Raw genomic sequence first — 133,465 nt, 5'->3', positions numbered from 1 at the left:
TTTATTATTTTTTTATTGGCTGAGGCCCACCCACATTAGACTTTTTCTATCCAAAAGGCGGGGCTCAAACTCACGACCCTGAGATCAAGAGCCTGCTCTACGCACTGAATCAGCCAGGCGCTCCTTCCTGCACCAAACCTTTAGAATCTTCCAGCCTCTCCTTTTCCTTTCCCTTCACTTATGCTGGAAGAGGCGTCCTTCTTAAGTCCTGACGCTTCATCAGCTCTGGATCCGACCCCTTACATCTGGGATTACAGATACCTTCCTCTATCCCGTGGCGCCTTCCGGACTGGCCCTTTGTCATCAGCATTTTTTTTTTTAATGATTTCATTTATTTTTTAGAGAGAGAGAGAGTGAGCTCGAGGAGGCAGAGAGGGACAAGCAGACCCTGAGATGCCCAGCATGGGGCTGGATCTCAGGACTCTGAGATCATGACCTGAGCTGAAACCAAGTCGGCTGCCCAGTCATCTGGGCCACCCAGGAGTCCCTGTTTTCAGCATTTTATTTTTTTTTAAAGATTATATTTATTTGAGAGAGAGAGAAAGTGTGAGAGGGGAGAGGTTCGAGGGAGAAGCAGACTCCCTGTCGAGCAGGGAGCCGGGTGTAGGACTGGATCCCAGGACTCCAGGATCATGACCCAAGCCATAGCTTAACCAACCATCCACTCAGGCACCCCTGTTTTCAGCATTTTAGATGCACTCAACTGACCGTCTAAAAAAAAAGAATTTGGTTAAACAACCATGTCTTTCCCCCAGCTACTCCACTCTCTCTCTTAACCAAACTCTAAATTGGCTGCCTCCACTCAGGAGACAAGATGCCTCCCTCCACTTCATCTTCTGCTTAAACTCAGTCCTCCACTCAGCTATTTTTCCCCCATGATCTTGAGTAATCCCCCTCCCCATACTTAAATCAAAAACCACATTGCAGGGCGCCTGGGTGGCTCAGTGGATTAAGCCGCTGCCTTTGGCTCAGGTCATGACCTCAGGGTTTTGGAATCGAGTCCCGCATTGGGCTCTCTGCTCAGCAGAGAGCCTTCTTCCCTCTCTCTCTCTCTCTGCCTGCCTCTCTGTCTACTTGTGACCTCTGTCAAATAAATGAATAAAATCTTAAAAAAAAAAAAAAGCCACATCCAATACTCATTTGACCTCCCCTAACCTTTGAAGGTATTGAGGACCACACTCCCCTCTTCAAAACACTTTACATGTGACTTCTCTGTACCACTCTTTAGATTATTGTTTTATTCTCTAGTCCCTCCTCAGGGAACATTTTGTTTCTACTTCATTTTGCCTCTTCATCTTGCTCTAGGTTCTGTCTTGGGTCTTTTCACACTAAATGCTCTCCCTGGGTGATCTCATCTACTCATAGGGCTTCAGTTACCATCTATATACTGATGGATCCCAAATTCATTATCTCCAGTCATATTTCTCTCTCAAGCTCCAGGGTTTTAAACCTGACTAGTAGATGTTCCCAGCTGGACATCTGGGAGGCACGGAAACTGAACTCATTGTCTAACCTAACCGTATTCCCCCAATGCAGCTCTTTTCTCCCCTGTTACCACTGTTTCTCCATTTCAACATCATTCAAGACCTCTCCCTCACCTCCAACATCCAATCAGTCAACAAGATCCCCGCTGCTAAAAGTCTAACGACTACCCACTTCTCTGTCACTATTCACCACAAGCCTGGTTCAGGTTCCATCATCCCTTCTCTTGGAAGTGTCATTTCCTCACTTTCAGTTGAATCCCTTACCCATCTATGTACTCCTTTATAGCTAAGAGTGATCTCTCTCAAATGCAAATTAATCCCCATGCCCTAAAACCCGTAATACTTCCACATTATTCCTACTATAAAGGCCACATTTTAACATATCTAGGCCCTTCAGGACCTGGCCTTCTTAACTCTCCAGCTTCATAAGATTCCCTGCCCCTAGGGTTCCTGGGTGGCTCAGTTGGTTAAGTATCTGCTTTTGGCTTAAGTCATGGTCCTGGGGTCCTGGGTTCAAGCCCTGCATCAGGTTCCTTCTTTGGCAGGAAGCCTGCTCCTCCTCTGCCTGCTGTTCCCCCTTCTTGTGCACTCATGCCATCTCTCTGACAAATAAAACCTTTAAAGAAAAAAAAAAAAGACTAACCTTTAAAGAAAGAAAAAAAAAAAAGACTTCCTACTCCTTATTCACTGTTCTAGAGCAACCCAGGTGCCCCTTCACTCTTTTCTATAAGGTTTTTATCAGCATAATGTTTGTGACATTCATTCATCTTCTATCAGTAATACATTCCTTGTTATGGATGGGTAATATTTCATTGTATGAATAAACCACAGATTTAAAAAATCATTTTCCTAATAGCGGGCCCTTGTCCGTTTTTAGTTTTGCCTATTATGAATAAAGTCTCCATGAACATTTCTATATACGTCTTTTGGTAAGCATGTGTTTTCATTTATCCTGAGTAAAATCCTGGGAATAGAATTGCTGGGCCGGAAGGTCAGTCTACTTTAGTTTTGTACAAACTGCCAGATCTTTTCCTGAAATGGCATACCATTTCACATTCCCACCAATTAAGAGTCTGGTGTTGTCAGCCTTTATAGTTTTAGTCATGCTGATGCCAATGTGTAACAATGTGATTTCAGTTTGCATTTCTCTGATGACTAACAATGTAACAATGTGATTTCAGTTTGCATTTCTCTGATGACTAACTATGTCAAATACTTTTTCATGGGTTTATCCGTGATTATTATTCACGGATATATGTATCTCTTCCTTTGTATCTCTTCCTTTGTAAAATGTCTCCTCAAATCTTTACTCCATTTCCTCTTTTTCCTTTTCTTTCTTTCTTATTGGCCACTTGGAGTTTGATTTCCACTTGGTGCAAGGCACATGGTTACAGGGTGTCACAAAGACTTACGTGGGGCTTGGATAGTAAAGGGGATGGGGATTCTCTCAACTTCCTTTTTGGTGTTTTGCTGTTTTGCTCTAAAAGAACCCAGCTGGTTCCACTTGCTGCAGCCTGGAGTCTATGGGAGGGGAGGATCTCTGATGAGCCCAGCACCCCTTGAAGCATGGCAGTGGCCACTCAGGACTGAGACCCATTGTTGGCTTTGCCAGGTTGGCCACCAGGCTGCTTCTCAGGGTCTCCAGAGCCAAGTTACAGGTGACCCTGCCACTGAAGGCCTAGGGAGAGTCCCCGCTGGGGGTAAGCTTGTGGTCAGAGGTTGCTTGACCTGCCCCCATCACCCACACTAGCCCCCAGGAGGGTGGACACACCATTCTGGGAACTCCAACATGGTGGCCATGGATGGGAGAGTGGACTTCCTGCAAAAGCCGCCAGCGTCCCATTGCCCTGGGTGCACCTTGGAGAGACCTGCGTGGTGGGGTATGGCTTCCCCAGGATCGTCTGCACTCGCATAAGACCTGTTACTGGAAGTGGAGCCCTGGGTGTCATAGGGAACAGCCGCGGATGGCCACAAGCAAGCCGCTGGAGGGGATGGCTGCCATGCTGTACCTTGTGGGCTGGTGGAAACCTCTGCAGGGAACCTTCGCGGGCCTCGGTGCGTGATCCCAGGTGCCAGGGAAACTGGACCACAGAGCCCATCTGTGGGGGAGACCAGAAAAGCCGCCCTACCACCCCTGTGTGCGGGGCCTTTATCCCATTTCTTTCTTTCTTTTTTTAAAAGATTGTATTTAGGGACGCCTGGGTGGCTCAGTTGGTTGAGCAGCTGCCTTCAGCTCAGGTCATGATCCCAGCGTCCTGGGATGGAGTCCCACATCGGGCTCCTTGCTCAGCGGGGAGCCTGCTTCTCCCTCTGCCTCTGCCTGCCATTCTGTCTGCCTGTGCTCGCTCTCCCTCCCTCTCTCCCTCTGATAAATAAATAAAAAATCTTTAAAAAAAAATAAAAAAATAAAAGATTGTATTTATTTATTGGACAGAGATCTCAAGTAGGCGGGGGGAGGGAGCGGGGAAGCAGGCTCCTTGCTGAGCAGAGAGCCCTATGCAGGGGCTCCATCCCAGGACCCTGGGATCATGACCTGAGCCAAAGGCAGAGGCTTAACCCACTGAGCCACCCGGGCACCCCGCCTTTACCCCATTTCTTAACTGGGTTGTTTACAGCCTTTTTACTTTTGAGTTGCAAGACTTCTTTATATATTCTGGACACCAGTTCTCTGTCAGATCTGTGTTTTCCAAATCATTTCTCTCAGTCTGTGGCTTGCCTGTTCTCAAAAGGGTCTTTTGACAAGCAGACTTAGTGAAGTCTCATTCATTAATATATTCCTTTATGCTTTTTGCATCCTCTTACTAAAGAAAAATACTACACATAACACTAATTAAAGAACAGGGTAAGGAAGACTTTATTTAGGTTGGGGGGAGACTATTGCATAAGTACCAGTGGGGCCTTACCGGGAGGGGAGAGAGGGACCTCAACTCTGAGAACAGCATGGCCATTTATAGCCAAGCAGCAGGGCAGAGGGGTTGGGTGGAGTGGGTGGAAAATTACTCAGAGGAAACATCAGGGGCAAGGGGAGGGAATTTTTGGCTAAAGTGATTTTACAGGATAGTGACTGATGGCAGGCCAAGATAATCAGACTTTGCCTACAGGACGGTGGGGTGTAAGGAACCGGATCAGATACTGAGCATGATCAGATCTGATCCTGGCTGAACTGACTTAGCAAGATTTCTGCAAACATTGGACAATGCAGCCCTTGGCCTCATCACCATCTTCTTGGAAACCTCTGCGCCATGACAGCCAACTGGAGGAAGAAGCAAATGAGCTTAAGCATAGGAGAAGATGAGGCAGAGGTCCAGGAGACTGCTCGCTTGCGCACCCTTCGAGCCATAGGAGCAGAAATAAGGAAAGCAAGAGGCCAGAAACAGTCCATCAATTGATGGACTATACGCCTACTTTCTAGAGCTTGACCTAATGGGTAGAGACTGCCCTTCCCCATCTGATCTCAACGACCACCTTTGAGAGACCCACCTTGCTCGTTCCAAAACATTCTGTGCTGGCCTCCACAGCAACATATACTAAAATTGGAACCAGAACAAGTCCCTTTTGGTCCTTTGTCCTGGACCTGTGACTTTCGGGACTTAATGCTTTCATTTGTGGCTGAATGTAACGTGGGTACAATAACTCATCTCTTCTGCTGGTCTTCGCTGATGGAAAAAAAAAAAAACTGGACAAGGCAGACAGGAACTCAGAAGTCCTAAAGTCAGGACCTAGTTGAAAAAGAGCTCAGGAGAGCCCGTCCAAAGTTTGATCGTGGAGAGAATCTCTTGGTCACTCACTAAGATGCCTTTGCCAACCCTCAAGACAGAAAGCTATTTTCCTATGTTTTCCCTTAGCTTGTCTGTGATCCTTCTTGAATTGTGTTGAGACAATCATTTAAGTATTGGGCAGGGCAAGACCATTTGAAAAGGGGAAACCTGTAGGTACAAATGTGTGTAGGTGGTTGTCACAGGCATCAGTACTCATGGCAACTCTACTCCAGGCCACACACAACCAGGAAGAGGCTGTCACGCCAATCAAAATATTTAGGAAACAAAGAGGGAGCTGCAGAGCATGCTAGCCTCCCATTCACTGACCTGCACTTTCTGTGTCTGGGTCATTAGCCCAGAGCATCTGGCTGGTTCCCTGGTTACTAAGAAGTGAGCCTTCCTGTATTCTAAAGAGCCTTTCATAGTATAGGCTTCAGGATGTCCCTGCAGTCATAGTCCACTTCAGGCTTAACCAGAGTTACCTGCTGAGCAACGAAAGCTTCTACTCCTGCTCTAAAAAGGTCACCTTGTGGGCGCCTGGGTGGCTCAGTGGGTTAAGCCGCTGCCTTCGGCTCAGGTCATGATCTCAGGATCCTGGGATCGAGTCCCGCATTGGGAATCTCCGCTCAGCGGGGAGCCTGCTTCCCTCTCTCTCTCTCTGCCTGCCTATCTGTCTACTGTGAACTCTCTCTGTCAAATAAATAAATAAAATCTTAAAAAAAAAAAAAAAGGTCACCTTGTGTTCACTGTTGCAATACTAACTTTAAAACATGGCCTTTTAATTACAAGGGTGAGAAGGCGGCGGTGGCCAGGTGTGTTAAAAGCAACGTCAAGGGGTGCCTGAGTGGCTCAGTGGGTTAAAGCCTCTGCCTTCTGCTCGGGCTCTGGTCCCAGGGTCCTGGGATTGAGCCCTGTATTGGGCTCTCTGCTCAGCGGGGAGCCTGCTTCCCTTCCTCTCTCTCTGCCTTCCTCTCTGCCTCCTTGTGATCTCTGTCAAGTGGATAAATAAAATTAAAAAAAAAAAAAAAAGGCAACGTCAAATATCGTCCGGGCGTGTGTTTGTCAAAACAGGGACACCATAAAGAGGGCAAGAAACTGAAGACAGCTTTCATTTGACCAAATGTGTGTATTGGTAGAATTATGTCTCTTGTGTCACTGACAACCGCCATCCTTTTTTTAGAAAATTTATGTATGTATTATTTGAGAGTGAGAAAGTGCTAGGGAGAGACAGCGGGAGAGAATCTCCAGCAGACTCCGCACTGAGCACGGAGCCTGATGCTAGACTTGATGTCATAACCCTGAGATCATGACCTGAGCCGAAATCAAGAGTTGGATGCTTAAAAAAAAAAAAAAATAGTTGGATGCTTAACCGATGGAGGCCCCCAGGCACCCCGGACAACCGCCACCCTAGATAGAGCTCCCGGTGTGTGTCAAGCACGTGGTAGGCATCCTGTATATCAGCTACTATGGACAAATGAGTGAAGGAATACAAGAATGCAAGAAAATTCTTTCCTGGCTACTGTAAAGAGAGAGCATATATGCCAAAGTGCTCTATCCTAAGAAATTTCAGCCCAAGAGATAAGCTACATGCATACACATTAGAAAATTCATATATAAATAATTCTCACAGAGCAAAGAGTCTCTATGGATCATTAGGTATTTATATCCACTCCCTCCCAAAACTCTTAAAGTGTATAACTCTTAAAGATAAAGAGAAGACAGAAGAGGGAACATAAGGAGAATGCCCAACAGTTTTCAAAGATGGAAAGGCGGAGTGGTGGGTGACTTCAGCAGAGCAGAGGAAGCTGAAACCCAAGTGTTAGCTGAGGCAGGGGTTCCCAATCCGAGGTGCACATTAATGTCACCTAGGAGAGAAACAAATCAGAAGGTCTAGGTCCCACTAGGCATTAGTAGTTTAAAAAATGCCTCCCAGCAGGGCACCTAAGTGGCTCAGTTGTTAAGTATCTGCCTTCAGCTCAGGTCATGGTCCCAGGGTCCTGGATAGAGGCCCACATCAGGCTCCCTGCTCAGGGAGACTGCTTCTCCCTCTCCCTCTGCCTACTGCTCCCCCTACTTGTGCTCATTCTCTCTGTGTCAAATAAACAAATAAAATCTTAAAAAAAAAAAAATCTCTCCAGATATTTTGGCTCAGGTCATGATCTCCATGGATCAAGCCCCGTGTCAGGCTTCCTGCTCAGTATCTGCTTGAGGATTTCTCTCCCTCTCCCTCGACCCCTCCCCCTCAAATAAATAAATAAAATCTATATTTATTTTTGAGAGAGAAAGAGCGAGGTGGCAGGGGTGCAGAGGGAGAAGCAGACTCCCCGCTGAGCAGGGAGCCTGATGCAGGACTTGATCCCATGACTCCAGGATCATGACCTGAACTGTAGGCAGACGCCCACCCAACTGAGCCACCTAGGTGTCCCAATAAATAAATTTTAGAAACTTCTCAGGTATATGGTAGTCCTCAAAAAAATTAAATATAAGATGGGGCGCCTGGGTGGCTCAGTGGGTTCAGCCGCTGCCTTCGGCTCGGGTCATGATCTCACGGTCCTGGGATCGAGTCCCACATCGGGCTTTCTGCTCGGCGGGGAGCCTGCTTCCTCCTCTCTCTCTCTTTCTGCCTGCCTCTCTGCCTACTTGTGATCTCTCTGTCAAATAAATAAATAAAATCTTTAAAAAAAATTAAACATAAGAATTATATATGATCCAACAGTTCCACTTCTGGGTATACACCCCAAAGAATTTAAAGTAGAGACACAAAAGTTATTTGTATACCTGTGTTCCTAGAAACATTATTCACAATAGCCAAGGAGGAAGCAACCTAAGGGTCCATCAATGGATGGATAAACAAAATGGGATATATCCATACAACGGAACATTATTCAGCCATAACAAGGAAGGAGATTCTGATGTGCTTCCCTACTAGGAACTTGGAAAACCTTATAAGTAAAATAAGCCAGACACAAAAACCAAATATTATAGGATTCTACTTACATGAGGTACCTAGAGTATTCAAATTCATAGAAAGTGGTTGGTTTTCAACAGTGAGAGCTATGGAAAGGAACACAGAAGAGAACTGATTTATGCGTGAGGAATCCTGGGGAAGTGGACTTCCTGAGAAGAAAATTTGGCATCACCAGGAAGGGCAGAAGAGTGAGGAGAAAAAGGAAATTTTTAAAAAAGATTTATTTATTTGACAGAGAGAGATCACAAGTAGGCAGAGAGGCAGGCAGAGAGAGAGGAGAAAGCAGGCTCCCCGCTGAACAGAGAGCCGGATTCGGGGCTCGATCCCAGGACCCCGGGATCATGACCTGAGACGAAGGCAGAGGCCTTAAGCCACCCAGGCGTCCTGCAAATAAGGAATTTTGGTAAAAGTCTGTATACAGAACAGTTAAGATCTTCAATCTTTATCTCCAGTCCTGTGGGTGAAAGATCCGTTAAAGAGACTGGATCTGTGAAGCCCCTCTACTTCTAACTGGATAGCCAGGGGCTTTCAGAATAGCAGTGGGGATGCAATGTAAGTCTGCATATTGAAAAGTGAAGTCACCAATTCCCTTCTTTTTCCTTGTTTTGCTCCCAAAATGCCAGCATCAAGGAGATATCTCGGGCAGTAGACCTCAGGGTTTTGGGTTTTTTTTTTTAAGATTTTATTTGACAGAGAGAGACACACAGCAAGAGAGGGAACACAAGCAGGAGGAGTGGGAGAGGGAGAAGCAGGCTCCCCGCTGAGCAAGGAGCCTGATGCGGGATTTGGCAGGACTCAAGGGACTCAATCCCAAGACTCTGGGATCATGACCTGAGCTGAAGGCAGACTGTTAACGACTGAGCCACCCGGCGCCCCAGATCTCAGCATTTTCCTATGGAGAAACTAAATGGCCCAAGGAGTCAGGAAGGATGGTGACCCGCAGATATAGACATTGGGAAGTTCCTAAATGAAAAGGCTAGCTCACTGTTGGAGAACCTACAAGGGAGTTCACCAGTCAACAAGCCCTAAGAACAGAGCTTCCAATGGCCTTAACCTATTGGAGGTCCAGTTTTTTGGTGAATGCCCTCAACACCAGTCCAAAACCAAAGGAAACAGTGGCAAAAAGAAGGGGGGAAAGGCAATATTTGGATTAGAACACTTCAGAAACAACCGCAATTTTAAAGAAACAAGAGGAAAAAATGGTATCCATAAAAATAGAACAGGATGTAATTAAAAAAAAAAGCAATTGGGGCACACGAGAAAATGAAAATCCAAAAGCCAATAAAAAAGTGGAAAGACTCGGTTGGGCATCTGCCTTTGGCTCAAGTTGTGGTCCCAGAGTCCTGGGATCCAGTGCTGGCATCAGGCTCCTTGCTCAGCAGGGAGCCTGCTTCTCCCTCTACCTCTGCTTCTCTCTGTCTCTCATGAATAAATAAATAAAATATTTTTTTTAAGTGGAAAGATAGTGTGAGGAAATCTTAAAAGTACAACAAAAAGACAAATGAACAGGAGGAGGGAAAAGATAAGTCCTTACATGAGCAAATGACAGAGAAGAAATTATTAGACATAATAAAACTTAAGGTAGGAAATGAATCTCTAGATTGGAAGAGATCACCAAGTAAGTCATGGGGAAAAACAAAAAACAAAAAACAAAAAACCCCAGAACACCAGGAACAAAGAACCTAAGATTTTACAGAGAGAAACGGATCACATACAGGAATAAGAGTGACATCAAACTTACCAAGAGAAGTTAGAAGACCATGATTTTCAAACTTCTGAAAACAAAATTCTCAGCAAAAATTATGTTCTCAAACTATCTCTCAAGTGTTCAGACAAAATGTATTTTCAGATCTGCCAGAACTCAAGCATCTTACCTGGCATATATTTTTTCTCAGGAAGCATCTCAGGGTTATTCTCCACCGTATAAAGGAGGAAACCAAGAGAAAGGGAGACGTTACCCAGGAAACCTGGAATCCCACACCAAGGAGAGGGAAAGCGAATTCCCAAGGCAACAGGTGGGCGACAGGTCTCAACAGCCTGCCTGAAGCGGAAGCAGGGAGGGTGTCGGGAAGACTGCCTTGAAAAACTTCATTTGAGGGCACCTGGGTGGCTCAGTGGGTTAAAGCCTCTGCCTTCGGCTTGGGTAATGATTCCGGGGTCCTGGGATCAAGCCCCACATCGGGCTCTCTGCTCAGTGGGGAGCCTGCTTCCTTTTCTCTCTCTCCCTGTCTCTCTGCCTACTTGTGATCTGTCTGTCAAATAAATAAAATCTTTGGGGCGCCTGGGTGGCTCAGTGGGTTAAGCCGCTGCCTTCAGTTTGGGTCATGATCTCAGGATCCTGGGATCGAGCCCCGCATCAGCTCTCTGCTCAGCAGGGAGCCTGCTTCCCTCTCTCTCTCTGCCTGCCTCTCTGCCTACTTGTGATCTCTCTCTGTCAAATAAACAAGTAAAATCTTCAAAATAAAATAAAATCTTAAAATAATAAAAATTCATTTGAAAAGTTTGGACCAGGGGAACAATTGTGCTGTGAGGCTGTTAAAGGACTGAACAGAATGAAAAATACACATGTGAAAAAATGAGGTAATTATCTTCCAGAGAAAAAAAGTTTTCAAGAAACCAATGCTATTGTAGTATATATAAACTCAATTCTAAATAGTATTTCCCGGATCATGAACATAATAATGTGACATAATGTGGACATAACTGATTTAATACATTTTGATCTAATTTTAGCAAATGGGAAGTCAAGAGGTGTGACAAGGCAAATCCTCGACAGAACTGGAAATTTTTGCACCCAAACACCCCTCCAGTTCTGGGGGAGTATCTTGGGTCTTCAAACGCGGTGAGGCAAAGTGACCCCCTCCCATCCTGGTGCAACACTGCACATGCGTCAGACCACGGTTCAGCCAATCAGGCCTCCTCCACTTGGCATTGGGAAAGCGGAGGAACTGTCCTTGAGATGCAGGTGCAGCTGGAACAATAGTTACGCCTGGTGATGAGTGCCCTGAGCTGGGGGCACCAGTGGTGGACGCTCCCGAGATGAGACCTGAGCTGGATTTCCCTCCTCAGCCGCCCTTCATAGTTAACTGCTTTGTGAATTAGGTTCTCTAACCTTCTATCGGCTCTGCAAGTGTCCACCATACCTGCATTCCTGCTTTGCCTGGCCAGAGAGGATATCGGTTCCATTCCAAGAACCCTGACTTGCACCATAAACTACTAAGAGGAGTGAGACGCCTGGGTGGCTCAGTCCATTAGGTGTCTGCCTTCAGCTCGGGTCATGATCTCTGGGTCCTCTGATCAAGTCCTGCATCCGGCACCTTGTTCAGCCGGGAATCTGCTTCTCTCATTCTCTCTCTCTCTCTAAAATAAAATCTTTAAAAATAAAAAATTAAAAAAAAAATACTAAGAGGAAAAAAAGTGCCCCTAACCTTCAAGAGAGAGAGAATTGCTCAGTGTCATAAATAGTATTCTTCAGATCAGGCAGAATGTCCCTTCAAATTGTAGGAAAGCTTCAGTTAGAAATTAGTCTAGAAAAGGTGAGTAGGTATTTTTAAAAGACATTTCTTCCTCCACTTACAAACATGTCTCCCCCTGACTGCTGTGTGTGAACATGCCAATTTCCAGCAGACACAGAATTCCCTAAGGACAGGGGCCTGGTTTCAGGTTTTCATTCACAGCTGCCTTGTATTATACTAAATTCTCAAAAATACATGTTGTATGAACCTCTTTATCTGTACTCTCATACATCAGATTGCTAAATTTGGGTTCATAGCTCTGACACCTAATTTTTTATTTTATTTCATTATTAAAGAGTTTTGAGAGAGCACAAGCAGGGATGAGGGACAGAGGGAGAGGGAGAAGCAGACTTCCCACTGAGCAGACTCAATCCCAGGACTCTGGGATCATGACCTGAGCCAAAGGCAGAAGCTTAACCAACTGAGCCACCCAGATCCCCCCTCACACCTAATTTTTTAAAAAAGATTTTATTTATTTATTTATTTGACAGAGACACAGGAAGAGAGGGAACACAACTAGGGGGAGTGGGAGAGGGAGAAGCAGGCTTCCTGCAGTGGGAAGCCCAATGTTGGACTTGATCCCAGGACCCTGGGATCATGACCTGAGCTGAAGGCAGACACTTAATGACTGAGCCACCCAGGCACTCCACACCTAATTTTAGATTTACAGTTTCTTTAGGGACTTTGGCTTCATTGAAGCCCAGCTGGGTCCTCCAGGAATTTCAGCTAAGAGTCATTTGAAATATAGGGGAAACTAGTAGTGTTTCAGTACAAGAATGAGTTGAGAGTTCCTTGTCCTCTCTAGTAACTCTGGCTGGGAGTTAAGAGGTACAGTGCATTTCCTTGATTCTATTCAATGGAAACAAACAAACAAAAAATGTAGGAGTAAGGGGGCACCCGGATTTGAACCGGGGACCTCTTGATCTGCAGTCAAATGCTCTACCCCTGAGCTATACCCCCAACATCCTACTGTCCTTCTCTTCCTTGTCCACTTGAGGTGACTCAGTAGCATCAGGTTCCACCCATGCTAGAGCTCTGGCGAGCTTTGTGTTCTAAAGCTCCACCTTCTTTTATATCCATCATCTGCTTTGGCTTTTCTCTTGGCCACCAATAAACTGGGTGGGGACACTTGAAAAATGACATCCCGGAAACTAGCTGAAAAGGAAATTGACAGAGCGCCAACAGGGAAAGTGTTCACAAGTACCGTGTCAGAAGTACTATGGCAGAATCCAGAGGCTAAACAGCAACCCCAGATATCCCCTTGTTCACTCCCTCTTGATGGACTGTAGGATGGGAAGGAGAAGCAAGATGTCAGTTATTTGGAATGGGATGACTTAGGAAAATCAGGGCAACCAAGCACAATCTCTTGGGGCTAATGCACCCGCTCCATTCTTGATGGGCAAACATAGCCAGCTTCTAGCCTGGGTGCTGCCCGGGGCGGAGCTTTGTGGAGGCCAAGGTGTGCAGTGTCGTCCTTCTTCTGGCAGGGGCATGGGGGAACGGAGGTCTCCTTTCAAGCATGGCACTGGTGGGCATGGAGTGTAAGGGAGCCTGAGGACGCCCTCTCTCCTCCCACCTCCTCTCCAAAGGCTAGAGAAGCGGAGGTAGACAAACTAGCCAGTCCCCTCCCAACCTCAGGGAAGAAACACACTCGGAGGCACAAATAACATCACTGCTTATATAAAAATAGCCTTAAACATCTGTCCTCTATTCAGGTCAAGGGGTGGGAAGGGAAGAGACGCTGTTAGAAGAGAGGGAATGGGGTGACCTCTCCAAAGACAGACGGGTGCTGACGGAGGGCTGGCGTGTTCCGGCGATAGCCAAACCGACCGTTGAACCCCTTGATCGTTTTCAGTTCAGCATTGTAGTGGTCGTGGCCGGTCACCTGCTGGAGAGAATGCCCTTGGGGGGTAGAAAGAGAGGCCTGAGCCCCCATTCAGCCCCTCTTGCTTTTCCCCTGCTCCCACGGGGCTGGTATATAATGTACTCCCCATGTCCCAGCTGAACCCATCTTCAAACGTCTCAAGCCTCTTGATTAAAAGCCAAGGGTTGATAAAGTCCAGGAGACAGCTTTCTGGAAACCAAACTGTATACCGGGAGGAGCGTGAATGCTATGTGCTAAGACAGGAGGGGCCAAAAACTTCTGGGCTTGGCTGAACTTGCCTCACTCCCAGGAAGACTGAAAACATTTCACCCTTGCTTCTGACCCATGTGGAAGAAATGGATGAGCTCAATTTGGCCAAATGGTACAAAGGGTCACATGACTAGAGCGTGGCCAAAGGGTGATGGAATTGGGGTGGGAGGAGGGTTCACACTGTCAGAAAAACCTCTCTCCACCCTTCCTTTCCTGTTGCTCAACAGGGCCTGGAAAAGGAGGACACAGCCTGTTCAGGGAGCAGGGAGGGGAACATGGGCTTTAGAGTTGGAAAGAGCGCAATTCCAATCCCCGCCAAGCCCTCCTTGGCCAGTCACTTCACCTTCCTACACTCATTTGCCCCACTGGAGGGCAGCGGGAGCATGGGCATAAAAACCGTCTGACCTACAGCCGGTTAGCTCAGTCACTACATAGAAGCATGGTGATGCCATTGGTGTACGTCTGAGAAGCAAAGCTGGGGACTCAGTCCCAAGGCCTCTCCCCTGCCCCCCAAGCCAAGGGTCTCTGTGGCCTGATTTCTCTCCCTGAACCAGGGACCGCACACCACTCTTCCACAGGGTCCATGCCGAGGCTGGAAAGCCAGGGGCACTTGCCTGCTCCAGCCCAGTTCCTCCTGTTCAGGTATCTCTGTCCTTCTCCAAAGATGTGGAAATAATCCACTATCCAGCCATCTCTTCCTGTGCCGCCGTGATCCTGAGAGTGAGAGAGAAAACACCGAAGACAGTCAGCCACCGTGCTAAGAGGGGCACACTCAAAACTCCCTTTGGGTTTGTTGCGGGGGGGTCACCAGGCCAGATTAAATATGAAACATGGGGGCACCTGGGTGGCTCAGTGGGTTAAAGCCTCTGCCTTTGGCTCAGGTCATGATCCCAGGGTCCTGGGATTGAGCCCCGCATTGGGCTCTCTGCTCAGCAGGGAGCCTGCTCCCCCCCCCACCTCTCTCTGCCTGCCTCTCTGCCTACTTGTGATCTCTATCTGATAAATTTTTTTTTAAATCTTAAAAAAAAAAAATAAATATGAAACAGGGATTGATCCATTGTCTCTCAGAGAGGGGCAGCGTAGGCGGGCAGTTCAAGGCTCAGTGTCTGCTGCCAGACTGGTTACAATTCCAGCTCTGCCACTAACGAGCTGTGTGAGCCTGGGCCAATGGCACAGCTTTTCTGGATCTCTATTTCCTCATCAGTGAAAGGAGAGTTGCTATAAGATTTGAGACAAATAAAGGGCCTGGCATAGTAAAAATTCTTTAATTTTTTTTTTAAGATTTTATTTATTTAAGAGAATGAGCAGGGGGAGGGGGAGCATAGGGAGAAGCAGACTCCCCGCTGAGCAGGGAGCTCGATGTAGGGCTCAATCCCAGGACCCAAAGATCATGACCTGAGCTGAAGGCAGGTGCTCAACCAACTGAGCCACTCAGGTGCCTAATTTATTTTAAAAATAAGCAATATCAGGGCACCTGGGTGGCTCAGTGGGTTAAAACCTCTGCCTTCGGCTCAGGTCATGATCTCAGGGTCCTGGGATCAAACCCCGCATCGGGCTCTCTGCTCAGCGGGGAGCCTCTTTCTCCTCTTTCTCTGCCTGCTGCTCTGCCTACTTGTGATCTCTTTCTCTGTGTCAAATAAATAAATAAAATCTTAAAAAAAAAAAAAAAAAGCATATCATGGAGCAGCTGGCTGGCTCAGTCCTCAGAGCATCACTCTTGATCTTGGGGTCTTGAGCTCAAGCACCACGTTGAGGCAGAGTTTACTTAAAAACAAAAACAAGGGGTGCCTGGGAGGCTCAGTGGGTTAAAGCCTCTGCCTTCGGCTCAGGTCATGATCCCAGGGTCCTGGGATCAAGCCCCGCATCGGCAGGAAGCCTGCTTCCTCCTCTCTCTCTCTGCCTGCCTCTCTGCCTACTTGTAATCTCTGCCTGTCAAATAAATAAATAAAATCTTTTAAAAAAACCAAAAACAAAAAACAATCATTATCTTTATATAAATGAAAATACCCACCACCAACAGCTGTGATGGTTAAACTCTTATAAAAGGGAACATAGTTTCAAAAGCGTGCATACCATATTATTTTCAAGCTTTTAAATACTCAAGTTTTTCTTTCTTCCTCCCACACTCTGGATCCTTCGGTCATAAAAATTATGCGAGTAGAGTGCCCGCACACACTCCAGCATGGGCATGGGACATACAGACGTGTCCACGCACATGCGATGCACATCCAGGCACACACACAAACACCAAGGCCACACACACACACACAAAGACAAAAACCCAAGATTTGTTCTCAGAACAACCCCCATTAACCCCACCTGTCCCCTCCCCATACCACTGTGACAAATGTACACAAATACTGGAGGCAAAAGTGTTGAAAAAAGTTGCAGTCATCAGCAAACATTGACACATCTCCCACTGCCGGTAGGACTCTGCGGAGGAGAGGCAACACCCACAAGGGGAAAGGCCGGGAGAGAAGAGAGGTCTGCAGAGGTCTGGGAAGTTTTCCTTCCCATCGGCTCACAGGAAGTCCCATGGAGCGAGCCCCTCTGTCATTGTGACATCACCAAAAGAGGACACCCCGCCTGGGGGATCTAGGCTTTGCTTTGTTTCGTTTGCTTAAGTCACAAGGATTTTCGAGCTTTTAGAGAATCTGTGGCATGTGATCACCCCAAAAGGTGGGTCCGTGACGTCAAAAAGGACAATGAAACTGGTTTGGCCGTGGCAGGCTTCCAGCCCCATTCCCTAAGGCTTGCAGAGACCCAAAATGAGATCATTTTCAAACGCAGGGCTGGAAAGTGATTCTGTGAGCTCAGGGAGCTCAGTCCCTGTCACCTGCCTGCACCAGTTCACCTGCCTGCACCAGTTCTGGGCTTTGATTAAGAAAGCCCAGGGTGGGGACGCCTGGGTGGCTCAGTTAAGCGGCTGCCTTGGGCTCAGGTCATGATCCCAGCTTTTTGGGATCGAGTCCCGCATCGGGTTCCTTGCTCAGCAGGGAGCCTGCTTCTCCCTCTCCCTCTGCCTGCCACTGTGCCTGTGCTCACTCTCTCTGACAAATAAATAGATAGATAGATAGATAGATAAAATCTTTAAAAAAGAAAGCAAGCCGAGGGTGGGTGGGAGCGGGGAGCCCTCCCTAGAGGTAAGATGCCCGGATTTGGGAAGTCAGGCCCCACCATCAGGGTCAAGCTTTGCGGGGCAGCCCGTGGGATAGGGGCCCTAGCCAATAACCTGTTCGGTTTTCCGCAGAATGGGTGGAACCACGCGGCTCTGGAAGTAGCGGTGGGCGTGGCAGTCCTGCTGGGCGTTGTAGGGCGGAATCGCGGACCAGAGCTTGGGCCTCAGGCGCTCATGGGCGCGGGCCACAGAGCTCACCGCCACGCCATCCAAGATGAAGCTCTTCTCCAGCCGCAGAGGACACTCGCAGTAGTACGACATCCCCACCACTGCAGCCCCCAAGGACCTTTCTGCTGGGACTGCAGGGACGAGGTAGGGGCTCCCCTGCGCATTAGTCGCATTGTTACGTGGTGGTACGTTGTCAAAGACTCCAGTGACACAAACCGTATTGTGTCTGAACAGGGTAGGCTCTTAGGGCTGCCTGGTTAAGTTGTTCTCAAGGCCCTGGGGGCGAAGGATGACTTAAGACACCAAGCCAGAGGAACCGGAGACTGGAGAAGGTATTACGGAACTCAGGTGGTGTGCGCGTTGGGCTAGCCTCCTCCTCCTCCCCACCGTACTACCCTTCCCAAACTCAGCTCCGTTGAAAAGCTTGTACCCAGAATGGATCAGAAAGAGTTCAGAGACCATCTACTTCCAACTCTCATTTTTAGTAATTTTAAGTTGAAGCTCAGAAACACTGAGATACTAGTCCTCCTTCTGTTATAAAAAATAATAAAAATGTAAAAATAAAATCTTTAGGGCACCTGGGTGGCTCAGTGGGTTAAGCCACTGCCTTCTGCTCAGGTCATGATCTCAGGGTCCTCGAATCGAGTCCCGCATCGGGCTCTCTCCTCAGCAGGGAGCCTGCTTCCCCCCCCACCCTCTGCCTGCCTCTCTCTCTGCCTACTTGTGATCTCTCTCTGTCAATAAATAAATAAAATCTTTTTAAAAAAATAAAATAAAATAAAATAAAATCTTTAAACAGAACAGGGTTGCCTGGGTGGCTCAGTCATTAAGCGTCTCCCCTGTCAGGCTCAGGTCATGATTTCAGGATCCTGGGACAGAGTCCCCACTGGGGCTGTGTGCTCAGGGGGTCTGCTTCTCCCTCTGCCCTTCTCACAGCTTGTGCTCTAGTCTTTAAAAAAAAAAAAAAAAAAAAAAAAGCTAAAACCAAAAACCAGCAGGTTAACACATTACCACATTACTTTCCTCTAGCTTTTTTTTTTTTTTTTTTTTAAAGATTTTATTTATTTGACACACAGAGATCTCAAGTAGGCAGACAGGCAGGCAGAGGGAGAGAGGAGGAAGCAGGCTCCCCGCCAAGCAGAGAGCCGGATTCGGGGCTGGACCCCAGGACCCTGGGATCATGACCTGAGCCGCAGGCAGAGGCTTTAAGCCACTGAGCCACCCAGGTGCCCCATCCTCTAGCTCTTTTTATGTACAATTGTCAGGACACAGCAAACCATGAACAATAATTTCTAGTTACCAGTTACAGGTGATTTTTACTTTTTATTTCCAAATTTTCCCCCTTGAATAACCTTACATAGATGCTTTACACATCAAGGTGCCTTACTCAGTGCTCCTCACACCAACTCTATGAGGTGCTATTATCATCCTAACATGAGACAAAAGGATAAAGGAAATCTTTTATAGTCACTATTACATGAAGGCACATTTTTTTTATTTTAATTTTTTTTAAAGATTTTATTTATTCGACAGAGAGAAAGATCACAAGTAGGCAGGCAGAGAGGCAGAGAGGCAGGCAGAGAGAGAAGGGGAAGCAGGCTCTCTGCTCAGCAGAGCTCCATCCCAGGACCCAGAGATCATGACCCAAGCCGAAAGCAGAGGCCTAACCCACTGAGCCAACCAGGTGCCCCACATGTTTGTTTTTTAAAGATTTGAGAGAGACTGTGAGAAAGAGCACAGGAGCAGGGACAGAGGGAGATGGAGCAGACTCTCCATAAACATGGAGCCCAATGTGGGGCTTGATCCCAGGACCCTGAAATCATGACCCCAGCAAAGCCAGGCAATTAACCGATGGAGCCACCCAGATGCCCCAAAGGCACATGTATTAATTAGAAAAAGGTTGCCTCTATGTATATACAAACCCCACTAATTCTGGCAAGTTAATCCTGAGCATGTTTCTATTCCATTAACAGGTAAATTCCTAGGAATCTGAAGTTACAGAAAATTAAGTCTATAGTTTGAGCCCATTCTATTAAAATTTGTAAAGAACCTGGACAGAGCTTGGAAGACAGAAGACGCGGGGCAGGAGCAGGGGGGGAGGTAGAGGGGAGGCTCAGCCCTCGTACCTCTTGGAGAAATTTCATAGAGTTAACACAAGGGGATAAAAATGATTAACTTTTTAAAAGATTTTGAGAGTGAAAAAAGCAAGCACAGCTGGGGCTGGGGGTTTGGAGAAGAGCAGGGAGCGAGGTCATGGGATCATGACCTGAGCTGAAGGCAGATACTTAACCCACTGAACCACCTAGGCACCCCAAAAAGGATTTTTTTTTTTAAAGACTTTATTTGACAGACAGAGATCACAAGTAGGTAGAGAGGCAGGCAGAGAGAGGAGGAAGCAGGCTTCCTGCTGAGCAGAGCCCGATGTGGGGCTCGATCCCAAGACCCTGAGATCAAGACCTGAGCCAAAGGCAGAGGCTTAACCCACTTAGCCAACCAGGCACCCCCCCAAAAGGATTTTTTTTAAGATTTTATTTATTTATTTGAGAGAGAGACAGTGAGAGAGATCATGAGTGAGGAGAAGGTCAGGGAGAGAAGCAGACTCCCCATGGAGCTGGGAGCCTGATGCGGGACTCGATCCCAGGACCCCAGGATCATGACCTGAGCCAAAGGCAGTCGTCCAACCGAGACACCCAGGTGTCCCCAAAAGGATTAATTTTAAATGGAGGACCTGAGGGCTTCAGGTCACATTAAAAACTTCAAATTCACCAGGTTGGAAAATAGGGTAGGAGGACATGTCTGTTTTAGATTCCTGGTCCTAAAACCAAAATAGCCTCTCTAGACAGCCCTGGTTCTCCATCCTGGCTACACCTTGAAATTTCCTGGGGGGGAGGGGGGTGTGTCTTTAGAAAGTACTGATGCGTGGGTCCTACCTCCACAATCTGACTTAACTGGGTCTGGGATAGTGCCTGGACACACTGAGAACCACTGATTAGATTAGTACATTCCATTCTGAATCTTGGACAAAAGGGTAGTCATCTTACCATGTGCTAGGGTCCACACATAGTCTAATCCTCAGCCTTACAAAGAACACATAAGGTAGAGTATATTCTGATACTAGATGTGTGAACACAAATCTAGGCTGAAAAGCCTGTTCCAACATCTTTAGGCCAGACTATTGACCCAAACCTGCTGAGCACTCATTTTTTCCATCAGACCCCAAATTTCACATACATCACTTCTCATGGTTTAGAAAAGCACAATGTCCAATGCTTTCAGGCAGAATTTGCCAAGGTTTACACCCACTGTGCTGGTTTATTACATTACCTTTCATTCCCAACTAAGGTTTTGCAGGTACATAGAGCTATCCTGTCAAAATGTTTGTTTTTTTTCTTTTAAAGATTTTATTTATTTATTTGTCAGAGAGAGTGAGCGAAAGCAAGCATTGGCAGACAGAGTGGAAGGCAGAGTCAGGGAGAAGCAGGCTCCCTGCTGAGCAAGGAGCCCGATTCCTATCAAAATGTTTTGATACCACGCAGATACTTTTAGTAACTCAATTGCCTTCCACAAGAGCAAATTAACATGGTAATCATGTGTTAGGTTTTACAAATACAGCCATTTATGGGGCGCCTGGGTGGCACAGTGGGTTAAAGCCTCTGCCTTCAGCTCAGGTCATGTTCCCAGGGTCTGGGATCGTGCCCTGTATCTGGCTCTTTGCTTGGCAGGGAGCCTGCTTCCTCCTCTCTCTGCCTGATTATGATCTCTGTCAAATGAATAAAATAATATAAAAATCTTAAACAAACAACAAATACAGTCCTTTATGTGCTGGTTTACGGGAAGGATACCTGTAACTCAAGTGTGCACACACACTCACACACCTGGGCCTTCCCCACATCACTCAGTGAACTCCGTTTGTGTCCACCATCTGACCATTCACCATCCCGTATCTTAAACTAAGCACAGTGCAGTTACCTTGGGTAACCTCTCAAATAGTAACTACTACCTGCAATTTACTTTAAGAACTCTGAACACAAATAACTAAGTTTTCACAGCAGAAATGGGAAAGTCTGTAAGTTTCTGTAATCACAAAACCAAGTACTGCACTAAGCAATTTCATTTTACAAAAGGTTTGGGGTTGTCAAGAAGAGTGACAGGTAGAAAAGAACAGAAAGACAAATTTTGGGAGCAAATAATTTTTAATTTTTTTTTAAACAATTACACCAAAGAATCATGCAATGCTGCCAGCATTGGATGCAATCCTGGGCCACAAGTCTGCACACTCCTTTGCGACTGGTCCTGTGATAGCAGACCCTACATAAAAAAAAGAGTGACATGACAGATAAGATCAGATAGACCCAAAGGTTAAATCATCCCATCTGGAAGACTTAGGCAACACTGTGGGGTTTCTTTCTTACCTTTCATTTCACCTTTATTGTTTACTATGACCCCCGCATTATCTTCAAAATAGAGAAACACACCATCTTTTCTCCGGTATGACTTTCGTTGTCGAATTACCACTGCTGGATGTACTAAGAGGGAAAACAGGACAGTAGTCACTAACCTGTCAGGTCCCAGTGCCACCACAAGAAAGCAGTTTACATCTCACCTAGTTCCCCAACACTTCCCACTTCAACAGAATGCAGACTCACCATTTGCTTTTCATTTCCTAAAGTGTGAGAGACAGTGCAAATACCACTCAGCCCTTAAGGAAAGACCTTACTTCAAGGGAAAACTGCCTGCACTTCCTACAAATGTAAATCTGTACTCTTCTTAAAACAATCAGCAACACTAGCACGAAACTTGCTAAGCACATTCTATAGTTGTTCCCACTTCACCCAACAGGTGGATGCTGTTAAGATCCTAGTATCACAAAATGGGACCCCCTCTTGGATGGAGTAAGTAGAGGCCCAGCTATTAATGAACTCATTAGATATATTCCATCCCAGTATATATCAAAACCTCCAAGAAAGCACATACCTTGATCTAAAAATTACTGCTTTTCAGAGTTTACTGGCATTAAATATGCACCGTGTTAGATTTTACAAGAGAAGTTCATTTACACACCAATTTAACCAAAGAAAACCTACAACAAGGTATGCATATATGTCTACACATTCCTTGAACCCCAGAAGTACATCCAAGATATTGACCACACACTCTACACCTTATCTCAAATGCCTAACTGTGGGCACATGTATTGTTGTATTAGAGCAAAAAGCTGGAATTAACCTATGTATTTCATGGCAAATACACAAAACAGAACCACTTAAAAATGATTATGTCGGGGCGCCTGGGTGGCTCGGTGGGTAAAGCCACACTGCCTTCAGCTCAGGTCATGATCTCAGGGTCCTGGGATCGAGTCCCGCATCTGGCTCTCTGCTCAGCAGGGAGCCTGCTTCCTCCTCTCTCTCTCTGCCTACTTGTGATCTCTGTCAAATAAATAAATAAAATCTTAAAAAAAAAAAGAAAAAAAAAGATTATGTCTATCTAATTTTTCACATGTAGGACAGTATCTGTGAAGCAACGAGTTATGGGAAGGCTGTGGTCCCATTCAAACAGTAGTCTACAAGCTAATTTTTTGCATGTAACTCAAAAAGAAAGGATGGGGCACCTGGTGGCTCGGTCAGTTAAGCATCTGCCTTTGACTCAGGTCATGATCTTGGGGTCCGGGATGGAGCCCTGCATCAGGCTCTCTGCTCAGTGGGGAGTATGCTTCTCCCTCTGCCCCTTCCCTGGGCCTGTATGCTTATTTGTTCTCAAATAAATAAAGTAAAAGCTTAAAAAAAAAAAAAAAAAAAAAGACACAACAAAATATTAACAGTGGTCATCTCTTGGAAGTTTGAAGGTTGGATAATAGAAATTTAATTTCTATTTCCTATGTAATTATGTCTAGGGATGCCTCGGTGGCTCAGTGGGTTAAGCCTCTGCCTTCAGCTCAAGTCATGATCTCAAGGCCCTGGGATCGAGCAAGGAGCCTGCTTCCCCCCTCTCTCTGCCTACTTGTGACCTTTCTCTGTCAAATACTAAAATCAAAAAAAATAAAATTTTGTTTAACTTTTGAGGAACAGTTTTCCTCAAAACTTAAGTTAAATTTAAAAAAAAACCTACCAGCACTAAAATGAACCCTTTCCAGACCTTCATCTACAGCACTTAAAAGAACTGAAGTCAGACATCACCTGCATGCAAACCATGACCATCATTAGCTTAGACTCTGAACGGGACGCCTGGGTGGCTCAGTGGGTTAAGCTTAGACTCTGAACAAGTTACTTAAACTGACATTCAAGTGTTCCTTTTGTAAATAGGGATAACAGTTACATTTCCACATTCAACATCAGACACTGCAAATACAAGAATTTTTTTTTTTAAACAAGGACAGGGATCCTGGCTATCCTTGAGGCCATTATTATTTCTATATGTAAGATGGCCTCTGATCAGGGTTTTTTTTTCCCCCTCAGAAGAAATCTCCACACCCAACATGGGGTTCAAACTCACGATCCACCTGAGATCAAGCTGCATGCTCCACTGACTGAGCTAGCCAGGCAGCTCTACCTGATCAGGTTTTTAAGAATGAAATACACATTGAGGGGTAACTGGTATTTACTGAGAGCCTTCTCTGTTGGACCCTCATCTACTAATAACCATTTATTTTTTTAACTAGAAAAAACATTTTTTAATGTAAACTCTATGCCCAATGTGGGACCTGAACTCATGACGTGGGGATCAAGAGTCACATGCTCTTATGACTGAGCCAGCCAGGAGCCCTTACTCATAACCATTTAAATTCTCACAAATGACCAATCTAGCAGATGAATATGGCCACACACAAATCCAAGACTCTGGACTTCCAGAATTGCTCCTTTCCACATTTCTGTCTGTTATATGGAAGTCTAAGGTGAGAGAACGTATTCATTCAGCAGACACAAGGACAAGTAAGATTAATTAAGAGCTGGCAATTCACTATTTTTAAAACTATAAAGTGTTGTCTGGTCTGTCCCACCACAACCTGATTGAGACCAACAACACACCCTGCTGCCATCTCACCAACAGTGACAGTGGATTGCTCTGCCCTTCTCTGACAGCTTCCCAGGCCACAGACCAGACCCAGCAAGTGTTCTAAGAGGAGAGCCTGTCCAGTTGCATGTAGATCCCAATCTACACATCAATTAATCAATGCTTAACCACAATGCTTGGTACTCCACGCCCTCAAGTCGGTATTAAATGTAAACAAAGGGGGTGCCTGGGTGGCTCAGTGGGTTAAGCCGCTGCCTTCGGCTCAGGTCATGATCTCAGGGTCCTGGGATCGAGCCCCACATCGGGCTCTCTGCTCAGCAGGGAGCCTGCTTCCTCCTCTCTCTGCCTGCCTCTCTGTCTACTTGTGATCTCTCTGTCAAATAAATAAATAAATAAATAAATCTTTAAATGTAAACAAAGATTTCTGACCACCCCCACCAAATCATCAGCGGGTGGCAGGGGTGCTTGTACAGGCCTACAAGGAGAGACTGCAGTATGTAGCCAAGACCTGTATTTGCACTGTCCATCAAGAGATGGCTAGGACTTCTCAGAAGAGCAAGATACCCTAGATCAGAGACAGACTACTTAGGTACAGGAGGGAAGTTCAGGAGCTGCAGTTTAGTGCATGGAGTATCAGGAGCTCTAAAGCCAGAGAGACAAATCAAAGTGCCCAAAACCCTCCCCATCAACTCATACACCTAGGGGGATTAAGTAATGAGCAGCTCCTACTTTAGTTTCTACCAGAAGACATTTGGAAGCAACCATGCTTAACTTTTGACAAGTCACAATTCTGAGTTAATCATAATTCTGAGTTAATCTCTTCTATAAAAACAAACAAAAATCATTCTTAGGGACGCCTGAGTGGATTAAGCTGCTCCCTTCAGTTTGGGTCCCAGTGTCAGGGTCTCTGGATAGAGGCCCACATCAGGGTCCTTTCTTGGCAGGGAGCCTGCTTCTCTGCCTGCCTCTGCCTGCCACTCCCCCAATTGTGCTCTCTCTGTCAAATAAACAAATAAAGCCTTATTTTTTTTCCCTTAAATCAGGAAGCATAGGTTTTTCTGTACTTACAAAGTGTTAGGTCAGAGGCCAAATGCTCTACATGCTCAGTTTATTACCCGAATCTAACAACCACTTGAGAAAGTATTCAAGGATCATTCTTCCCCTTCAAATCAGTAGTTCCAGAAAAGGAAACTTGCCTGACACCTGGTCAAGCTCTAAATGCCTACCAAAACAAACAAACAAACAAAAACAAACCATTTACTGGGGTGCCTGGTGGACCAGTCAGTAGAGCATGCGACTCTTGATCTCAGGGTAAGGAGTTCAAGTCCCTCCTTGGACTTAGAGATTACTCAAAAATGGAAACAAATACAGCAAGACCGGGTAGTGGAGAGCACTTAAGACAGCAAAAGCAGCAGAACTTCCATTGCAGGTATTTATCTCACACTGCCCCTCCAAGGAAACTGAGCCTTCAGAATAGTAAAATTATGATTCCATTTTCCAATAAAGGGAAAAATCCCTCAACTGCTCACCAGTTAAGGAAGATTCAGCGTTTCTACTCACCTTTCTTTCTGAGCTCTGGTTTGCCTTTCTTCACTGTGGCCATCACCATGTCACCCACACCCGCAGCAGGAAGTCTGTTCAATCGTCCCTTGATCCCCTTCACAGAGATGATATACAGATTTTTGGCTCCTATTGAGAATGTAAACAAGTGATTTTTTTGGGGGGGCGGGGACCTGTGTAACGTTTCCCCCGCACTTCCAGAGCCTCTCCCTCAGCTCACACTCCCAGTTAGTACCCCCCAACCAAGGCGGAACACCTTGTCACACCACCGATTGAAGCAAAACAACACAGCAGGCTGCTGCTTCACCCAAAAGCAGTGTTTTTACTCTGCCCTTTCTTGACGGCTCAGTGGGTCATTAGTCAAGGCCCAACGAGTGCTTTTAAAAGGGGGAGCCTGGCGGAGTGCAGCTGAAGGTCTCACCTGTGTTGTCAGCACAGTTGATCACGGCGCCCACCGGAAGACCCAGGGAAATCCGGAATTTCGCACCGGAGGACCCACCACGTCCTGTGGGTAGGAAGGAAAACAGGATAGGGGTCACTGACTAGCCATGGTTCCGAGTTTCCCCTCACACTCGCACATGCTTTGGGCGACGGTATCCTCCAGTCCCTTTCTCTGGGACTCCGCCTACCCCTCCCCACGAGTCACCCGGTTCCCCATAGCGAACAGCCAATTCCTCACTGTTACCGCCCTTACGTTACGGTTAAGGGGCCTGAGCTACTCAACCCTCACTCCACCTTTTGCACCACGTAGTTCTCCCTGCAAGGCGGGAGATCGCACAAGTCGTCCACTCTGGGGCCTCAGCCAGTCTCACTTCAACACCATTACTGGAGTGCTAGGCGCAGAGGGATCCCGTCGGTTTGGTCTAAACTCCTGTCCGGATGCTGCCAACTCAACTCTCCAAGCACCCCCCCGCCGCCACTTTCGGCGGCCCTTCCAGTGCTCTCACAGCGCCCTCCTCTCCCTCTCCGCCCCAGAGAAGAGCAAAGCGCCCCAGCTGCCCATGGCCACCGCTCTGGGAGAGGCCAGCAGTCACCCCGCGACAGATGGCAAAGGATACTCAAAAGTCAAACCCTCACCTCGCTTCGACATCTTGGACGCCGGAAAGAGACAAAAAGGAAGTAGGTACAAAGGATTCTGGGATATGAACTTTGATGCCCCGCCCAGCCTCGTCACGTGACCCAGAGTTTGCGCAATCCTCCTCTTCCCCCCCACCCCCGCCCCGCCCTCCGCAAGCACGCTGTCTTATCACGTAGTAAGTCGTGGACGTCGGGTTGAGTTCTCGTTGGGAAGTGGGAGGTGTGGGTGTTGAGGGCTGCTGGAGGAAATGACGCCCGGAGTCTCTTCTTTACGAGCTCTAAAGTTGTAGGGGATACAGAAACATTGGTTAATTTACCCAATAACGTCTACTGAGCACGTAGTATGTGTCAGGAACTTCGCTGGACACTCGAAATTAAGAAATGATTAAAAGGGCCTGTGTAGGAGCCTCAAAGAACACAAGAGAGTGGGGTATCGAGCGAGAAAGAGCTCTGAATGGTATCTTTAGGATGTGGTATTGGAAAAAAATTGTGTTGAAAAAGATTAAGAATAAAAATCAACAACCCCCACCCCAAAAAAGGATGTGGTTTTGAGTAAGTGCCATTTTAGCACTACAGATAATTCCATTTATGTATGTTTGGTCCCAGACTCATTTGTATTTCAGATATCTTTGTTTATCAGTTACCGTTTCGCGACTTCAACCTCCTCTTCTGGCTTTTTTGCTTTTGCCGATGCATTCATTCAAACATACATTTATTGCATTGGTGGTTCAGTGGTATAATTCTCGCCTCCCATACATTTATTTATTTATTGGGTGCCTACTTTATGCCAGGTACTATCATGGGTATACATTAGACTGCATCAGGGAAAAACGCCAGATCAACATTTTTGCCCTTAAGGATTCTGCAAGGGTGGCAATGATAGTGGATATTCCGCACTAAATAGATACAATAACTGCAGTGTATCAGATAAGACGATGATGTGTACTATGGAAAAGTAAAAGTATCAGGTATCAGGAAGTCGGAATAGGGGCGAATTGCGATTTGAAACAATATGGTCAGGGTGGGCTTCATGGACGAAGTCGATATTAAAGCAAAGACTTTAGGTGAGGGAGTTAGCAATATGAATGTCTGGGAAGAACAGGGGAGAGAGTCATCAGCCAATTATCTGGCCCAAGGTGGAAGTGTGCCTAAGCAATATGAAGACCAGCAAGGAAGTGGATGTGACGGGACAGAGTAAGTGAAGGGAAGAGTCGCAGGTGAGAAGGTCAGAAGTAATGGAATGAGATTGTGTATGGCTTTGTACTATGGACTTCAGCATTTTGGGACTGGAATGAAGAACCGTTGCCCCAGGGTAAGCAGAGGGACATGATCTAATATTTCAGAAGGGTCACTCTAATTGAGACTAGAGTGTGGGAGAGGATGCAAAGTTGCAGATAAGGGGATGTGTTAGGAAGCTCTTGAAATACCCAGGAAAGGAATGATGGTGCTTCAGACTACAGTGGTAGCAGTGGAGGAAATGTGATATGGTCAGATTCTGGATATGTTTTGGAAGTAGAGCCAACAAAAGGCAAGGTGTGGAAAAAAATGAAGGAGTCAGATGTCTCCAAGGTTTTAGGTCTGAGTTGAAGATGTCATTGCTATCAACTGGGATAGGGAAAACTATGGAAGGAACAGATTTGTGGTTAAGAATAGGACATAAGTTGGGGTGCCTGGGTGGCTCAGTGGGTTAAAGCCTCTGCCTTCGGCTCAGGTCATGATCCCAGTGTTCTGGGATCGAGCCCCGCATCGGGCTCTCTGCTCAGCAGGGAGCCTGCTTCCTCCTCTCTGCCTGCCTCTCTGCCTACTTGTGATCTCTGTCAAATAAATAAATAAAATCTTAAAAAAAAAAAAGAAGTAAGGGTAGGGGTGCCTGGCACCCCTATGTGGAGGGTGGAACTCTTAATTGCAGGGTTGTGGGTTTGAGTCCAATGTTGGGTGTAGAAATTAAAAATAAAAAATCTAGTGGCACCTGGGTGGCTCAGTGGGTTAGGCCTCTGCCTTCAACTGGAGTCATGATATCAGGATCCTGGGATCGAGCCCCACATTGGGCTCTCTACTAGGCAGGGAGCCTGTTACCCCTCTCTCTCTGCCTGCCTCTCTGCCTACATGTGATCCTTCTTTCTCTCTCTCTCTCTCTCTGTAAAATAAGTAAATTTTTTAAACCTTTTTTTAAAAAATTCTAGGGATGCCTGGGTGGCTCAGCCGATTAAGTGGGTGCCTTTGGCTCCAGTCATGATCCCAGGACTCTGGAGTTGAGTCCCACATCGGACTCCCGGCTCAGCAAGGAGCCTACTTCTCCCTCTGCCTGCCGCTCTCCCCGCTTGTGCTCACTTGCTCTTTCTCTCTTTCTGACAAATAAGTAAACTTTTTTAAAAATGCAAGACAAAAAAATACTGAAAAATATTTTTAAAAAATAAAAAAAAGAAAAATCTAAAAAAGAAAAAAAAGTAAGGGCAAATAAAGACCACGAGCTAAGCTCTGGGGCACCTCAACATTAAGACGTCTATAAATCTGTACATTTATCAACCTCCCTTACCACTCTTAACATGCCTTCACTTGATCCTGCCAGCTTCTCTAGCTACCAGTTTTTCACGCTCCTTCACTTCTCAACCAAATTCCATGTGTTTCTCAATATGTGATTTCTTTACCAAATTAGTCTCTCTTGGTAAATGGAACTGCCATCCATCCGGGTGTCCCATCGGAGCCTCTTGTCCAAGTTCGTTTCAGTTCGTCTCCTAAACATTACAAGGGTGTCTGGCTGGCTCAGTGGGTAGAGATGTGACTCTTTTTTTTTTTTTTAAAGATTTTATTTATTTATTTGACACAGAGAGAGAGAGATCACAAGTAGGCAGAGAGGCAGGCAGAGAGAGAGGAGGAAGCAGGGTCCCCACCAAGCAGAGAGCCCGATGTGGGGCTCTAACCCAGGACCCTGACATCATGAACTGAGCCGAAGGCAGAGGTTTAACCCACTGAGCCACCCAGACACCCCGAGATGTGACTCTTGATCTCAGGGTTGAGTCCCATGTTGGGCATGGAGATTACTTAAAAAATAAAAAGCCTGTCATATCTATCCTCTTTTATCTTCTCTAATACTGCTCTGGTCCATGTCTTACCTAAGTTACTTCAGAAGCCTCCCAGCATACCTCCTGACCTCTGTTTCTCCCTCTACCTACTGACTATTCATACAATGGCCAGGAATAATTTTTCTGAAATACAAACATTACAACGCTGCCCTCCTGAAAATCCTCCAGTGGTTCTAGGGCTCATAGAATCAACGGTTAAAATCCCTATCATGGCCTGCTAGGCCCTGATCTGGTATTGCCCTATCTTGTCAGCCTTGCCTTACACCACATTTGCTCTTGTTCTCATGAGCTAACTTTTTTTTTTTTTTTAAAGATTTTATTTATTTATTTGACAGACAGAGATCACAAGCAGGCAGAGAAAGCATGGTGGGGTGGGGGGGGGGGAGAAGACTCCCTGCTGAGCAGAGAGCCTGATTCAGGGCTCAATCCCAGGACCCTGAGATCATGACCAGACCAAAAGGCAGAGGCTTAACTTGCTGAGCCACCCAGGCATCCCGTGAGTTAACTTTTTTGTCGACTTTTCTTAGCCTGATGCCCATGCTCCTGACTACCCACAGGCCTCATGCATGCTTGGAGTACTCTACCCTGCCTACCCTTGTCATGTACAACATGTCTACTGATTTTTTAGATTTCAGCTTAACTGTCTCTAAGGGAAATCTGCCCTGACCCTCTTTCTACGTCATAAGTCTTAACACACGGCATTTTTCTCTCATATCTTTCATACTACTTATTACAGTTCATAAATATATATTTGAAGATTGTTTGTTGAATCAGCCCCCCCCCAAATAGTCTATAACTAGTCTATAAGCTTCATAAAGGTTGGGTCCACATCCTTTTGTTCAACAGTATATCCCTAGCTCTTAGCACGGAGTCTTGCTCAATAAATACATGTTGAATTGTTGCTGAACAAATGAAGAAATCAATTTTTTTTTAAGAAATCAATCTTGATCATCTCCATATGTCAGCATCCTTTCATGAAGAAGCTTTCCTTCGCTTATGGCAAAATTAGAAATATTTGGAAAATACAGCATTTCTTATAAAGCTACATTTGCTCAATTTAAAGGACTGCTTATTATTCTGGAATTATCTTCTTTCATCTTTTTTGGTGTTAAAAATGTTCCCTACAGGGGCGCCTGGGTGGCTCAGCGGGTTAAAGCCTCTGCTTTCAGCTCAGGTCATGATCTCAGGGTCCTGAGATCGAGCTCCGAGTTGGGCTCTCTGCTCAGCGGGGAGCCTCCTTCCTCCTCTCTCTCTGCCTGCCTCTCTGTATACTTGTGATCTCTGTCTGTCAAATGAATAAATAAGATCTTTAAAAGAAAAAAATGTTCCCTACAGCGCTCTTATTGGCTGCCCATCCTTCCAATGCTATTGTTTTTTTGGTCATTTCAATGGGAAATCATTGGTCTCTACTTCCTTATTTCCTACATGTACACATTCCTTCTCTGTAGCTTATGACTGAAATTATACTAGAAATGATATATATTGAAAATTTTTACTAAAAAGGTCACCATGACCTACTCATTTTCAAAATCCAAATGTCTTGGGGCACCTGGGTGGCTCAGTGGGTTAAAGCCTCTGCCTTCTGCTCAGGTCATGATCTCAGGGTCTTGGGATCGAGCCCCAGGTCAGGCTCTCAGCTCAGCAGGGAGCCTGCTTCCTTCTCTCTCTCCTCTCTCTCTGCCTGCCTCTCCATTTGTTTGTGATTTCTCTCTGTCAAATAAATAAATAAAATCTTAAAAAAAAAAAAAAAGAATGTGACTTCTTGGATCCCCCCAACAAACCTGTGATATAGGTATTATTATCATTCTCATTTTACCAATAAGAAAATGGAGAAATGAAAAGGTGAAGTCATGTGTCCAAGATCACCCAGGTTGTGCAAGGCAGAGCTGGAATGCCACTCCAAACCTGGCTGATTCCCAAGCACAGTCTCTAAGCCACTATGCTCTTTCCTCCTGTATTTCCCTGGGTGATCACATCCAACCAGATGGCTTCAGTTGTCTTTTTGCTAACCACTCCCCTGTCTCTATCTCCAGCCCAGCCATTTCTGCGTAGCTCTCACCAATGTATGGAAATGGTGATTGGGAAACCACCCCACAGGCACTTCAAACCTGGCATGTCCAAAATAGAAATCCTCATTTTACCAGGAAATCTGCTCTTCTGACTGTATTTATTTATTTTTTCTTCTTTTTTACTTTTTAAAGTAAACAATGGGCCCCACACGGGGCTCAAACTCACAACCCCAAGATCAATGATTGTATTCTCTACCAACTGAGCCACCCAGGTTCCCCTATATTGGTCTTCTCAGTTGGTGCTACCACCAGTGTCTGACCATAACATTCCATTGCTTAAAACCCTGTGCTGGCCTTCTAGTGCTTATAGAATAAAATCTAAGCTCCTTAGCACAGTATGGGCATCTCTTCCTGAAATGGCTTACTTTCTCTCTGGCCTCATCTTCAATCACCTTTCCTCTTATACTTCATTCTTCAGAAACACCAAGCTACTTAGGATTTCAGGACTCGCTTTATCCTTCTGTTCTTCAACATTGTACTCAAATGTCATGTCTTCCCTGTGCCATTTTGCAACCCCAGGATGCTCTCTCCTGAGCCATCTCTTTACTTAAGAGTAGAGGTTCTCAAATTTTCATCTGAAGCCCCCTTAACATTCTTAAATTATTGGGAACCCCAAAGAGTTTTTGTTTATGTAGGTTGTATCTACTCACATTGACCAGACTAGCCATGAAAACTGAAATGTTGGGGTGCCTGGGTGGCTCAGTGGGTTAAAGCCTCTGTCTTCAGCTCAGGTCATGATCTCAGGGTCCTAGGATGGATCTGGTCCGTGTCGGGCTCTCTGCTCAGCAGGGATCCTGCTTCCCCTTCTCTGCCTGCCTCTCTGCCTACTTGTGATCTCTGTCTGTCAAATAAATAAATAAAATCCTTTAAAAAACAAACTGTGAGGGACGCCTGGGTGGCTCAGTTGGTTAAGCAGCTGCCTTCGGCTCAGGTCATGATCCCAGGACGCTGGGATCGAGTCCCGCATCAGGCTCCTTGCTCAGCAGGGAGCCTGCTTCTCCCTCTGCCTACCATTCTGTCCGCCTGTCCTCGCTCTCTCTCCCTCTCTCTCTCTGACAAATAAATAAATAAAATCTAAAAAAAAAAAAAAATTGTATTTTAAAAAAAAAATCTGTGAAATATTTAAGCATTTGTTAATTCACTGAGGATAATAAGTCCACTGCCTATTAAAAAATACATAACATCTTAACATGAAAAATACATGTTTCCAAACAAAAATAATTTAATGAGAAGAATGACTTTGCTTTACATGTTTTTGGAGATCCCTTTAATGTCTGGCTTAATGGAAGACACCTGGATTTTCATGTTCCCACTCTTAATCTGTCGTGATAGCACACACTGTGGCAGCCTTAGGAAAGTTCTATTGTGTACTCATGAAAAAACAAGAAACAGATCGTGTAGTCTTATGAAATGAGCTCTTCTCTTGCTACAAAGGGTCTCGGAGAGGTCTAGAAGAAATCCCCCCAGACCATATTTGGGAAGTGACCTGGACAGAGAACCCTGGAATGGTTGCAGACATTCTCACCTTATAGGGTAACTGCGCTGTTTTCGCGTTGACTCAGGTGTCAGAACCTGGAATCCTTGGTGCTGCAGCTTAACACTCTGCAGTACGGACAGGAGGATGCTTGCTTGGTTAGCATCAGCATCTCTTTTCTCTCCTGGTCTGGAGGGTGGTAGGGCTTAAAAGTGAATACAGTAGGGGGCACCCGGATTTGAACCGGGGACCTCTTGATCTGCAGTCAAATGCTCTACCCCTGAGCTATACCCCCCCTGCTGGAAGAAGAGGGATTATACTTTAATTGTAGTGTTTGCTGACCAGTCCTTCAGTGATTAATAATAGTTTAGTACCTGTGATTGACTGTTTCAGGCTTCCCGGGGTGATGCAAAGATCCAAAATGAGATTTCAGAGGGATTCTGGACGCAAGTGGCAGGGGAGAAATGTGAGGCCTGCTCTGACCCAGGCTTGAAGGTTCTGTGTAGGTGCGTGTGGACGGGATTCCCTCTTTCCATCAACTATAGGCTTTTCTTACCTATGGCGTCTGGGAATTCTTCTGTGCATTGCCTGCATCCCAAGCTGTCCTAAATCCCCAGCCCAGTGCTTTGTGCAAGAGAGAAAACGCTTCCCCTGTTCTTCTTCAGACCCTCTCTGCTCCTGTACCAGAAGAACCTCTCTTGTCCCCATTCTCTGCATCTTCTTCAGTCACTTCCTCTCCCTTGGTTTCTTCAAACATCAACAGGTTTCCCCTACATCGGAAAGCCCTTCTGTTGCTTTGTATAGCTGTGGTCGCCTGCACATTTCTTTCTTGCTACCCATTTTTAAGAAAGCCAGTGACTTCATTTCTTTCAACATCGTCGACCTATCTCTGCATTCTGCTACTCGACATTTCCCTTCCTGACTGTCAGCAATCCCCCCTACCCCCCACCCCCACCCCCTGCCCGGACTACATATCTTGGTTCCCCAACTGGATTGTAAGTTCCTTGAGGGCAGGGATCACTTTGCATTCCTCTTTGTTTTCCCAGAGTAGCTGGCACTGTTGCCTGGTTCATTACAAGCCCTAGTTGGTACTTGGCAAACCAAATCAGTCCTGATTAAACTCAACCATCACATTACACCCAGCTAGCACCCAAGCCACTGAATTTTGCTGGACAAGAGCTCACAAGGCCCCCATCAACTCATCAATCTCAAACAGGCTAGGCTTCCCCGTCTAGTATTCCTACACCACTGGCTGACTAGGTTCATGTTCTCAGTCTCCAAAATGTCTATTTCACATATTTTCTCCTGTCTCCAACCTCCCACATCTTATCTCTCTTCACTCGCTTTGCCGAAGAGCTGGCCTCTTTCTTCCATTTTGGAGAAAATCGGAGTCAGTCGGAAGCAGTGGTGTGCTGGTAAATGGCTAACAACTAACTGGCTTCAAAGGACATGGTTTATAGCATTTGCTAATTCCCATGATGCAAATATCCCCACCTGCCAATTTCAAGCTACCACAGGGAAGTCAACTGGCTTTTAAAATTCCTGAAAATCCAGTCATCAGTTCTCAGAAGCAGCATGAGCCAAGTCTAGCACACTTCTGGGATTGACTTCCTTCTTCCTCAACACCCCACTGTATACTGACAACACACGGAATTACATTTCCAGCCCAGACCTCTCCCTGGCCCCCAGAATTCACTGGGTCTTCAACTGCATGCTTACCATCCCGTCTTCGATATCTATGGGGCATCTCACCCTTAACATGTGGAGCCATACGAGCATGTGAGGTCCATGAGGGCAGGGCGTGATACTGTCTTACTTTGTGTGTAAGAGTTTTAAAAAGAAACTTAATTTTTTTTTTCTCCTCTAAGCTTCCTCCTTTCCCAGTGTTCTTTATCTCAGGAAACCACACCACCATCCACCCAGATGGGGGACAAAAAAGAAGAGTCGCTCTCGATTCTTCTCTTTCGCTCTTCTTCCTCAAGCCATCCAAAGTAGAGGAAGCATGTAACCCCCCTCCTGTGGCCCATTTGGAGGCCCACACTCCTCTCCAGCTCTGCTGTTCCCATGGCAGTAGGCTAAATAATGGCCCTCCAGATATGTCCATGTCCCCAACCCCTTGTGCATCTGTTAGCTTATAAAAGACAGATGTGGTTGCAGTTAAGAATCTTGAGTTGGGGAGATTATTCTGGGCAATGTGGATAAGCTCAATGGAATTACAAGGGTCCTTCTAAGAGAGAAGCGGAAGGATCAGAGTCAGAGACAGAGAGAAGATGTAAGGATGGATGTGGTGGGGATCAGAGGGCGAGAAGATACTACCCTGGACATGGAAGAAGGGGCCATGAACCCAGAAATGCAGGTGACTTCTGGAAGTTGTGAAAGCCAAGGGAACTGAGGCTCTCCTAAAGCCTCCAAAAGAATACAGACACGTCAACACCTTGAGTTTAGCCCCGTACATTTGATCTTGGAATTCTGACCTGCAGAAGTTTAAGATAATATTTTTGTGCCGTCTCTCACCTCCACTATGCAAGAGAATCCTAACCTGTCTCTCCGTGTCCATCTTTTTCTTCTCCTTTGTGGTAAGAACACTTAACATAAGATTTACTCTCTTCACAGATTTTTAAAAGATTTTATTTATTTGTTTGTTTGTTTATTTATGAGAGAGAGACTGTATGTGTGTGTGCGCACGCGTGTGGGTGTCAGGAGGGGGAGGCGGAGAGGGAGAGCCCGAGAATCTAAAGCAAACTCTGTTCTGAGCTTGGACTCTGAGGTGGGGCTCAATCTCACGACCCTGGGATCATGACCTGAGCAGAAACGGAACCAAGAGCTGAACGCTCAATGACTGAGCCACCCAGATGTCCCTTCGTAGATTTTTAAGCGTACAATACAATATTGTTAACTATAGGCACAATATTGTAGAGCAGAGCTCTAGAACTTACTCCTCTTGTATACCTGAAACTTCATACCCATTGCTTAGCAACTCCCCATATTTCTTTCCTCATCCCTGGCCACCACCATTCTATACTCTCTGCTTCTATGAATTTGACTGTTTAGATACCTCATCTAGGTGAATTATTCAGTGTTTGTCCTTCTGTGATTGGCTCATTTCACTTAGCATAATGTCCCATGTCGTCAAATACTGTAAAATTTCCTGCCTTTTCAAGGCATAGTAGTATTCCATTGTATGTATTCTTTTTTTTTTTTTTTTTTTAATTTTATTTATTTATTTGTAAGAGAGAGAGTGAGAGCGAGCACAGGCAGACAGAGTGGCAGGCAGAGTCAGAGGGAGAAGCAGGCTCCCTGCGGAGCAAGGAGCCCGATGTGGGACTCGATCCCAGGACGCCGGGATCATGACCCGAGCCGAAGGCAGCTGCCCAACCAACTGAGCCACCCAGGCGTCCCTCATTGTATGTATTCTTTATGTCCCTTCTTGGATCCCTATACATCCAGAAGTGTGGGTGATGATTTCAACCCCCCCCCAAAACCATCCGATGGCTGCCTTTTAATCTATTTGGAATAAAATCCAAACTCCTTACCTTGGGTTACAAGGCCCTCACTGGCCCTGGCTACCTGTCCAGCTCTTTTGAATTGTCCTTCCCCTGTCCACCTCTCCTCCCACTCTGGCTCTAGGGACATGGCATTAGTCTTGCTACTTAGAAAGCATGTCTTCCCAGGTAGCCAAGTGTCCCTTTCATGTCTTTCAGATCCTAACTCTCCAGTTTCTGGTTTGTCTTCATTAGATTTTTAATTCGGTGTGAGTGAGAATGGAAAATATATTCTGCATCTAAAGGGGAATAGTTGCTCCATAAAAAGAGAGAGCGACCACTAGAAAGTATAGCCAGGGGACGTCTCCCAGTGATGTCCTGCTAGCTGTTGTTTGTATTTTTCTTAGAGAGACCAGAGAAAAGGATTCCCTATCTAGTTTTGCAAAAGATTGTTTTCTGACTTCTTTGGGTAAAGAGATGGAGTCTGTTTTGGAAAAGGCAGATTGGTACCTGACTTCACATGTTTTCAAAATGTCACATCTTCAATTGGTATTTTAGCTCTGTTCCTCTTACTAGAAAATTCAGTATTACCTAGCAGGAAGAAACAAACTTCCAACAAAGAATTTTCAAGATGAAAAATTTAGGATTGCAGTAAAGAGAATTTAACAAGTTCTTGCCAGCAGAGGGGGTATAGCTCAGTGGTAGAGCATTTGACTGCAGATCAAGAGGTCCCCGGTTCAAATCCGGGTGCCCCCTTGGTTACCTTTACTGTTTTTCATAGTTGTTCAGGTGTGACCCCAATATCTGTAGGTTCTGAATAGCTGTGTGACCCCAATATCAGCAGGTTCTGAATACAAAACTATTTGGAATCCCCGTCTCTTCCACTTGGCTGATTTCTCCTGGCAGCTACCTCTTCCTTGTACCTGAGAAGCAAGCAGTTAACATCCCAGAGGTCTGTCCAGTCTTATGATATAACTCAACGCAGTGCCAAGAACCCCACTTGTGGGTGAAAGATGGGATCAAACTATTTTCATCTCTGAGACTGAGATTTATTGGTTTAATGTTAATTACAGGTTGTTTTGGGGGGCGGGGCGGGGCAAACAGCGGAGTGCCCGGTGAGGAAGGTAATATTATTTAGCCTTATTCATATTCTGACAGAGGAGACTCGGAGAACAAAATCTACATTCAGAAGGTTCATTTACGTGCTTGAGAAGTTTAAGTCCCAGCGCAGACAGAAGACAGGTCAAAAGTATATGGTTTTCTCCTTCTTTATATTATTCAAAGGGAGGGCTTTGGTCTGACAAAAGTGCAGGTGGTAAGCCTGAGGCCTGGTGTCCAGAAAAGGGGTGAAAAGCTGGCTATTCCTTGGGTTTGGCCTCTGCTCAGTCTCCATGTCCTGGCTTTTAACGCCTCCTACAGTTATGAGAGCCATGGGGAAAAATGCAACGGAGGATTCCCCAGGGGCTCGCAAGGATGACACAATCAGATTCCGGGTTTAAAATATCACAGCTGCCCTCTGACCCAGGCAGCATGTCTCTCCCTTTCTCCTTTATTTTTCCTTTTTTTGGGCAAAACCTAGTCGAGGGGGCCACCCTTGCTGCTTTCACACATCGTTCCCTGTGACCCAACAATGGTTAACTCTCAGTCAGGAAGCCAACGGAGATACATGGCCTACCTTCAGGTTGTGAAACTCCATTGCCTCCTAGTGCTAGCTCAGTGGTTCTCAAAGTGTGGCCCCTGACCACCAGCGGCGGGAGCCCCCAGGAACTGGTTACAAATGCAAATTCTTTGAAGTTCCCCTCCAGGCTCAGAAACGGGACTCAACAAGGTCTTCTGGTAATTCTGGCTCACGCTGGAGTTTGAGAGTCACCGCATCCGTATATATCCGTTTGCATCCGGACGTAACTATTTTTGTAAATTAAAATGAGCCGGTGGGTGTGCATTCGCCGTTTTAACATTCTTGAAGCGCGTTCCCTCTGCCTGTGTCAAGAACAATAGGGAGGGGTGAATACAGCAGGTCCATGACACCTGACTTTAAGAAAGAAACTTGAAGTTGGGGAAAGGTTGTGTTTGCGGGTTTCCCTCTTTTGACCATCCACCTCCCCCATCGGAAACGGAAAGCCAAGTTGGGGGAGTAATCCTGTCCTCTGACCCGGGTGCCTCGAACTGCCTGACACACTTGAGGCTGCTGGCGGCTGCCGCAGAGATCGTGGCAAGTCCGGCGCAGATAATAGGGAGCTGCAGGTTTTGAACATGATTTGTGCGCGCACGCACTCCTTCAGCTGGATACAAAGCAAAATCGAAAGCTTTCTGCTAAGGTTAGGAAAATGAGGAAGGCATTTGTAAATTAAGTCAACTTTGGGTTTTTTTTCCAACCTAGGATCTAATTCAACAGTAAATCCAATTCGCGAAATGTTCAGCTCAAGGTGAAGGAAAAGCCAGGAAGGGGGCACCCGGATTTGAACCAGGGACCTCTTGATCTGCAGTCAAATGCTCTACCACTGAGCTATACCCCCAAGCCAATGCTGCACCCGGACACGGCTCTTTTGGGTACTAAAACACTGCTACACGGGAGAGAGTAGGGAGTAAGACCAAGGAGAAAGGAATGAAGGAAGAAGGAGGGCCAGGCGGAAAACAGAAGGTATCGGGACCCGGAGAACCCCAGGAGAGCGCAAGGCAGAGCGCAGGGAAGGAAGAACCGGCCAGGGCTGCCCCGCGCCGCGTCCGGGCTGTAGGGACGGGTTCCGCCCTACAAATGTGAGAAAGGATGTGGGGGAAGGGAGGCTAAAGGAGGGGCGGGGTAGGGGCTTCCCGTTCTGTCCGCAGGTTCACGCCAGGTATCGACCAGCACAAAGGAAAGTCCCCGAATCTGGTGAATCCAATCCCGCGTTCGGAAGGGTTCCAGCCCCCACCCTCGACGGGTGCGAGGGATTGGCCCGCCTCTCGCAGCCCGGGCGCCCCAGATGTGCAGCCACACCGGCTGCGCGCCGCCTCCAGCGCCAACGGGTCCCTGGCCTCCGGGCGCGCTTCTCGCGGGCATCTTCTGCTAGAGAGCGCCCGCGGACTGGGGACCCTCAAGACGCACCTAGGCGCGCGCCCCGGGCCCAGCCGCCCTCCCCGGAATCCGCCCCCGCGCAGCCCCACGTCGCCCGGGAAGCGCGCTGCCCGTGCGCGCCCCTGCCCGCGGCCGCGGCGCGTCCCCGCCCCGGTGCAGCCCCTCCTCCCCGCTGTGTTTATTAGGGGAAGGAGGGCGGAGGCGGAGGCCAGTTCCTAGCTCCAGCCGCCGTCGCCGCTCGCTGAGTAGTTGCACCCGCGGCCGCCTCCCGCCAGCTCGCTCCGGGGAAAGAGAACGCGCGCGAGCTCGGGCGTCCCCGCCCCAACCCTTCCCCGAGCCATGAATCCCAACTGCGCCCGGTGCGGCAAGATCGTGTACCCCACGGAGAAGGTGAACTGTCTGGATAAGGTGAGCCCCAGGATCGGGAGGCACGTCGTTGCAGTCCCCGAGCACTGCTTCGGATTAGGGGAGGAGAGAAGGGCCGGGTCTGTGCCGCCTCATCCCCACGATCCCGGGAGGAGGGACGGAGGGCGGTGTCATGGGGTGTGGGGACAGACCCCAGCCTGGAAACCGGGAGATCTGCGGCGCGGCAAGGAGTCAACGCGTGGCGGCAGCCACTAGTGGCGAATAGTAGAGCTCTGTGCCCTGAAGCTGGGAGGACGGAAGAGGAGTAGGGTGGCCAGGCCCCGGGGTGGGGGCAGGGGGGTGGGGGAAGGTTAGGGGTGCAGTCCCGCCCCCAGGCCGGGAGAGTGAGAGGAGACGGCCGCTCCCTCTCCCCGCCGCGCTGAGCGCCAAGTAGGCGGAAGCGCGGGGCGCTGGGGGAGGGGGCGACAGGGGGGCGGGGCAGAGGCTGGGGGGCTCAGCGAAACCGTCAGCTCTGGCCGCAAATGGCCGGACTTCAGGGCCTGGAGACCGGGGGCGGGGGCTATCCGCGGCGAGTGTTGCATCTGGTGAACTGGGCTTTGAATAAGGACCCAAGCCTCACTGCGAGACCCCTCTTTTTTGGACGTCTTGCACCCCCCTCGGTGGTTCCGCGCTTAATGGATTAGCGGACCTCCTCCATAGCTTCCCAGCCCCCACCTCAAATTAGAAGCCAACTCCCGGGGTTGGGCCGCCCAGCCAGAGCCGGGCGGGGTCGGGTGCTGGAGTAGGGTGGGTGGAGGGTGCTTTGCAGAGATCTCCTGAAATTGTGCTCAGAGCCTGAGACCGGCGTGTAGAACAAAGAGCTAACTTTTCAAAGCAGGTTTCCCCAATGGAGGGTGGGGTTGGCTGAGTTCAGGGGAAGCCAAGAAAAGGGGGAGGTGTTAGGGAGAGGGAAAGGTGGCCTTCTAGAAATTCACAGTCCCCTAGGGGCTCTTACGCGTTGCCCCCCTCATCCATGTTGGACTTGTTCATCTGGTTGCTATTATACTTCTGGAGGGGGGTGAAGAGTAGAACTGGGTGTTTCCAGGAGTTTGGGGTAGGATCTGGTCTTGTGAGCTCCCTAAGATCCTAAGGCGATGCCTCCCCTTTGCATATTCTTTCCACTCTGCAGGAGAAGTCTCTCTGATTTTGTCTCCTTCCTTGGCAGGCCTTTCACTCACCTCCCAAAGCTGACCCCAGATCCAGATACCCCTCTGATTTGTCTGAACTGGTAGGGGTTGAGGGGCATGGGATGGAAGAGGGGTGCAGAACCCTGGGGCCAACTTCATTGAGCACCTGGAGCCAGGTTTTGTTTGGGAAAGGATAGTTCATTGGCTTCTTTCTGTCTCTTCTCTCCCCCTTGGGATTGGAGCTTCCCCCATGATCTTTAGCCTCTGAGTCAGGGCAGTGGGAGTAGGCCTGAAATAATTTTGAACTTGCTCTTGGAGGAAGGAGATACATGGGCATATGGGATACATGGGCATATGTATGTGTTTCTGCTGTTTCATTGTCTTTCCTGGATTTGGCTGGGCAGAAGAGGAGGGCCATATTGTGGGCATAAACAGTGGGGGTGTTGAGCTTCCCAAAGACCCTGCCAGCTTCTGGGGGGCAGGACTTAAGCTTGGAGGCACAGGCTGAAGAGCTAACTGTCCTTGCACACTGGGGTTTCGCCTACTTTGGCCTCTGCATCTTGCATTTTGGCCTCTGCATTCCATGTGCCGCAAATCCCCCTTCCCCCCTATTCTCTCCATAGTCATGAACTGGGAAGAGGCTGTAGGCTCTTTCACCTTTATAAGGCAGAAGCTATATATAGTGGAGGGATTGCTAGGCCGGAAGTTGAGAAACTTGGTCTTAGTTCTGGGTCTGCTCCCACCAGCTTTATGAATGGCTTTAGGCCTCAGTATTCACCATCTGTCTTACGGGTATGAATGATGTCATTTCGTTGGAGGTGGAGCAGTGTACTAAAGTGCCTGCAGGGGATGTGGTGCATGCACTCTGTGTCCTGCCTGTCTTTCTGGGATACTCGGTCCAGCCCGACATCCAGCTCCCTTATAAAGTCTTTTGGTGCTGGGTGCCAGAGGTGAGGGGGTAGGGATTCTATAAGGTGCTTCTCCAGGGGTTCTCTTGCCCTACCTAGAAGAAGACTTTCAGGTTGGGTTGCCCTGGGAAGTGGAATTTGGTTCTTCCTCCTTTTTAGAGCCCTCCTTACAGGTGATGGCCTTGGGGAGACCAAGGCCCCCACCTCCACTGAGCAGCAGGCCTAGAATATTCAGGTTTAAGACTTAATCCTCCCAACTCTCTCTATGCAGTAAGGACAGGTGCTTGGACTAGGGACCTGGTGCCCAGATGACAGACTTGGCAGGGGGAAGCATTCCGTCTCATAGGTGTGGTTGCTAACCAATTTCCCAAGGCCTCCCATTTACTATAGGAGAGAGTCAAATTAGACGCATTTCACTATGATTTCCCTATGGTACATAGCTCACCTTGTGACCCAGAGCACAAGCGACGTCCTTGCTGTTATCTTTTTCTTCTCCCTGAGCTTTATCTCTCAAAGGCTTAGGTGGGTAAAGGCTGTGTCACCTCTAATGGCCACCCTGCCCCCAACCTGTCCCCAACCTGCAGCTTCCAGCATGCTTTGCATGCTGAATAAATATGCATTGCTGATGATGGCATTTGAGGAGGGAGGTCAGAATGTGCTTTCCCAGAGGACTTCTAGGCTTAGGGTTGGGGGAGAAATGGGGTGACCTCATTCACTCATTCATTCAGCAAATATTTATTGAGCACCTGCTTTGTGCCGGGCTCTCTGAATGGTTGCTGTGGGGCCTTTGGGGAGGAGAGGAGTCTGTGACTCAGAACGTCCTCGACATTTGGAGAAGGTTGGAGTTTTGTCCTGGACCCTGCTGGGGAAGCATTTATATCTAGGGATCTGTACTGTCGAGGATGCTGTCCCCTGGCTTACTTTGCCAGGACCCTGAAAACTGGTGGAGACATTCAGGAGGGGTAGAGGATTGGTGGACTGTTGGGTCCACTTGGAATACCTTGGCCAGAGGGAGCTCTGCTCTGGTGGTCTGAGCCACCCCACCACAGGGGGCAGCAAGGTAGAAGGTGGCTGGGCTAGATGTGAGAGAGGACAAGTCGAATAGCCGTGGTGCCCCACTTTCCTAGCTCAGCGCACCCCACGATCTTCGTGACCATCCGTTCATAGTAGCTACTACTGACTGACGTGCCAGGTTCCGTCTTCAGAAAACAGATGTGATTGCTCCTATAAATTATGAACCCCGTCCATGGAGGCTCTGACATCATGTGGCTGTTCCCCCTCAGCCAGAGCTGGAATTCAAATCTAAAGTTCTTTGTGCTCAGCTTTTCTGTCTGTTCTGTGTTCGCAAAAGGTACTTTGATTTACACCGTCTCCTAATGTCCTTAGTGGTCCACTTCCTGACCCCGGCCTGAGGAATGTTCTGGGCCTGGGCTCCTGTGTGGAGCTGGAGCACTGGGAATGGTAATCTCCCCCTCGAGAATTGGGGAGGTACAGCGAGGGTCTGTGCCTTTAAGCCAGTAGCCCAGGTGGCCAGCAGAGCTAGGGTGGTGACCCCAGCCTGGCCAGGGTATAGCTGGTGTTGCTCCCAGAGGAGGGAGGCTCTGTAACCCTTGGCAACAGGAAGGGAGGGGACGGCTTCACCCTCTAACCCTGACTCATGGCCACCCCGGGTAGCCTGGGCTGGGCGCAGAGGGCAAGGTGCCAGGCTGCAGGCACAGTGATCTGAGGTTCGCCACGTCCCGCTCCCCCAGAGCTGTGAGAAACCCTTCCGCCCCTGCATGGTGCTTCCAGAGAGAGAGGCTGGCCCAAGCCTCCACCAGTGTGGGAGATTTGGCTTCTGCCCGCATCAGCCTCCATTTGCCTTGCTGTGGAATGGGTCTGCAGTGGAACGGATGGCAGCTTTGGAGGTGCAGGTGGAGGAGCGTTGTGGGCACCTCCGGAGCCTGGAGAGGGGGTGAGAGGCTTCTAACTGCCCCCCCCCCCCAGCTCTGGTTTTTGTGACAAGGGAAACAGTACACTTCCTGCAGGCAGCAGGAAGGATTAGAGCAGTACCCAGAGATGTACTTTGCTCCCCTGAGGCTAGAGTCTCAGGCATGCCTCTCTGAAATCTTACCTGGGGCCTCCAGGAAAGGGTGGGGGATCTCTGGCTCTGGGCCAGGGCAGTCGGAGCAGGGGAGGGAGGCAGATAGGTCATCGTTGGGCTGTACTGACTGATTTCCCTGCGTCCTTCACCAGACCTGATGGAAACAGGGATGGGGTCCCCTTCATCTTGGGATCCCCTTGGGGTCTGCAGCCCCAACTTGGCCCCCAAGGGCCATCGTCTGTTCCCCCTTCCACTTCTCCCCTCCCCTGTCCAAAGAGGACACAGTAGTCGGAGCTACTGGATTTTCTTTAACCTTGGAGTCCTCCCCTAGAGGGAGGAGGGAAATGACTGGAAGCGGCTCTCCCTGCTGGGCTTGGAGCCTGCATCTGGGTCACCCTGTCCCTCACATGCCCCCGTCGCGCACCTCTGTGAGACCACTCTGTGGACGGGGAGCCTGAGATCAGTAGCGCTGCTGGAGGCCGTCAGTCCACCCTCCTTTCCATGATCCCGCTCCTGAGCCCCCCACTGCTTCTCGAGTGACGGAGTATGGGGTCTCTGAGGGTGAGGGGGGAATGAACTGTCTATGGAAATGGGCGCCTTCCCCTCCTGGGGGCTCCTCTTCCTCCAGAAGACAGCTGGGAGGTTTCTTGTGGCAGTCCTGTACCCGCAGCCTCTCCAGTATGCCCTGCCCCCTTCCTGAGGGGTTCCCCGCCCCCCCCCTGCGGGGACCTGGCCATCTCCTTCTTGCCCTGTGTCTCCCCCAAGTCAGTCAGGAGGCAGCTTTGGAGGTCCCCAGTCCTAGGACAGTGCATATTCCTGCGTATGTGTGTGTGTGAAAGTGGGTCATGGTCCGGATTCCAGAGAATGTTTTTCCTGGCAGGCCCCTGAGGGGGTGGCGGGGAGGTGGAGGCCCAGGCAAGGGGCCTGTGCCGCTAGGCAGGCAGAGGCCAGCAGACTGGGTGGTGACAGGGCTGGGGCACTCTGCCAGCACCTCCCAGGCACTGGGGGAGAGAGAGGGGCTGTCACTTGGGGGCACTGATGGGGGGCCGGGACTACCCCGGTCTCGTTTTCCAGCCAGGTTGTGTGTGTATGGGTTTCGTACTGGGAGGAGTCAGGGCTGGGCTCTGGGATAGGCCCAGGTGGGGGTAAAGGCCAATCTGACAGCAGCCATGCCTTTGCTTCCAGACTTCCTGTTGGCCTTCTTCCCTAAAGAGTGGATCTCCTACCACTTCATTTACTCCTCCACCTTGGGCCAGTCTCCTTGATAGGGAAAGTGGCTCTTACCCCCAGATTATCCCCGGTCTCCGGTTGAGGGGGGCCAGGGTTGAGGAGGTGGTATCCTAGCCTCTCAGCTTCCATTTTTCTGCCCCCTCCTCCAGAGTGACCCAGGAGCACCCCTTGGCAGGGCAGCACATTTTGAAGAGCACTGACTAGGGGGATTTCCTTGACACAGGGCTGAGAGCCAGCTCTGTGCTGAGCACCTCCAGAAGTCTCCCCCTAGGCCTTTCCCTGGCTTCCGGCCTCCTTCTCTGAGGGGTCAGGAGTGTCTTCCTCTGACCACTAGGAAATGGGGCAGAGAGGGGCCAGCCAGGTCAGCAGATAGCCTAGATTCTGGGATCCTGAAAGCTGGACTCCAGGTTGGTATTGATCTCTTTCTGGGCTACCTGGGGCAGGATCTCTATTTCCCTGGCAGGGGATTGCCTGCCAGTGAGGATCAACATTTCTCAGGATGGGGGCACTTCTGTTGCACCGGTTGCTCCCCTCGATTGTCCCACCCCATGGTTTGCTCCCTTCATTCGCACATGCACATGCGCTGTAGCTGTGGTTGGGCCAGTAGAGGCACCCCACCCCCTGCCTGCTCCCCAGCACACACAGACCTCCACTGGGAGCTGATGAGCCCCTGGGGGTGGGTTTATACCTGTCACAGTGCCCAGCACCTAACGTTCCAGAGGGGCCAAGCTGAGTGCTTGTGCTGAGTGCTCTATAGGTGATCTCTTTTTTTTTTAAACATTTTATTTATTTATTTGACAGAGAGTGATCACAAGTAGGCAGAGAGGCAGACAGAGAGGGAGGGATGCAGACTCCCTGCCAAGCAGGGAGCCTGATGTGGGGCTCGATCCCAGGACCCTGAGATCATGACCTGAGCTGAAGGCAGAGGCTTAACCCACTGAGCCACCCAGATGCCCCTGTATAGGTGATTTCTCATTGACTACTCATTGTTACTGTTCTCACTCTACAGACATGGAAATGGCTTAGAGGCCTGGGCCCTGATTTGATGTCCCCACTGTGGCATAAGCCTCCAAGCAGAGCTCTGTAGTGCCTCCAGGGAGAGCGAGCCCCTGTGGGGGGCTCTCCTACCAGTTCCCTGGCTGGGGCTGGGAGAAGGGTGAGGGAAGGTAGAAAGGGCATGGGTGTGGTGACCAGAGCTTGGGGCACTCACCCCACTGTGGTCACAGGGAGCCCCAAGGAGGTGGGAGGTGACAGCAGGAACAGCCTTGCGGTGGGGGTGGGGCTGGAGTGGGAGTAAGGCTTCCTGCCCAGGACATGGCCACCGGGCCCGCCTCCGTTGGCTTCTCTAGACCTTGTCAAGGCCACGGAGCTGCCCCTTCAAGTTCAGCAGTGATGGCTTCTTAGCAACTCTGGTGCAACTTTGCATCAGCAATGAGGCTTCTCCAGCTTGCGGGGGGAGTGGGGGCAGCAGAAGTGGTCTGGGGGAGGTGGAACCAACCTTCTGGGGGCCTTTCCCCCCCACTCACCCAGCATGTCTGCCGGAGCCTGTGACCCGAGGCTGTGATCCAGTCCCTGGGACGGAGTGCTCCTTCTAGGGCCCGAGTCCCCCTTCTCTGAGTCCCAGTGTCTCACAGCTGTGCTCCCTCTGCCTCTGTCCCCAGTTCTGGCACAAAGCATGCTTCCACTGCGAGACCTGCAAGATGACACTCAACATGAAGAACTACAAGGGCTACGAGAAGACCCCCTACTGCAACGCGTGAGTCCCCCCCCCCCACCCCCTACTGCAATGTGTGAGTCTCCCCCCTCCCCCATCCTCCCTCCTGTTCGGGGATATTGCCCAGCACTACCGCAGGAATAAGCACTCATCACCTTTAGTCCCACCTGGGCAGGATGAAGTAAGGGCAGCTCATAGGCCCGTTTTACAGGGAGGGAAACTGAGGCTGGGGAAGGGAATGGACTTGCCCACAATGACATGGCCAGTGAGAGGCTGGTTCAGACCCAGTAACCATGCTGCTCTCTGCCAGGCAAGTGTGTTCCCTCCACTGCACCCTACTGCAAGAGAGGGGCCCTTGAGGACACGGTGCTCTGCCCTGTTGTGTTTGCCTTCCCTCATTTCTTTCTCTCCCCTGCCCCCTGTCAGAAGGTCAGCACCCTAGGCTTTGGGGGCTTCTGGCTGTAGCCCTTTCTGATGTTCGCCCCCTGAGAACTGGGGGCAGCCTGCAGGGGCCGTGGCCCCAGGGGCAGATCTCTTCCCTCCTGGCTATAGAATCCTTGTCCTTCCCAACGGAGTTGGCTGGGGCTCTGTTCCTGCTGCACTGGGACCTACTGGGTCCTGCCACCCGTCCCGCTGCAGGGAGGTAGGGAGAGGTGGGGTGTGACTCTATCCGGGACACCCTCTTCCCACCCTGGGCAGTTCCAGAAAATTTACCGCAAGTTGACCCCCTGTGTAGCAAGTGTAAACTCCGCGTGGGGGCTGCCACGTGTGTGTGACCTCACGGCACCCTTGGCAGATGAGGGCTTTAGAAGGTCAAGTCACTAAGTAGTGGCAAAGTGAAAATTCAGAAAAAGCCAGGATCTGACTTGAGTCCTGGCTTTTTCTCAGTCAGGAGGCTCTTCGCAACTGAAGTTCAATAAGGAGGGGAACCATGGGACTTGGCTAAAAGGTCTGGGGGGCTGAAACCCCTTTGAAAGGCTGTCTCTTGCTTGTAGCACCCCAGTCGCCTCTTAACCCCACCGTGTCTTGTCCCTGGGCAGCTTGGACACTGTCCCTTCTGGGTGAGACTGGGGCACTGGGAAGGTTGCCCCTGGGTAGAAGGAGGGTCACAGCCTGGTCCTGGCTCTTCTGCAGCTGCCTCTGCTTTTCTATTAGCTTCCACGGATCCTCTCCCCCCCACCCCCCCAAGGGAAATGGGACATTCTTAGAATTCTTAAGGGCTCACACAAGCCCTGATTCTCTGCCACTTCCTCCCTCCGTTGGGGAGTGGGGTGGGGTTCAGTGAAGCCAGAGGCCAGGGGCAGTTTAACCCCTTCGTGGCTGGACCACATGAAGCTGGATTCTGGGCCCCAAGGCTCCTTTGGGGGCATCTGCTGAGCCTCTGCCCCTCCATGGCCGAAGTGTGGCAGAGCCCCAAGCCTGGCGTGGGTGGCAGGGATGGATGCTTTCTCATGTCTCTGGCTCAGACTCTAGTAGCCTAGAATTCAGTGAGCGATGGGAGTTGGTGAGAGAAATCAGAGGCTTGTCCTTGTTCTCTCCGTATCTTCTCAGCCTAGTGCCAGAGTCCCAGCTTAGCTGTTCTACCCTCTCCCAGAGAGGTCGCAGTAAGTGGGGTGAGGGCTCCTGCAGGTGTTGGGGTCTCCAGGGAGGGGCAGAAGTTGAATCTCTTCCTGGGTGCTATTTCCCCGAGGTTCTTGCCACCCCCCTCCCCACCCTGCCTGAGAAGCAGGTTGGCCCCTCATTCCCCCAGTCCTTTCTCACTTCAGCTGGGAGGGCATATGCTGAGCAGTGGGTCTGGCCCACACACCTGATCTGGTGAGTCCAGGAGAAGCCAAATGTAGTAGGCCTGGCCTGCAGGAAGTACCCTCTGCACCTGTCTCACCTTCAGTTTCTCCCCTGTTATGGATGCCAGGTGTCTTAGGGATGTCTCAGGGATGCTGGCCCCTAGACCAAAGAGGGCGAGCCCCTGCCACGGGCCAGGCCCTGTGCTGACATCCCCTCTCATTCCCTCCTGTTTCCTTTCTGCCTCTGGCCCCATCCTTCAGTGGCATTCAGGTTTCTAAATCTTGGGGTTTCCCAGGGGGTAGCTGTGCTCTCACCCCGCTCCCATCTTTGCCTTGTAGACCTCGGGCCTGGCTTCCTTCCTTCTCAGCTCCTCTGGGTCTCCCCCAGAGGGGCTGCTGATCTCTCCTGGCACTTGGCCAGGGAGTGGGACCGTGCCCCCTCAGTGGGTGAGGGTGTGACTTTGGCGTGCAGGGAGGCTTCTATAGTGTGCCTATTTTTGGCCAGTCCCTGAGCCAGAATCTTGCAGGGGGAGGTGGTCAAGAGAGAAGAAGGCTGGCTGTCATTCCCTGGTGGCTTCTCAAGACTGAGATTTTAAAATGTTCCATAAAGTGACTGTGAGCAGCAAAAAGGCCTCTTCTGTTTCTCTCCCTGCACCAGACTTGTTTCAGGGTTAGACAGGAAAGAGAACTCAGGCGAGAGCTTACAGCCAGCCTGCTGGGCGGTCAGGGGCCCCTACAGATGGGGCCTTAATAAACACGTGCCTCATGCGTATACAGACGCACATGCTTGGGTGTGGGGCCGGGGAGAAATGCCAAGGAGTCAGATGGAATGGGCGGCGTGTGTGTTCACAGCTCCCAGGCACAGCCACTGCTGTGGCAAGGGAGAGGTGTGCCTTTCTGCTTTTGCACAGTGGCTGTAGGTACAAGAACCACCCTCAAATGCTTTCGCGAAACTTTTAGGTAGGTGGGGTGAGCCTGCTGGCTCCCTTGGTTAAAGGATTATTTATGCCCTCGGTTATTTGTTTTGTAAACTATGTTTTGTGTAAGGGGGGCTGATGTGTCCACACCCACAAACCTGCCCCTTTGTCTCCATGCACATAGTCCCGGAATGTGGAGGTCATGGGTGGGTGGGGTGCTCCTCCTTGGGAGCCAGGAGTTCACGGAGGCCGCACACGCCAGGCAGAGAGGGGAACCAGCTTTGGGGGGTGTTGAGTGTGGGAGTGGACATGGGCCGGGGAAGGAAGGGAGGACACTCAGAAGCACCTTCCCCACCTCTTCACTGACTGCAGATTTCCAGATCCTTCTGTCAGTTTCCTTGAGCTGTAAGGTGAGGGGTTGAAGAGGGTGGATGGAGATGGCTGACTCTGGAGAACAAGGGACTGTCGCCCTGCTCCTTCCCTCCGGTGTCCGAGTGTGGGCCTGTGCTCCTGGGGTTGCCGGTTCTAACAAACTGTCCCGAATCCCAGCTACACTTAGGGAGGGGGCATTAGTGGGTAAATCGGGTACTAGGGCCTGGAGTTTTCTACTTCCCTTTTTCCTGCCTCTGATTGGGAACAGTGGGATCAGACGTCCCAGGGAGCAGGTGCAGCGCTGACTGGGAGCGGGAGTGAGAGGGGTGTGTGTGATGTGTGTTTGGAATGGAGAAGGCAGACTCAAAGGGCCAGTACCACTCAGAGAGGTCGGGGCCTTCAGGGACCTCAGGGATTATTTCCTAACCGCCCATTTTAGAGATGAGGAAACTGAGGCCCAGTGTTTGCATGCCTTCCCCACCTTGGCAGAATCATTTCTCTTAATGTACTCTGCCATCAGGGATGGGTACCAGCTTTGAGTTTTTATCCAGTCTCTCATGCCTGAGGACTGGTAAGTTCTTCTTCATGTCTGGCCTTGATCTTTCTGGCTGCTCTTTTTTTTTTTTTTCCCCCTCTGGTCAAACAATGCTTCCTTGTTGCTTCCTGTCCCGACCATTTCAGCCCCTCAGGCCTGGGGGACGGGTGAGAAACTGGGTTAGAAAGGAGCTCCCCCCCCAACATGGGCAGTTTTCCCAGCAGGGGAATCAGCAGCTCCTTCCACAGGCAGGATGTAGGGGCTGGTTTGTTTTTTTTTTTCTTTTGGTAAAACCAAAGGCTCCTTGTTGCTTTTGTTGATGTATTTTTGTTCCTCCCTGAACAAAAAGCTGTGGTTTTTGAAGGGGTGTAAGGCTGGAAGGGGCCAGGTTGCTTGTAGAAAGGGGGAGCGGGCTTTCAGGATCTCTGGTCTATTCTGGTTCTGGCTCTGCCTCTGGAATGCGGCTGAGGGCAGGAGCGGAGCAGGGCTGTGTCCTGTAAGCTATCCCTGTCACCAGTGTGTCTATAGCGGGAGCCTCACCACTTCTCAGCATCCTCCCTGCCCTCCTTGCCCTTCTGAACAGGAAGCTGACTCAGAGGTCCTTAGGGCAAACCCAGGAGAGGCAGAGGACCCTTCTCCCACAACCATGCAGGTCACTCTCCCCTCTTGAGACACCTGCTTTAGAAAAGTTTTTTTTTTTTTTTTTAAAGATTTTTATTTATTTATTTGACAGATCACAAGTAGGCAGAGGCAGGCAGAGGAGGTGGGGGAAGCAGGCTCCCTCTGATGCGGGGCTTGATCCAAGGACCCTGAGATCATGACCTGAGCTGAAGGCAGAGGCTTAACCCATTGAGCCACCCAGGCGCTCCTGCTTTAGAAAAGTATTGAGTAAGTGGCTTCTGACTGTCCACCAGCCTTCGGACTCCCAGAGGGTCTCATAATGACCAAGCTTAGGAACTGGTTGGGCTTGAAAGATAAAGTACTTTGCTCAAGACCCACCCTGCCAAGTGCATCTTTCCCCAGAGCTCTGGGAGCTAGCGGTCTAGGGTCCATCTGAGAGAGATGTCAGCCTCCCCCTAGATGGCTGGGGCCCTTGTGGGGAGGGGGAGTGCCCTAGGCAAGGTCTTTGTCCTTGACACTGAGCATCAGTTTCTTTATCTGTTAAATGGGCACGATGATAATGCCTGCCTTTTCTAGCCCAAAGCCTTGTGGCGGATTTCAAGAGAGACGGGGCACAGGACATAGTCTTATCAAGAAGTCACTTGGTGTGCCTGTCAATTCTCCTAGAGGTCCTCGCTGCTGCCAGCCACTGCCTGATTGGCCTGCTGTTCCCTGTCCTTGCCCTCATAGCTGCTAGATCCCTTTCCGTGGTCTCCCGCTCTACCCCCAAAGCTTCCCCTCCTAGTGGACTTGGGCTGTCTCCATGCACTTCTCCTCCCCAGAGCAGCTGATGGCAGTTGTCAGAAGTGGGGAGGGACATAACTGAGGGCCCACTGCTGGGAGAAAGAAACAAGGGGCTGGGTGCAGCCTGGCCCACAGAAGGGACAAAGAACAGCTGCGCTCTGTGCCGAGCTCCAGGTAGGGTTGGAACACCCAGTTCTTCCCACCCTGGCCCCGGGCTGTTGGTGGGGCTGGGGTCCCAGCAGGGTCACTAGCTGAGGTGGTAACCCCTCATGACCTCAGTGGCCTCAGCGCCCTGCACTGGCTTCCACGCACATCTGTTCATCCCGACTGGGATCTGCGGGTGATGGGTGGGAAGAGCTCCAACCTGAGAAGATGGGAATCCCTGAGAGAGGGATGGATAAGGTAGAATTTCCAGCAATTATCTCTGGAAGCAGGTCAGATCAGTTGCAGGCTTCTTGGAAGGCAGTAGTGTGGGTGGGGGAAGGGCACAGCATCCACATTTGTGCATCCTCACCCCCACCCCAAAACACACTCGTGGCACCTGTCTTCCTCACTGACACTGTCTGCGAGGATCCTGAGTTTGCAGCCTCCTGGTGTTGCCCTCCTGGGTGTCCTCAGCCACCCTCGCATCTGCGCCTCTACCCCCCACCCCCACAGCCTCTCTCAGTCTGCTTCTGCTCCGCTCTCCTGCCTGGAGCTGAGGATGGGGTTGCCATGGGAACCTGAAGCGCAGTGAGCAGGGGAAGGGAAAGGCAGGGTTGTCTCGTCAGGGGCCCAGGGCTGTGGGGAGGGGACAGGTTTGACCCAGCAGGAGGAGGAAATATCTGCCTGCCCTCCTCTGGTCCAGGGTTGGGGTCCAGGAGGCGGTGGGCTAAGAGATTAGAGGTTCTGGAGCTCCTCTTTAATCTATTTAATCTGATGCAGGATTAAAATCTTCCCCATCTTTCCCCCTACCTTCCCTCCAGATTAAGCTGCGTGAGCATCTAGGCTGGTCTCCCCTTCCCTTCTGATGGGGTTGGCTGTGGGGGGCTGAGATCTGGGGGTCATGGTGGTTCCAAAGTGAAGGTTAAACACCTGACTGTCCCATCCAGAGGCCCTTGCTGCATGTTGCAGGGGTGGGAGACTGTCCTGATACTGCTCTGGTGCAGCGTCAGAGACAAGGGACCCACTGGCCCCTGTATCTCAGAGACATGCGCCACTGCGAAGGGCCCGTCTCTGTATTCTGTGGGTGTGAGGAACAAAGGAACCTCATAACTGCAGATTGGGGGGGGGCATGTCATCCGCCTGTGTCGGGCTGTCCTTGGGCCACCAGAACTGGCACTCCATGTTAACCTTGGACATTCAGGCAGATGGGAAAGCCCAGGTGTGTAGACTGGCTTGGGAGCACGTGTGTTTGCTGCCCGCCACCCTTCCCCACCCAGAGCTGAGTGACATCATCTGGAAACTGACCAGAGCTGCCCGGGAGGTCTTCCCCTTGGTCCCCCTGCTTTAGGAGCCCACCTCTCTTCTCTGCCAGTGATGCTCTCCTCTCCACACTCCCTACCCCGTGACACCTGCAGTACCTGCGGACACCTTCCACCTTCTAAAGGGCCCCGATGTGGTGGGAGGGTCCTGTCTCGAGGCTTCCCTCCTAGGCCATCAGGGCCAGCCAGTTCTGCTAGAGATCCGAACTTGGATCCCTCCTGCCGGTCTCTTTCTAATCTCCAGAAACAGACTCCCAGTGGGCCCTCCCTTTTTCTGGAACTGCGGAGGAATTTTGAAGGGAGCACTTGTGCTGTGGGTGGCCGAGCTTTCCTGCGGTAGCCTTAGCCCCGCCAGCTGTAGGCACCTGTGTTTACTTTTCTGTCCTCTCCCTCCCTCGCTGCTGGAGGAGCAGAGGGCTCAGCCTAACTGGGAGGCAGGACCCAGGTGGAGCAGTGGAGGCTGGGGGAGGGGCACAGCTGGGAGCACCTGGGTCCTGGACAGTGAAACTAGCCCAGGAAGAAAAAGGAATGCTGAACTCACCCAGCGAGTCCGCGGCAGGGCCAGAGCCCAGCTCTGTGTCCATTCTAGTCACACCCCCCACCACTGACCTTGGTTTAGTTCTGCAAACCCCAGTCCTGCCCTTCACAAGTGGTGGCTCGGGGAAGTCATGAGTTCACAGGTAGCTCTTGCTCAGGGCGCCTCCCCTCTCCCCCCAGGAATCTTCCAGCTTTGGTGAGCACACAGTAGGAGGCCACCTCTAGGGCCTGTCGGCCAGACCAGCCAGGGTTGAACTTACTGGAAGGAGGTGCTCCATTGCTTACCTGAGGACAGTCTGTGACGCGGCGATCTGCAGGTGGTCACGGTTGTGGTGAGGTGTCCGTCACCCAGGGCTGCAAATGGCCAGACCTCAGCTCCTGCTCAGAGAAGCCGCTAGCCAACCCTTGAGGTATCTGGAGCCCATGTGGACCCGCAGCCGTTTCCCATTCCAGCACATTCCCACAGAGCAGTGACTCAGGGCTGCCGTTCCTCTAGCTGGTTTGCTGGGGACCTTTGGCATGACCAAGGGGGACATGAGAGACTTGAGTTCTAGTCTTGACCCAGCTTTAGTGCCTGGTGGAAAATCATTTATCCAACACACGTTTGTTAACACCAGGTTCTGTTTGAAGGAGTTTGGGATAAATCTGTGGACAAAAGAGACCAGAACCCCTCACATCATGGAGAAGTAGAGAGAAGACAAGAAACCAGTGATAAATAAATGAATTATGAAATCAGCTAAGTGCTAAGTGCCTTGCATCACAACACTGTTTCCTCTTCTGGGAATTGAGGGGACACGACCTGCCTGATCCTGGAGGTCACTGTGGGTTTCCCTCTAAGGGCTGCCCTAGCTCCTGTTACCTCCAAGCCAGTCCTCTTTCTGGGGCACAGGCTCCTGCTCTGCCCTATGTCTGGGATCGGGAGGGTTTGGTTCAGGATGCTGGGCCCTGGGAACATGGGGTACAAATTTAGACGCCATGACTTACTGGCCCCGTGCTTTGGCCACATTGTTTAACTTGTCTGAACCTCAGTTCTCCCTTCTGTCAAAGCAGGAAAAAAGGGCATTTGTGGGGATTTGATGAACTGAGACACTGGGCACAGATCAACCATTGTTAGAGCGTTACCTGTCACTTGAGGGCCTCAGGCTAATTTTCTGATGTCAAACCAATGTCTCACCTACCTTCCAGTTAAGTAAGACCACGTTAGCCCTTCATAATACCACTCTGGACTGTGTGCTTTTTCTCTCTTACCACCTCCTCCAGGAAGCTCCCCCACATCCCCTCCGCCCCCCGGATATGCATGTCCCATTCCCTTTTACTACTATTTTTTTTTTAAGTTTTTATTTTATTTTATTTATTTTTTTAAAGGTGTTATTTATTTATTTGAGAGAGATCACAAGTAGGCAGAGAGGCAGGCAGAGAGAGGGGAAAGCAGGCTCCCCACTGAGCAGAGAGCACGATGTGGGTAGGGTTTGATCCCAGGACCCTGAGATCATGACCTGAGCTGAAGGCAGAGGCTTAACCGACTGAGCCATCCAGGCGCCGCTAAGTTTTTATTTTAATCACCCAGTGCTCATCACAAGGGCACTCTTTAGTCCCCATCATGTTTTTCACCCATCTCCCAACCACCTGCCCCCTGGTTAGCTAGCCATAAGTTTGTTCTCTGGAGTTAAGAGTCTGTTTCTTGGCTTGTCTCTCTCTTTTTCCCCTTTGCTCGGTCTGTTTCATTTCCTTTCTCCTTTACTTCTGTCTCCACATCCCTCCTGCCCTTCCTCTGCTTGGTTGGTCTCCATTTCTACCTTTAGCTGGATGCTTTGTTCTGGCTGCCGGCTGGTGGGGCTGTCCTGGGCAGCCCAGGCCTCTCAACCCTGCTGGATGCTAGATTCTAAGACATGGATTCTCTCCAAACAAGGGCCATCTGAAACCCTCAGACACTGTCCCCAGGGCCTTCCATTGGCTCAGGACAGCTCTCCATGGCCAGCCAGCCCCTCAGGTCTGATATGTTTTCCTGGTTCGGCCCCGGCCAAGTCTGAGACATGCTTGCCCCCCCTCAGCCAAGGCTGGTACACATCGTGGTCCTGTTGCTGAACAGGGCAGGGGCTGCCCATGGATAAGAGGAAGTTTCCAGGAGACTCAGGCCTGTGAGAAGCCCAGAGGTTCCTACCCCTTCCCCAGAGTGACCTTCACTCTTTCTTTCTGTTCCTCAGACACTACCCCAAGCAGTCCTTCACCATGGTGGCTGACACCCCGGAAAACCTCCGCCTCAAGCAACAGAGTGAGCTCCAGAGTCAGGTGAGGGGGCGGGGCAGGCCCTACGGCCTGGCGGGGAGCGTGGGGTGTTGTAACCCCTGGGTTTGGCAAGGGCTGCTTCCTTCTCCCTGCTGTGGTTACTCAGCAGGGCCGAGGTGCTGAAATCCTGGCATTTGCCATGTCTCCCTGCCCCCACCCCTGCTCCTGGTTACTTCATATTTCCTGACCTTATCAAAGGAGTGGAGGAAGTGGGTTCGGGAGGTATGGGTGTCTGACTCTCTCTGCTCCAGAAATTTCTTGTGGGGCCTCTGAAGCCCGTCTCCTTCAAGAAGCTGTTCCCTTCTCCCTCCTTTCCACTCATACCCCTCCTCAAAGGAGAGGACTCACCTCTCCAGGCTCATGCCATCGGAGGTCCGCCCTCCCTTTATGGCCATGTCTCCAAAGCCCCTCAGAGGGCAGGCTGCAAAGAGGGTCTCCCCTGGGGACTTGTCCTACCTTTGTCTCCTTGGGCCTGATTTTTGGAGCCTGTGCTTTGTGGGGAGTGGGGTACATGCCGCTGTGTTGGGGGGGAGATGGGTTCTTGTCCAGGCAAGACTCTGAATTTAGGGGACAGTGAGGAATAAGCAAAGAATCCAGAGCCCTGAGCCCTGAACAGGACATTCTATCTGGAGGTCTGGGAGGGCTTCTGGGACCAACCTGGCCTGGACTTTCGAGGGAATGGGGCTTCTACAAAGACCCCTTGAGGGACTTAGCCAAGTGGGCAGGGTGCCCAGGGCCAGGAAAATGTTGCTGGCAGAGGATCCCTCTGGGGCCACAGGGGAGAATCTCTCCTGATCCCCCTGGAGTGGGCTTCCTGCTCTCCGGCGTTTACAGGACCTCTCTAGGTCCCTGTGTCCCAGGAGGTCCTGTGAAAGAGAACCAGCCCTGTGCTCTCTAGGGCTTTACCTGTGTCCTCTGGCAGCTGGGAGGAAGGTGCTGTTTCTGTGGTACAGATGAGGAAACAGCCCAGAGACATGAGAGGACTTGCTAAGATCATACGGGGTAGCAGCACGGGTGGGAAGACTGTTGACTGCTCCGGTCTTGAGTGCCAAATGCCTTGGGCATCTGAGTGCCCTTAGTTCTCACGAGCCTGAGACCTTGGCAGGATCACCCCCACTCCAAGGAAGAAGGAAGGGATCCTACGGACTTTGAAGGCCGGTTTGTCGAATCCTGAGACTTGCGTTCTTTCCAGTTTTCCACCCAACTCCCTCAGGAGAACTTATCTCTACCTTGATAATAAACACGTTAGTTCCTGGTGCTGCTGAGAATTATAGCTTAGTACAGTGCTTATAGTTACTTTTTGCCTCATTCATCCTTGACCCCACTCTGGGTAACCATCAGATGGGGGAATGCAGGCTTTGCCTGTTGACACGCACAGTGAGTGAAGTTTCAGGATCCGGACTCTGGTTTTTCCACTCCCAAGTACAGTGATATTGACCATGTACAGTCCCGGTGAGGTGTGAGGCGTAAGCCTCGTGCGTGTCCCACAATAGCTGGGAGCAAGTAGGGGAAGCTGGTTTTTCCCTAGGCGGCAGCTTGCAGCTGCCAGCCCGGATGCTGACCCTGCCGGGCGTGAAACCCACAGTTGGCGGGGAGCTGGTATGGACACCAGACCTTGCCTGCAGAGAAGGGCACGGGTGGTCCAGCTGGCAGGAAGAGGGGCTGAGGCAGCCCTGGGGCCTGGACCGGGTCTGCACAGGGAAGATTTTGGCCAGACTCTAGCTGGCTGCTGACGACCACCCGGGACTCCCTCATCCTGGAGAGGCGCCCCCTCATCCTGGAGAGGGACCCCCTGGGGCCAGAGGTGGAGGGGGCTTTGGGGAGTGTGCAGGCCACAGCATCTAGGGTAACCTGGACTCACTCCACAGCTTGAGAGGGGCAGTCAGACCCCCAAGTGGTGGGGGCCCCAACAGGGGAACCTGGAAGAAGAGATGTGGGAGGGGCTGTCAGGTGTTTGGAAAGGTGCAGCTCCCAGAGGTGTGTGAGAGTGTGTGCACACACTCAGGCAGAGGCGCGCGCACACACACACACACACACACACACCCCTACTCTCAAGAGGAGAAATTCAAACCCTGTTAATTCCCTTAGCTTTTGTCAGTCCCACAAAGGCACGGCTGTAGCCCTTTCTGGCCCTGGAACCAGATCCCTGAGGGGTGGGGTATGTAGGAGGAAGCAGCAGGAGCTCAGGCTCCCCTGTGCTCTTCAGGCCCCCTCTGCCCCACCTCTGCTCGCTGCTCCCCAGGGTCTGGACTTCTGCTTGCTTCCTGGGCCTCCAGGCCCCTGTCTCTGGTTGGCAATTTTGGGCAGTGCCCAGGAATCTGCATTTTGACTGCCCTGGTGATTCTCATGAGCCTTTTGGACTTACTTTGTGAGACTTAGAGCCAGATTTGAGAGGGGCAGGCAGGAAGCTGGGGCTCACCTTGCTTCTGCTCTGAGCAGAGGGGTGGGGGCGTTAGGGAGTCAGGGCTCTGCACTGAGGACACGGCTCTAACCTGCGTTGGCCTCTAACCTGCATTGGGCTCCTGGGCCTGGAAGCTGGGGTAGGCAGCAAGGATAGAGGCGGGGGCCCTGTCTTCTTTGCAAGTGTGGGTCTGTGGTCTGAGCCTGGCTGCTTTCCTCTCCTAGCTTTTTTCAGAACTCCCTGGTAAAATGGAGACAGCGAACCCCAGTTGCCTAGTGGTTGGGGGCTGTGCTGATGGCACTGAGGTTTGGAAGAGCTGAGTGGGCCTGTCCGGGGGTGGTGACAGGTTCTGGTTCCTGTGGCTCCTGTGGGGGCAGGGCTGGCTAGAGCAGCTTGTGGCTGGCGGGAAGGGAAGTGGGAGCCTCCTCTGCCTACCATGCCCCACCCCACCAGGGTGTCACTTGGGCTCTTTCCAGGGCCCCTTCCTGACCTGTATGCGTGTGTCCCAGCCCTCCTCAGTCTCTGGAAGCTGCCAGTGCTAGTTCAACTTTATTTGTTTTCCTGTGTCTAGATTGGTTCCCAAAGTGGTACTTTGGGTGTCTGGGACACCTGGAGCCTCCCCTGTGGGGGAGGTAACCACAGAACTGACCAGAAATGACCCTGTGGGTGGTCCTGCCCAGGCCTGGCTGAGGCAGGGAAGCGTAGGCTGGGGCCCCAGCTGCATCCCCTCCCCAAGGCAGCTCTCCCTCCCCCAGCTCCCAGCTGAGTAGAGGCAACATCCATGTGGCCCCCAGAACCCAGGCAGAAATTCAGGGAGAATAAATCTCTCTTTCTTGTTTTCTTGCCCCCATCGTCCCCCCTGTGGCGCTGTACAGTCCCAGGCATTGGACAGTGTGGTCTGTCCAGCATACCTGGTGTTACTCTGACCTGAGCCTGCTAAAGGTCAGATCCTGGGTCCGCCACCCTAGCTGTGTGACCTTGGGGGGGGGGGGGACTGTTTCACCTTCCTGAGCCTCAGTGCCTTCATCTGTAAAATGGGGGTTACCTTTCTCCAAAAGTTGTTGTGAGGATATAGCAGATGTTATGAAGGACCTAGAACATCATTAGGATATAGAGGATTTTAGTGTGGAGTAAGCATTTAGAGCAGTTCCTGGCTAGAGTCAGTACTCAATCAGTGTTCACTAGTTAACTATTATCTTAGAAAGGGGAGGAAGTAGAGCCTGGGCTCAGTGAAGCTGGGGAGTAGACACTGACCTTTTGAAGATTGCTTCCAACTGATCTTCATTCGCTCTCCTCCCCATCTGTGTCTTAATTTTCAAGCTGGTTTCTTTTCTGTTAGAAGGAGGTAAGTTACACAGTATGTGGGCCTGGCATATAGTAGACACACAGTAAGCACTGTATTTTCTTTTTTTTCCAAAAAAGAAATGGCACTGTATCCCGCCCCACCCAAATTTTCTGGTTTTGTTTTGTTTTATACTGGTTTATTTAGGAGAAAAAATTTTTTGTTCAAGTCATGATCTTTGCTCTTATGTTGGGTCAGCAAAACAGTGACTTTCTTTTTTTTTTTTTTTTTTTTTTTTTTAAAGATTTTATTTATTTATTTGACAGAGAGAGATCACAAGTAGGCAGAGAGGCAGGCAGAGAGAGAGAGAGGAGGAAGCAGGCTCCACGCTAAGCAGAGAGCCCGATGTGGGACTCGATCCCAGGACCCTGAGATCATGACCTGAGCCGAAGGCAGTGGCTTAACCCACTGAGCCACCCAGGTGCCCCAAAACAGTGACTTTCTAAATTGTGCTGTCTGTTTGATATTTTGTGTCTATTCAAGTCCCCCATCATGCACGCCACAAACACTTACTTGTACCTACTTTGCTGGGATAAATAATGAACAAGATAGACCCAGGGAGTTATTAATAAACACGTGTAGAGAAAGTGGAGCCTCCAGGGCCCTGTTTGGTGGGTGGGAGGAGCCTCGGCCTCAGACCTGGCCCTGCGTGGGGAATTTCCAGAATGGGCGGCCCAGGCAGCTCCCAGACATAGAGTCATCTGTCCCCAGAGCAGAGTTGCCCCCTGTCCCTACCCACAACTGGGTTGAATGACCTTAGGCAGGTTTCCTCCCTGAGAGACCAGCCCCCACCACATCCTGCTGAGCCATCCCAGGTGAAGGCAAACACTCCTGCTTGGGAGACCAGAGAACCCTGAGAGAGGGGCTCTGGGTAGGGGCCTCCCCTACACTCCCTGGCTGTCTACCTTTCACTTTTGCCACCCACTCCAGCCCCAAAAGGCCTCACAGAGAATCTTCCTCACCTTGATCTTCATAGTTGAGATCTGCAGGTACTTAAACATGATCACAAACTCCAGAGCTGGGTAGGTTTTTAGAGATCAGCTGGACAGTCCCCTCCCCCCCCCCCAGCTCAGTCCAGAGAGGGGGACGGATTTGCCTAGTGACACACAGCCCTGAGGGGCTGACCTCCCTTCAGCCCTTCTGCATCCCGCTTCCACCCCAGCTCCGCCCTATCTGGTGGCCTGTGCCAGGAGTGAAACACATTCTCCTTCCCCAGCAGGGAGGGAGAGGCAGTTCCTGAGCCTGGGAACTAGCTGACATCATTGTAGTGTCGCCATGGCAATTATTCCCCTGGATTAGGGACCTGACCCTTACAGGGCCAGGAAGTGGAGGAAGGAGTGGGGGTCTGGCACGTGGTCAGCACTTGAATGTTGACAAAGCACTTCCACACTTGCCCTCAGCAGCAGATGTGGAGCCCGGCCTTGCTTCAGGATGCTCCAGGACTCATTGACTGTGTTCAAGCCACTGTCTGTAGTTGGCGCCACTGACTGGAATGGGTGGTGCTATCCCCATTTTACAGATTGCAAATGGAGGCTCGAAAGGTGAAGTCATTTGCCCAAGACCGCCTGGCAAGTGCGAGACTGAGCACCGGTTAGGACCAACTCCCTCTAGCTGTTTGCCCATGCTTGGCATGGGAAGCCTCCTCCCCATATTTTAACTGATTCCTCTTACAGCTCTTTTATGGATGGGGAAACCGAGGCCAGAGGCCTTGGATTTGGGGCTTGTGCATCAGGAGCTGTATTTTTCTGACTCCAGTGCCACCTTCTCCCTGATGCTCCTTTCCCAAAGAGTCTCCCTGCCCTCAGCACTAAAGGTCACCACACTGTTCCAGGGCTTTCTGGAAGAGTTGATGCTGGGGGCAGTTCTGGGCCCTTGGGGGTGGGTCAGTCCATGTATTACTGTGTTAACTTGCAGTCTGGATTAGAATGAAGGGGCTTGTTTAAAATAAATAAATAAACAGGGGTGCTTCTGAGACCTTGTAGGATCGAGAACACCTTGGGTGGATAAGCTGGGCTCCAGAGGATGAACAAGGACCTCTGACCCCTGGGCGGTGTGCCGAGGAACTCGTGGGTGTGGCCGGATGAACCCGAGAGTGTTGTCCTGGGTTGGGTCAGGGTGCAGCTCAGCGGTGTGGCCAGGTGACTCCTGACTCCACGCCTGCGAGCTGCCTGGGCATCCTATCCTGGAAACTCCCGAGGCCCTAGGCCTCATGTCCTGGGCTGACCTGCTTCTAGGACAGTGCGCACACACACACATACACACACACACACACACCCGGAGGCAATCCAGGCAGCTGGTGGGGCTGGAACAGCTGGTGGCTCAGGAGTGGACAGTGAAGTCTCTGGAAACCAAGGAACTGTTCTGTGTCCCATGGGCATTTCTAGCCTCCATTCCATTCTTTAAAACCCCCTGGGGAGAATGAGATATTTTTCATATTTCAATTCCATTAGCGTTCGGGAAGTCCTTTCTTAGGTCTGACTCGAGTCCCTCTGGTACTTGAGTTTCCATGAATTTCTCAGGAGAGGAAGGCAGTGTTGGAGGGTAGGGTTCTTTCCCGGAGCTTGGAACCCTGTTCCGAAGTCCTGTCTCTGCCCCCACCGATGTCATCTACTCATGTGGCATTGACCTTAGAAGCAGGCCGGGCAGGCTCCAGGAAGCCGCCGGGCCCGTCAAAGGCTCATTGATGGAGTCCTTCCGAGTGGCTGTCTCTCCGCCCTCCCTTCCGGGTGCCGGCTTTGTCACTTGGCACAGCCTTTGCTCAGCTGGGCGCTTCCAAGACTTCTCCGGGTTCTCGGTGGGTCGGGCCATATTCTGGCTAGGGTGAGGGCTGGGGCAGCCTTTGGAGCTCTGGAAAGTACCTTCTTCCTATAGCTTTCACATAAGATAGGTTAGCGGGGAGAGGTCAGGAGTCAGGCAGCCGAGAGTTTGCACCCTGGTGATTCTGGACTTGATTTCCAAGCTGTATGACCTTGGCAGGGGGTTTTGCCTCTCTCTGGCTTAATTTCTTTATCTGCAAAACGGAGCTTGCAGACTTACTTGTGATAATTCATGTAAAGCACTTGGCACTCAGAAGGCACTGAATACATTTCCGTGGGTTATTGTTAGTAGTCAAACACTTTTTGGCTAAGCCTCCTGCTTTGACTTCGGGGTGCGGGGGCGGTGAACATCACTGCAGGGAATTTCTGGTCAGGGTCTCCATCCTGGCTGGTTGTTCCGTCAGAGGTGGCCGTGGGCAGGAGTCCTCTGCTGCCCCTGTCTTGACGCTAATTTTTCTCCCCAACTTGGTCCTCCAGGTGCGCTACAAGGAGGAGTTCGAGAAGAACAAGGGCAAAGGGTTCAGCGTGGTGGCGGACACGCCCGAGCTCCAGAGAATCAAGAAAACCCAGGACCAGATCAGTAACGTACGCTCCCTTGCCTGCTGTGGGACCCCCACTGCCTCGCGTCCCCCGGCCCAACTGGGTGACAGCTGTCACGAAGGAAGGAAGGGTCTAGGCTTCCCACTTGCCTTTTTTCTGTGCACCCCCATATTCCCCCATCCCACCCTGGGCCCACATGGCACTTCTACTGGAAAAGCACTCAGCTTTTGTACAGGGAGGGCCTGTGTGCTGAAGCTCTCCCCACCCTCTCTAAAGTGCCCCCCCACCGCGGCTATGGTGGGCGTCAGGGTCCAGACGGACTGTTTGTCAGAGCACAAAGGTCATAACTGGGTGGCTGGCTAGGTGGGGAGGGGCCGGCCCCCCTTTCGTCTGTCTCTGGGTGCTGATACTGCAGTATTTCCTCCCTCCCTCGGCCTCCACCCCCACCTCGGCTTGCTCTTCCTTCCTGTGTAAAAACCCCAGCTGGCTTTGTTGGCTGGCCGGTCCCCCGGGCTAGGGATGGTCGGCGTGTCTGGAGGTGGCGGCACTGGGTATAGAGCGTGGGTGGTCGATCTCTCGGGGCCGTGGCACCTGTGGCCGGGGAATAGGCATTGGTATCCTGCCTTGCAGAGCCACTGACCTGCAGTCTGTGTATCTGAGTTTGCAGGGAAGCTGCCTGGGGCGGGGGTGGGGGGGTTGGGGCACATGCTATGAACCTGGGCTGCGGGGCCCCAGGGCCCCGTGGCCCCATGGCCCAGGGTCCCAGGGCACAGAATAGCAGTGTGTGCCCAGCCAGTCTTGTTGGGGCGGGCGGGGGGGTGGTGGCGGCGGTCCTACAAATGAAGGCCTGGGCAAACGGTTGTCTTTATGACTAGAACAGAAAGGAGTCGGCAGGTTGCCCGAGGTCACTTGGGGTGGAGGGTCTGGGATTCAGGCAGGCTCCCCTGGGGCACCCATCTCCCCGCCCCCCCTCCCAGCCTCCAGAGCCCTCCCCCAGCCTCCTTGGTGGCACTGTGCTTAGAGTGACTCTGCAGTGGCTCGCATGGGTTCCAGGGCAGGGGCTTAGGGCCAGGAGAACCAGTCAGGTCCAAGTCAGTGGCTTTTAGACTTTGCAACCTACGATACAACATACATTTCACATGATGACCCACCAAACAGGCTTGCTTATTTATTTAGAGAGAAAACCGACTCAGAGCTTTCCTTGAAGAGTCCTTGGAGAGGATTCAGATATTTTCTGTTCTATTTTATCTTGTAAAGATGCTTGCTGCAGACTTAACTAAATGAGTAACTAAGTGGGTTTTGCAACAAGGCCGTTGACCTATGGTTTGAAATTTGTGGCTTGAGGAAATGGAGAGCTTCCCTTGGGCTAGAAGAGCTCAAATTCACCCCCCCACCACCCAGACACACACACTCTCTCTCTCTCTCTCTAGTAAAACCTGTTTCAGTTGCTTTATAAGCCAGGATCTGGCCTCGTACCCTAGAGTTTCCCCAAGGATGCTGCCCAGACTCTTTGAAGGGTAAAGAGGGTTAAAGGTCTGTGTCTTCCAGCTCTCCACATGACAAGTGGGAGGGAGGGTGAAAGCCTTGGGCAGTGGGGAAAACGTGGAATGGCTCGCAAAGCTGGAGTCTTGACTCTCCAGGCCTCTGTGGTGTTTCCATTGCAAGGACACGTGCTTTCATCTACAACCCCAGTTCCCCGGCACATTTACTCATTTCTTTTTTTTTTTTTTTTTTTTTTTTTTAGATTTTATTTATTTATCAGAGAGAGAGAGGGAGAGCGAGCGAGCACAGGCAGACAGAATGGCAGGCAGAGGCAGAGGGAGAAGCAGGCTCCCTGCTGAGCAAGGAGCCTGATGTGGGACTCGATCCCAGGACGCTGGGATCATGACCTGAGCCGAAGGCAGCTGCTTAACCAACTGAGCCACCCAGGCGTCCCCATTTACTCATTTCTTCCAGCCTGTGGCTTTTAGAGGCAGAAGACAAGCGAGCCCAGTCATCCCTGCCTCCCTTACTGGAAGGTTTCCAGAATATTCCATACCCAGTTATTGGAGGTGTTAACATGTGAGGAGCTCTGGTAACTGAACTCACTGTGGCCAAGACATCTACACCTAAGGTGATAACCATCTTATCATTAACCACAGGGCTGCCATTAGCTGATTGTCCTTTGCTCGGAGGTGGGGGAGGTGGCTTGAACCTGACGGGGTTCTGCTTTTTGCAGCTTTAGCTGGGATGTCTGAGGTGTGACCACAAAGCTGGAGGGCTCTCAGTTTTAGTGAACCCAGTTAGTCTGTCAGATGTGGCCTCAGTAAATGACTGTACTAAAATCACATGGGAGAGGTTTTTTTGGTCTTGTTTTGTTTTAAAGATTTTATTTATTTATTAGAGAGATAGAGAGTGCACACACAGGGGAAGAGGAGCAGAGAGAGAGAATCTGTGGCAGAGTCCTGGACTGAGCACAGAGCCCGATGTGGGGCTCAATCTCACAACCTTGAGATTATGACCTGAGCCCAGACCAAGAGTCAGGCACTTAACCAGCTAAACCACCCAGATGTCCCGATGTGGAAAGGTTTATTGACAATGCAGGCCCACAGGCCGGCTCCTCATAGGCTGCCTAACTCAGCATCTCTGGGAGCCCGACCCAGGAACCAGCATTTTATTTTGTTTCATGATTATTATTTTAAGATTTATTTATTTGAGAGAGAGTGCAGGGGGAGGGGCAGAGGGAGAGGGAGAGAATCCCAAGCAGACTCCTGGCTGAGTGGGGAGCCCGACGCGGCTCCATCCCATGACTCTGAGATCATGACCTGAGCCGCAGTTAAGGAACCAGCATTTTAAGCAACGTTCTGGGGAGAAGCTGCATTCTGGGGATGCTCAGTGAAGTTTAAGAGCTGTTCCTTAAAAAGCTTGAAAAAGCTTTCTCAGGGTGCCTGGGTAGCTTGGTCATTGAGCAACTGCCTTTGGCTCAGGTCATGATCCCAGAGTCCTGGGATCGAGCCCCACATCAGGCTCCCTGCTCCACGGGAAGCCTGCTTCTCCCTCTCTTACTTCCCCTGCTTATGTTCCCTCTCTCGCCTGTGTCTCTCCCTGCCAAATAAATAAATAAAATCTTTAAAAAAAAAAAAAAAGTGCTTTCTCAAGCCTTAAGTCAGGGATTGCCAGGCCTGGCCACATCCCCGAACTCTCAGGGAGCTCGAAACCATGCTGAGAGCCATTGTGAGGTTGTCCCAACCTCCAGAAGAGTTGGGCGTAAAGATAGTGTTTAGAAGAGAGCCACACCTTTTGCTTAGTATCCAAAACAGTGTCCTCTGTGTAGCTGGTCACTCACTTCCCAGGTTAGTACCCGGTGACCTCCAGCTGCTCCCGGAGAGGTCAGACCATCTTGTGAAGGGATGAGATTGCATCCCCAGAGGAATAATGGTTAAAGGCCTTGGATGTGTGCGGTCTGTCATCTGTCAGATCAGTGTGGTCAGTACAGTTACCATCTCTGTAAAGGCAGACCTGTCCACTTTCCTCACTGTGGCTCAGGAAGAGGTAGGGGATAAAGTTTGGTTGAAAAGTTGGGCCATTGTCTGGTACTGAGAATGTGTGAAAGCTTTTGAGGCGGGGTCCAGTAAGTTGTACTTTTGGGGGAACTGTGTCTTGGTTAAAGGCATGGGAAGGGTTGAGAGGTCAGGGCTGTGTGCTCTGGGATGCAGCGTATCCTTCTGGAAGGACCTTTGGTCCCAAACGCCAGTGGCTCTAATGCACTGGGAAATTTTCACGGCTGAGCCCCTGCTAAACAGTGGGGGAGTTCTGGTTTTGTTTATCTCCGTATCTTCTTATATATTGATTTTCTGTATACAACCCTGGGTCTTTTTCTGTGAAACGTAACACCCAGTAACACTGAGGGAACACCTGTGCTCACTGTGCAAGTCAAGAAACATTCCTGAACTCCCCCCGCCCGCCACAACCTGAACTCCTCTTAGAATAGAGTTTTGTGTTTTTTTTTTTTCTTTTAAGATTTTATTTATTTGACACAGAGAGAGAGAGAGATCACAAGTAGGTAGAGATAAAGGGGGAAACAGGCTCCCTACCCACAGGTCCCAGGACCCTGAGGTCATGACTTGAGCCAGAGGTAGAGGTTTAACCCACAGAGCCACCCAGGTGCCCCAGAATAGAGTTTTTAAAGTGCTAAAAACCTAGCTCTCATACAGTGAGCACCTCTCTTATATTTCACTTAACTAATTATGCTGGAGGTTAGGACAGGCAGATGTGCTGCCTAGTCAGTGAAAGAAAGTGCTGGATACAATGAGACTGGAACTGGTTAGTACTCTGCTGTTATCTGCAGAACTCGGTAATGTTCTACAGGACCATAAAACCATAAACTTCAGGAATATCTTTGCCACAGGAAGAAATGCTTTGCGTTTATATCAGTGAAAAATAATGAGCAGGGCGCCTGGGTGGCTCAGTGGGTTAAAACCTCTGACTTCGGCTCTAGTCATGATCCAAGGGTCCTGGGATCAAGCACCACATTGGGCTCTCTGCTCAGCGGGGAGCCTGTTTCCCTTCCTCTCTCTCTGCCTGCCTCTCTGCCTACTTGTGATCTCTGTCAAATAAATAAAATCCTTAAAAAAAAAAAAAGAAAAAGAATGAGCAGCGCATATTCTGGTTAAGTTGGCTTCACTCTTTAAGGGCTGGGCCTAGTCAGTAGTTAAGTAGTAACATCAAACAGAAATTCCATGCCCAGGGTCAGATGACCTGGACACAGGCTTGTGGAACAACGGGAGTATAATTTTTGAGAGTGTTGCTGTGATTTATTTTTTCTAGTTAAATTTTATTTTATTCTTAAGATTTTACTTATTTGACAGAGCACAAGCAGGGGGAGCGGCAGGCAGAAAGGAGAGGGAGAAGCAGGCTCCTTGCAGAGCAGGGAGCCCGATGTAGAGCTCGATCCCCAGGACCCTGGGATCATGACCTGAGCTGAAGGCAGACACTCAGCTTAACAGACTGAACCACCCAGGCGCCCCTCTTTTTTCTAATTTTAATATGTTACTGTGTATTACTAAATGCTATAGTTTTGTTTTTCCTGTTTCTGAACATATACTAGGTATTCTTTTTGTGTCTTCCTTCCTTTGGTCAACATTATGCTTAAAAATTCATGGACATACTTGCATGTAGCTACGTGCCATTCTTTTTAATTGCTATATAATATTCCATTTAAAGCTTAATATATTTTATTGATACTGGTGTAGGATTTGAGATTGCTTCCACATGCTCTGGACATCCGCATACATATTTCTTGGGGTTCCTGTGGAGTGGAATTGCTGGGTCTTAGAGTTTATGATCCTTCACTTTATCAGATAATGCCGATCTGTTTTTCAAGTGGGTACTGATTTTCCCTCCAGCCAGCAGTGATGAGTTCCCATTGCTTTGCCTCCTCACTTAGACTTGCTCACTTTAGCCATTTTGATTGTGTGTAGTGGCATCTTACTGTGGTTTTAACCTGCAGTGATTTCTCTGATGACTAATGAAGGTGAACACAGATTCACATTTGTTTTAAAAACAAAATACTGTTAGTCTGTAGTAGGGAGCAGTATTGCATGGTAGTTGAGAAGTAAGGATGCGATGTGAGAGCTGGATTCTGCTAACTCCACCTGTTACGTGGTTTCCCCATCTAGAAAACTGGGGGGGGAGGTGATAGTGATGCACAGTCGTAGGGCTGGCTGAGAAAAGGAAATGAGTAATCCATGTAAGGACACACAATCAGAGAGTGGGGGACATTAAAAAAAAAATTATTAAAAAAAAATAGACTCTGGTTGGTGAGTTGATGATTCCATCCAGAGTCTGTGTTCCCTTGTGGCCTGTGATGTAGAGTCATGTGAGAGTGCGGTGTGGTGTCAGACCTCCGTTTTCGACCACAATCAGGAGCAGGGGTTCAGAAAACAGATTGTGGGCTAGCAGAGAAAATGGGGTTCTGTATTTAGCCATGGAATGGACCCTCCACTGGTCACCCCCGAGTCCTAGCCTCTCAACCCACGTGCACTTGGATCTTCTGGGCATAGAACAGAGTGCTTGGGGGCCCATGATAGTTCCTTATTTTTTAAAAGATTTACTTATTTGAGAGAGACAGATCGAGAGAGAGAGTTGGGGGGAAGGGCAGAGGGAGAGAAGCTTTTAAGCAGATTCCATGCTGAGCGCAAAGCCCGACACGGGGCTTGATCCAGTGACCCATGAGGTCATGACCTGACCCAAAACCAAGAGTGGGATGCTTAACTGACTGAGCCACCCTGTTGCCTGTGACAGTTCTTAAGCTGAGGCCCTAGGTGACATCTCTGGGTTTATGGTGACCCCCATTCAGGGCTCTTGGAAGATTAAATTCTGCTGACTGTGGAACAGGGACGAGCCAGATGCTTGGAGTCTGGAAAATGTTCTTTCCCTTTCGGATAGGCTAACTCCCTTCAGCGTGCCTTTTGGCTTCTCATGCCATTCGGTAGGCCGGCAAAGACAGAACACAGTTTTCTCATTTGCTGGGGAAGGGAGGGAGAGGTTGTGGAGAGTGGTGGCGTCTTCTCCCAGTGGGCCCAGGCAGAGGAGCTGCACCCCACTTTCCCTGCCACGCTGCCTCGTCTCCCCTCAAAGTTAGGGTGACCTTGGGGTCATCACCCCCACTCAAGTGAGAGGTGCACCACTCACATTTATGCCCAAACCGAAGCTGTGAAGTGGGGTGAGGGGTGGCCTTGGGCACGTGGCCCCCCAGCTCCGCACCTGCCCCTGGGTGCGGGCCTGTCCCCTGTGACTCTGTCCCTGTGTCACCAGCCTCGGCCCTTCCTGAGTAGTGAAAGCTCTGTCTTGGGAACTCATTGAAATTCTGAGCTCATGTCCATCTTCTGTAAAGTGGGAACGAAAGTGTACCTGCCCAGTGTGAAGCGGGGATTATCACCAGGGCCGGGGGAGATGATGGTGGAAAGAGCCTTCAAGCACTCTGCGTGAGTCGCCAAGCAAATGGGAAGGTTCTTGGTATTCACACTAACAGGTGGTGTGTACATCGGTGGTGGTGGGCAGGCTTCTGCTATTTTCAGGCTGCCACGACTCCATCCACCTGGGGCAGCTGGCCCTCATTTAGAAATATTTATCCTGGGTAGTGGTTTTCTAAGCACCAAGAGCGATTTTAGCAGCCGCTCATGGAACTGCACGCATGTCCCTACTTGCTTTTAGCTCTGGAGTCTCGTTTGGTTGCTGGACCTGGTCTGGAGCCTCAGGACCTCCTGGGAACAGCTGGTACAGTTTACAGATCAGGAAAGTGAGGCCCAGAGCGGTGGGGAGTCTCCCAGGGTCACATGAGTAAGCAAAAAGCTGATGACCTTCCAGGGATGAGGCGTGGGAGGGGCACCACTCTCGTGCTGAGGGACCGAGTCTGTAGGACACTGACTGGGAATAGCTCTAGGTGTTGGCTTCTGAGTATGGCAGAGGAATTGGGACGGACGTACCCTCTCCCCCAGGGCTCTCTGTCACCCCTTCACACCCAGAGAAGGCGGCTGCCATGCAGGGAAGCTGGGCCCCCAGCATTAGGGACAGGTGTCCCCCCAGTGCAGGCCTTTGTCTGCTTCTACGCATGTGCTCTCCCTCCCCTGGTTACTGGCTCCCGGGGTCAGGTCTCTTTTCTTCCACAGAAAGTAAACACAGGAAGCTCACCCTTCTAACCCCTAGGACAAAAGTCGGAAGGGCAGTTGCCTTGTGAGCCTCAAGACCTCAGGAGGGGTGGCCTCGCTCCTTGTCGCCGCGCCCTCTCTCCAGCCAGTGGACAGGAGTCACCGAGGGAGTGGGGCTCGGGGACACTCGGCTTTGGCTCTTGTCTTCAGAATGTTAGAGCAAGGCACTGGCCTTAGGTCTGAAAACTTCCCTCCTGGGTGCCCTTCTGAGCAGGAGTTGAGGGAGCCTGTCGGTATTTAGTCTGGCCAGGGTTGGCTGCTTTCCCCTAAGTAATATGGTCAGCCCATAATACACTCAGCCCATCTCACCATTTGGGGGTGAGTCCCTGCTCTGGCTCGAAGGGAAGGGGCAGAGAAAGGAGGGGCTCATCAGGACCCAGACTCCTAGGTGAGATGTTACCCCCGCCCTGCCCGTCTTCCCAGCTGGGCCTCCCAGCCGGGCCTGCAGTGAGCCACAGATGCTGTGCCCTGTTCTCCTCGGCCACACCTCTAGACCTTTAGCCTGGGTCTAGTAAACGTAAGCCCTGCCTGACCAAGTGTCAGTTCTTGCCCTCCTGGCAAAGCGAATGCCACTGAGTGGAAGAGAAGGGAGCAGAGCAAGTGGGAGAGGATGGCCAAAAGGGACTGCCCTGGGCCGGGACAGCTCCCATCAGGCCTTGGGGTTCATAGTCACTGGTTCCTTCTGCTCCAGAGAACAGGGCAGGGTTTGCTCTCCTCCCTCATTTAGCTTGTCAGTGCCTTCATTTCCTTCTTGTCGGTTAGACAGGGACTGTCGTATATCCCTCTCCCAGGTGCCGACAGGCTAAAATGGGCCTGGGAGGTAGAACCCAGCACAGTGCCTGCCACCCAACAGGTACCAGTGAGCAGACATTCTTGTCGTCCTGCGGCAACACCAGAGGTGGGCTCCAATGTCCTATTTTACAGAGGTGGAAACTGAGGCCCAGCAAGGTTAAGTAGCCACAGGAATCTGGTCCCGTCTGCCTATAGCCCTTGGGGAGTCTCTCCTGTCCTGGGAGATCTTAAGTGGCCACAGGAAAGGAGCTTTGGTTAGTTTGCTGTGAGTCCTTTACCCAGCGCTCTCTGCCACTGCAGATAAAATACCATGAGGAGTTTGAGAAGAGCCGCATGGCCCCCAGCGGAGGCGAGGGCATGGAGTCTGAGCGCCGAGACACCCAGGAGCAGCAGCAGCCGCCCCACCACATCCCAGCCAGCGCCCCAGGTGAGCAAGCCAGTGCCCCTATTTAGGCAGAGGGCCTGAGACCAGGCCAGCTTTGGGATGGGGAGGAGGTTGGCAAGAATTCCTCTCTATACACACACACACACACACACACACACACACGCACACACAGACATACACACACACACACACACACACACACACCCTCAGGCCGCCTGCCAGTGGGGCAATGAGCACCCTGGTCAGGGTCCATGCCGGGTGCCAGCATGTTGGCAGAGGTATAGCCCCTGTTGTAGAGTGTGCAACACCAGCAGATGTACATGTGCAGACAGATGAACCTTTGAGAAGTGGGGTCTGAGTAAGGTTGTGGGGGGTGGAAATGCATGATAGGGGCTTCTTGGGGGAAGGGAGGGGGCCGAGGGAGGGATCGGGTTTCTGAGCCTCGTCTCTCCCATCTTGCAGTTTACCAGCAGCCCCAGCAGCAGCCAGTGGCACAGTCCTATGGTGGCTACAAGGAGCCTGCTGCCCCGGTCTCCATACCATGCAGGGCCCCAGGCGGGGGCGGGGTAAGTAGCTGTGGCCAAGTGGGAGAGGTCCTGGAGCCGCGAGGTGGAATGGGGGTCAGAAGTCTGGGGAAGCCAGAGGTGGATGGGCCCAGAGAAGGCCTTCGTGGTCACAGCTCCTAGATTCTCCTTAGAAACCCAACCTGGAGGCCTGGTTTCCCCAGATCTTTGACCCCAGCTCCTTTTGCCCTCTGCAGGTGATAGAGACCTGTGTGGTCAATGCACCGAGCCCTGGGCTGGGGTTGGGGCCCAGCGCTCCAGCTCTGGGTGTACATTGCACAAGTCACCTCCCCTGCTTAGTTTCCTGCCTCCTGCTCCCCACTCCCCATGAGGATGACCCCCAAGCCCGACCACATTCTTTAGATCTCAGTCCTGTCTCCAAAGGGTCCTCCTAAACCCCCCAATGTCACATGGGTCTCCCCTGACACATCTGTCACTCCCCACCACTGGTTCTCTTCAGAGCACTTTTGGCAACTCAGAATGTTCTGTTTGTTAACTTGTGTCTGTATCCCCTGCTGGGTTTGCAGCTCTGTGCGGGCAAGGCCACGTCCTCTTGGTTCAGCGGCTCTGAACCAGGTGCAGAGCTAGCGCTCAACGATGCTGCCAAGTCAGTGATGAGCAAAATAGGAACTGGGGCAGGACCAGGCTTACTGTGCTTAGAGTTGAAGTCCCTGGTCTGTAAGTTCTGCTGCCTGTCCCACTGAGGGGGCTGCTGGAACCCCCAGCCTGAGCTCCTGGCTGCGTTCAGCTCCTCTGTGCTGGGTTCCTAGGAATTGGAAGTAGTTCATGGAGGAAGAAGTAGGAGACACTCTACTTAGAGAAGTAAAATAGCCCTGAGATACCTGTCCTCCTGGAGCCTCATGCCCTGGACATAAGGGGATAAACAAGGGAGTGTCCATGCCACGGGGCTGCTGGGCAGGACTGAGAAGTCACCTGCAGGGTAAGATTCCAGATAGACCAGCCAGTCCTTCTAATACTAGCTAAACCTGTTTTGGACACTAGGGATTTGGCACTGAATAAAAGACCACCTTCCTGCTGTCTTGGAGCTTATATTTCAGTCAGGAAGACAAATAAGGAGGCAATAAATAAGTAGGTAAATCATATAAGGTCGGATAGTGGCACATGCTGGGAAGAAAAAGCAGGATGTTGGGAGGGAGAGCCCCAAAGTCCTCAGTAAGATGAGAGAGTGAGTGGTTTAGGGAGAGCAGCAACTGCAAAGGCCCTGGGGCCAGCAGGAAGGCCAAGGCAATTAGAGGGGAAAAAGGTAGGAGATAAGGTCAGATCAGGCAGGGACTTGTAGGCCACAGGAAGGCCTTTGTGATTGGTGAGCTATGCAGAGGGACGTTTTTTGATTTCTGTTTTTAAAGGCTCACGGGTGGCTCTTGAGAAGTGGCAGCAGAATGTTGAGGGCGGAAGCAGGGAGACTAGGGAGGAGGCTGTCGCGGGATGCAGGCGTAGCTGGCAGCAATTCAGCCCAAGAGATAGAGGCAGAGGCGGAGTTGGTGATAAAAGAGACCAAGGTCACTTTGTGGGGCAGGGTGTAACCTCTTACCCCACACACAGACTTCGGTGCTGATGGGAGCTATTTTCTGTGGCTTGAAAGAAAGTTTGCAATTTGGTGCTGGCTGGCTGGGTCCATAGAGCATAGGACTCCAGATCTCGGGGTCTACGTTAGGTGTAGAGATTGCTTAAAAATAAAATCTTTAAAAAAAGAAAAATCTGGTGCTGAAGGAGGTGGAACACCGCTGAAGGACTTAAAGCCGGGGAGTCACATGATCAGGTCTGCAGTTTGGAAAGTTCCCCCTGAGATCACAGTGGATGAACAGATCAGAGGCCTGGGCCGTAAGGGGTTAGAAAGAAGGGCCGGGCCCCAGGCTGACCGCATCCCCACTCTTGCAGAAGCGGTACCGCGCTGTGTATGACTACAGCGCTGCAGACGAGGACGAGGTCTCCTTCCAGGATGGGGACACCATCGTGAACGTGCAGCAGATCGACGATGGCTGGATGTACGGGACCGTGGAGCGCACTGGCGACACGGGGATGCTGCCGGCCAACTACGTGGAGGCCATCTGAACCCCCCACCCAACCCGCCCGTCTTCAGTGCATTCCACTGCATCACTTCTGTCCTGGGCGGACCTGTCCACCCTTCAGTGTCTGTTTTTTTAAATCTGCGACAGCTTGTTTATTCTCACCCTCCTCCAGCTTCTTTTGCCAACTGAAGCCTTGTTCTGCCACTTTCGCGGGTTCTTCTCTGGCAGGTTTTTCCCTTGACCAACTTCTTGGTGTTCTCTCTGGACGGAACAGGTGTGGACCTCTCTGGGGGAGGCTGAGGCCTGGGGAGCTGGTCTGGAATGGCAGACCCATTGGCTCCCAGGCCTCTGCCTTCTCTCTTTTCTGCCCGCCCCTCCACCCAGACCTTCCTGCCCTCCTCACACACCCCAACTTTCCAGGACTCCCAGGGGAGGGGCTCCGTACATTCCGAGATGGGACCCCACCGCCCCTGTCCCTGGGATGGGCTTTGCCTCTGCTTCTCAAAGACAGGGCTGCCAGCCCTCTGAGGGGGCCCCTCACCACCCTCTCCCACTCTCAAGGACCACAGAGGAGGGGAGCGTTCCCGCTTCGGGGTTCATTCATCCCTCCCTGCATGTGTTCCTTCTCACACTGTGATTTCGCTCTCCTGCCCACGCACAGGGGCGTGGGCGAGGAGCTCCCTAGGAAGCATGGCTTGGGTCAAGTGCTCGCCTTTCTTACTTTCAGGGACAGCTGCGGGAAGGAGGGGGACAGGGTGTTCTCTCCCAGAGCCCTTTGCCTTCCTCCTCCCCTCAGTCCCCAGGCGCCCTGGCTGGCTCCTGCACCGAGAGCCAGCCCCCCTGAGCTCTGGGTTAGGTGGGTCCTACCCCCTCCTCCCCATGGGAAGATGTCTCAGGCCTCCCTGCAGCCGCCCGTCCTCGGCCCAAAGCCAAGTGGACTGGAACTGTGCAAAGCCACAGAGCCTTTGCGCCTCTCCAAGACTCTGCCTGTGGGGGAAGGAGCATTTCTGTATCTGCGGCAGTCAGGGTCCAGGCCTGTGGGAGTCTCTGGGAGGACCCCAGTGGGGGAGAAGTCCCTGGTGTCTTCTTTGGCATGAAAATTCCTCCTTTCCTTCAATTGCCAAACGGTGGAAGCCCACCTGCCCCCTTTCCAGGGTGCTGGGCAGAGGTCAGGGAGGGGGGTAGTTGTGGAGCTGGCCGGGCTGATGCGGGGGCCGGCAGCTTGCTGGGGTGAGGTTGGGGGCAGGCTCCATGGCTCTAGGCCTCTTCTTCCCCTCCCATCTCTGTCACCCCTACCGGGGGTGCCTCGCTACCCCTGTGCCCTCCCCCTTACTAACCTCAGGCCCCCTTGAAGCAAAAGGAGAAGGTCCCAGGGCTTCAAAACTGGAAGCACAGACCCCGGGATGAGGAAGGGAAAGATGGTGCTATTTCCAAGTCCCTTCTCTCGCTCGTTGGCGGCTGTGATGACCCTTGCTTGGCTTCATTCATCTCTTCTGGGCTCTTCTCTACACATCCTGGGTCTCCCCCTCCTGTCTTCCCCTCAGGCTCCACAGTTGACATCTTCGCCTCCTTGTTCCTTCAGGGGAGGGGGGACCCTACAGGCAAATTTCAGCAGTCAGGTCCTCAGTGCGTGGGGGTTGACGTTGGAATATCTTCCCCAAATCGGAACAATGAAGAAATGACCATTGGGGGTGGGGAGAGCCCTGCCTGACCCGTCTCTCTCTCTCTCTGTGGCCCCAGCCGAGGTGAAGGCAGTTGGAGGGTCTATGTTGGGCGATCTGGGGCGATGAGGGAGCCGCCCATTACCTTTCCTCTTGATCTCAAAGCACAGCTTGGATTTGGGGACCAAGGTCAGAGACGCGTCCTGTCGTTGGAGGACCTGTGCAGGGAGAGAGGGGAGGAAAGCCTAGAGGAGCAAGAAGCAGCCTGTTCTCCCTTTGCTTCGTTTTCCTTCCACAACAAGGCAGGCCAGCCCCTGGAATCTCGCTGCCAGCCCCCCTGCTCCCCCCGCCCTAAAAATAGGGGACCTTTTCTTACACACCCCCAGAGAGAAGGACTGTCATACTGGTGCTGAGGGACCAGGGGCTGCTAAGGCATCCTTGCTCCTTTCCAGAACCATCCACCCCTACTATAGCACAGAGCCGGTGGCTGGGTCAAGTCCCTGGCCTTCTCGTACAGTTTCCAAAGGTCTTTGGCCAACCTAATCCCAGGAAAGAAGATGCATCAAAGCTAGAATGTGAATATAACTGTAGTGGACCAATAAGAAAATGCAGGAAGTCCATTGGTGAGAAAAGTGAATTCTGTCATACTGCTTCCTATTTTCTTCCTCATGTCCCTCCAGGGAAAACGACTTTATTGCTTCATTTCTGCCTTTATCCTCTCACATATGCACTTTTGGGCCTTTTTTTTTTTTTTTTTTAAATAGCTGGAAAAAAAAATACCACCCCACAAGCCTGTATTTAAAAAGAAACAAATGACCATGTGAAATTTGCCTCTGTCCAAACATTTCATCCGTGTGTGTGTGTGTTTGTATGTATGTGTGTGTATGTGTGTGAAGCCGTCCGTTCATCTTTTTATATGGGGTGGTTGTCTTTTCTTGGTCTGTTCTGGTCCCCTCCCTCGTGGGCTTGTGCTTGGGATCAACTCTTTCTGGCCTGTTAACGATTCTCAACATTTGACTTGGACCACAACAAGTGAATCTTTCTCCTGGTGACTCAAATAATAAAAGTATAATTTTTACCTGTGGACTTGGTTTTCTCTCTGGCTCTGAAGTGTTGCTGTGTGTGCACGTGCAGGTGTGTGTGTGCATGTGCACGCGTGCCAAGTGTTCAGGGCCTTAGCCTGGCACCCTCCTGAGAATCCTGATGCCCTTCAGGGAGGGGATGACTGGTTTGAAAGCTGTCAGCCTGGCGCGGCAGTCGGTTCTGGGATGGGGACTTGGCACCTGCTTCTCGTGCAGAATTTTCCAGCCAGTTGGCTCCTGGCTGTATCTCTCTGCCCAGCTTGGTGACACTCCCAAAACATCCCTGAGCTGTTATTTCCCTCTTCCTGTCTGACCTCCTGAGTTACGCACCTGTCTCTGCACGAGCCAGTGCCTTCCTGGGGCAGGGGATGGATCTAATTCCTCTAAAGCCCCAGGGTCTGTCCTGGGCCAGACCCATTGCTGCTCAACAAATCTTTGTTGCCCTAATGCAGCAGCTCAGCCCCGGGGCACTGTACCCTCTGCCACTGCCCAGCATCTGGAAAGAGCTTGGTGCTGTGTGAGGATGGGAATGATGGAGGGACCATCTGGGTGGGATAAGACGAGATGAAGCCATCTTACCAGCCCAAAGCAGTATTCATCAGCTGGGTACCGACGGATGGGGTTCTGAAGCCCAGGGGGGCTGTGATCTGGCACAAGTTGTATAGCATGTTGCTGGGCCCGAGGTCTCAGGACCCGCAGCCTCACTCCATTCTGCCTTGCCACGGTGGGCCTTGCGCCCCTGCTCTCCGCACCTCACATCTTTGTCCCCACCCACTCCCCCGCCACTCTGTCCTTTGCTCCAGGTGCCCTGGGTCTGATCCCCCATCAGAAGGCCCGGTGGCCTCCCTTCTGTGGTGTTGGGAAGGGGACCGTGGTAGAGAAGGAAGCCATCCAGCTGCCTTGTGGAAAGGGGCATTTCCCACTGTGGGCACGGCAGGAGGGCACTCTGGCTTTGGGAGAGCCATGGCGGAGTTGGAAGGGCCCTTCCTGAGCCTTGGTCACAGGGAGAAGGACAAAAGTGGGTCTGCAGGGCTGGAGAGGTGTAGGGAGTGTTGGAGGCGGGGGTCGGCTCGTTAAAGACAGGATGGACACCCACTCCCTCTCCAAAGGAGCAGGCCGACTAATATTCTCCCAGCAGAGGGGTTATGAGTTGACAAATCTGGCCTCCTGTTGGCCTGCCCTCTCTCGTGTGCGGAGCTGCAGTCCTCCCTCTCAGGAGGCTTCATTCACCAGAGCCATCGGAGGGGGCAGTCTGCCTGGAAGGGGTGACCCCACTCCCTGCTCACAGAAAGCTCCGGGCTCTACCTTCTGGGCACAGGCTGGTGAGAGCAGTTTCCAGACCCCCTTCCAGAAGGGGCCTCAGTTCCCTCCGCAGAGCCTGTGCAAAGGGTCCCTAATGCCCTCATTCCCCTGACCCCACCCTGGGGGCCTTCAAAACAACTCTTTAGGGTGGAACTGAGGACACCAGGCCTCAGAGATGACACGGGGGGTGTTTTCAGTTTACTAGGGAATAATTAAGATATAAAAAGACATAAAAACAACACAAGACAGAACTGAGTACCCACCATCCAGTTAAAAAAAATAAAACATTTGTTCCCCTCTCTCCTCAGAAGGTATCACTTGATTTGCCTACCTAGACTCTCTCCCCGCCCAGGGACAGGCCTAGGAGCCCACACCGCGCTCTTTGGGTAGAACACTGCGCGGAGCTCTCGGAACAGGACACAGACGAGAACGAGGACGAGGGTCAGGACCACGAAGAGAGACGGAGTTAGCTGGAGGAGAGACTCCGGGGCTCCCACTGTGCACGGAGGGATTTGAGCAGCGTCGGGAGGGCCGAGGGGCATGTCGGACACCAAAGGTGGGCCAGTGCGGGAAGGGGCGGAGGCGAGAGAGGAATATGGACTCCAGAGTGTGTAAGCCTCCTTTTCCATCTTGAACCACTACCCCCCCCCCCCCCCCCCCCAGTGAAACATCAGTCAAGTTCCTGACCGGCTCTGAGCCTCATCTGTGCAAGAGTTGTAGGGAGGCTGAACTTAACAACCGGGGTGCGGTAAAGGAATCCAACCCCAGAGAGGCCAACTGGGACTCCCACGAGACCCCTGTCTATGTCCCTTCACACCGCGACCTTTACAACCCGCCCATGGCCCCCCCTGGCCCGACGTCCAGCCATTATTTTTCCGAGATAATTGGCCACCAACGTGTTAGAGGACAAAGGCAGAAGGAGAGCAGCCAGGAGGATTCATTCCTGGGGGATCCGGATAGAGATCAGATCTCCCCCTCCGTCCCTATCATGCCGGCTCCATTTAGATACGAAGGGCTGGGATTGGGTTCCTGCGGAGAAATTGAGCCTCTGCGCTTCGGCCGGCTCTAAATCGAGCAGTGCCTTGGTTACCCGCTGCCGGGCTTCGTGATTGGTTGGCTGGGGGGCGGCGGGGGGTTGGAGGGGAGGGAGGCTGCTGATGGAGCGGCAGCATCCCTTCGTCTCAGGCCCTGGGAGGGGGAAGGGAAAAGACGGAGCCGTGGAGGGAAGAGGGAGCCATTTCTCTCCCCGGGCTGCAACCTCCGTGGTCACAGCTCACGTTTGCCCGGAATCCAGAGGCTTCCCCAGCCAAGGACTCCATAATGCTGGATATTTTCATCCTGATGTTCTTTGCCATCATAGGCCTGGTCATTCTGTCCTACATTATCTATCTGCTCTAGGGGCCTGCAGCTGCGGCGGGGAGCCCTCTGAACCCAGCGCAGGATGAAGCTGACCGCCCGAGCATCCTGCTTTGCTGACGCACCGGTGGATATTTGCTTCTGGTCGTTATTCCGGGTATTGATTCAAAAACAAAATTGAAAGAGATCTTATTATCGTATTTTGCCCCCCTCCGATGCATTCCTATAGCCTTTCTCAGACCACTCTGCAAAGAATAAGAAATGCCAACTTCTTTCTTTGAGACCTAATTTAAAATAACAAGCTTTTACAATGAAACATAAACCCCACAATGCAAAGCATTTTTAGAGAGAATGGATTGGGAGGGGGGTGCGGGGGGGGGACTATTATCTCCTAGTAGGTGCTCGGACTCCAAGCTGTCTGTTGTTCCCACCCCATCCCCCTTGGTAATTAAAGGTAAAACACATCTTTATATGTCGGCAGAGTGGTTTGCAATTAAGCTCTCATAGTTGCATTAATTAATTAGTGTCTCATTTTCACCGGAAGATGAAGTAGCTAATGAAATGTACTTGGGTGTGGGGTCTGGGGGAAGACGTCAGTTCTTTCCAGCTGTGGGGTTTGGTGGCGAGGAGAGAGGAACGCATTCATTTGTTCATCCGTAGCCAATACGGGGTTGCTGAGAGCGTCCTGGGTATTCCCATCTGAGCCCTGTTTCTGGGTTTCCTGCAGCTCCTGGTCTCCAGTCCAACCAGAGGCCTCTTAGCAGCAGCACCGGTCCTGCTACCCGGCAGACCTCTTCCAGAGCTTTCCGGATATGGTTAACCACTGTCGAGCAAGGGGCTTTTTGAGCTCCGACGCAGAGGCCCTCCGTGGGGACCTCAGGAATTCGTGGGCACGCCTGGCAGATGCTGTGTGCGTTCGAGCTGTGGATAGAGAGTGTTGAGGACACCTAGCTGAAATGTAGACTCATTAAAGTTACCATGGAGAACTGCTCAGATACTCATCGTGACAGCCTTTCTTTAGGTGTAAATGCAACAGATGATGCTAAAATATGTTCTTTCCTTTCCCTCTCGCAGGCAGGGGGCCCCTTGTAAGTTCAAGAGCACATCGTCTATCTTCATCTCTGAAATAGTCACTTTGACATTGTCTTTACAGACCGCAGTGTGAGCTTGTGTGGTGGCCCTTGTCTTGCTCCCCAGCAAGAAGGAAATTGTCGTTTGAATTTTTAAGATTTATCATTTTTTCCCCCACTCCATACCATTTGTGGCCCAGCTTCTCATTTCAAGAGAGAAATAGTTATATATATATAGTCCTCATTCTTTGTGACTGGCTGAATTATAAATTGTTGAAATAGGGTAGCTATACCTCATCTTACTTGTTATTGGGGGGGGGGAATCTGTCTCTCACTCCCAAATAAATGTCTTTTATATTGTCAAATGTTCCTCGTCTGGGGGGGAAAAAAACTTTCAATATATATATATATATATTTTTTTTTTTTTTGAAGGGGTCTGATTAGGGTTGAAGGAACCATATATTGTGGAATCCAGAGTAGATTTGGGCCCCAAATCTGTGGTTCCTGTTCCCGTGAAAAGTCCATCGTAATTGTTCTACGTTTGACTTTCCTTGCTAGCTTACAAATAAACAAAGAGAAAGATTAACTTAAGAGTTTTGATTTATGATATTGTATTCAATTTCCATGTCTTAAAAAAAAGTAAAATGGAGGCACTACAACATATAATCCAATTAAAATGGAAACTTGCATTTTAAAATTCTGGCCAAGGAAAAACACTGCTCTAGAAGCATTGTCTTGGTAACGAATGACCTTCAATAAGTCACTTAACCTTCAGGGCTTCTGTTTATTCTGACAAATGAAAGAGTTGGACTAGAAAATTGTTACTTATTTATTATGCTATTATTTATTAAATTTTAACTTAGTTTTAATTTTAAAATTTCCCTTTCCATTGAAAATTCTACAATTCTAGGATGCATTATCATTAGAAACCACACCTTTGAGAGCAAAATTCTTATGGAACAAACTTTTAAGTTTACCAGTAGTTCGCTTTTCTGCTCTCTCCGCATGACATTTTATAATAAAAACTCAACTGCAAAACTTTTTTTTTTTTTGGCACCACCAACCACACTGCCAGGAGAAAATGACAGTATTTACTTATTCCAAACATTTGGCAGTGACAATTTGCCCAAGTTGTTTAGGGGATATTAACAAAAGCAATGCTATGTGGTGGTATGTAACAGCAAGAGGCAATTTGACAAACACTACACTGATGTAGGAGGCATGGGTCTGAACATTAATATATTCAGGGATGCGGGCACCTCGGTGGCTCAGTGGGTTGACCCTCTTCCTTCTGCTCATGATCTCAGAGTCCTGGGATCCAGCCCCACATCCGGCTCTCTGCTCAGTGGGGAATCTGCTTCCCCTTCTCTCTGCCTGCCTCTCTGCCTACTTGTGATCTCTGTCTGTCAAATAAATAAATAAAATCTTTAAAAAATATATATATATAAATATATATATATATATATATATATATATATATATATATATATATATATATATAATCAGGGATGATCTCCAGTTATCTGGGGAGTCCTTGACATGACACTAAAACATTCCTCTGACTCTTTGGCGTTACTTCGTGTTTCAAACTAAAATTTTCTCTACTTCAAGGCGAATGTCAGTGTCTTGGAGGGGTCCAAGTTACACAGTTAATTATAGTAGTATGGACCTTCACGGTTTAGTCTCTAACCAAGTTCACTCTGAAGACTTTTATGAGGTCAAGGCTCTTCAGCCTATACACATGCATAGCTGAAACCACTAAACATTCAGTGAAAACAAGCAGGCAGTTTCAGTTATACCCCATTGATACATATCACTGGTATTGCATGTAATGAAAGGACATAGAAAGAGTGCCCATATTACCTGTGAAATATTATGGTTTAAAAAAGTAAGTGATTATGTTTTGGAAGAAATTTTAGGACTTTGTGCCCATCTCCATGCTATAATATGCCAGTTTATAACAGAGTTTTATGGTGTTCATCATTTTGATACTTTTTTTAAATTTCACATTTAAACTATTTGTATACTGGCGTATATTAGCATTCTCATACATAATAAAACACGGAAGAAAGTTACTTCTGTAATATGAAGTTGTATAAATTTTACGAATCTGTCATATGGCAATCCTGTACTATAGAGGATATTGTACTTGGCCCATATCGATGCATTAAAAACATCTCTGAATAATTGTAGGTTACTTAGAAAAAATTAATGTGGCATTACATTAATTCCTGCTTTCCTGACAAGAAATAGAGATTTTTATGGGGAAGTGATGTACTTTATTCCAGGAGAAAGAGGATATATTTTGGGAAATGTTTAAATAATGGAAAGATAAATGTTACTAAGTTTTGAGCCACCTAAGACTCATTGTTCTGGGTATACAGAATCAAATCCAAACTTTCTGAGTTTGCAACTTGGCATGACATGATTTATTAAATTTCAGAAAATGTGTTTGCTTTTAAAGGGCTTAAAATTAGCATTATTCAGACTTCAAATCCCCTAAAAGTATCATTTTAATTTTAAATTACTCAAAAAAAGGAATTTCCTTTAAGAAAAGACTTAGCATAGTTGAAGTGGAGAATTGTAAATTACATGATTTGGCTTTATGACACTCCAAATTTTGCTAAACCTAGAATGACCTATTCTAAGTTAGTTTTGTCCCATCTATTTTAAACAAAAAACCGGGGCGCCTGGGTGGCTCAGTGGGTTAAGCCACTGCCTTCGGCTCAGGTCATGATCTCAGGGTCCTGGGATTGAGTCCCACATCGGGCTCTCTGCTCGGCAGGGAGCCTGGTTCCCTCTCTCTCTCTCTCTCTGCCTGCCTCTCCATCGACTTGTGATCTCTCTCTGTCAAATAAATAAATAAAATCTTTAAAAAAAATAAAATAAACAAAAAACCAAAATCATTTATAAAAGAGGAAACAGAAAAAATGATTGACACAACTTCCATTATGAACTCAAAGATGCAAAGGCAGATACATTTAGACATATTTAAGAACTTCTTTTTTCTTAGAAAAAGAGAGCTTGTGGTCATGGGAAATTGCAGGTAATCCACAATACTTACTTACACACTTTGTTTTTTGAAACTGATGTTAAACGATGGTAATTATAGTATTTGGAACATTAATTGCTTGGGAATTTGGTCTCTGAATTAAATAGGAGAATAGTACAAAACACTGTTCTACTTATAGATTATCGTTCAATTTATGAATTGTTGCTAGTAAATGAAATTATTTAACTAATTAACTTATGTACTGTAATACTAAGCATAAATAAACATAGATCATATGGCTACCTGCAACATTATATTAGGATGTTTTGTGTTTTCATCATGGTAGAGCTACAACTAACAGCTTAAATAAAAATAAGTTCCTGGGGCTCCTAGGTGGTTCAGTGGGTTAAAGCCTCTATCTTCAGTCAGGTCATGATCCCAGGGTCGTGGGATTCAGCCCTGGGCTCTCTGCTCAGCGGGAAGCCTGCTCCCTTCCCTCTCTCTGCCTGCCTCTCTACGTACTTGTGATCTCTGTCTGTGAAATAAATAAGTTTAAAAAAATCTTAAAAAAAAATTTCCTCCATAAGAAATAAAGGAATTATACTCAATGACTGGCATAATAACAAACACTATACAAGTCAGAATGTTTCTAATTTAAATTTTATTAATATGAATAAATAACAAATTAAATAAAAGTTAGCAAATATTAAGGTATCAAAGACATTTTGCCATAAATACAATACTTTAAAAATAACAATGCATATTTTTCAATTTTATACATATCTGTAAGAAAGCCTTTCGAGGGCTAAGCTGTTTTTTTTTTTTGGTCTCTGTTTACTTGAAGAATATTCTGGAATTATATTTGCTCTCTTGATGAAAAAAAACTGTGTTCTTGGTACTTCAGCACTTTTTATTTTAACTTAGAGAAGACTATCAAATATAGATGTCTTTTGGGTCATCTTTCCTATCTTAGTGATGTTTCAATAAACCAAAGAGCGTATGTCCATGACCTGATTTCCTACAGTTTTCACTGCTAGCTGCTAGTAGAACTGAAAAGAAATCTGTAATCATATAATCGAGTACTGCCCTATTCCCTTAAAGAGACTGAGTCTCAAGTAATAATCACACGAAGAGATAAAGGTTTGTTTTTATTAACATAAGATGGTTCTTCCAGTTGCATCTTTCCCTGCACACCTCATGCTTGCTCTAATCTCCACTTAAGGTGGATGACTGTCCTGGCAATAAAAATCTTTGTTCTTGTTGGAAGAACAGGAAGCATGAACTAAGTCATCAAAGGACGGGGAAAGTGTGAAGTCAGGTGTCTATTGTTCATGCTTTGGAGAGCAGCCTGATAAGCAACCACTTGAACTTCTGGAATGATTAAGCTGCTTCCCCAATACAGTAATTTACGGCCTGCATTGTGAATATGATAAAGAAGTTGAGGGATCAGAAGGGCATGAGGAGAAATTATTAAAAAAAAAAAAAGTATTAAGGATAGATCGTCCATGGTTTCTTAAGGCATAGAGTATTTATCACAAGATATAAACTTTAAATTAGTTTCTAAGAAAAGAAGTGTCCTCAGTTTATTAGTACGGTGTGTATGTGTCTAGAAACAACAGTATGATAAATATAACGATGTAGCCATGGGCTTGCTTTCTAAGAGAGGTAAAAATCAGCTGCAAATGAAAGGAGATTGAGGGAATCACTTTTAAAAGGAATAAAAGAGCTAGACGATCAGGTCCATCTTCTAATTTAGGAAAAGATATAGGATAAATTATCTGACTTGTTAGCAGCTCACATTGTTATGACTGTTCTAAAGTTAGTCATAAGTGAACAAGCTCTTAGTAATTTCAGGCTATGCGTTTTGCTAATACTCCTTGTTTGGTGGTACTATGAGTGTCTATTCTGTCAATTAAACATTGACACCAGTGACAACAACATGCACTTTTGCAAATTAATCTCCCAATTAAACATTTGATATCACACTTTATTCCTGACTCCATTTGGAAAACAAAAACAAAACAAAACAAAAAAACCAGGCTTCTAAATTGAGGAAATTGCAAGTTTGGTTTCAGTGTTTTTATCTATTGATAACTGAATGAAGTCAGTTTACTCTTTATTGGTAGTGAGACAATATCATTTATCTACTGCACCCAAAGAATGAATTCAATTTTTTTATATTCCAAATTTTGGAGGAGGGTGACATAATTCACAATTATCCAGGATAATATAATAATATGTGTAAAAAAATTTTATAGTAGCAGTCATGTCAGTTCAAGTGTACAGGAGACTTAAAATCTGGGTCAAAAACATGTAAAGTTAAACCATGCTTCTTTTGTAAACCACTGTGGGGACTTGGATAATTCAAGGAATCTTCACAAAGCCAAATTTCTTTCTCTAAGAGAATGAAAATATCTATTGAGTAAAATACTAAAAATATTCAGTATATATTAAAATTTTTACTTTTTCCTCTACTCTTCTTTCCCTGCCCCAACTAATCTAATGGGTATACTGTCGATTTGGAATCACCAGTGTTTTGATAAATATATGGATTAGGCTTTCCAGAGCATGTACAGGAAAAAGAGTGTGTGGGGGGAGAAAATGCTAAAAATCAAGGTATTATTTTGTATTCTGGTCTTCGCCAATTTTTAATCCTTATACTTTAGTTGTGGGTGAATTCTTAAAATGAGAGGAAGAAAAATGAAACCAGGAGAAAAGCAAGAACTTTGTTTCTGCATGAATATGCAAATACTAAACTCTGGAGAAAAAAAAATTTCTGCCATTGATGAAATTATAGTTGGATGATTCATCACGGAAAGGTAGTTAACTTCCAATATTTCAAAAATGAAGGTAAGTGCCTTTGTTACTGAAATATAGTAAAATCTTTTATCACAATTTATATTTTCCCCCAAATTTTCACTCTTCCTCTATCTTATTAAACTCTTGCCAAACACTTGAGAATTTCCCACAAATTACACAATTTACACCCCACTTCTGTGGGTAATTTCCATATTTTCTAGTGTCCCTTTCCTTCCTCAGCTGCAGAGGTGAGTTAAGTCAAAGGCTTAGAAAAAGAAAGCCATCCTCTAAGTAGTCCAGTAGGAATGAGTATATCTTCAGCAGAAATAAAATGGTCAAACCCAAGGAGAAGAAAATGGGAGGGCCCCAGCCCCTGATTTCAACTCCATGAGACACTGTTCATTTCTATTTTAATAGTAAAAGTGGTGGGTAAATGCTAGTCAGACTGAAATAGTCTGGAGCATCTTTGGAATGCATTTACTGGAGTGAAACCCCACTCTCTCAGGGCCGCCCTCCCTATGCACGCTGCTTCCAGGTTCCCTCAAACCCCACTTTTGAAGAGAGAGAGGAAAGCTTTAGGAAGAAGTGCAAATTATTTGTGAAGATTGTTCTGGCAGCAGAATGGGTACTTTCTTTCATTTTATATTCTCCCTTATTTGCAACATTTTACTCTAATCTCCAGGAAGGAATAAAAGATGACTTAATTGTATTAAGACAACATATACTTTCCTCTTTTTATAGACTTTTGTCTTAAAGAAGGAAATGTGTGTGTGTGTGTGTGTGTGTGTGTGTGTGTGTGTGTTCGTATGTATAGAAATATACAGACATACTTATATACATATGAATATATACACACACTTCCTTTAGTTTTTGATCTGTTAGTTCACGTAAAACATCAACAAAATATAATGTTCTATGCCATAAGGTGGTAAAAAATGTGATTTCTATGTGCACATTCCAAAGCATCATATTACAGTTCTTTATAAAGCATACTAGGTTATGTCTACACGACCTAGGCAAAGTGAACATATAGAAGCCACTTAATGAATTTGAGTCACCTCTACTTACAAAACAGAATTTTCCCTTGCTTCCAACATCTAACACATACAGGTTGGCCCCCAATTGGGCACTAATGCTCTATGTAGTTGGGGGTTATGTTTACCAAAATCTGGAAAGGTACAGCTTGTTTTCTGGAGAAATCTCAATACACTCTTGGGTTTGCCTATAATTTTTATATTAATAATGGTACAAGCAATTGCTTCTAAAATTCTGTGCAGCTTTGGAGTTTTTAGGTTACTTAGGTCATAAAAAGTCCCATGGATGCTATTCTTTGACTGTGGAAAAGTAGCACCTCTTCCGATTATTTCTTCCGTGAGGTATTCTCGAAATGCAAGACTTCCTGAGTATTTAGGTAGAAAGAGTATTCATGCTCAAATACAAGACCTCCTTATGGAAGTTTGCCTGAGCATGCACAAGATGGAACAAATTCAGAAAGCTTCTGTCATCTTCGTCACGGTCTCCTGTACGCCACACACAGGAGTGGTCAGTAGAGAAAAGAAAATGACAGTTAATTTTTTAAATAAATGATTTATTTGGAATAAGATGTTCCAATTTCCCCTAATAATAGGTAACAGAGGACTAGTCAGTGATCTTTACTAAGTCAAGGAACTGTATAAGGGCACTGAATAAGGAGTCAGAAGAAAAGGATGCTGCTCTATGCTTTACTGCCTCTAACTCTATGACCTTGGGCAAGTCAAGTACTTTCTCTAAGCCTTAGTTTCTCATCTGTAAAATAGGGTTGATTATCATGTTGGCTACTTAATAGAACTATATAATCATATGTGCTGAAACTAAACAATATAGGGCATTATGATGATTAGGGTGGTTGGGAAGTGAGCAAGTGAATGTTTTGCTGTGCAAAACTGGAACTAGCTCCTTTCAGAAGAGACTCCTCAACTTTAGGTTTTCCATTAAAATCCACGCAAGATTTAAAAAAAGTAGCAAAACCAAAAGCTAAATATATCTTGTGGAAAAATAAACAAAAAATGCTTCTTCTATTCTTGGTTTACAAATGAAAGTCTACATGGAATTCGCTGTTTCAAGTGGAGACTAGAATGCATTGTAGTCACACCTGTGCACCGTCTACAAGCACACTCACTCACCGGACATGATCGACTGGAGCATTTCCATTATAACACACGCGAATGCATTCGCCACACTCTGCAAGAAGTTATTTCTTTCCACGGGAGTGCTAAAGACTTTACAGACTTTTTGCATCATTTTAACTGCCCAATCCATGCAGTATAATTCTTTCTCACAAACCTGATTTCGATATAAAAAGAGTAATGGTAAAGCTTCATGTGAAGAAAACACTGGAATTTAAAAATGGTATTGACAATGATGGTTTATGACTTTACAGAATTTATTACACATGACATCATATTGAGTTTGTAAGTGGGAAATGCTCCACATCTAACTTTCCTTTCCTTTCAAATGGTACAATTTTAGTGGAAAAAAGTGTGATGTAAATAAAAGCTTTGTCCAAGATTATCACAGCATATTATTCATTATGGTAAGAACTAATATTACAAATAATTGTTAAACATATCAAAAATAAGACTTCTGCTCACTCATTCATGCAGTTATTATTTATTGAGCAGATGCTAAGAGCTGGAGATACAATGGTTAAGCCATAAAGACAGGGCCTCTATTTTCCAGGAATCTAGTAAGGGCGACAAACAGGTAATTTTAATAGGCAAGAGAACTATGATCTTATTAGTTCTCCACCTTGAGAGTTGTACAGAATATTTATCCATTACTTAAAAGATAAAATATTTAGGGGGCACTTAGGTGGCTCAGACAGTTTGGCAACTCTTTGGCTTGGGTCACAGATCCCAGGTTCCTTGGTTGGAGCCCTATGTCTGGGCTTTCTGTTCGGCAGGGAATCTGCTTCTCCCTCTCCCTCTGCCTCTCCTCCTGCTCATGCTCTCTCTCTTCTCTCTCTTGCTCACTCTGTCTCACAAATAAATAAATGAGTTCTTTTAAAAATAAAGGATAGAAATATTTATTTATTTATTTATTTTTAATATTTTATTTATTTGACAGACAGAAATCACAAGCAGGCAGAAAGGCAGGCAGAGAGAGAGAGAGAGGAGGAAGCAGGCCCCCCGCTGAGCAGGGAGCCCGATGTGGGACTTGATCCCAAGACCCCGAGATCATGACCCAAGCTGAAGGCAGAGGCTTTAACCCACTGAGCCACCCAGGCACCCCAAGGATAAAAATATTTAAAGATTACATGTTAATAGTTAAAGCTGGCCAAAAGGAAAAAGGTGTATTTACTAACATTCTAAATGGTCAATTTAATTCATATAGCCAAATAATATACAGTATGAAAACAAACCATATATATAAATAAATAAACCACATATAGTAGTACAACATTTAGTTATAATGTAAACTTAACAGGAAAGGTTTGCTGACTATGTATTATGTGTACGGCACTGTTCCAGGCACTATGAAACAAATAAGTCACCTAGTCCTGAATGTCAAAGAGCTCTCGGTCTCTTCTGGGAAACCATTTACCCCACACATAAAATGTTCTAAGAACACTAGTAGTCGGGGCGCCTGGTGGCTCAGTGGGTTAAAGCCTCTGCCTTCAGCGCAGGTCATGATCCCAGGATCCTGGGATCCAGTCTTGCATCCAGCTCTCTGCTCAGCAGGGAGCCTGCTTCCTCCTCTCTCTCTCTGCCTGCCTCTCTGCCTGCTTGTGATCTGTCAAATAAATAAATAAAATCTTAAAAAAAAAACCCACTAGTAGTAATTGAGTAGTAATTGAAGATGAAGATAAGACAAAACTGAGGCCACTTAGAGAAAATGAATGATCAGCACTGAGATGTTTATTAGAGGTTTTCTAGGAGTGTCAATAAAGGTGACTTGCTATAGTGCTGCCAAAGTAACCTCCAAACACTTAAAGCTTACCATGGCTCTCACCTTCCTAAAACTTTTCAGCAGCTCCCTATTAGAGGATATGTTTAAGACCCGCAGAATGATTGGCACAGCCTTCCTTACCTAGCCTCTCCCTTCTTACTGCCCTTCCTCACCGCCTCCTCCTCTGCACATTTTACTCCTGAAATAATACTGAGCGGCTTATGGTCCTGCAAATACATGCAGTTCCATCTCTCTCCCTCTCTCTCTCTCTCAGAGGCAATCTGCTTAATTACTAAAATAAATATTTACACTGTGAATGTAGTTAATTTGATAGCTTTCTTCAGTTTCACATTTAAGAAAAGCCACAGAAGTTTTATTCATGTTTTAAGCTGTTGCTTTGGTAAAGATTCTTGTATCTACTTCATAAGAAATGCATTACATCACTCATTCCTCACAACAGTCACCTGGAAGACTATTCTAGTGCTTCTGAAGCACTGGCTGGGGTGGCATCTGTAACGGTAGGCAAATCAGTGAGATTTCTATGTAATGTATGCAGGTACATGTTAGAATAATTTGCACACACCCACCCACCCCTCATCTCCCAGCAAACTAAACTCCTCCCATTCATTTTCCAAAATCTATTTCTGGGGCGCCTGGGTGGCTCAGTGGGTTAAGAGCCTCTGCCTTTGGCTCGGGTCATGATCTTAGAGTCCTGGGATTGAGCCCCGCATCGGGTTCTCTGCTCAGCAGGGAGCCTGCTTCCCTTCCTCTCTCTCAGCCTGCCTCTCTGCCTACTTGTGATCTCTCTCTGTCAAATAAATAAATAAAAATCTTTAAAAAAAAATCTATTTCTGCTGGGGCTGGGTAAGCCTTGTCTGTGCTATATTCACCCAGTATTGGCTCCCCTCTGCTACGTCTGTTTGTATCTTTTTAATACACATATATTTGTACTTATCACACTGAATTTATTTATATATACCTTGAGAGATCTCAAAAGACCTTAAGGAGGGTGCCTGGGTGGCTCAGGGGGTTAAAGCCTCTGCCTTCGGTTCAGGTCATGATCCCAGGTCGGGCTCTCTGCTCAGCAGGGAGCCTACTTCCTCCCCTCTCTCTCTCTCTCTCTCTGCCTGCTTCTCTCTGCCTACTTGTGATCTCTGTCTGTCAAATAAATAAATAAAATCTTAAAAAAAAAAAAAGACCTTAAGCAGCTTTTGGTTGGAGATTTGTTCCATTAATTTCCATACTCTTGGAATCTCACACGGTGTTAGGCCCACAGTAAAATATTCAATGTGTTTAAATGAATGAATATTAAATATATCTAATGTTTGTTTGTTTGTTTTTGAGAGAGAGAGAGCAGCATGGAGGACAAGGCAGAGGGAGAAGGAAAGAGAAAATCTTAAGCAGGCTCCACATCCAGTGTGAACTCTAATGCTGGGTTGGATCTCATGATCCTGAGATCCTGGCATGAGCCAAAATCAAGTGTTGGATACTCAACCAGCGGCTGAGCCACCCAGGGGGCCCCCTTTAATTTTTTTTTTTTTTCTTTGTAAAAAGATTTTATTTATTTGACACAGAGAGAGTGAGAGCACAAGCAGGGAGACAGAGGGAGAGAGAGAAGCAGACTCCCTGCTGAGGAGGGAGCCCAATGCAGGGCTTGATCCCAGGACCCCAGGATCACGACCTGAGCTGAAGGCAGCTGCTTAACCGACTGAGCCACTTAAGCACCCCTGCTGCTTTATTTTGAAAAACATTTTAACTATACAAAAGTAGAGATAGTAGCATAGTGAACCCCCAATATCCATTCCCTAGCTTCAGCAATTACCAATCTTGTCTCCTCTCTACTACCATTTACTTTCACATCCTCTCCTGCTCCCCAATGATTATTTTGAAGCAAATCATAAAAGCTGTTTTTAAATGGAATCTTTAAAAAAGAATATAACTCAACAGAGCTGTATAATGAAAATATGGACATTAAGTGGGGTGAGATTAATATAAGGAATGATTCCAAATATGATATTACATTATATATATTTTTTAAAATTTAAATATACATAAAATAGATGTTTAAGGGTGCCTGGGTGGCTCAATTGGTTGAGCGGCTGCCTTTAGCTCAGGTCATGATCTCAGAGTCCCGGGATCGAGTCCCAAGCCCCCAGAGGGCTCCCAGCTCTATGGGGAGTCCGCTTCTCCCTCTGACGTTCTCCCCTCTCATGCTTTCTCTCTCATTCTCTCTCTCACATAAATAAATAAAATCTTAAAAAAAAAAAAAGATGCTTAAGTACTTATTCTTTCAAAATGTTCTGAACATATTTCAGTTCCTTCAGGGAAGCTCCCTGGTAAGTCAACTATAATGTTAAACAACTTGCTAGAGAAAAGCTTGTTTTTTACTTACCAAAGCCAAAAAGACTATCAGCTTTGCCAGTTCAATGGCCCGTCCATTCACAGCTTTACTCGCCATGAAAGTGAAACAGATGTTGTTTCCACTTAGGATTAGGAGACGTGCATTATTCTCTAGGAGCCACTCACGGGGAACCACTTTTATTAGAGGAAGAACAGTTATTTAGTAAGAAATTACATAATAGCTCTAGTAAACATCATTAAATACATGCAATATTATATTACCTTTTTGGAAATACAACTAGAGCCAAGGGAAAAGCACAGAAAAAAAAATGCTATAGTTTTGCATTTACTGCATTCAACCAGAAACAGAGATTATTGCCAAGTTATAGTGGCTTTTACAAATGTCCTAGCAATATAGTCAAAGCATTTCTCCCACACACAGATCAAAAGGCAAGGTGATCTAATTCTATGTAAGCAAAGAAAACTTATAACCTTTAGAATCTAAAGGATTCTGCAGGAATAGAAAAAACTGTTTTCCTTTTGAGCCAATAGGAGAGGGCTCTCTTCTTACACAACCTAGGAGATTGTGAGAATTTGGAATTTGCAAAATGGGAATAACTGAGCTGATTAAATTATGAAAATTTCAAATAATAATAAATATATATTTATTGGCAATTGGAGAAAAGGAAATTGATTATATGTATTCTCTTCAAACATATACCAAACTCTTCAAATATTTTAGAACATTTATTAATTTCAAATAGGCAATTCATTTGTTACCTGTAGGATTATCCTTACAATTTTATAATTGTATTCTAAGAATACATTTCTACTACTCTGTGTGGTAAATATGTACGTTTACCTGATAGTTCATCTACAAGACTGATAACATCATCTGCTGTCCACTCTTTGGTGCCTGTGTCATACAGTAATTTAATAGCATCAGCCAAACCTTTCAGGCTGGATTCATCTGTAGGTCCTTCTATCATTTTCTGCCAAACCACCTGTCCTGGATAATTGAAACAAAAACTAGGCTATGACAGAATAGTTGGCTTTGTGATAAAGATTCATGGATTGTTTAAAAAGGAAATTGGATGGCATTACAGAATCCCATTGCTTATATATGCTACTTTTACAATGAAAAGTCAATTCTGACAACAGTATAAGTGTGAACGTCTCTGATTGATGTGACGAAGTTTAGCAACAATTGCTACATGAAGTAAAGAAAAGGTAGTTTCACCAAGAAAATAGTGCTTCTAGTTCAAAGATAATGCTACTCCTATAAAAAAAATTATAATGGGACGCCTGGGTGGCTCAGTAGGTTAAGTGTCTGCCTTCGGCTCAGGTCATGATCAGGCTCTTTGCTCAGTGGGGAGTCTGCTTCTCCCTCTCCCATTTCCCCTGCTTGTGCCTTCTCTCTCTCTGTCAAATAAATAAATAAAATCTTCAAAAAAATTATAATAAACAATTAATGTAATCTTATTAAAATCAAATGAAATCTGATATCCTTCAAAAAGAGAGCATGCTGTATTTGAGTGTCTTCCAAACATTAAATATATCAAAACACAGTAATCCAGTCAATTTTTGAATCTTTACCTATGAGCAATTCTCCTTGTGAATTACACATAAAATTTAATCCCAGATTGGCTTCCTGCTGCTACTTTAAACTGGTTAACTCCTGATATAGGTAATGTGAACCAAAGAACTGCATGCTAATTTTAACATTAATCTAAGCCAAACTTAATTAAAAAGGCAAAAAAATGTGCATAATCATATTATGTACCCCAAATTAGACAGAATGTCAATTTAACTTCTACTGTGTTTTACAGATAGTATTATTCCCTTCCAGCAGCAACATAATCTTGAGGTAAGGTAATGTTTAGAAATGAAAAGTAGTGATTTTTAGGTACACCAGAGATGACAGGAATATATTTGGTAATGGCATGTAGTCTTGAAGCTTAAGCTATGCATAAGCTAATGTAGTATATACCTATGAAATCATGAAACACATTTTAATCATCAGGAATGAGGAAACTAAGGAGGTATAAAAAGATATGCTTCCTAAAGTAGAAGTAATTAACATTTTTGAAACATACATCCCTAAAAAAATGGATGCTCACCATCTTGAGGAGATACTGGTCCGAAGATGATATATAATAATCTTGCCTGATTCACCATTGGCCATGGTTTTAATATACGTGTCAACCAAAAAGCAGAATCACTCCGATGTATCCAATGATCAAGCAGGACGTTCCTACAGAACAGTCTTATCCTTAACTCCAGTTTTCGGGCACTTCCTATGAAGACAAAAAAAATTGTAAACCATTCTTCCTAGAAAGGCTGAAGTGCATATTGGATATGCACACAGTGGATATTTTCAGTGATAGACATCTGTAATATACTTTGTACTGAAGTGTTACTTCATTTTCTTTTGTAAAATTTTAGATTATTAAGGGACTATTTTTTAAACAATTTTATTGAGATAAACTTTATATATCATACAATTCAGTGGTTTTAGTATATTCACAGATATATACAGCCAGCACCAAGTCAATTTTATAACATTTTTATCACGTCAAAAAGAAATCCCATTCTTTTTATTATTTTTTTAAGGTTTTATTTATCTATTTGACACAGAGAGAGACAGCCGAAATAGGGAATACAAGTGGGGGAAGTGGAAGAGGGATAAGGAGGCTCCCTGCTGAGCTAGGAGCCCAACATGGGACTCATTCCCAGGACCCTGGGATCAGAACCTGAGCCAAAGGCAGACACTTAATGACTGAACCACCCAGGCACCCTAGAAGTCCCATTCTTTTAGCTCGCACCCCCATCCCTCCATTCTTTACTACCCCTGGACTTAAGTAATATTGGTCGCTTAATCTATCCTCTGTCTCTAAAGATTTCCTTTTCCTGGACTTCATAGGAGTGAAATCATGTAGTATGTGGTCTTTTGTGACTGGCTTCTTTCCTTTAGTACGTTTTCAAGCATCCATGTTATGGAATCTATCAGTACCTCCTTCATTTTTATGGCCAAATAATATTTCATTGTATAGATATATCTCATTTTGTTTATCCATTCACCTGCTGAAGGACATTTGGGTTGTATCCCAAATGTTGTATCCAAAGGTCTATTACAAAAAATGGCTATTACAAACAATGCTGCTATTAACACTGGTGTACCAGTTTCTGTGTGGAAATATGTTTTTCATTTCTCTTGTGGATATACCTAAGAGTGGAATTTCTGGGTCATATAGTAACTCTAAGTTTAGTCATTTGAGGAACTGCCAGACTGCTTTCCAAAACTGCGGCACCATCTTATATCTGGACAAGCATATTCTTGTCTTACCAACACTTATTATATGACTTTTTGATTCTAGCTGTTCTAGTGGGTATGAAGTAGCATCTTGGGTTTGTCTTTTTAAACAGACTTATCAAAATATATGTGATTTACATGCCAAGAAATTCACTCATTTAAAGTGTATAATTCAGGGGCAACTGCGTGGCTCAGTAATTAAGCATCTGCCTTCTGCTCAGGTCATGATCCCAGGGTCCTGGGATTGAGCCCTGCGTCAGGCTCCCTGCTCCATGGGAAGCCTGCTTCTCCCTCTCCCACTTCCCCTAATTCTGTTCCCTCTCTCCCTGTCAATTAAATAAATAAATAAAATATTTAAAAAAATTAAGTGTATAATTCAATAGTTTACAATCTATAATAATATTGAGGTGCCTGGCTGACTCAGTCGGAAAAGCATGAGACTCTTGAAGTTGAAGTTGTGGGCTCATGCCCCATGTTAGATGTAGAGATTACTTAAATAACTAAACTTAAAAAAATCTATTATATTGGGGTGCCTGGGTGGCTCAGTGGGTTAAAGCTTCTGCCTTTGGATCAAATCCTGCCTTTGGATTCCAGGGTCCTGCTACTGAGCCCCGCATCGCATCAGGCTCTCTGCTCAGCAGGGAGCCTGCTTCCCCATCTCTCTCTCTGCCTGCTCTCTGCCTACTTGTGATCTCTGTCTGTCAAACAAACAAACAAAATCTTTAAAAAAAACCTATTATATTATTAATTTTTAAAATTGTGGTAAAATATAAATTTATTTATACATATATAAATATATATAACACAGTTTGCCATCCTAACCATTTTTAAAATGTACAATACAGTAGCATCACTTGCATTCAATTTGCAGTTCAACCACAAGTGTTTATTTCCAAAACTCTTTATTACCTCAAATAGAGGTTATTAAGTTAGTAAGCAATAACTCTCCATTTCCCTTTGCCCCCAGTTCCTGATAACCTCAAATCTGCTTTCTGTTTTTATGAATTTGCCTGTTTGAGATACCTCAGTTACGTGGAAACACAATATTTGTCCTTTCGTGTCTGACTTATTTCACTTAGCATGTTTTCCAAGTTCATCCATCTTAGCATGCTTTAAAACTTCATTACTTTTATGGCAGAAAAATATTCCATTGTATGAAGAGCCAACGTTTGTTTATCCCTCCCTCTGTTTATGAACACCTGGGTTGTTCCCACTTTTTGGCTATTGCGAATAACACTGTGGTGAACACTGGCATATGAGTATCCTTCCAAGTCCCAGCTCTCAATTCCCTTAGGAACACCTAGGAGTGAAATTGCTTGGCCATATGATAATTCTGTTTAGCTTTTTGAGAAATGGTCAAGTTTTTTTCCATAGTTGTGGCACCATTTTACACTTTTATACCATTTATGTTCTACTTACTTGTAGATAAGACAAGAGTAAATGGAAAATCTATTGATAAAAGGCCATACGAAATAAGTACCCCTTGATGTATTAAGCCAGGTAACACAGCAACAGGAAAGGCTTTACAGAGGAAGTCTGGAAAACTGGGTCTTAAAAGATGAAGAGAGATGGTATTTTAGGGAAAAAAAAAAGAGAGAGAGAGAGAGAATGAACAAAAGATATGAGGTAGAAATGTGTAAGAGATATGTAAGAGTGAGGGAAGAGGTAAAGACTATTCTATGTCAAGCAGATACAGAGAATAGTGGGGAATAAATTTGAAAAAATAGACTGGGATGAGAATGTAAAAGCCAGTATAAACAGTTTGGACTTTATTTTGATGACATTGGGGAGCCAATAAAAGTTTTTCGTCCAGGGAGAGATATGATAAAGTAATTTTGTTATTGTTTCATTAGACTTCGAATCTGCCTTTTTGATCCATAATTTGTTTCATAATAAAATATCTCAAGCCAGGGCGCCGGGGTGGCTCAGTGGGCTAAAGCCTCTGCCTTCAGCTTGGGTCATGATCCCAGGGTCCTGGAATCAAGCCCTGCATCCGGCTCTCTGTTCAGCAGGGAGCCTGCTTCCCGTCTCTCTGTCTGCCTCCCTGCCTACTTGTGATCGCTCTCTCTGTCAAATAAATAAATAAAATCTTTAAAAAAAAAAAAAAAGGAAATATTTCAAGCCATCAGAAAAGCAGAGATTCCATAACAAATACTGGATACCGGTCACTTAGCTTTGTCAAGATTTAACTTTTTCCTATATTTGCTTCAGATTTTTAAAAAATAAGTAAAACATAGGTATGGTTACAGCTTCTTGTATATCACTCCTGATCCTCTTCCCCTTCATCCTTAGAAGTAATCACCACCTTGAATTTGGATATTGACCCTCTTGTACAAGTCAGGGTTCTCCAGAAAAAATAGAATAAACAGGATGTATATATATATACATATACACATACACACACACACACATATATATATATATGTATATATATACATGGAGAAGAATTGATTTTGAGGAATTAGCTCACAAGATTATGGAGGTCTGGAAATCCAAAATCTGCAGGGTACGCTGGCAGACTAGAGACCAGAGAAGAGTTTCAGTTCAAATCCAAGCAGTCTGCTTGGTAGAATTTTTTCTTGCTTGGGAGGTCAGTCTTTTTCTACTAAGGCCTTCAAGTGATTGATGACACCTACCCTTATTATGGAGGGTAATCTGCTTTACTTAAAGTCTACTGATTTAAATGTTAATCTCATCTAAGAAATAACTTCAGAGAAACATCTAGAATAATGTTTGACCAAATATCTGAGTGCTGGGTATTGACCCCGCCAAGCTGACATACAAACTTAACATCACATCTCCTAACTATGTTCTTATATTTAATACAGGTATATTACCATAAAGAATATATAGAATTATTTTACATGTTTTTAATTTGTATATAAATAGTAACATGTTCAAAATATCCTTTGGTTATCTTTCTCTCAACTTACATTTTGAGATTAATCCATATTAATACATGTGGCTTTAGTTCATACATATTAACTACAATGGTTTTAACTGTATGGATATTTTTTTTTCAAGGTTTTATTTTTTATTTGGCAGAGACAGAGATCACAAGGAGGCAGAGTGGCAGGCAAAGAGAGAGAGAGAGAGAGAGAGAGAGAGGAGGAAGCAGGCTCCCCGCTGAGCAGAGGGCCTGATGTGGAGCTTGATCCCAGGACCCTGGGATCATGACCCGAGCCAAAGGCAGAGACTTTAACCCACTGAGCCACCCAGGCACCCCAACTGTATGGATACTTAATTCATTTTTCCATTCTCCTGATGAGGGGCATTTGGATTGTTTGCAGTTTTTCATGCTTACATGCTGTAATGCTCATTCTTACACAGGTCTCCTTATGCACACTGTAGGAGTATCTCAGCGTGAAACTGCTAGATTGTAGGAGTCCATAATTTTAAAACTATGAAATATCCCATATACATAAAGGTTTAAAGAATACTATAATGAACAACTTTGTATCGTCCATCCAGTCTTAATTAATAAAATATTATTCATACAGCTGAGCCCTCTGAATACTTCTTTCTCTAATCACGTGCCTCACAATCTAATTCAGTGTTTATCTTCTCCTTACATTTCTTTGTCCTTTTACTACATATGGATGTCATGATTTTCTTTTTTTTTTTTTTTTTAAAGATTTTATTTATTTATTTGACAGACAGAGATCACAATCAGGCAGAGAGGCAGGCAGAGAGAGAGAGAGGGAGAGGCAGGCAGAGAGAGAGAGAGGGAAGCAGGCTCCCTGCTGAGCAGAGAGCCCGATGTGGGACTTGATCCCAGGACCCTGAGATCATGACCTGAGCCGAAGGCAGCAGCTTAACCCACTGAGCCACCCAGGCGCCCTGTCATGATTTTCTTTTAAACATACTTTCGAACTCTTGCTATTTTTTTTCTATTTTAGTATCTGTATAATATTAGCTGTGAATTATAGTTTTTTTTTTTTTTTACCTGGTTTGCTGCAGACAACGGTCTGCATCTTGCGGGAGAGATTAGTCAGCTCACATAAGAAGTTATACACACGATGGCACTCGAGTCCATCCCAACCTGCCGTTAAGGTCTGAGAATAATAAAATGAAGGAAATATTACAGATGTCCTGACCACCAAATCAAAATATAAGTCACCGCTAGCTTATGAGCATGATCAAGGTGATGTGCAATTTTTATCCACTATGAAAAATTCAAATTAATAAGAAAATATACATAAACAAATCCTAGAAATGCCCCCAAACCCAGTTTCTTTTTTTTTTTTTTTTTTAAGATTTTATTTATTTATTTGACAGAGGGAAATCACAAGTAGACGGAGAGGCAGGCAGAGAGAGAGAGAGAGGGAAGCAGGCTCCCTGCCGAGCAGAGAGCCCGATGTGGGACTCGATCCCAGGACCCTGAGATCATGACCCGAGCCGAAGGCAGCGGCTTAACCCACTGAGCCACCCAGGCGCCCCCAAACCCAGTTTCTTTTTGGTTGTCAAGGGAGTATCCTTTCAGACCACTTTCAAGTGGTGCTGAATCCTGAACCCTGACAGTATGGGCAAAGTAACAAAGACCAAAATCCTAGAGCACAACATTAGATACGTGGCACAGCCATACCGTGGTTTAGTTTTCAACAGAATCCCTTTGACTTCCTCTAGTTATCATTTATGATACTGCTTACAAATGAGAATGATCTCATCTTAATGTGACAATTATGAGCAATTACTAATAACATTCTGATGCGAGTGAGCAAAAATTTTTTATTACGACAAAGTTTAATATTTATCTTTGACCCAACCAGAATGTACAGTTAAGCATATATGAAAAGGAAATTCAAATGGCATGCTAATCTATAGTTAGATTTTGAAAAGGTTGATTAATCATATCAATTTTTCTTAAAATAGTTGATCTGGATTTTAATAGTTTACGAATTAATCACATTCCCTGTGCAAGCACGTAGAAGAAACTGCTAACAACAACAGTTGAAGGCAACTCAGTGGACCATGGACAGGCCCTGATGGTAGACTTCCTTTTCATTTTATACAGGTTTGCATCTTTTGAATTTTAAATAAATATATGTGTTTATATTACCTGTCCTTCCTCCCCCCAAAGCAAAAACATATCTTGGAAGAGAGATGGTAGGAGGGCCTACGCTACTGGAATCTGGGCACGCAGATGGTGGCTGGCAGGCTGGCGTATAGAGCAAAATTGTAAACTTTGCAAGGTATTTTTTTTTTAAGATTTTATTTATTTATTTGACAGAGAGAGAGAGATCACAAGTAGGCAGTGAGGCAGGCAGAGAGAGAGGAGGAAGAGGCTCTCCATGGAGCAGAGAGCCTAATGTGCGGCTCAATCCCAGGAGCCCAAGATCAGGACCTGAACTGAAGGCAGAGGCTTAACCCACTGAGCCACCCAGGCACCCCTGTAAGGTTAAGTTTTAAATAAGTTATTGCAGTTGATCCTTGAGAAAGGCAGGGGTGAGTGCCTGAGTGGCTCATTCATTAAGCATCTGCCTTTAGCTCAGGTTATGATCCCAGGGTCCTGGGATCACATCCCACATCAGGCTCTCTGCTCTTTGGGAAGCCTACTTCTCCCTGTCTCACCCCCACTGCTTATGTTCCCTCTCTCTATCTCTCTCTGTCAAATAAATAAAATCTTAAAAAAAAAGAAAAGAAAAAGACAGGGATTGGGGCACTTACACCGCCCCCCAGTCAATTTTGCTTACCCAAAACTTAACTATTAATAATAGCCTGTTGCTGACTGCAAGCCTTTCCAATAACGTAGTCAATTGACATATATTTTGTATGTTATATGTATTGTCTACTGTATTCTTACAATAAAGTAAGAGAAAAGAAAATGTTATTAAGAAAATCATAAAGAAAGAAAATCATAAGGAAGAGGTAATACACTTATAGCACTGTACTGTATTTATTGAAAAAAATCTGTGTATAAGTGAACCTGGACAGTTCAAACCCATGCTCTTCAAAGGTAAACTATACATTTAAACTGCTTAAAACAATATAATAGATTAATAATATACCATTAATATTGAATAACATAAATAATAGTACTAATCTTCTTTGTTTATAATAAAAGATTAGTCAAAAACTTTAAAAAAACCAGGTAGTTGATTTCTTTTTTTATCAGCTTGAGATCTAATTGACATATAACATTGTGTAAGTTAAATTATATAATGTCGTGATTTTACAATTGTACATACTGTAAAATAATTACCACAGTAAGGTTAGTTAACACATCTACCATCTTCCAAAGCTTTAATTTTTTTTCACTTCTAAAAATCACATCTTAAATAACTAGCAAAAAACTAAAAATTCATTACATACACACAAATGTGTGTGCGCCTGCGCGTACCACCCCACAAGATTTCTAGTCTTTATAACTGGCTGGAAACTTCAAGTATATTGGTATTGAGCAAATAAATGTTTTGAGAAATTCAAGAAAAAAAAATCTGAGGTGGCAAACACACTGTTAGATTAATACTTCCTCAAATCTTTATAATTTTATTTTGTTCTCTTTTAGATTATTGTTATTTTTATTAACCTATTGAAATGTAGACTACATGCTTTACCTGTTAACACTTCAAAAAAACATGCCTTTTCCTCTTTCATTAAAAAAAAATGTACCTGTAAAAATATGCCATAACATGGTAATCCTAAACATTGGATAGGAACTGCACAGCCATTGAATTTAAAACAGGAAACCTATAAAGAGAACAACTATTAATTCCTCTTTTACAATGGAACTGTAAAATGATTGGACATTCAAATATAAAGGAAATATGCAGGAATATTTTTCACTATTAATTGAAAATAATGAAAAGGCTAAATAACTAGCATTGTGTTACATAAGTAAGGTCAAAATAGAAGTATAAAACCGAGTGTCTTAAAGGAGTTCATAATTTATTTAGAAGAATAAAATAGATGCATGTGAAATTATTTTAATAATTCAGGTTAGAATATACATAGATGTGAAAATGACTAAATACACACTATATTAGACACTGTGAAAGTAAAAACGATAAATTTGGGAATGATCAAAACAGCTTCAGAAGCATGTGAAAAAAGCATTGTCTTAAAGTAGGATTCAAATATAAGGAATGAAAAAGATAGGAAAGATAGGTGAGGGAAAAAATAAGGATAACATTGTGCAGTGGTAGGAATGAAAAACTTTATGCGGAAAGAAAGATATGACATACTTAACTGGGCTCAGTGTAGTAGGGAGTAAGGTTGCATTGTCAGGAAGAGCCCTAAATACCAGCTACAGACTTTGGACCTTATCTTGCTGAAATTAAGTAGCCACTGAAAGATTTTTAAGTAAGAAAATTAACTCAATGAAAGGGATTCTTTAGGAAGAATAACCTTGATTCAGCACACAGAATGTCTTGCAAAGTAAAGAAAGATAAGGCAGGAAGATTATCTGAGAAGTTGCTCTAATAATATAGACCTGAACTCAGTGCAAATACTGACATGAAAAAAAGCGAATGCATCAGAAACAGTTTGCATACTATTGAGTGTAGAACTGAACCATCAGTGTTGGATGTATGTTTGAGTTTGTATATTGAAAATCAACACTTATACAGAGATTATGCCTAAACACATGGATGCACATTCAAGTTATAAATTACCATAAAAGTTTTATTTTTTAAATGTTTTAAAGATTTATTTATTTTAGAGAGAGTTAAAGAGACAGTGTGTGCTTGTGTGCATGGGGAGGGGGTGCTAGGGGCAAAAGGAGAGGGAGAGGGAGAGAGAACCTCAAGAAAATTCCCCATTGAGGCCTGAGCCTACTATGGGGCTCAATCCCACAACCCTGAGATCATGACCTGAGCTGAAACCAAGTGTTGGACGCTTAACCAACTAAGCCACCCAAGCACCCTCAGAAGTTCTGTTATTTTAATATTAAAAAAACTTTCCTGGGGCACCTGGGTGGCTCAGTAGCTTAAAACCTCTGCCTTTGGCTCGGGTCATGATCCCAGGGTCCTAGGATCAAGCCCCACATCGGGCTCTCTGCTCAGCTGGGAGCCTGCTTCCTCCTCTCTCTGCCTGCCTCTCTGCCTACTTGTGATCTCTATCTGTCAAATAAATAAAAATCTTGGGGCGCCTGGGTGGCTCGGTGGGTTAAAGCCTCTGCCTTCAGCTCAGGTCATGATCCCAGGGTCCTGTGATCCAGCCCCACATCGGGCTCTCTGCTCAGTGGAGAGCTTGCTTCCCCCTCTGTCTGTCTGCGTCTCTGCCTACCTGTGATTTCCCTCTCTGTCAAATAAATAAAATCTTTAAAAAAAAATCTAAAAAAAAATACTTTCCTTGTTTTCATACATTCATAAACAGTAAGAGTAAACATTCAGAAATTATTTCATTTTAATAAAAATCTAAATCACCACTTTAAAGGATTTAAGGATTCTCATGTAGGTTAAAAAATACTTTTATACTCTGATAACTCTAATAAACTTGAATGATATTCTTAATTATACATAAAAATTATTTTATGATAAGTAAAAGACTACTACATTTTGGTGTTTTATAATCTCTGGATACTTGGTATAGTATTAGACTATCATCAATCAGTTATTAGTATTAATTCACAAAATTCTACTAATTGAAGATGGATCTAAAATGGTCCATTCATAGCTTGTTAAAAAGCTATAACAAATAGCTTTATTAGAAATCAAGATTGTGAACCAGTTGAGAAGTGTGATCTTACTTCTGCCAGTATTTTGTGAATGTACTTTAGTCTTTCCCTTGTGGGCAGCAGCAACGTACATCTTTTAAACAGCAGACCTGAAAATATAAAGAGACACATGAAAAAAATGACAATGATACAATTAATGTAAAAGTACCTGTAAAGCACAGCATACATTTCCTTGAAAGTCAAGTACAATAAATTACAGTGGACTGTGAGCTGATATGATTCTGAAGAGGAAGTTTGGGAGCAAGGGTACCAAACACTTAGAATATATGGTGTTTACCAAGTAACTGTGATGTCCACTAAGTGGTATAAAAATCTTATAAAAATGATGAAATTGATATTATAAGATAGATATAGAAAATATTTAGATTAAAAAAGATACAACAACAGACACAAAGATGCACTAGTGGAAAACTGTATCTTTATTCTACAGAAAACAGATTCCAATATTTCTTGAAATTAAAATGTTCACAAAGGAAAATGCTTTAAGAGTTGTTAATGTAAAACATGGAAAGAATGAGAAAAGCGATTTTGTATTCCTTTCTCCATATAAAAAAATTTTGAATCATAAGTACTTTAAATTTCAGAGGTTAGAAGTTATTTTCACTCACAGAAAGTATTCAGTTTGGATGAAATATCTATTTCTTCCTTCAAAGATATCCTTTTATGGGGCTTACATGTTAAGAATGTATAGAATTTTGTGTTCAGATATTTTAAAAAAGAAAAAAAACCCTTCAATTTCCCAGTGAGACATGTAACTTGAACTACAGTGACAGAAGTGTATGATCGGTTTCCTCTAACTTTATGTGTCTGTTTTCCTAAAATGGCAATCCATTGTTAACATTCCTATAAGGGCAATGCTACTAAAAATAAGATATATGATAGAAAAATAAATACCTGAATATCATGAATTTCTCTATTTTTATCTTCCTTGCATTTACTTTTTTTTTTTTTTTAATGTATATGATAGCTACTTCAGATAATTCCATAGAATCTATGGGAATCCAATTTATTTTTAGAAGTTGCTATGTTTGGACAACACATGACCAGAATTGAGTTTGAAATATAAACCCTCTGTATTTTTGTACATAAAAAGACATTTTCAATGTTTGGTTTTTAAGCTGAGTTCTTTCCATTTCATGTTTTGGCATCCAGTCCCATGGCAGATCATAGCTGGGGAAGTGTAAGCTATAATTGTATGCTGGTTGCTTTTTCTAATGTAAAACTACTATTTTTGAGGATTGCAATTTACCATAAAAACCAATACTGGCTGACTTATTTATTTTTTTAACACAGGTGCTCTGCTATACCCTTTAGAGACTAACTTAAAATTTCTTCCCACTAAAATAGAGTCAGATGTAATGTTCTTTTCACACTGGCCATCTGCTCTGTCTTATATGAAGAAGCAAATTAAAATTTATAATCTTCAGAGCACAGAATTCTGAAAATGTTATTTTAATGTCTGAAAACAAGAACGGATCAGATAGGAAAGGCAACAAGAGAAAACGTAAGTACATCAAACATTTACCTAAATAATCAGTCATAAGCCAGGTGTCTGCACCAAAACTAAGTGGAAGTTTGAAATCATTATGTGAATAAAACTGTGTTTAAAAGCTGGCTATTGGGGTGCCTGGGTGGCTCAGTGGGTTAAAGCCTCTGCCTTTGGCTCAGGTCATGATCCCATGATCCCAAGATCCCAGCCCCACATCGGGCTCTCTGCTCAGCAGGGAGCCTGCTTCTTCCTCTCTCTCTCTGTGCCTGCCTCTCTGCCTACTTGTGATCGCTGTCTGTCAAATAAATAAATAAATAAATCTTAAAAAAAAAAGAAAGAAACAGAGCTGGAATGCAGACTTAAGAAAAATAAATAAATAAATAAAAGCTGGCTATTAAGATCAATACATATTTGTATTTTTCACTGAATTATCCATATAATTATCTTTTTTTTAATCCATATAATTATCTTAATGGTTGTTTGTTTCTTTAAGTGATTGAATCTTGGTTAGGGAGAAAAAAAATTATTTCAGATCAAAACCATAAGATAAGCTCTTTTACTGTACCACTTATTCTACAACTAAGGATGTTTGAAAAAAGATATTTACGATGACAAGTAGCAAAAAGTCACTGCTATGTTCTGTTACAGGCTTTACTAAGTCCAACTACAAATACTGAAACACATAACACTGTAATCAGATTACATACCTTTCATTTAGTCTTATGAAACTAAATCTAATTAATAGTAATCTTATTAATTTATCAAATATACTTTTATGTATTTATATACACGTATATAGTCTTATTTTATTATCTTAAAGCTAGGCTTCCTTGTGCTACTAAAGGGTAATAATCATTTAACTTAACTAGTATGCCTTTATTTAAAAATTGAAAACATCACCTTAATTTTGGGCTTTATTGCCATGTTTTGGTTAATTATAAGGTAGTTTCATAATTAAACTGGTGCCACTAGTCAAGTCAAAATTAGAATTTTATTTGAGTACATCAATGAATGGGGTAAAAGACATAGATGATTTTAAATCAAGGGAATGGATTATATGGAATTTCCTTTGATAAGACTAATTTATTATAGTGTAATGATTTATTAATAAATGTGTGGAGTACTTTTAAAAAATTGTTTCTGATAAGAGAATAAGTGATCTTCCACAATAATGTGTTTACATTTCTTTTCTATTTTAAGGACTGGATTATGGTTGAAAGAGAAAAGAAGTTTAGAAAAAAATTCATTAGATACCCAGGAAGTATAGGAAGTACATCAATTTCACTGGAAAGTCACCTAAACAATAAGAAAAGGTGACACTGTATGCACATGAAACCACAAGGACTGATACTTTACACTAAAGCGCATTCTCTCATCTTTAAAGATAAGTATAAGGGACTATTATGGAAAAGTCTTCACACTGAAGAATTAAAGCATCATAGAAATAGGCACATTTTAAGAAATATCCCCCATTTCCCACAGGCCCTACGGAATTCTTTAATAAAATCCCCTTAATTAAGTGTAGTTCTTTACTTGTTACAATTCTCATTACATAAATTACCTAGAGATCTGTAATGTTCCAGTATGGCAGAGTCTTGTCTCTTGCTAGGCAGCTCAAGGTTATGAAAATCCTGTAGTAAAAGTCTTTTGCTTCCTGACGAGGTTGAAATATAATTAATAATGTGCTGGCTGACTGTTTTGGACACCATGCTTAGCATGCTGATATCCTTCACTACCAAAAGAAATACATATACATATATATATATATGCTTAATATAAATAGCTTAATTACAAAAACATCATTATTAGTACAATCTATGAATTTATAAGTTAGCTCATCAATAATATACTAAATAATAAAATACATAAAAAAGTGAAGGAAAAGGGGAAAATTTTAAATTGTTTTAAATCTCCTGTTCAACGAGTTGGAAATACTTAGGGATGTAACAGTTAAGTTATAATTAGAGGCATACTTTAAAGAGTTTGAATGCCACACTTTCTTCATTATATCCCTTACCTAATAATGATGAAACCAGAAAACAAACATAATGTAAATACCATTAACATTCTAGCAGGGCCCAAGATGATACAGTAGTTCTTGCAGGGAAAAAAAAAAAATTCAAGCATCTATATAGCCTACTCATAGTTCCCAGACCTCACCTGATAAATATCTTAAGATTATTTGGAATATTTCCAATGGCAAGGCTTTAAAATTTCCAAGTGTTGATAAGGGCTGAGAATCTGAGCCAAGGGTATTGGAAAAATAGCTGCTGGGTCGACGATTACTACGTCTATATTTCTGGTTGGGAATCAAAGTGAAACTGGTATTTATTTTAGATGCCATCCTTTTTCTTATGTAATGAATTTATCCTGGTTAGAAAAATAAAATACAAGAGACAAAGGAGAAAGGAAATTATAGCAACAAAGAGCTGTTTTTTAAAATGGAGAAACTGATACCTTGTTGGTAAATAGCTATCTATCTATTTACAAAACTTTTTTTTTTAAGTGATTTCTACCCACATCGTGGGGCTCAAACTTAGGACCCCAAAATCAAGAGTCACATGCTCTACTGACTCAGTCAACCAGGAACCCCTCTATTAACAAAACTTTTAATATAATGTCTAATTAACAGAGCTCCCACCAATTAAGAGTGTATCTATTCATCTCAAATGATATGAAATGTTTAAAATTCTTTTCCCTCTTAGCCAAATATTCTAGAAAAAGAATTTTAGTAGAGTAAGAGACATGTATTTGGATGAGATATAGTCTAAGAAAATATGCAAAGTCTTTAAAAGATTTGACAGAAAAAACCCAATATAACAAATTCAAAACATTCAAGATCTGTCAATTAGTATGTTGCTTTTATAATCTTTACATTAAAAAAAATCAAAATATCATTGTAGCTTTAAAATTTTGTAGTGAAGCTTTTCTATTTCTTTCAAACTGAGTATTGATATTTTCTTTGTTGGAAGCAGTAAAAATAGAGACAAGAAATAGAAATTCTAACTTTAGAACATTTAAAATTTACAAGTTCTAACAGATTAAGAAGATTGTATTACTACTACCAATTATGTGCTGTGCTGTATAACACAAATAAACAGCGAAATTAAAGTCCTGTAAAATTAAAAAGATTAGAATAAATGAATAATAATTTTCCTCCTAATTCGACTTTTGGTTACTTATAATTCTTAAGAAGGGCCTACACAACTTGATTTTGAAATGAACATTTCTTAGAACTTATTAAAATCACTGATAATTTACTTACACCAAAAAATAATTCTTAAAAAATATTCCTAATAGGTGACTTTGTGTCACTATTGCGCCAATTCAGAAGACATTGTTTTTTGTACATATACCCATACATGTACATAAAACTACAACTCTAAGCCTTTCTGTTTCTTTTTTTTTTAAGCCTTTCTGTTTCTGAAGTAACAACTAAGACATTTCATCAAAGAGTTACAAATATATCTGACCCAAATGCATATTCTCCTTTTGTCACAAACTTGCTAAAATCACATTGTTACTTACTCATCTAAAAGGTTACATATCAACTTAAAATCAGTTATACTTTGAAAACATGGCCAAGAAATTTAGTTCTCAGTGAAAAACATATTGTGAACCTCCTTTAAAACCATAAAACCATACCATAGCACTTTGCTTAAGCATTCCATGAGCACTTCAATTAAAAGCTATTTTAAAATAATCATTAAAATTAAACAAGTAACATATTGCATTGTCAAAAAAAGTTTACAAAGTACAGCAAGACAAAAAGAAGGCACTTAAATTCACTTAGAAACTGGTTTATATCACTCCAGAATTATATATATCACAGCTATATATAGAATATATATATATATATTCTGACAAAAAAGATCACTGTTCATACTATTTTGTAATCCGCTTTTTTCAATGATAAGGAAACTATCTTATTCCATGCCAATGGATACTTCTACAAGTATATATATTTTAAAGGCTGCATGTAAATAAATGGAAGAATGTTGATCCATGAGGTTGTTTTTAACTTTCACAGTAGGCACTTTAAAGTATTTTCATTGTAATAAAATTATCAATCCGGCCTAGATTTGTCCGGCCTGTGAAGAACATGTAAAGTGGAACTTAGACGGGGCCTTTGGGTTCTTCAGAGACTCACTGACCCCTCGGAGCCCCGGGGACTTCAGTGTCAACCACTAAGCGTATATATTTAAACCTCTGAGGATTAAAACTCAATGGGCCCCTTCTTTTAACACCGAAGTCTCCTCTTACAATTCCTTATTTTCCTCACTGGAGGAGAGCTGGACGACGTGGGGCGGGGGCATACAGGCTTTTCTGAAAATCCCGAAAGTGTAATCCCAAACTATTTCCGGTTTTCTCCCTCCTCCCCCAAGAGAATGAGAATCATTGACCAAAATAATAAAGTTTCCATGCCTCCGTTCCACCCCATTCGTTGTTGACTGGTAAAGGGTTTGGGGGCCTTCTTGGCTGAACTTCCCCCCCCTTTCAGAGAAAACCGTCCAACAGCAATTCACCACAATTTCTATTTTGTTTCAACCTAAGAAAACCCTAGAAGAGACGCACTCCTGCTAGGGTATGGGCCCCAAACACCTCCAAAGAGCTAAACCGGGGACACCATAAAGCAGAAACTGGCCGATATACGAATCAAACCACATGGTGATGCATTTTTTTACCCCCTTCAGTCAAGGAAAAGATGAAACTATCTCAAGAAAGTACTGGGGGGAAAAAAGTCTCTTTTTACCACAGATTTTGACAGTTTTCCGCCTAAGGACTCACAGGCAAATGGGACTTAGCTGTTCTGCCCCACCATCCTCAAATTTCTTAATGTTTAAAAAAGAAAATTTCTCCTCAAGGTTTTCCCGCCGGGTTGAGGGCGGGTCCAGCTCCGGTCGGCTCCGGAGCTGCGTTCCCGCCTCCCAGGCGCCCCCGTGGCCTCAGGAATATTTTAGAATCCTCCCAGGAGCCCCAGCGGGAAGGAAGCCCCGCCCCCTCATAAATAGTAAGCCGCCCACCCCGGCTCCCATAGTGCCCTCCTCTCTCATGAATATTTTAGAACCCTCTCAGGAGCACCACACCCACGGGAAAGAGACCCCGCCCCCTCATGAATATTAAAAAGATGAGCACCCATAGTGCCTTCCTACACCATGAATAATGAACGAGGATGAGGTCCTCGGAGCCCAAACCGAGACGAACGCGACCCTTCGCTCCAAGTTGAAGACAGGAAGGGGTGGAGCCGTTAGAGTCTAGGGGAGGGGAGGGTGCAAAGGAAGAGCCCGTACCTGGCGCGCCGGGCGTCTGCTCCAAACCACTTCCTCTCCCTTCAACCTAGTTTTGAGCCCATTTTTAGTTCCCCCTGCCCCCACCCCAGAAGGGTAAATTAGAGAGCTTTCATCAAAACTTCTGTTGGAGGAAACCTCCAAACATTCTTTTTTAAACCTATCTGGGTTCCTAGAATCAGACGAGGATTTGTACCTCCAGCCTCCCAAGATGGAGTCCAAGACAGAACTTGCTAGCTTGGCCCTCTTCCCTTGAAAATGAGGTCTTACTCATTTATTCATTCATTCAGTAGCTATTTATTAAAGCCTGCTCTGGGCCAGCTACTGGAGTGGGCCCTAAGGACACAAGAGAGAACAAGGCACATGTATTTCCCTGCCTTAATGGAGCTTATTAGTCTAATGGGAAAGATAGCATAAACACACAGTGTTATGGAGGATATAAGGCAGCAGAGAAAAAGATAGTATGGAAGCGGGGGGGGGTGTGTGTGTGTGTGCCTACTTTAAATGAACTGGTCGGGAAGGTCTCTTTAAGGAGATTACACTTAGGGTGAGCGCCTGGGTGGCTCAGTTGGTTGGACGACTGCCTTCGGCTCAGGTCACGATCCTGGAGTCCCGGGACCGAGTCCCACATCGGGCTCCCAGCTCCATGGGAGTCTGCTTCTCCCTCTGACCTTCTCCTCGCTCATGTTCTCTCTCACTGTCTCTCTCTCAAATAAATAAATAAAATCTTAAAAAAAAAAAAAAAGATTACACTTAATTGGAGAACTAGTGGAGGAAAAGGAACCAGTCAGGAAAGAGCTTGGGACAAAGGGAACGGTAGGAAAGATTCTGGTACATTGTAGGATTTGTAAGGCTGCCTGGCTGAGTTTAGTGAGTACGTAGGAGAGTAGCATCATGGAGACCATGGAGAGGTAGGCACAGATGGGGTATGCAGGACCTTATATAAAGGCCTTAAAAGAGGCTCATTTTAGAACCCCTGTAGGCTCTATATATTCGAGCTTTGGGGGACCCACTCTACTTTATATCCACATCGTTTATTAAAATAAAATACATAAATGACTACATAATGATTAACTTTACATTTAGGATTAGTTGACATATTGTTATATTATGTAGTCACAAACATTGATTTTTGATTTTTTAGTTTTTTTGGAGCTGGTTCTTTTTTTTCCCCCATCTCAAACATTTTTTATAGGTTCATGAAGATCTTAGCCCCAGGAGCCAGGAGCACCTAATGAGTATAAAGATTCTGAGTGGTAAGCAGTTTACATTTTATTCAAAGTGTCATGGAAAGTCATGGAGGAGTTTTAAGCAGAGTGATATAATATGATTTATATCATTGAAAGATTTCTCTGGCTTTTATGTGGAGAATAATTGAAGCTAATAGAAGTAGAAGAGGGGAGATCTGTTAGGATGTTGTTGCCTGACTAGAGAGTAGTGGCCCTGGAAAGATAGGTTTGAGATATATTTTGGGGCATAGAAATAGCTGAATTTGCTGATGGATTAGACATTGTGTGAGAGAAAGGAAGAAGATATGAATGATTCCCAGGCTTTGGATTTTAATGAATGGGTAGATGTTAATCCCATTTATTGAGATATGCAAGTGGAGAGGAGTGTTTCTAGCAGAAAATTCAGAGCTTAATTTTGCAGATAGTAAATTTGATGTGTCTAGGAAACATCCAAGTAGACCTATCAAGAAAGTTGTTGAATTTACGAATCTGGAGGATGGAAGAAAAACTCTGGGCTGGAGATACACATTTATGGACACTGAAAGATTGAGAAAAGTAGGACAAGTTCTTAGAGGAAGTTAAAAAGGAGCCTCTGGTAGAGTAAACAGCAGAAAGCCAAGAGAGAATGGAATCATGGAAGCTGGAAAATAAATGTTTCAAGAGTGAGGCAGGGTCGGTGGTGTTGAGTGCTGCTGAGTTCCACAGGTTGTCTGTTAGATGAGTCCTACCCGTGTCCACTGGATTGGCAATCCAGTTGATGGAGAAGTACGTTGGGTCCATGTTGTCGTTTCCCATCTCAAGAATGTATAGTGACTTTGCCTTGCCAGCCACATCACATTCAACTCTCTGCCATTTCTTCAGTGTTCTCTATTATTTCTTTCCCTCTACTTGTTCATCCATTACATTTGACCCAAGCCTACTTTCTGCCAAATCCAGTGGTAATTGCAGGGTAAATAGAGTTTCTGCCTTCTAGTGGCTAAGGGTCACAAGCACCTGACCTGGTCTAACATGTATTCTCCTCCTTCCCAAGGAGACAGACCTGCTTCTTCTGTGCGGATGAGGGGTTGGGGAGAATGGATGGGAGAGGTTTGTCCTTAGCAGATTTACCCCCACCTTCTTGAGTTGAAACTTCCATCAAATATGATTTATCAGGGGTCACCTAGGTGGCTCGGTGGGTTAAAGCTTCTGCCTTTGGCTCAGGTTATGATCCCGGGGTTCTGGGATCGAGCCCTGGGCTTTCTGCTCAGCAGGGAGCCTGCTTCTGCCTACCTTTCTGCTTACCTGTGATATCTGTCAAATAAATAAAATCTTAAAAAAAAAAAAAAAAAAGATTTACCAGGGTAAATCATTGGCCGTCTGGCTCAGTCAGTAGAGCATGTGACTCTCGATCCCAAGATTGTGATTCCAGGCCCATGTTGGGTATATAGATTATTAAAAGAAAAAATTAAATAAACTTTTAAAAAATAATTTCCCTCCTTTCTAAATCTTCCCCTGGTCCTACTTTAAGATTTGCACCTTGCATGAAGCTTGTTTCTTCAGTAAGTATGCTTTCCCTCCTAAACACAACTGTGAATTCCTTAAGATGCCTTATGTCTCTTTTGTATCCTTCATATATGGAAGAACAATGGATACAGGGATGAATCTACCATGAGCCTCCTGCTTGCACAGACCCCTTCCAAGATCCTGCACTTGATTTTGTAGTCATAAAGAGCAAGAAACATTGAATACATGTTTGCTGATGGACTCCAAATTAACCAACTTCAAATATTTATTGATTTACTAAGCTTGTTTTATTCATTGGGATTTCTATGAAGATTTTAGTTACTGATTGTATCATTCCCTTTCCCAAAAGCCTTCAGTGGTTCCTTGTTGCCTCTAATTAAGTAGAAACTTCTGAACCTGATCTTCAAGGCCTGTCTCAATGAGGCTGAATTTTATGTCTCGAGGTAACTCCTCAAACTCTCCTTACTTCCGCAACACTGACCCCCTTGTTGTCCCCATAGTGGTATGGTTCATGTTGATTTCTCTGCTATTTCATCCCCATCTTCAAGCTCTGATATTTCTCTGATATTTCTCAAGCCCCATATTTCTCTGATTTCATCTCCATCTTCAAGCTCTACCTTTTGACAGCATAAGAATAGACTTTGTTATTTTGTTTTTTAAAGATTTTATTTATTTATTTGACAGAGAGAGATCACAAGCAGGCAGAGAGGCAGTCAGAGAGACAGGAGGAAGCAGGCTCCTTGCTAATTAGAGAGCCCAATTCAGGGCTCGATCCTAGGACCCTGGGATCATGACCCGAGCCGAAGGCAGAGGCTTTAACCCACTGAGCCACCTAGGCGCCACCATAAGAATAGACTTTAGACAGTTGCTTCTGGAAGGAGTCCCAGGACCAAGAGCATGACCTGAGAGCTTCTTAGAAATGCAGACCCTCAGCCCCTGCTCCAGACCTCCCGTATCAGAACCTACATTTTAACAAAATCCACAGTCTAGTTTGAAATGTATGGGCTTTGGCCATTTCTCAGGCTATTTCCTCTAAGTGTCTTAAACCTTTAAAAATCCCTATAATGAGAAATGTTTTTCCTCCTTTGAACCTTCTTCATTCTGGTACTGCTCTCTGGGCGATTCATTCCGCCTTGAGTCATGGTTAATTCCGTGAGCTCTTTGAAAGCACTAACAATGGAGTCTCCACTTAGAGATGAGTTAGTTCCCTTGGTATTTCTCTCTATGCTTCTGCTACATCCTGTATACACGTGTATACCCACCCAAACCTACATGCTGCTCTAGTTGTTTTACTTGATACTCAGAATTTTGCAAGGATCCAGCTATAATTTGACTCCCAGATATGCCACGTGTGGGCAGGGAAATCATTTGCAATTATTTTTATTAAGGAAATGAGCATCTCACCAGTATGTCAAGAAAGTTTTTTTTTTGGTTTTTTTTTTTTTTTTTTTTTTGACAGAGAGAGAGATCACAAGTAGGCAGAGAGGCAAGTAGAGGGAGAAACTGGCTCCCCACTGAGCAGAGAGCTCGATGTGGGGCTCAATCCCAGGACCCTGAGACCATGACCTGAGTCGAAGGCAGAGTCTCAAGCCCCTGAGCCACCCAGGCGCCCAACAAAAGTCTTGAATATCATTCCCTTTACCTTTGATTGATACCATGTGATAAAATTATATCTTCATCCCTGAATTTCAGAGTAGGTGGAAAGCTGGCCAAAATTATTCCAAAATAGCTGGTTACCTGTAACATTCCATAAAAATTTGGGGGAAGGAAATTCTCCCAAATTTTTATTGGCTAAAACAATATGCTGGTTTTCTTCTTAAACTATTAATTGAAGGGGCGCCTGGGTGGCTCAGTGGGTTAAAGCCTCTGCCTTCGGCTGGGATCAAGTCCTGCATCAGGCTCTCTGCTCAGCATGGAGCCTGCTTCCTCCTTTCTCTCTCTGCCTGCCTCCCTGCCTCCTTATGATCTCTTGTCTGTCAAATAAATAAATAAAATATTAAAAAAAAAAAAGAAAATATTTCACAGGTCCCCGTGCCCTATGAAAAATAGGAGATTCCATTACTATATAAGAAGGGGAGAGCAGGGAGCATCTGGGTGGCTCAGTCGGTTTGCATGTTGGATCCTTGGTTTCCGCTCAGGTCATGATCTCCGGATCCTGCGCATGGCATCTGCTGGAAATTTTCTCTCTCCTCTCCCTCTGCTTCTGCCCCCTCAAAGTCTCTAGAAGGAAAAAAAAAAAAAAAAAAAAAGGAAAGAGCAGATATCAGTGTACAACAGCAGTCCCTGTACAAAATGTTAGCACATTTTCCATTTTTGGTACATTTTCACTGCCTTTTCCATCTCTTTATCAACAGTTTTTAATGTGTAAGTTAATCTAACAACAGCCTAAGACAATTTCATGTTGGTTCTTAATAGAGAAGACACATAATTGGCTTATGTCTTCTATATAATTGAATGTAATTAAAGCCACTTCTACCTTCCCTTCCTTAGAAGTAATTTTCCTTTCTAGTTGGATTTCCTTTGAGTTTCCAAATCCTGTTCCATCCTTCTGAAATATGTTTTGTGTTCTGTTGATGTTGGTTTATTTTGGTCCCTAAGTTTCTACCCTTTTTTCTTACTAAATCATAATTGTCTGAATTGAATTGAAATATAGTGATTTTCATCCTCTACTTTTATACATTTATTTCTTTACACACCAAGAGTAAAGCCCAATGATGGATTCTTTTCAGCTTTTGTCATCCTTTTTTATTAAAAAGATGGATATTTTATTTTTACTTTTTATTTTTAAAGACTAGTCAGCTGAATCACAAAAATTGCTAGCAAAAATAATAAGGCAGATCCCAATGATTTGCATAGGGCCATTGAAAATACTGACTAACAAAAAATAAAACTCCATTTAAACTGAGGGTATGTGGAACTAGGGGCTGTTATATGGAGTCCTCGAGAAGTGTCACAGTGATAAAACATCAACCCAAAATAGGCTTTGGCAGGAGAATGGCAAGAAATTCTTCACTTTCCAGACAAGGACACCAAGGTCCAAGGAATTAAATGTCTTACCCAAGATTTTCAATGCCAGCATCTTGGCATGAAGCCAGTTAGAGGAATCACATGGGATCTTGTCCATTAATATGTTGGCCATAGTCATTTTTGCATGGCAATATAAAGGGAGCTGGAATTAAGTTATTTTTTCTTTTCTGCACTTCTGAGTTTTCCAAGCTCTGTATATGGAGCCTGTGTTACTTGTTTTATCAGAAAAAATATTAATAATATGCACTCTTGTCTATTACGGTACCATAAATGGAAGGATTGGAAAATAGTTTGAGGTTTAATGAGTTTTAACGTTTTAATGAGAATCATCATAAACTGAAAGATGGTCATAAATAAATGTATTCAACTATCCAAGCCTGTTGATAGTTCTGTCTGGGAAGTCACGAGGCAGGAGTAAATGGCATAGCCATTAATGGACATCACCTCTTTTTCCCCCAGATCTTTTCCTGATCTCCTTTCAAAATAAGCCCTACCTCAGGGTTAATTTTTAGAAAGGAGTGAGATTCTGCTTTTTTTTTTGCCCTTCAGATTACATCAAGCTTCTGGCAGGTATACAACAAAACCCTGAGATAATGTGGATTCAGATATGAAGGGACTGGCTTTTGGCTCCCACCCTGTGAAGCTGACTCAAGCCCAGCTGGCAATATATTTAGTCCTATATTTTATATTTTATGATTGAGTTATTCAGACTGCCCTTTTAGCATTATGATGGGAATTCTGGAAAGCGGTTTTGTTTTAAAAATGAAGGCCAATGAGACATGGGCTGAGAGCAAATACCTTCAAAAGACATACCTTATAAAAGACTGTTATCTGAAATATACAAAGAACTTCTAAAACTCAACTCTAAGAATACTAACAACCAGATTGAACAATGAACAACAAGACCTAAAGAGAGAGCTCATGGAGGAAGATACACAAATAGCAAGTAAGCAGATGAAAATATGCTCCACATCATCGTGTTGTCATCAAGGAATTGCAAATTTCAACAACCTTCTCAGGACACACCTATTAGAATGGCCCAAGTCCCAAACTCTGACAACACCAGATGCTGGTCGGTATGTGAAGCAGTAGGACCTGTGATTTATTGCTTGTGGGAAGGCAAAATGGTACAGCCATCCTGGAAAGCAGTTTGGTGATTTCTTACAAACCCGAACATATTCTTACCAGATGATCCAGGAATCATGCTCCCTGGTATTTACCCAAAGGAGCTGAAAGCTTATGTCACGCAAAAACCTGCACACGATGTTTATAGCAGCTTTATTCGTAACTGCCAAAGCTTGCAAGCAACCAAGATGTCTTTCAGTAGGTGAACAGATAAACTGTGGTACATCCAGTCAATGGAATAGTTTTCAGTGCTACAAAGAAATGAGCTATCAAACCATGAAAAGACACAGAGAAAACTTAAATCCATACTCCTGAGTGAAAGAAGTGAGTCTGAAAAGGCAGCCTATTGTATGACTCCAATTATGTAACATGGGGGAAAGGCAAAAACGATGAAGACAGTGAAAGGACCAAGGATTGCCAAAGGTTGGGGAGGAGGGAGGATGGAAGAGGCAGAAAGAGGATTTTTCGGGTAACTGAAAATATTTCGTATGATATTATCATGGTGGATACATAGAGTGCATTTGTCAAAGCCCATACAACACCGAGAGTATGTACAACACCTCATGTGAACTGTGGGCTTTGGGGGCAAAGATGTAGCTGTATAAGCCCATCCATTTTAACAAGTGTACCACTCTGGTGGGGGAAGGCTGTGTGGGGGTGGGGCATGGGCACATGGAAACTTCTATGACTTCCACTCAATTTTGCTGGGAACCTAAAACTGCTCCAAAAAAATAGTCTATGTGTAAAAAAAAAAAAAAAAAAAAAAAAAAAAAGTTAAGGCCAGCACTGAGTCCTTATTTTAAAAAAAAATTTTTAAATTTTAATTCCAGTATAAGGAATATACAACTCAGCCTTTAATTTGGGAAATTTTTTTTTTCCAGTTAAAAAAACTAGACTCCAGGGGTGCCTGGGTGGCTTGGTTCGTTAGGCATCTGCCTTTGGCTCAGGTCATGATCCCAGAGTCCTAGGATTGAGCCCCACATCAGGGTCCCTGCTCAGAGGGGAGCCTGCTTCTCCATCTCCCTCTGCTTGCCACTCCCCGCTGCTTGTGTTCTCAATCTCTGTCAAATAAAATCTTAAGAAAAAAAGAAACAACTAGATTTCAGATGTTAAGCAGTCAGATTTTTTAAAAATGTATTCTGAATTGTGTGTGCTTGTAGGACTGTAGGTGAGAACTGTATTTGTCTTCCTGAGCAGAAAAATTAAATGTTTCAGAAATCTTTAAAAGATGCTTAAAAAAAAAAAAAAAAGATACTTGAAGAAAAATGCCTTTTTTCTGTTCTATTAAATACCTTTTATCAGACCTCACGAATGCAACACTAACGGCAATGTTTTGTTTTGGTTTTACTAACGGCTAGTATTAAAGCGAATTCCATGTGAGCAGATTTGGCAGGACAATCATTGCAAAACACTGGACAAGTAGAAAAAATATGTCCCTGTGGGAAAACCTAAGAAATTAATTTCCAGATGGTCAAAGTTCAGGCTTGACTCATTTGGACTGTTTTACAAATTGAAAACACTGAATCTGGGAAAACTCAGAAAACTATAATTCTCATTAATTGACTGAAATTACTAAGTAAACAAGCCTGGGATCAAGGGTACTGGCTGGTTACTGAACAGAGCACATTTCAAGGAGAAATGGGCGCTGTAATTTTTCCAGCAGGTGGCAGCAGAGAGCTGCATAAAATTTTACTATGTCTCTCCTCCCACCGCTAACATCCCCCCGCCCACCCCCGCCCCCCGGAAATCCCAAAGGTACGTCAGTTGTCACAAAACACCTTCTTTTCACAGATAAGGAAACCGAGCTCCAGAAAGATTATCTGACCTTCCTAAGGCAAAACTCTGCATTAAAATTCCTTGAAACCTGTCAGGCTATACAGATCTCATCTGTAATTACATTTCATTGCCATGCAAACACATTTAATTAGATATAATAAATATTTCACATGAAATATTAACTTTTGATAAAAAAGGCTTTGGAATATTTCCGGAACTCTCTCTCTCTCTCTTTTTTTTAAGTTTTTATTTTCATTCCAGTTAGTTAACATACAGTGTTACATTAGTTTCAGGTGTGCAATGTGGTGATTCAACACTTCGGCACAACACCCTGTGCGCCTGCCAAGGGCACTCCTTAATCCCCATCACCCATCTAACCCCTCCCTCCCACCCATCTCCCCTCTGATAACCATCAGATTGTTGTCTATGATTAGGAGGCTGTTTCTTGCTTTGACTCTCTCTTACTTTTTTCCTTTGCTTGTTTGTTTTGTTTCTTAAATTCCACCTATGAGTGAAATCATATGGTATTTGTCTTTCTCTGTCTGACTTACTTGGCTTAACATTATACACTCTAGCTCCATCCGTGTCGTTGCAAATGGCAAGAGAACTCTATCTCTTTTTGATTAAAATCTTTTTAAAAAGCCATGTGAAAGCTTTCTGGTAGAAAGTGCACTGAGAGGGAGAAAGCACAGATTGGGGAAGCAGATTTGAATTTAATTCTTCATCCATCCCATGTCTGCCATCTAACCTTGAGTAAATTACTCGAGCTTTGTGTTTACTTATAAATGAAGTAATAAGACAGGACCGTGCCATAGGACTATGGCAAGGTTTAAATGAGATCTCACTTGTAATGTATTTGGCTGATCTGTAGCAGACATTCGGTGAATGTTATTTGCTTTTTCTGCCCATGCCAGGGTACACAGAGATGGAAAGACTGACTACGTCATTACTATGCCTGCCAGATAAAATACAGTGGGTTAAAGCCTCTGCCTTCAGCTCAGGTCATGATCCCAGGGTCCTGGGATCTGCCTACTTGTGATCTGTCTGTCAAATAAATAAATAAAATCTTAAAAAAAAATTACAGGACACCCAGTTATATTTTAATCTCAGATAAACAATAAACACTTTTTTTCCTTAGTGTAAATACGTCCCTGATTCTGTATGCTACATACTCATCCTAAAAAATTACTCGTTACTTAGCTGAAATTAAAATTTAACTGGGTGTTCTGTATTTTTCCTTGATAAATCTGGCAGCCCTGAGTTTTAAAATCTCCTGATTTCTTACAAAATGAAGAAATGCCAAATTGGTGTTAAATTCGCAATTTTTATTTTATTTTATTTTAAGATTTTATTTATTTATTTGACAGACAGAGATCACAAGTAGGCAGAAGCAGGCAGAGAGAGAGGAGGAAGTAGGCTCCCTGCTAAGCAAAGAGCCCGATTGGGGCTCGATCACAGGACCCTGAGATGGTGACCTGAGCCGAAGGCAGCGACTTTAATCCACTGAGCCTCCCAGGCACCCCTGCACTCAATTTTTAAACACTTACATTTAATAAATTAGAATTCCAAGCAGAAACCACTTTGCCATATGACTGCTGGTCCCAAGATAACGACAGGACTCATAACAACTGTTCATTCTCAGAACACCTACAGGAAGTACAGCCTGATATGGAGACACACACTTAAAACAGCATAACAAATGTTTCCATCTTTCTTGTATGTCTTTGTAGCTGTATTGTAATCTCATTTGGAGACGAGGTCAAAGAGGTCTTTTATGACTGTGAGGGCTCAGCCAAACAGCCTCTGGCCCCCTCATGATAAGCCCTACTCACTTTCTGATAGACTAGAGATACTTGGTACTTTATCCTAGAAAAATGTTTCCTTTGTCAAATATGACAGGATCTTTTATGTGGTTGTATTTTCCATGTTTTTTCTTTGTTGGTGTTGGGAAAAAGGCAGAGGAAGTTAATGGGCTGGGCACAGCCAAGGGACATAGTGGCCCAGTTTCCACCCTGTAAGGAACTGGAGCTGCAGCAGAACTTTAATACAGCCCAAAGGAGGGCGCGTTCTCCTTTTAACCGCCTGCATAAAGGAGAGTGATCATTTATTAAGCTCTGAAGCTGTCCGTTCATCACATCACAAGACCACGGTGGTTATCCCATGGCACACAGAGGTGTTAGGGAAGATATAGCCTAGACAAGTAGCCCAATGAAATAGCTGGCCTCAGGGTTAGACACATGCCAGATTTACAAATAAAGCTGAACTTTATTTTCTCTCTCTCTCTTTTTTTAAAAGATTTTATTCATTTATTTGACACAGAAGGAGAGAGTGAGAGAGCAAAAGCAGGGGGAGCAGCAAAGGAAGAAGAAGCAGACTCTTGGCTGAACAGGGAGCCTGATGCAGGAGTGGACCCCAGGACCCCGGGATCATGACCCGAGCAGAAGGCAGACACTTAACTGTCTGAGCCACTCAGGCGTCCCGGAAAGCCAAACTTTAAAAATCTACACCTATACTTAGGTATATTTGCAAAATACATGTAGGGAGTCAAGAATTGTGATTTAAGGGATTCCTGTGTCTGTCCCACCACTCAGTTTTAGAAAATAAAAACCAGCATGACCTCTGAAGTTCCCTAGGATCCCCTTCTAGATCCCCTCCCTTCCCTCCCCGCTCAGAGGTGTAACCGTTATCCTGAATTTGTGCTTACGTATCTACTTGCTTTTCATTATTGTTTTAGCACACATATTTATTTATTTATTTATTTTAAGATTTTATTTATTTATTTGACAGAGAGAGATCACAAGTAGGCAGAGAGGCAGGCAGAGAGGGGGGGGGCAGGCTCCCCGCTGAGCAGAGAGCCCGACACCGGGCTCAATCCCAGGACCCTGAGATCACGACCCGAGCCGAAGGCAGAGGCTTTAACCCACTGAGCCACCCAGGTGCCCCAGCACGCGTTTATATGTGCTTAAACTTTTACGAGAAATACGGCATGCATACAAAATCATGCATGGAAATCTATGTTTCTTTAAAAAAGCAACAATAAAATGAACACTTGGGGATCTATTTCCAAGCCAAGAAAGAACATTATCACGTCCCAGAAGACTCATGTGTGTACCTCTCCAACTGCATCTCCTGTTTTTATCCCAGAAACTAGTATTACCTGGAATTTTGTGTTAACCATTTATTATTATGGTGGAATATACATAACATTTACCATTTTAACCATCTATAAGCGTCCATTGCATTAAGTACATTCCCACTGTTGTGCAACTGTCACCATTACCCATCTCCAGAGCTTTTTCGTCTTCTCAGCTGAAACTCTGTCCCCATTAAATATTAATTCTCCATTCCCCTCTCCCCTCAGCTCCTGGCAACCACCATTCTATTTTCTTTCTCTATGAATGTGACTACCATAGGTTCCTCATGTCATACTTCAGCATGCAGCTCCTAAGTGTATGGACATTTTCCTTCAAAAATACAATATATTATCACACCTGAAAAAAAAATAATTAGTTGATTTCTTAATATTAAATCCATTACACCTTCCTGGGATAAATCCAACTTGGTAATAACCTATTATCTTTTTAAACACTGCTGACTTCGGTTTGTTAGTAGTTCACTTACCATATTTGCATCTATATTTGTGAGTGAACTTGGTATATCATATTCTTTCCCCATCCTGTCCTTGTATGGTTTTGGAATGTTGCTTTGGCATTTTTCTACGGATGTCCATTAAATTAAGCTTGGTGATTGCACTATTCAAATTTCATAAATACTTATGGATTTTTTTTTTTTTTTTTTGCTTACTTGGTGTATTGGTCATTGAAGGGTGGTATTACTTACTATCTCCCATGATCATGGCAGATTTTCAACCTCGACTTTTGGTCTGTCAGTTTCTGCAATGTATTGTTTTATCATTATATGTATAGTGATCTAATAATATTTTTACCTAATAATATATATTTTTTGCTTTCAAGTACATTTTGTCTGATACTTACAGAGTTATATCAGCTTTCTTTGACTTAGCATTTGCCTAGTGCATCTTTCCCATTCTTTTTATTTCAGTCTTTTTGTATCCTTATGTTAGGTGGGTTTTTTAATGAAATGGATAGAGCTGGGTTTTTCTCCACTCTGACAATCTTTTAATTTGTAGCATCTATTGCATGGCACATTGCTAATAAATTATTTTTTTCTTTATTTTATTATTTTTTAAAGTTTATTTATGTAATCACTACACCCGAAGTGGGGCTCAAACTCATGACTCTGAGATCAAGAGTCACATGCTTTCCTGACGGAGCCTGCCAAGTACCCCTAGTTTTCTCTTTTAAATTGCTGTCTACAGTTGACCCTCCAACAACATGGGTTTGAGCTATGTGATTCCACTTACACACATTTTTTTTTCTTACAGTACAGTCCTGTAAATATTATTTTCTCTTCCTTATTATTTTCTTTCTTTCTCTCTCTCTTTCCTTTTTTAAGATTTTATTTATTCATTTGACAGAGAGAGACACAGTAAGAGAGGGACCACAAGCAGGGGGAGGGGGAGAAGGAGAAGTGAGCTTCCCAGCTAGCAGAAAGCCTGATGCAGGGCTCCATCCCAGTACCCTAGGAGCATGACCTGGGCCAAAGGCAGACACCTAATGACTGAGCCAGGCACCCCTCCTTATTATTTTCTTAATAATATTTTCTTTTCTCTAGTTTACTTTATTGTAAGAATACAATATATAATACATATAAAAATGAGTTTGTCTTTTTTTTTTAAGCAACAAAGGTTTATTTCTTGGTCACATTATATGTCCAATGCCAGTTGCTCATTTAGTGACTCAGGGACCCTGGCAGGTAGAGGCTCCTTCTCAACACATCCGTCCATGACCATCACAGCAGAAGCGAGCACTGGATGATCTCACGCTGGAAATTATATATTCTAGCGTAGAAGTGACACAAGTCAAAAAATAAGTGTTGGGGCGCCTGGGTGGCTCAGTGGATTAAAGCCTCTGCCTTCGGCTCAGGTCATGATCTCAGGGTCCTGGTATCGAGCCCTGCATCGAGCCTTGCATCGGGCTTTCTGCTCGGCGGGTAACCTGCTTCCCCTCTCTCTGCCTGCCTCTCTGCCTACTTGTGATCTCAGTCTGTCAAATAAATAAATAAAATCTTAAAAAAAAAATGTCAATCAAATGTTTATGTTATCACTCAGGTTTCCAGTCAACAGTAGACTATTAGTAGTTGAGTTTTTGAGGAATCAAAAATTACACGTAGAGGGTGCCTGGGTGGCTCAGTGGGTTAAGCCGCTGCCTTCGGCTCAGGTCATGATGTCAGGGTCATGGGATTGAGTCCCGCATCGGGCTTTCTGCTCAGCAGGGAGCCTGTTTCCCTCTCTCTCTCTCTGCCTGCCTCTCTGTCTACTGTGATTCTGTCTGTCAAATAAACAAATAAAATCTATAAAAAAATAATTACACGTGGATTTTTGACTGCATGGGGAGGGGGTCAGCACCCCTAAGTCCTGTGTCGTTCAGGGTCAACTGTATTTGGTTCACTTCATGTTTCTTCCTCTATTCGGATGGAAGCTACATATTCTATTCTTAGACTTCGAGTAGTTGATCTAAAAATGTATCTTGCCTCATTAACTCATCCAAAGTGTATCTTCATTCTTTCGCCTTCTTCCAAACACTGTAAGGACGTTAAAACACCATAACTCCCATCACCCATCTTCTGACTTCTGTGTTACTGGGCCGTGTGTTTGAGTTCCTTCTTGCCATTTCGTTTTTTCTGTAAAGTTTTTATCACTTGCAGCAGGGAGTGGGCTTGGTCCTGTAGGCAGCTGTTTTCTTCCTGGTAGCCGGGACACCGCTCAGGTCTCTTGCTTCCTCTGGGCGCAGATACGTGCTTCTACTGTTTTCTTGAACTTGAAGGCCTGCCTGTCCCTGGAGACCTTGGGCAGCTCCATGGCATGCAGTTCATGTACTATTTCCAGCAACACTGCACTTGGATGACATCCCAGAGGAACGTGGTGTGCCCTATGAGGCGCCCGAGGCCACCACTATGTGTTGGCTTGCTCATGCTCTTGGTTGTCTCATGCCCCTGCTGGAGATCCATGGCCGTGGAATAGCTCAGAACCACGGCGGGATCTATACTGCAGCCCCGGGGGCCAGAGGCGGCAGATAGTCTTCTGTTAAGTTTTCAATGTTATGGGGCTTTATTATAGTTTTATACAGTCAATGGTCGATCGGTAAAATAGAATTATTTGATTCATTGTTTTACCACTTCTGTCTCTTTTCACTCCTTCATCTCATTCCTTCCATCTGAGATTACTTTTCTGCTGCTTGAAATACATATTTTGAGGGCGGCCCAGGAGGCTCATTTTGTTAGACATCTCTGACTCTTGATTTTTGGCTCAGGTCATAATCTCAGGGTGTGAGACTGAGCCCCGCCTTGGGATCCATGCTGAGTGTGGAGCCTGCTTAAGATTCTCTCCTTCTCCCTCTGCCCTTTGCCCCCCACCAGATTGCATGCACCTGTTCACACATTTTTCTCTCTCTCCAACCACCCCCCCAAAAAAAACCAAAGAACATACTTTGAAATTTCCTTAGGTGATGCTCTTTGGTAGAAAATGTTTTTAGTTTTTATTTGTTTGGAATTCCTTCTTTTCGCCTTTGTTCATTTTTTTTTTTTTAAGATTTTATTTACTTATTTGACAGACAGAGATCACAAGTAGGCAGAGAGGCAGGCAGAGAGAGAAGAGGAAGCAGGCTCCCTGCCGAGCAGAGAACCCCATGCAGGGCTTGATCCCAGGACCCCGAGATCATGACCCGAGCCGAAGGCAGCGGCTTAACCCACTGAGCCACCCAGGTGCCCCCATTTTTTTTTAACTATGGTCACACCCAATGTGGGGCCTAAAATCAGGACCCCAGAGATTAAGAGTCCTGTGCTTTATTGACTGAGCTAGCCCAGCACCCTTCACCTTTGTTCTCTATAGGTTTTCAGTGGGTATAGAATTCTAGGTTGATTTCAATGTTTTCTTAGCTCAGTGAATTCCATTATCTCTTTACTTTTATTGTTGCTTTTAAGATAACAGCTATCAGTCTAATTGCTGCAGCTTTGAAGTTATCTGACTTTTCTTTTTGCATTTATGGTCTAGAGTCTGTCTGTGGTGTTCCGCAATTTTATTATGATGTGTTGGAATGAAAATATCCTTTTATTTCTAGTAGAGATTCACTGTGATTCTTGAATCTGAGTATCCTTCCATTTCCCAGTTCCTTGTCACACTGTATTCAGCCTGAATCATTTCTTCAGATGTCTTCTAGCTCTCGAATTCCCTCTTCACTGTGTCTGTCTGCTATTAAATCTGTCCACTGAGCTTTACGTTTTAATTATTACATTTCTCATTTCCAGAATTTTAAAAAAGATTTTACTTATTTATTTGAGAGAGAGAGACTGAGCCACCCAAGTGCTCCTCATTTCCAGAATGTTACTTGCTTTCTGCAAACTGCTTTATCATTTTTGCAGTCTCATTATTTACTCCTCTGAATGCCTTTTTTGGTTCTTAAAAGCTCTAAAATAGTTATTTTATATCAGGTTTCTGATAATTCTTTTTTTTTATGTTTTTTTTTTTAAGATTTCATTTATTAATTTGACAGAGAGAGATGGCAAGTAGGCAGAGAGGCAGGCAAAGAGAAAGGAAGAAGCAGGCTCCCTGCTGAGCAGAGAGCCCGATTTGGGGGGCAGGGGCTCATCCCAGGACCCTGAGATCATGACCTGAGCTGAAGGCAGAGGCTTTAACCCACTGAGCCACCCAGGTCCCCCTAGGTTTTCTTTCTTCCTTTCTTTCTTTAAAATATTTTATTTATTTATTAGACAGAGATCACAAGTAGGCAGAGAGGCAGGCAGAGAGAGGAGAGGAAGCAGGCTCCCTGGGGCTCGATCCCAGGACCCTGAGATCATGATCTGAGCCAAAGGCAGAGGCTTAACCTGCTGAGCCACCCAGGTATCCCATCCCCCTAGGTTTCTGATAATTCTTACATCTAAATATGTAAATCAGATTCTGCTGTCTGTGTTTCAGCTTTTTTTTCTCATGCTTCCTAGTTTCCTTGGGTTTTATGATTTTCACTGGGAGCTTACATTTCTTAAAACTTTACCTGAGGGACTTTGGGGGACCCTGAGATAAAGACGAGTTCATCTAGAGAGGATCTGCATTTGCTTCTCCCGGCACTTCAGGCACTTGGGACCCCTTTCCATTAAATTTCATCTGAAGGCTTTTCTGACCAAACAACTAACACGCACATGGGCTGCGAACTTGTGTGGGGGCTAGCTTGGGGTATATATCCTCAAGAGTTAGTTTTGCTTTCCTGGGGTACCAGGAACCAATATAGCCCATTTTGGTTGCCAACCCTCCCAGGGGAAGCATGAAGTTTCCAGATCTTCCTTGATTTACAATGGGGTAAACTTCACGATAAACCCCTGGTAAGTTGAAAATATTAAGTCGAAGATGCATTTAATACATCCAACCTACAGATCCTCATAGCTAAGCCTAGCCTACCTTAAATGTACTCAGAATACTTACATTAGCCTGCAACCGGGCAAAACACAAAGCCTATTATTTTATAATAAAGTGTTGAATATCTCATGATTTACTGAATACTGAACTCAAGGTGTAAGACGATGGTATGGCACGGGATGGTTGTCAGTGTATCTATTGTTTACATGCCTGCTTGCCCTGCCCAGCCTCATGAGAAAGCATCCTACTGCATACTGCTGGCCCGGGAAAACACCCCAAAATGCAAAATTTGAAGTATGGTCTCTGTGGAATGTGCATCAATAATATTCTTAAAGTTCCTCTAGAAAAAGTTCCTCAGACCTTTATGTGTCAAACCTTCTGTCATCTCTATATCATTTTCCCCTCTCAATACCCTGTCCTTTGAGTATGACGCCTACTCACTCACTGAGTTTTAGCATGTGAACCTGATAGCTTGGGCTGATGAAGAATTAGGTAGCATTAGAAGGAGAAAAAGATTTTAAGGGCAGCTGAAGTCCGAAATGGTCACTCAGTTTTGGATTTTGCTTTGTTTTTTTTTTTTTTTTTCCTTTTGTTTTCTTTTATGGTTTCAACTTCAATTTTGAAATACTCCTAAATAGACCTGCTGTTTATTTTCCTTATTAATATTTCTGGTTAAAAGAACAGTTTAATGTTTATCAAAGGGATACTTTGAAGGACAGCATGATCACATGGGATGGTCTCCATTTTTAGCATGTCTGGTTTCAAAGCATGTCATTGAAACATTTTGAACATCTGATTCTCCACCTTTCATCAAATAACGTGCTTTATTTTCTACAAATGCACTGATTATTGCAGCTGGAGTCAAGAAAACATGTTAAAGAGGAGACAAGATGGCATAACCCTCTCTCTTTCCACTTTCTTTTTCTCACTTTCCTTCTGTTTCCTAACCGCTTCTCTGACCAGTCTAGGGGGATCTCCTCTCCCCCCTGAAAGGGAATGATGATGGTATTCTAGTCCTCCATAGCATTTTCCCAGAATAGCCGCTGGGAAGATCAGCATCTTCTGGAATATCCTTTTCTCCTTTTGTTCTCTGCTACCTCTCTGGCCTCTCCTTCTGACCCGCTTCTCAGGGAACCCTTCTCATCCTTAAGTGCTCCTTAAGTACCGATGCTCCTGTTGGCCGTGTAAGAGACCATTTTTTCTCCCCCAGCCAAATACCCCAATCTGTGGTTTGAACCACTCCCTTATGTTGTGCCGCACAAAGCTAGATCTTCAGGTCAGCCTCCCCAGGAGCCCTGGATCCCCTATCCAACCACCTACGGAGCATCTCCACCTGGATATCCATGGGCTTCTCAACCCAATATGTCCTGAACTCAACACCCCACTTCCAACCAAAATCTGCTTCTCTTCCTGCTTGTGTTCAAGCTGGAAGCTGGGAGTCATCCTAGACCCTCCCATTTCCTTATTTCCTCCTCCCCTTCCTCCTCTAAGGCTGGCCAGTTTTTTTTATCACACACATGGGAATATTCCTCCCTCTAGTCCGTTACAAAGGCTGCAGCCCCATCCAAGCTGGCTTCATCCTTCCTTGCCTAGCCCACTACATGTACATTTTAACTGTGTCCCTGCTTCCCATAGTATCTTGCTCTAATCCATCCTCCACACTGCTTCCAGGGGTCTTCCAGAGTGATTGTGTTAGAACGCAAATCTAATCTCCTTCCCTTGCTTAAAACCCTTTGGAGGTACTCTCACCTTAAGGATATGACTAGATGTCCTCAGGTAGCATGCCCCGCTCCCCCACCTTGCCATACCACCCCCGCGTTCCTGCAGAGTGATTTGCTCTCAGCTTCCGAAGGCTCCAGGCTCTTGCAAGACTGATCTTCTCTGCTGGGAATGCCTTTCCCCTTGCCTGCCTGCTTGTGCGCCAGCTCATTCCTGTTTAAACTTCCATGCCCAGCTCAACATCACCAATTCGGGAAGGCCCCCCTTGGATCCTACCCCCGCCCTTGGGTCCTCTCCTTTTCTCAGTCTGAGCACAGTTATGGCTTGGAGCATATTGGTTAGTAACGTGGAGGTCAGTTTCCTGGGTTGTGAGCTCCTTGAGGGGCAGGAGCCCTTTGCACTCTCTTTGGGATCTTTAGTACCAAACAGTGTTGGCCCAGCCCGTATTTGTTCAATAAGTGTCTCATGGTGGCCTTTCTGATTCTGAGTTCTTCTGTTGATTAGATGTGTGATCTTACGTGAGTCATTTAACCTCCTCGTGTTTTAGTAGAGAAAATCATAGGCCCCTCACAAGGATTAAATGAGATAAAACACATTAAAATGCTCTGTAGATGGCATTTCATTGCTTTTCAATGTAAGGACCTACCGTTATCACTTATGTGCTGCTTTGATTGGTAGACTTTTTAAAAATACCAGCTCTCTTGAATTTCCCCCTCCTCTCAGGTTTTGCTCTGCTCCCCCAAATGCCCTCTGTCACCTTCCTGTACACCCCACTTCTTCTTTCTCTCCCGCCTACAAGTCTGTTCTCATCTCACCCATTCCCAAAGCCCGTCTTCCTCCAGCCCTCCTCCCTCCCCGCCTTGGTCCTTCCTTTCTTCTCCCCTTGGCTGCCAGGGCCCTTCCAAGAGCGCTATCGCTGGCCGCCTCCGGGCTCTCACCGCCCACTCCCTTCTTAGGAGGCGCCATCTGGATCCCTCGGCGGCAGCGTCATTGTCGCCGCACCCTCGCCCCTAGGAGGGCTCTTGTGACCTCCTGTTGCCAAATCTCGCAGGCTCGTTTTCAGACCTCATCCCACCGGACCCCTGAAGCATCTGGTCCTGCTGATCACCTCCCCCTTGAAACGCCCCCTCGGCAGCGCAGCACTTCCCTTTTGTGTCTCCAGCACTTGCTTGTTCCCTTCCCGTGGTGCTGGCATTCCTCGAGCCTCTGCCCCCGGGCCTCTGGTCTTCTCCCTTCCCAGCCCCGCGATCTCACCCACTCCCACGGTTACCACTGGATCTTCTCTGCGGATGCCTCGGCAGCCTGTATTTTGCATACCTAGCTCCTTCTGGAGCTTTCTTTCCATGCAGATGGGACAGCTTTGGGAGGCGCCTGAAACTCCAAGTGTCCAAAGTGAAAAAAAAAAAAAAAATCGTCCTTTTACTGCCTTTTCCCGCCATCCTGCTTCTTCTCCTCGTTGTCTTATTTCTGTTAATGGGCCCTTCATTCTCCTGGTCATCCTAGGTTCCTCCTTTTTGCTTTCTTCCCACTCACCAGGCCCCAGATGCTCTAACTGGCATATCTGTGGCTCCCCCAAACCCCCACCTTCCCACTTCTAACTCCTCCACTGCTACAGAAAGTCCTCCATGGCCTCTCCCCAAGCTATCTTCATAGCATAGCACGGGCTTGGACTTTTTCTTCCCTCCTTCCTTCCCCCTCTCCATTCCTTTTCTTTCAACAGATATTTATTGAGCACCTACTATGTGCCAGGCACTAATATTTAATGAGCACCTACTATGTGCCAGGCCCTGGGAAAACAAAGAATGCAGTGCAGTCCCACTTCCCAAGATACGGAGACCCAGTCAAAGGCTTATTTCAAGAGGCCTACGTTCCAGCCCGGCCATGATAAGCAAGCAGAAGAGTGTATACCCTGGGCCTTCTAGCCGGTCTCCTGGCCTCTGTTTGTTCCCTTCATCCCAGTCCATGAT

The 133,465-nt window shown here is 46.0% G+C and overlaps 4 protein-coding genes and 5 non-coding genes across 12 annotated transcripts; 2 read left to right on the top strand and 7 right to left on the bottom strand.

Moving 5' to 3' along the window:
* Window positions 1-12,613: 12,613 nt before the first annotated feature.
* Window positions 12,614-12,685, bottom strand: TRNAC-GCA (transfer RNA cysteine (anticodon GCA)). Its single transcript has one exon. It is a non-coding gene; the product is annotated as a tRNA-Cys (tRNA).
* Window positions 12,686-13,389: 704 nt separating this feature from the next.
* Window positions 13,390-17,367, bottom strand: SPMAP1 (sperm microtubule associated protein 1). The gene is made up of 3 exons (XM_059147312.1): window positions 17,092-17,367; window positions 14,474-14,573; window positions 13,390-13,627 (listed from the first exon to the last, which is right to left on the bottom strand). The coding sequence occupies exons 1-3, from the start codon at window positions 17,296-17,298 to the stop codon at window positions 13,470-13,472; spliced, it is 465 nt and encodes a 154-aa protein (XP_059003295.1). The 5' UTR covers window positions 17,299-17,367; the 3' UTR covers window positions 13,390-13,469.
* Window positions 17,368-21,361: 3,994 nt separating this feature from the next.
* RPL23 (ribosomal protein L23) lies at window positions 21,362-26,961 on the bottom strand. Its single transcript, XM_059147313.1, has 5 exons — window positions 26,851-26,961; window positions 26,195-26,278; window positions 25,774-25,902; window positions 21,618-21,731; window positions 21,362-21,513 (listed from the first exon to the last, which is right to left on the bottom strand). The coding sequence occupies exons 1-5, from the start codon at window positions 26,861-26,863 to the stop codon at window positions 21,431-21,433; spliced, it is 423 nt and encodes a 140-aa protein (XP_059003296.1). The 5' UTR covers window positions 26,864-26,961; the 3' UTR covers window positions 21,362-21,430.
* LOC131817225 (small nucleolar RNA SNORA21) lies at window positions 26,029-26,163 on the bottom strand. The gene has a single exon (XR_009348409.1). It is a non-coding gene; the product is annotated as a small nucleolar RNA SNORA21 (small nucleolar RNA).
* Window positions 26,962-33,699: 6,738 nt separating the features above from the next.
* Window positions 33,700-33,771, bottom strand: TRNAC-GCA (transfer RNA cysteine (anticodon GCA)). The gene has a single exon. It is a non-coding gene; the product is annotated as a tRNA-Cys (tRNA).
* A 3,871-nt stretch (window positions 33,772-37,642) lies between these two features.
* Window positions 37,643-37,714, top strand: TRNAC-GCA (transfer RNA cysteine (anticodon GCA)). Its single transcript has one exon. It is a non-coding gene; the product is annotated as a tRNA-Cys (tRNA).
* Window positions 37,715-39,402: 1,688 nt separating this feature from the next.
* Window positions 39,403-39,474, bottom strand: TRNAC-GCA (transfer RNA cysteine (anticodon GCA)). Its single transcript has one exon. It is a non-coding gene; the product is annotated as a tRNA-Cys (tRNA).
* A 668-nt stretch (window positions 39,475-40,142) lies between these two features.
* Window positions 40,143-78,080, top strand: LASP1 (LIM and SH3 protein 1). 2 transcript variants are annotated; one of them, XM_059147310.1, is made up of 7 exons: window positions 40,143-40,421; window positions 47,428-47,522; window positions 56,697-56,781; window positions 63,815-63,922; window positions 72,658-72,784; window positions 73,205-73,308; window positions 75,205-78,080. In XM_059147310.1, exons 1-7 carry the CDS (start codon window positions 40,353-40,355, stop codon window positions 75,376-75,378), a joined length of 762 nt encoding a protein of 253 aa, XP_059003293.1. In that variant the 5' UTR covers window positions 40,143-40,352; the 3' UTR covers window positions 75,379-78,080. The 2 variants fall into 2 exon arrangements, with proteins under 2 accessions (XP_059003293.1, XP_059003294.1); XM_059147311.1 differs by lacking the exons at window positions 40,143-40,421; window positions 56,697-56,781 and having other exon boundaries at window positions 47,442-47,522.
* Window positions 78,081-85,444: 7,364 nt separating this feature from the next.
* Window positions 85,445-112,288, bottom strand: FBXO47 (F-box protein 47). Of its 3 annotated transcripts, none has more exons than XM_059149447.1 (11): window positions 112,097-112,288; window positions 109,504-109,713; window positions 108,905-109,075; window positions 105,867-105,943; window positions 103,790-103,867; window positions 101,124-101,232; window positions 95,985-96,161; window positions 94,727-94,873; window positions 93,917-94,059; window positions 89,760-89,919; window positions 85,445-89,117 (listed from the first exon to the last, which is right to left on the bottom strand). In XM_059149447.1, the coding sequence occupies exons 2-11, from the start codon at window positions 109,685-109,687 to the stop codon at window positions 89,005-89,007; spliced, it is 1,359 nt and encodes a 452-aa protein (XP_059005430.1). In that variant the 5' UTR covers window positions 109,688-109,713; window positions 112,097-112,288; the 3' UTR covers window positions 85,445-89,004. The 3 variants fall into 3 exon arrangements, with proteins under 3 accessions (XP_059005430.1, XP_059005429.1, XP_059005431.1); XM_059149446.1 differs by having other exon boundaries at window positions 112,132-112,288; XM_059149448.1 differs by lacking the exon at window positions 94,727-94,873 and having other exon boundaries at window positions 112,132-112,288.
* Between the last annotated feature and the right edge of the window lie 21,177 nt (window positions 112,289-133,465).

The sequence above is a fragment of the Mustela lutreola genome, chromosome 15 (genome assembly GCF_030435805.1).
Source record: "Mustela lutreola isolate mMusLut2 chromosome 15, mMusLut2.pri, whole genome shotgun sequence".
Taxonomy (NCBI): Eukaryota; Metazoa; Chordata; class Mammalia; order Carnivora; family Mustelidae; genus Mustela; species Mustela lutreola.
Note: the sequence above shows the minus strand (reverse complement) of the source record. Positions and strands in the feature narration are given on the sequence as shown.

Coding starts and splice junctions, on each gene's coding strand:
- SPMAP1 (XM_059147312.1), bottom strand. CDS start 17,298: ATGTCGTACTACTGCGAGTGTCCTCTGCGGCTGGAGAAGAGCTTCATC. Junction 14,574..17,091: donor TTCTGCGGAAAACCGAACAG/GTTATTGGCTAG, acceptor TCTCACTCTCAG/GATCACGGCGGCACAGGAAG. Junction 13,628..14,473: donor GAGGAACTGGGCTGGAGCAG/GCAAGTGCCCCT, acceptor CTACCCCCCAAG/GGCATTCTCTCCAGCAGGTG.
- RPL23 (XM_059147313.1), bottom strand. Junction 25,903..26,194: donor CAACTGTGCTGACAACACAG/GTGAGACCTTCA, acceptor CATTCTCAATAG/GAGCCAAAAATCTGTATATC. Junction 21,732..25,773: donor ACCAGAGCTCAGAAAGAAAG/GTGAGTAGAAAC, acceptor TTTCCCTCTTAG/TACATCCAGCAGTGGTAATT.
- LASP1 (XM_059147310.1), top strand. CDS start 40,353: ATGAATCCCAACTGCGCCCGGTGCGGCAAGATCGTGTACCCCACGGAG. Junction 40,422..47,427: donor AGGTGAACTGTCTGGATAAG/GTGAGCCCCAGG, acceptor CTCTGTCCCCAG/TTCTGGCACAAAGCATGCTT. Junction 72,785..73,204: donor CATCCCAGCCAGCGCCCCAG/GTGAGCAAGCCA, acceptor CCCATCTTGCAG/TTTACCAGCAGCCCCAGCAG.
- FBXO47 (XM_059149447.1), bottom strand. CDS start 109,687: ATGGCATCTAAAATAAATACCAGTTTCACTTTGATTCCCAACCAGAAA. Junction 94,874..95,984: donor ACCAGTATCTCCTCAAGATG/GTGAGCATCCAT, acceptor TCAATTATCCAG/GACAGGTGGTTTGGCAGAAA. Junction 94,060..94,726: donor TCTTGTAGATGAACTATCAG/GTAAACGTACAT, acceptor CTCTAATAAAAG/TGGTTCCCCGTGAGTGGCTC.